Consider the following 139,673-nt stretch of genomic DNA (forward strand, 5'->3'; position numbering starts at 1 on the left):
GTCCTATATCATTTTTAAAACTCCAAACTATTAAAAAAATAACTTGAATAAGAGACACTCATTGGTATATTTTTGTTTTCGCTCTTCGTTATTTCTTATCAGTCGGTATACAATTATTCGACCTGTTGCACGTGTACTTCTGAAGCTTAACGCACGCACAGATCAAGATCTCTGATCAGCGCCAGAAGTTTTGGTCAGAAATTTATTAGATTAGATGGCCTATAAGTTGGTTGTGCCCAATTCAAGAGCTGTCTCAGTGAACTGCATTCTTCCATCCTTCAAGGCAAAGATTTTTTTTTTTGTCATCAGCTTCTTGTGCTGCCAACTCATAAACTTTCTTGTCTAATTTTTCCCTTTAAACTACACAAATATGTTGGATTGATCTCTTTCCTAATAGACCGTGATCGGGGGCGCCCAACCTTAATGGTTGGTGGGCCCCCGCTGCACAGCACTAAAATAAAGAGGGGTGAAGGGGTTGGGGCACGGGTAACGAAGTTCGTCGCGCCGCCAGTATCCTCTCCCACATTCTAAACCCTAGCCGATCTAGAGGGTGCGCTGGAGCAGCGGGAAGCCTCACCGCCGCTGTCATCGACGCTGATCCATCGGCATCGCTGCCATCGCCCTCGACTTCGACGTTACGCTCACGACGCCACTGCACCGCTCGTCGCTGCCCTAGAGCATATCGTCATCAGCAAACCAGAGATGGCCGCCGGATCGAGCTCAAGCGCTGGTGGTGATGGTCTCTCTCTTCTCTCTCACTGTGTTCCTTCATATACCGCTTATGCAATAGAACTAGAGACTTTTGCACTTGATGTAAAGAAAAGAAAAGAAATCCTACTCGATTTATGCATTGTGTCGATCCTAGAAGTGTAACAATGGTATCAGTCGCCTACGCACGTGTAGATCGAGGTCAGGAAAGATAGTTTCGAGTGCGAATCAAAACAACAGTCAAAGAAAAGCAACTCGATCTCGGATCGAAAAGTTTCAAACCGTATCATTCGAACTCGAATCGATAGAATCAAAGCAAGAACAGATCGAATCGATGACAAATCGAACTCAACAGTCAAACCCTAACCCTAACCCTAGAGATCAAAGGGCGCGGGACCTACCTGGTCTGCACGCCACTGCCGTCGCTGGTGCGTGTGACGCGCTTGCGCCGCCGCTCGCCGGACTTCGCGGCACAGTGGAGCCGCCTGCTTGCTGCTCCGGGACGCCGGGGTCGAGTGTGCGGGGCTCGAAAGCGTGGCTCCGTCCACGGCCGGCTCGACGGCGGCGCGCTCACCCTCTGGCGAGCGCGCGCGCCGGCGAGCAAGCCGCGACGGCGCCGTCCCGCCCGGCCACCATGGCCAGTGGCCGTCGCCGCTGCGTAGCGTGGAGAGAGAAGGGGAGGAAAGAATGAACTAGGGTTTGGGCCGCGGCGACGGCGACGCGGTTTTGATCTGGCGAAAACCGCGGACGACCGTCCGATCGTGATCAACGGCCGCGAGATCGTCTCGCCTCCTGGGCTGGCAGACGGCCCATGCGGGCGGGGGAGGGGACGCCGCGACGGGCCGATTCGGCGGCCCGGCCGTTGGCTGTCGGGCCTCGGGCCCAAGGAAAGGTGGCCGAGCAGGCCGCGGGCCGGTTTTGCTTCTGGGCCACCTGAACAGTGTTTTCGTTTTATTGTTTTTTCTATTTTTCCAGAAGCAATTTCAATAGTTTTTTGAATGGTTTTGATTATAGTTTGATCTCTATTCAATTTTGCACCAACGTGTTTATTGTTTAGAGATAAAAGTTTATAGTTTTGCTTCTGGAAATAGAAATTCCTACATGTTTCCGCTGCTAAGTTTATATAGTTGCTTTTATACTTTAATTCGAACCAACGAGACAATTAAAGTTTAAGAGCATGGTTAAAATGTTATTTTTGAGGATTATGGTATTGTTAATTTTCTGACCAACGTTGTTAATTACAATACTGTAATTTCATAGTTTTTGTGCATTTATTTCTATTTCTGCACAACGGTGATATAGATTTAATTGCATAAACAGTTGTATGTTCTATTTTTGACCAATGTTGGAATTATTACATACAATTGTTGTTATTATGTTCTCACTATTTTTTTGAAATTTTCAGCGGGGATGAACTTGATGGGATTCATCAGTCACATCCCGACTCTAAAAGGAGACAACTATGGCGAATGGATCAAGAAGGTTGATCTTGCTTTCGTCTGTGGAGAGGTGGATGAAATGATCACCACTCCAAAGCCCACTGAGCCACCGGCTCCAGTGAGAGGGGAATCTGACACTAATGCTGAGTGGCAGGAAAAGCAAAGGGACTATGCTCCCATAAAAATGGCTTATGATCTCCAAAAGATAAAGTGGAATAATGTCAACAAGAAATGTGTGGCAGTGATAAAGAACACAATTAATCCTAACATTCTGGGTTTAATTGGAGAGTGTGATTCAGCTGCAGAGTACCTTGAAAAGATAAAGAACCAGTTTACTGGTTCTTCAAAGACATATGCCACACAGATCATAGAGCAGTTGGTGACAAAGAGGTACTATGGCAATGCCGGTACCATAAGAGATCATATCATGGGGATGTGCGCCTTGAACTCTAAGCTCAAACCAATGAACTTGGATCTCAAGGAAGAGTTTATGGTGCACCTGGTGTTCGCCTCTCTGCCAAAAGAGTTTGCAACATTCGTTGTAAACTATAACTCACAGCCAGAGAAGTGGAACATGGAAAAGGCAATTGCCATGTGTGCACAAGAGGAAGATAGACTCAAGAAACAGAATGGTGGGTCTGTCAATTTTGTGCATAATAACAAGAAAAGGTCTTTCCATGCTGCTTCTTCCTCTAAAGCTAAAGACAAAGCCACTATGCCACAGAAGTATCAGTAACAGCGTCAGCAACAACGCACTCCAGCACAAGATGAGTGCTTCCACTGCTTTGACAAGGGGCATCGTAAAGCAGATTGTCCCGCTTATTTAAAGATGATAATGGCAAAGAATGGTGAGAATATAATTTCATTTGTTAATGAATCTCTGTATTTAAAGTTTTCTAAATCTACATGGTGGATTGATTCTGGTGCAACTGTGCATGTTGCAAATTCTTTACAGGGATTCCGTTCGACAAGGACTACGCAAAGAAGCGAAAGACACATTAAAGTCGCGAACGGAGTACAAGCAGATATTGAAGCTGTTGGCGATGTCTCCATCGAGCTAGTTAATGGTTTCATGCTTGTATTAAAAGATGTTTTATTTGTTCCTTCGCTTCAAAGAAACTTGATAAGTGTATCATGCTTAGACACAGATGGTTTTGGTTGTCATTTTGCGAATGACAAATGTGAACTATGGTTTGATAATAATTGTATTGGTGATGCTGTCCTTTACAATAATCTTTATTTATTATCTATGTGTGATAAAGTGCATTCTGTATGTAATGTGAATGTGAATGAATCCTTGTCAGAGAAAGAAACAAAGAAAAGAAAGAGAACTCAAGATACTTCATCGAAATTATGGCACTGTCGTTTAGGCCATATTTCGAGGGGGAGAATTGAAAGATTAGTGAAGAGTGAAATTCTTCCACAGTTAGAGTTCTCTGATCTTGAACAATGCATCGAATGCATTAAAGGGAAATTTGTAAAACAAATTAAAAAGGGTGCCAAACGAAGTGCAGGAACATTAGAAATAATTCACACTGATATATGTGGACCGTTTCCTGTGAAAAGTGTGGATGGCTATGATTCGTTCATAACATTCACAGACGATTACTCCCGCTATGGTTACATTTATCCAATTAAATAAAGATCTGAAGCATTGGATAAATTTAAAATATTCAAAGCTGAGGTTGAAAATCAGCTTGACAAAAGAATTAAAATAGTAAGATCAGACTGTGGAGGGGAGTACTACGGTCGACATACCCCTTATGAACAAGTTCCTGGACCTTTTGCGAGGTTTTTACAGGAAAATGGTATAGTTGCCCAATACTCTACACCGGGGGAGCCTCAGCAAAATGGAGTAGCTGAAAGGCGCAACCGTACACTAATGGATATGGTGCGCAGTATGATTTGTTATTCCACATTGCCATTGAGTCTGTGGATGGATGCGTTAACGCCATCCATATTCTCAACAGAGTGCCAAGCAAATCGGTGCCCAAAACGCCGTATGAGCTATGGACAGGAAGAGAACCCTCACTGACTCACCTACGGGTATGGGGGAGCCCAGCTGAGGCTAAAGTGTTTAATCCAAATCTTAGAAAACTAGATCCCAAAACTGTAAGCTTCCATTTTATAGGCTATCCTGAAAAGTCGAAAGGTTTTCGTTTCTACTGCCCAGACAGACATACAAAATTTGTAGAAACGAGACATGCTGTTTTTCTAGAAAGTGAAATGATCAGGGGGAGCATGGTACCTAGAGAAATAGACCTTGAGGAGAAGCGGGTGTATGTCCTACTCCTATGATTCAAGAGCCATTTTTCTCACTACCTGTTGATGCTGCACCAAAAGTTCCTGAAATAGTGACGCCAGTACCTTCTTCGGTTGTTGCTGCGCCAACTATTCCAGTTATTACGGTGCCAACACCTGTCGCAACTCCACCCATACCAACAGTGAGCGAAGGTTTGGAACCTGTCATCCAGGAACCGCCTGAACCCGCGGTTGGACATGAGGAGGAGGAGCTACAGCCCCCTATGGGAAATGTGCCAAAAGTTGAGGCACATAATGTGCCACAAGCAGTGGCCCTTAGAAGGTCACAAAGAGAAAGAAGGTAGGCTATTTCTAGCGATTATAAAGTTTATAATACAGAAGAGGTTCATATGGAGGGTGATCCCACTTCATATGAAGAAGCCATGAGAAGTATTCACTCATCTAAATGGCTGGAAGCTATGAAGGATGAGATGAAATCAATGAGTTCCAATGGTGTTCGGGACTTAGAGGAAATTCCTAAAGGAGCCAAAACAGTAGGCTGTAAATGGGTTTACAAGATAAAACAAGACTCCAAAGGGAATGTAGAAAGGTTCAAAGCACGACTCGTGGCAAAAGACTTTACGCAAAGAGAAGGGATAGACTATAACGAAACCTTTTCTCCGGTTTCGTGTAAAGATTCCTTCAGGATTATAATGGCATTGGTGGCACATTATGACTTAGAGTTACATCAGATGGATGTAAAGACGTCTTTCCTTAACGGGGATTTGTATGAAAATGTTTACATGTCACAACTAAAAGGTTTTGTCGTGAAAGGAAAAGAACATATGAGGTGTCGCTTAAAGAAATCCATTTATGGATTAAAGCAAGCCTCTAGGCAGTGGTATTTAAAGTTTGATGAAACCATAAGAAAATTTGGGTTTAAAGAAAATGAGGAGGACAATTGCATTTATGCAAAGTTCAGAAGTGGAAAATTTATTTTCCTGATCCTATATGTGGATGACATTCTACTTGCTAGTAGTGATGTTGGTCTGCTACTGGAGACAAAGAAATTTTTGTCCTCAAACTTTGATATGAAAGATCTCGGTGAAGCTTCATTTGTTTTGGGAATTGAAATTCACCGAGATAGAACAAAGGGGGTATTAGGATTGTCACAAAAGGCATACTTAGAAAAGGTTCTAAAGAAATACAGTATGCATATTGTAACATCCCAAAAATCTAACAAAATTAAATCACGCGCTAATCCTTGTTTTGTCGTTGAGCTCGATCCCTTCTTGTTTCATCTTCCGCCTGACTTCCCGATACCCCGAGGAACCGAGCCGGCACCCAAATCTTCCGCTGTCCCATCCCTGTTTGGCCCTCGGCCTGCGCGTCGCACGCGGCCGACACACGCGTGGCCGACCGCGGCCGCGATCAGCGCCGACGCGTTCACCCCCTCTCTCTCTTTATTTCTCTCCCCTCCTTTTCTTTTTCTTTTTTCTTTTTCCCATTTTCTTTCTCTTTTCTTTTCTTTTCCTCCTTTTCTTTCTTTTCTTCTCCCCTTCCCTTTTCTCTCTCCTCTTCCTTTCTTCTCTGCCACTCGCGCCTGGCCCGCGCCTTCTCCTCCTGCCCCCCCCTCTGCGCTGGCCCGCTCCCGAGCACGCCCCGCACGCCGCTCGCCACGCGCACCAGGCTCGCCCCCGACCTCGCCCACGGCCACGCACACACACGCGCCTGCCCGAGCCGAGCGCGCACCCCGGCACGTCGCCACGCAGTGCACGCGCCGCCCTGCAGCGGCTCGGCGCGCACCGGCCCGCACCCCGCGCAGTTCGCCTTCGCCCCGCTCCCGGCCGCTGCACGCACCCACCCGCGCCCGCTGCGATGCGCGCCCCGCCGCCTGGACCCGCTCGCCTGCGCCCTGCTGCACCCGAGCCGCTCCAGCGCCGCCAGCCCGTGCGCGTCACGCCACGGCTGACCGCCGTTGACGCTGCACAGCAGCGTCGACCGCGGCACAGAGCCGCCTGCAGCGGTCGCCGCCTGGCCGTGGTGTCACTTCGCCTCGCCGCTCCGGTTCTGCGCCCCGTTGACGCCTCACCAGTGCCCCCCCCCGCGCCGTGCCGTCGCATCACCATGGTGAGCCTCGCCGTGCCTCTAACGCCGCCGACAGGCCTGCCCCGCCGGCCACCACCCTGCTCCCACCGCCACCGCCTTGGCCGCCTATAAAGGGGGCCAAGGAGCACCCCCCGGCGCTCCCACGAACCGCAGTGCCACCGCCCCACGCCCCCTCTTCGCAACCCTGCACAGCCGCCGCTGCTCACTCACCCTTGCCGCTGCTGTCTTTCGTGGCCGGACCGCCACGCTCCAGCCCGGCGCAAGGTGAGGCCGGGGATCGGTTCGCCTCCCCGCCCTCTCTCTTTTCCCCTTGATCCGGGCCGCCGGCGAACCCCTGGCCGCCGGGATTTGGCCGGCGCAGAGGCCCCCTCCCCCTCCTCTGTTCCCCACCGACGGGAGGAGGAAGAAGGGGCAAATTTGCCCCAAACCCCCTCCTTTCCCTCTTATTTGGTTAAGAGTCCCCCCTTTTAACCAATTTGCAAAGTAAACCCTGCCCTTTTACCTAATTCCAAAATAAGCCCCCTTTGCATGTAAACTTAATTACGAATAAACCCCTGACTCTTTTAGAATGACCCATGAAGTTTCTAAAATGTAAACCAAGCCCCTGCCTACTTAATCTTAATTACAATTAGGTCCCTGGACCCCTATTTAGGGCCTAAACGCTCCCCTGACCTATCATTTTATGTGCCTAACGACCCCGGTTTAACCTAAAATCTTACCCCGCCTCTCTTAACTCAGTTTCGGCCATACCATTCAAAAACCATTCGAAAATAACAATCTATGCCCTATATTTCATGTGTTCCCGTTTCGAGCTCGACGACAAATCTTTGTTTTGATTGAATGTTTGTTTGTGTGCGCTGTAGACCACGGAGTGAACGAAGGAGAACCCGTTGTCGAGCAGTGCTGTGAGCAGGTGAACGAGGACCCGATCCGCGACCCCGAGCCCGAAGGACAGGACTTCCCCGAAGGCTTTGAAGACGGCAAGTTCAATCCCATCCTTTGATGCATGTTTCTGTCCTAGTTTTTATAAACACAACCCAATGGCCTGTTTTATAAAGTTGCATATGTTTTACTTGCATGAAAACACGGTTGGATAGCCACCCCTTGATTTGTGATGACCATTCCTTGACCACCTAGATTAATGTCTGATTTTGCTTGGACGTTAATCGATATTAGAACGCTTAGGACTTTACTCATAATACTATCTGATTTATAAAGAAAATGTGTGCGTGTGGGAAGGGATAAAATGTGGATTTTCGAAAGATGAGTATGGGCGAGATGGACGGCATTTCTGTGTGATTTTCCGATTGGTGTGCTTATGCCTGTGTGGCTGGGCAAAGAAGGGAGATATCCATCTTGTCGTGTCTAAGGACCGAGTTGGTGTGTCATCTCACCTGACTCCACTATCGTGCAAACCACTCGACCGTTGTATGGGCAACGACGTAGCATAAATCCCACTAGTTGGTGTGATAGCCATCAGGAGAGCTGAGAGCAACGGGTGACTAAGGAGAAGGGATAAGCCCCGAGTGACTTATGCCCGGTTATACCTAAGTGAACGGTCAATGACCCCTTGGTGCATCCCGTGATGGCTAGTCAGGCTTAGCTATGGTGGGTAATGGCTATGTTGGGATCTACACCGACACGACGGTGTTCGAGTTGTGGTATCCTACTTGTGGGTAAAGTTGCACACCTCTGCAGAGTTAAGAATCTATTCGAATAGTCCGTGCCCACGGTATTGGGCGAGTTACGGTGTGGTCACATAACTAGTGTTTCTCTGGGATGGGCTGGTGTGAGTTGTTTTGGAATTGGTCCCGGCAGTTGTGCCGTGTGCTACGTCGGACGGGGAGTCCGGTAGCAGTTTTAAAACCTGAACTCTGTGTTAATGCCAAAAACTGATGTCTAAATGGTTTTCTATAAAATAAACCCCTGCATAAAGTATCGCTTTTCGGCAAATTAAACCGTAACCTTATCCTTGATTTACCTATGCATATTATTCTGTTATAACCCCCTCCGTGGGTGTGGTTGGACTTGCTGAGTACGTTTGTACTCACCCCACTCTTACTTTTTACAGAAGAAGACCCGGACTTCGTACCAGACGACGCCGAGTAGGGTTATCGTTCTACACCCAACCTTGCCTGTGGAACCGGCCCTGTCAAGATGCCTCCGCTGTCGCAGTACTCTGAGCCCGTAGTAGACCCTATGTGGTTCGCGGTCTGGTGTTATGTCGTAGCCTGGTTAATTATTATTATCATCTGTATCGAGTGTCCGCCAAGGTTTGTAAGGTTTTGAACCATCTGATGTAATAAATGTGGCATCAGCCTCCTGGGACTGATGTTTTGTATCACATTTAAGTCTTCTCTTATGAGGGGATGCTTCAGGTGGTATCAGAGCCGTAGGTTGGCCGTAGGACGTGACCCTAGGAGCGAAACCCGTTTTCAGGACCTATCACCTTAGGGCTTTTCTATCCTTAATCCTTTCCTCACTCAAACACTTACCTTTGGTTCTTGCCCTGTTCCAGATGGCTGACGATGGATGGATCGGCGGAATCTGTTTCGCAGAGCCCGGCCTTCCTAAGTTGTTGATACTCAGCCTGGAACGCATTGGAGTTGTGGATCCGCCAGAGTTTCTTTACCGGGAGTATGACTCCAAGGGCACTCTTCGGTGTGACCTGATGATCTTCATAGCAAGGAGCACCCGCTACCCAGATGTGGACCCTTGGTTCATCTCCACCACTGGATTCCGATTCCCGGATACCTATCGGAAAGCCGCCCGCAAAGCCCTACGACGTCTGCGTGTGATCTACAGGCATCACCTCCAGCGGACTCCTATGGGATTTTTCCCGCCGACTGAAGGAAGAGGACGCACATGGATTGCCAGGATGAGAGGACTTGGAAGAGAAGAAGAAGACCTAGAAGACACGGTCTCTCACCTATCCATCTATCTCACCGGCCTGGATGAGCTCTATCGCGAGCAAGCAGCACAACTGAAACAGCAGGTCCACAGAGCAGAAAAAGCAACCCAGGAGATGGAGGAACAACGGTCGAGGACTTTCCATGCCGAGTATTCCCTAGCCGCCCTCCAAGTCCAAATGGATGAAAAAGAGGAAGAACTGGAAGAACAGCGAGCAAGAGCCACACGCGCCGAGGACTCGCTAGCCGCTCTCCAAGCTCGTATGCGGAGGTACGAGGCTCGCTGGGGAATAGGCGGATGGATAGAGGAAGATGAAGAAGAAGAACCCATGGAAACCCATTGGGACATAGGTACTCAGACAGAGGAAGAAGAGCCCGAGGAAACCCATTGGGATAAGGGTACTCAGACCGATGACACCACGGATCAGTATCTCCCACTGAAGAAGCGCTCTCTTAGGATCGAGGAAGAGTCCCCATGATAGGAGTAGTCTCTAAGCTAGAACCTTTGCTCTAATAATAATCATGTACCCATGAAGTTGTACCCCCATGACGCCATAAATAAAAATCATCTACCCCTTTGTGTACCTCAAATAATTGTGCAAGTTTTTCACCATATCTTTGTTTTCAGATGGCTGAGGAAGGATGGACCCAGGGCGACTGCCAAGCTGCACCTGGCTTCCCCAGCCTCTTGATTAACGCCCTGGAGAGCCTTGGCGTCACGGAACGCCCAAGGTACTACAACAGAGAGTACGAGCATCATGGCACTCTCCGCTGCAGGGTGATCCTAGTCGTCGCCAGAAGTGACCGCTACCCCGACATCCTGTCATGGCGAGTGACTGCTACAGGGTTTAGGCACCAGGACACCTATCCCCTAGCCGTCAGGAAAGCATTACGTTATCTGTGCCGGATTTTCGAAGGACACCTCACCCCCACACCAATGAGGTTCTTCCCACCAGCCATCAGGACTCCAGTTTGGGAAGCTCGAATGAGGAGCCTGGAACGACGCCGCCATGAAGAAGTCCTCATGTACCAAGTAGCTACCTACCTAGCCTCCTTGGATCAGCTCTTTGACGAGCAAGCCAACTTGCTGAGGGAACAGACCCATCGAGCCGAGCAAGCAGAGCTCGCGCTAAGACTGCAGCAGATCCGAGCAGTCCAAGCCGAGGCAAGAGCCGCAGCCGCGGTCAGCAGTGAAGCAGTTGCTCAGGAAAGCCTCAGGCAAGCCCGGGATCGGCGTATGCAAGAATGGGCTAGTAGTGGAACCCCAGTCCCGGCAATAGGAGAAGACCATGTTCTGCTCGGGACGCCCGTCTTTGGATGGGGACCACTCGTTGGAAACCCACTAGCCCCACCCGAGAATCCTGGAAGGTCTACGGCCGCCGCCGCAAGAGAAGCCGCAACGCAACCCCGGGAAAACGGAGGTCTAGAGGACGGAGGGCCAGGACCACTCCTTTCCCCGGAGGACGTGAGTTCCTTTCCGAGGGAGGAACCCACGCAAGCCATTGAGTCTGCCTGAAGCGCGAGCAACCGACAAGGAATGAAGCCATGTGGTCCGAAGAAGTGTTGTGCCCCTTTTTTTTAAAGTTGTGTACCCGGACGTGTAGTACGCGTTCTAGTCGTGTTCCCGTGTTGTACCCTGCCTTGCTTTAGTGAAGGTTGCTTGTTTGCCTTGTTGTGTGCTTGTTGTGTGTGCCCTTCGGCAGAAGGTTAATTCTGCCTTTTCAAAAATACGAGTTAAATAACTTAAACATCACCTAAACCCAAGCTCACAAAAACCCTACCCAATCTGCAGATGGTGTCCCGGAGCTTCACAAGGGCCTCCCGCGTCAGGGACCCTGCAGCCGCTGATGCAGGAATACACCCTGACGGGCAAAACCATCCTCAGGAAGATCAAGAAGTGAGTCAGGGCAGAGGAGAAAATCAAGGTGCACAGCTGCCACCACCACCACCACCACCACCTTTCGTGGACCTGGCACAAGTAATCCATAACCAGACTCTCATACTGGAGACACTGGCCAATGCTCTAGTGAACAGGCAGCCACGAGAGCAGACCTTTAATGACAAGCTGACAGCTTTTCTGAGGGCCAAGCCACCCACTTTTGCCGGATCCAGCAACCCCTTGGATGCAGATGACTGGCTCCGCGTGATCCAGAGGAAACTCGAGCCATTTGGGTGCCAGGATCGTGATAAAGTTCTTCTGGCAGCACATCAACTCACTGGGACTGCCTTAGCCTGGTGGGAGAATTACTGCGCTGCCGCCAGAGATGCCTCCACCATCACCTGGAATGAATTCGTGAGGGAATTCCGCCGTTACCACATCCCCTCGGCCACCATGAAGCGCAAGGCGGATGAGTTCCGCGCACTTCAGCAGGGGAATATGACGGTGGAAGAGTATACACACCAGTTTATGGAGCTGTCTCGATATGCGCCAGATGAAGTGAACGACGACGAGAAGAAGCAGGACATGTTCAAGAAGGGACTAAACCCAGAACTCAGGACCCTGCTCACCCCTCAGATCTATCCTGATTTCAACACCTTGATGAACAAGGCAATCCTCACCGAGAAGGCTAAGATTGATGAAAGGAAAGAAAACAAGCGCAAGTTTCTGGAAAGTAAGTCTCGCCAGCAGGATCGTTTTCAGAAAACCAGAAGTCTCAGCTACAACGCACCAAGGTCCCAAGCCCCAATGCAGTACAAAACTCAGTCTCAAGTGACAGGACCACGGGCCCCTAACACACAGCCCAGAAGTCAGAACACCATGAGGGCCTCACAGAATAATGCGAGCCAGGTCACCAACAACAACAGCAACGTGAGAGCCTGCTTCAACTGCCGTGAGACGGGTCATTTCATCGCCGACTGCCCCTATGCCAAGAACAAGCCTGCTACTTCGGCTTTCTCCAATACAGTGAACGGACCCAAGCCAGTTCTGACCGGTGCCAACCGAGTGCCCCTTCGTGGCAACAGCAACAACAACAGCAACCAGCAGAGGCAACCTCAGCAGTCTTTTGGACGAGCCCGTGTCAACCACATCGACGCACAGGAAGCTCAAGGAGCCCAGGGCGTAGTACTCGGTGAGTACCTAGTCAGCTCAACTCTTGCAACAGTACTGTTTGATTCTGGAGCATCACACTCATTCATATCCTCGAGCTTTGTGGAAAAACATAAAATACCTACGGTACTACTAAAAACACCCCTAATAACCCGGACGCCCGGAGGAGACATCAGGTGTCAACTGGGTTGTCTACGGGTAAGGATCAATTTAAGTGGGGTAGAGTTTCTAGCAGACCTAGTAGTACTTAAGTCGGAAGGGATAGATGTGATCCTTGGAATGGATTGGCTGAGCAAACATAATGGCCTCATAGGTTGTTCGGACAAGGTAGTGCATCTAACAAACCCAGAGGGAGTCCGAGTGACCTGTCACACCCGGGAGAGTGGTGCAGACCCGATGGTGTTTAACATGGAAGCCAAGTCCTTGGAAGAAGTCCCAGTAGTAAATGAATATCCCGATGTCTTTCCCGAAGAACTTCCCGGTATGCCACCAGATAGGGACATAGAATTTGTCATTGACCTTGTCCCTGGGACTGCCCCTATAGCCAAGAGACCTTATAGGATGGCAGCCACCGAGTTGGCAGAATTAAAGAAACAATTAGAGGAACTACAACGAATTGGCTTCATCAGGCCAAGTTCGTCACCTTGGGGAGCCCCGGTTCTATTTGTCAAGAAGAAGGATGGAAGTATGAGGTTGTGTGTTGATTATCGAGCACTAAACGAAGTCACTATCAAGAACAAGTATCCTCTCCCCAGGATCGACGACCTTTTTGACCAGTTAAAAGGAGCCAAGTATTTTTCCAAGATCGACCTAAGGTCCGGATATTTTCAGCTCAAGATTAGGGAAAGCGACATCCCGAAGACAGCCTTTGTCACCCGATACGGACAGTTTGAGTTCACAGTGATGTCTTTTGGACTGACAAATGCACCTGCCTATTTCATGAACCTCATGAACAAAGTGTTTATGGACGAGCTAGATAAGTTTGTCGTAGTCTTCATTGACGACATACTTATTTACTCGAAGAGCATTCAGGAGCACGAGCAGCACCTGAGGGTAGTTTTGGAAAAACTGAGAGTGCATAGACTATATGCCAAATTCAGCAAGTGTGAATTTTGGCTGGAGAAAGTAGCCTTCCTTGGTCATATTTTGACCGCAGAAGGAGTGGCAGTAGACCCCGAGAAGGTCGAAGCAGTATCCAACTGGCAGCCGCCGACCAATGTGAGTGAGATCAGGAGTTTTCTTGGATTAGCTGGGTATTATCGGAGATTCATTGAAGGGTTTTCTAAAATAGCCCGGCCCATGACAGAGCTGCTCAAGAAAGAAAAGAAGTTCACCTGGACGGAGTCGTGCGAAAGGAGCTTCCAGGAGTTGAAGCGAAGATTGACGACAGCCCCAGTGCTAACCCTGCCGGATATTCATCGGGATTTCGTCATCTATTGTGATGCGTCCCGACAAGGATTGGGTTGTGTACTGATGCAAGATGGGAAAGTCGTTGCATATGCTTCCCGTCAGCTCCGGACTCATGAGCAAAATTACCCAACCCATGACCTAGAACTTGCAGCCGTAGTGCACGCACTTAAGATCTGGAGGCATTATTTGATTGGAAATAAGTGTGAAATCTTCACCGACCATAAAAGTCTGAAGTATATCTTCACCCAGCCGGACTTGAACTTGAGGCAAAGAAGATGGCTAGAATTAGTCAAAGATTATAATTTGGAAATTCATTATCACCCAGGGAAAGCAAATGTAGTAGCTGATGCTCTAAGTCGGAAGTCTTACGGGCCTAAGAATGACCATTTACAAGAAGAAATGGCACGATTAAATGTGCACATTGTCCCTCGAGGCTCCAGCCAAGTGCTGAACGTTCAATCCACTCTGGAGGAAAGAATCAGGAAAGCCCAAAGATCGGACAAAGGACTGATGGAAATTCGGAGGCAAACCGGAGAAAATAAGGCCCCAGACTTTCGAGTTGATAATAAGGGAACGTTGTGGTATAAAGACAGGATTTGTGTGCCCCAGAAAGGAGATTTCAGGCAGATGATCATGGATGAAGCCCATAACTCGGCCTACTCAATTCACCCAGGATCCACCAAAATGTACATGGACATAAAACAGAAGTATTGGTGGAATGGGATGAAGGCAGATATTGCACGATTTGTCGCCCGTTGTGATACTTGCCAGAGAATCAAAGCTGAACACCAGAAGCCGGCAGGATTACTGCAACCCCTACCCATCCCGGTGTGGAAATGGGATGAGGTAGGAATGGACTTTGTGGTGGGCTTGCCCAGAACCCAGAAAGGACATGACTCCATATGGGTAATAGTGGATCGCCTTACTAAATCAGCTCACTTCATACCCGTACGGACCAACTATGACGGAGAGAAGCTAGCTAAGCTCTATATAGAGAACATAGTGAAATTGCATGGTGTGCCCAGCCGAATCGTTTCAGATAGAGGGACCCAGTTCACCTCAAGATTTTGGAAGAGTTTGCATAAAGCCATGGGCACCAAGCTAGACTTTAGTTCCGCTTATCATCCGCAGACGGATGGTCAGACGGAAAGGGTGAATCAGATTATGGAAGATATGCTGAGAGCGTGTGTCCTCACTTATGGCAAGGATTGGGAGCAGAGTCTACCCTACGCCGAGTTCTCATACAACAACGGGTACCAAGCAAGCTTGGGCATGTCACCGTTTGAAGCTCTCTACGGAAGAAAATGCAGAACCCCTCTGATGTGGTCAGAAGTTGGAGAACGAGCCCTAGTCGGCCCCGCACTCATAAAAGAAGCCGAAGAAAGAGTCGCCGAGATTCGAGAAAAGCTAAAAGCAGCCCAGTCCCGACAAAAGAGCTATGCGGACAAGAAAAGACGGGAAATAAGTTTCAACCCAGGAGATTTCGTGTATCTCAAAGTATCGCCTATTCGAGGAACCCGAAGATTCCAAGTACAAGGAAAATTGGCCCCTCGGTATATTGGACCATACCGAGTTTTGAAGAAAGTTGGAGCGGTAGCATACCGTTTGGAGCTACCAGAAGAAATGTCGGATATCCACCCAGTATTCCATGTCTCGCAGTTGAGAAGGTGTTTGAGGATACCCGAAGTAGAGCATGTGCCGGTTGAAACGATAGATCTGCAGCCAGACCTGCGATATCAGGAAATACCGGTGAAGATCCTAGACACCGTCACTAGGAGGACCAGAAACTCCGAAGTACGAATTTGCAGAGTTCGGTGGAGCAGACACGGAGTAAAAGAAGCTACGTGGGAACGCGAAGATGCTCTGAAGAAGGAATTTCCCCACCTATTTAGGAACCAGTCGAATCTCGAGGACGAGATTCATTTTAAGTGGGGTAGGTTTGTAACATCCCAAAAATCTAACAAAATTAAATCACGCGCTAATCCTTGTTTTGTCGTTGAGCTCGATCCCTTCTTGTTTCATCTTCCGCCTGACTTCCCGATACCCCGAGGAACCGAGCCGGCACCCAAATCTTCCGCTGTCCCATCCCTGTTTGGCCCTCGGCCTGCGCGTCGCACGCGGCCGACACACGCGTGGCCGACCGCGGCCGCGATCAGCGCCGACGCGTTCACCCCCTCTCTCTCTTTATTTCTCTCCCCTCCTTTTCTTTTTCTTTTTTCTTTTTCCCATTTTCTTTCTCTTTTCTTTTCTTTTCCTCCTTTTCTTTCTTTTCTTCTCCCCTTCCCTTTTCTCTCTCCTCTTCCTTTCTTCTCTGCCGCTCGCGCCTGGCCCGCGCCTTCTCCTCCTGCCCCCCCCTCTGCGCTGGCCCGCTCCCGAGCACGCCCCGCACGCCGCTCGCCGCGCGCACCAGGCTCGCCCCCGACCTCGCCCACGGCCACGCACACACACGCGCCTGCCCGAGCCGAGCGCGCACCCCGGCACGTCGCCACGCAGTGCACGCGCCGCCCTGCAGCGGCTCGGCGCGCACCGGCCCGCGCCCCGCGCAGTTCGCCTTCGCCCCGCTCCCGGCCGCTGCACGCACCCACCCGCGCCCGCTGCGACGCGCGCCCCGCCGCCTGGACCCGCTCGCCTGCGCCCTGCTGCACCCGAGCCGCTCCAGCGCCGCCAGCCCGTGCGCGTCACGCCACGGCCGACCGCCGTTGACGCTGCACAGCAGCGTCGACCGCGGCACAGAGCCGCCTGCAGCGGTCGCCGCCTGGCCGTGGTGTCACTTCGCCTCGCCGCTCCGGTTCTGCACCCCGTTGACGCCTCACCAGTGCCCCCCCCCGCGCCGTGCCGTCGCATCACCATGGTGAGCCTCGCCGTGCCTCTAACACCGCCGACAGGCCTGCCCCGCCGGCCACCACCCTGCTCCCACCGCCACCGCCTTGGCCGCCTATAAAGGGGGCCAAGGAGCACCCCCCGGCGCTCCCACGAACCGCAGTGCCACCGCCCCACGCCCCCTCTCCGTAACCCTGCATAGCCGCCGCCGCTCACTCACCCTTGCCGCTGCTGTCTTTCGTGGCCGGACCGCCACGCTCCACCCCGGCGCAAGGTGAGGCCGGGGATCGGTTCGCCTCCCCGCCCTCTCTCTTTTCCCCTTGATCCGGGCCGCCGGCGAACCCCTGGCCGCCGGGATTTGGCCGGCGCAGAGGCCCCCTCCCCCTCCTCTGTTCCCCACCGACGGGAGGAGGAAGAAGGGGCAAATTTGCCCCAAACCCCCTCCTTTCCCTCTTATTTGGTTAAGAGTCCCCCCTTTTAACCAATTTGCAAAGTAAACCCTGCCCTTTTACCTAATTCCAAAATAAGCCCCCTTCCATGTAAACTTAATTACGAATAAACCCCTGACTCTTTTAGAATGACCCATGAAGTTTCTAAAATGTAAACCAAGCCCCTGCCTACTTAATCTTAATTACAATTAGGTCCCTGGACCCCTGTTTAGGGCCTAAACGCTCCCCTGACCTATCATTTTATGTGCCTAACGACCCCGGTTTAACCTAAAATCTTACCCCGCCTCTCTTAACTCAGTTTCGGCCATACCATTCAGAAACCATTCGAAAATAACAATCTATGCACTATATTTCATGTGTTCCCGTTTCGAGCTCGACGACAAATCTTTGTTTTGATTGAATGTTTGTTTGTGTGCGCTGTAGACCACGGAGTGAACGAAGGAGAACCCGTTGTCGAGCAGTGCTGTGAGCAGGTGAACGAGGACCCGATCCGCGACCCCGAGCCCGAAGGACAGGACTTCCCCGAAGGCTTTGAAGACGGCAAGTTCAATCCCATCCTTTGATGCATGTTTCTGTCCTAGTTTTTATAAACACAACCCAATGGCCTGTTTTATAAAGTTGCATATGTTTTACTTGCATGAAAACACGGTTGGATAGCCACCCCTTGATTTGTGATGACCATTCCTTGACCACCTAGATTAATGTCTGATTTTGCTTGGACGTTAATCGATATTAGAACGCTTAGGACTTTACTCATAATACTATCTGATTTATAAAGAAAATGTGTGCGTGTGGGAAGGGATAAAATGTGGATTTTCGAAAGATGAGTATGGGCGAGATGGACGGCATTTCTGTGTGATTTGCCGATTGGTGTGCTTATGCCTGTGTGGCTGGGCAAAGAAGGGAGATATCCATCTTGTCGTGTCTAAGGACCGAGTTGGTGTGTCATCTCACCTGACTCCACTATCGTGCAAACCACTCGACCGTTGTATGGGCAACGGCGTAGCATAAATCCCACTAGTTGGTGTGATAGCCATCAGGAGAGCTGAGAGCAACGGGTGACTAAGGAGAAGGGATAAGCCCCGAGTGACTTATGCCCGGTTATACCTAAGTGAACGGTCAATGACCCCTTGGTGCATCCCGTGATGGCTAGTCAGGCTTAGCTATGGTGGGTAATGGCTATGTTGGGATCTACACCGACACGACGGTGTTCGAGTTGTGGTATCCTACTTGTGGGTAAAGTTGCACACCTCTGCAGAGTTAAGAATCTATTCGAATAGTCCGTGCCCACGGTATTGGGCGAGTTACGGTGTGGTCACATAACTAGTGTTTCTCTGGGATGGGCTGGTGTGAGTTGTTTTGGAATTGGTCCCGGCAGTTGTGCCGTGTGCTACGTCGGACGGGGAGTCCGGTAGCAGTTTTAAAACCTGAACTCTGTGTTAATGCCAAAAACTGATGTCTAAATGGTTTTCTATAAAATAAACCCCTGCATAAAGTATCGCTTTTCGGCAAATTAAACCGTAACCTTATCCTTGATTTACCTATGCATATTATTCTGTTATAACCCCCTCCATGGGTGTGGTTGGACTTGCTGAGTACGTTTGTACTCACCCCACTCTTACTTTTTACAGAAGAAGACCCGGACTTCGTACCAGACGACGCCGAGTAGGGTTATCGTTCTACACCCAACCTTGCCTGTGGAACCGGCCCTGTCGAGATGCCTCCGCTGTCGCAGTACTCTGAGCCCGTAGTAGACCCTATGTGGTTCGCGGTCTGGTGTTATGTCGTAGCCTGGTTAATTATTATTATCATCTGTATCGAGTGTCCGCCAAGGTTTGTAAGGTTTTGAACCATCTGATGTAATAAATGTGGCATCAGCCTCCTGGGACTGATGTTTTGTATCACATTTAAGTCTTCTCTTATGAGGGGACGCTTCACATATGTGCAGCCTTCACCTGCTCCAATAGTCAAGGGTGATAGATTTGGGAAATTTCAATGTCCCAGGAACCAGTATGAGATCGATTAAATGAAAGCGGTTCCATATGCTTCAGCTGTCGGAAGCCTACAGTATGCTCAAGTTTGTACACGCCCTGACTTAGCATTTGTTATCGGGATACTTGGCAGATATCAAAGTAATCCATGACAGACACACTGGATCATGGTAAAGAAAGCATTACGTTATGTGCAAGGCACAAAAGGCCTCATGCTAACATACAGAAAATCCGATTCCCTAGAGATAGAAGGGTACTCAGATGCGGAATTTGCGGGGGACATTGATGACCGAAAGTCCACGTCTGGTTATGTGTTCACACTCGCAGGAGGAGCTATATCGTGGAAAAGCTCCAAACAAAGCGTCACTGCATCATCGACGATGTACGCTGAATTTGTGGCATGTTATGAGGCCTCGGGGCAGGTTGAATGGTTAAAGAAATCCATACCCGGTTTAAGAGTGGTAGACAGCATTCAAAGACCACTCAGAATATACTGCGACAATGAACCAGCAGTGTTTTATGCTCACAACAATAAGTCAAGTGGTGCTGCCAAACACATTGACATAAAGTTTTATGTTGTGAAGGAGAAAATCCAGAATCACTCTATTACACTCGAGCATATAAGTACAAAGAAAATGCTTGCGGATCCGCTCACTAAAGACTTACCACCCAATGTGTTCATGGAACACATAGCCGGCATGGGTTTAAGGGAAAGCCTGTGATTTCTGAAAAACAAAAGGGCCCAAAAGATAAAGAATTTGTTTCAAAAACAGTGATGTGTATGGTAGCTGTTGAGTCCATCGGTCTTGGACCGTGACGATAAAGCATGCTCTATTCAGTAATCTGTGATGGAACAACTAAAGAAAAAAATTTCAAGTTAAAGTATAAAGTTAAAAGAACAAAGTGAGATCAAGGGGGAGAATGTTGGATTGATCTCTTTTCTAATAGACCCAACGGTCTATTAGGATCTTGATTTGCGCCCTGATCGGGGGCGCCCAACCTTAATGGTTGGTGGGCCCCCGCTGCACAGCGCTAAAATAAAGAGGGGTGAAGGGGCCGGGGCACGGGTAACGAAGTTCGTCGCGCCGCCAGTACCCTCTCCCACATTCTAAACCCTAGCCGATCTAGAGTGTGCGCTGGAGCAGCGGGAAGCCTCACCGCCGCCGCCATCGACGCTGATCCATCGGCGTCGCTGCCATCGCCCTCGACTTCGACGTTACGCTCACGATGCCACTGCACCGCTCGTCGCTGCTCTAGAGCAGATCGTCATCAGCGAACCAGAGATGGCCGCCGGATCGAGCTCAAGCGCTGGTGGTGATTGTCTCTCTCTTCTCTCTCACTGTATTCCTTCATATACCGCTTATGCAATAGAACTAGAGACTTTTGCACTTGATGTAAAGAAAAGAAAAGAAATCCTAAACTTCTCAATAGTGACGATCAAATGTTAAAAGTATACTCTTCATATAAGTTCGTCCAAATCCAGGCCGGAATCCAGCTGAATTTCTGCACAAAAATGCTACTACCATTTCGCAAAGCAGACAGCGCACAAACAAACTCCAGTCACTTTCATCGAAATCAATCCTTCCACTAATACATTGTTGCAACTTGCAACTTGCAACTTGTGACACACAGCAGACAGAGCAGCTAACTGAAAAACTGCACAAGTGGAAGTATAATACTGGCCCTGCCTATCTAATCCCCTACTGCAATTAGGTGTCAGCAGTCACCAAAGAATAATTCCAGCTCCATCATCTCCATGATTCTCCTCACATGCGGCTCACCGTGGGGAGCGGAATAGCGGATCAACCCCGAGCAGCAGGCCAGCAGCCAATGATGCCTGCACTAAACAATGGCGGTACGGTGGTGGTTCGCCGGAGGAATGGTCGTGTTTGGATGAATGGATGAAAACTTTTGCAAAAAAGACGAATACATGCATGAAGTACTAAACGAAGTTTATTTGCAAAACCTTTTTATGAATGGGTGTAATTTTTCGAGACGAATCTAATGAGCCAAGTTTCATTATTATTGGCTACAGTGATGCTACAGTAACCGCGCTCAATCATCCTCTAACCATGCGGTCAAAAACCTCGTTAGCTAGAGCAACTGCTACAGTACCACAGTTGTGAAAGTAATTTTGTAATTAGACTTTATTTAATACCCCTAATTAGTAGTCAAAGTATCGTTTCTCTCTCATCAAAATTTTTCCACACTCCAACCAAACACTCCAACCAAACATGGCCCATCAAAGGTTTGCACGGGCAGCAGCTGCTAGTCTGCTAGTCTGCTAGTCTGCTACTGCTAGCTGTACTAGTCATTCAGGATACTGAACCGATGGGCTACTGACAACTGCCACCATTTGTTATCTCCAGCGCAGGCGTGCGTGGTTTGTAACAAGTCCTTGCAGCAGGCTCTGCACCTGTGCTGTGCTTGCAGAGGGAGCTGTGTGCGCGATGCTTCCGGGCAGCTTCGGTTGCTGATCGGTCGACTCGAAACGGGGCTCTTGCATCGTTTGACAAAATGCAGTCCAATTAAAAAGATCACAAGCAATATTGTAGTCGCGGTGACGCGTGGATCGGATATTAGATTAGTTTCGTCGATGGTGATTCAGAACTGAAGAATAAAGGATCAGGTTGCTGTTATCGCTGACGACAACGAGTTCAGTTCTTGCTAGTCGCCATCAACGGCACATCTCTCTGCAAATTATTGCAAAAGCTTCAGCTTTGTTTTGCGATAGATGCCTGTGCTGGCATTAGCATCCAGCTGCTTGGCGTGTAGACAAGTTTCGCCATCCATATCCACGTCTGCATGCTCCAAGTAAGCTCAACTATATTTCTGCTTCAGTTAACAATGGAAGGTCATCAGTTCATCTTAACTCGGAGTATGGTGCAGGTCGTGGACAGCGACAATCCGCTTCAGATTCTTCAGGACTGGGGCGCATCGAGACCGAGACAAACGGCGAACCGCACGCCCCCGCGAAATTTGCGTACGACGCATCCCATCAAATCTCCAAAATCTTTTGCCATTTCGGCTTCTTCCTCCAAGAAAAAACGCTTGTCGTTTGCGAGGGCAAAGCATATAGCTCCTAGATTAGCCGCTGTGCTCAAAGCCTGATGAAATCGCATCCAAATGCCACTGTTTCTTCAGATCCATTGCACCGTATGATTGATAGGTTCTTCTGCAATGGATTTATTCGATCCCTGCTCCTTTCCGCACGTGGAAACCCCGCCTTTGCCTCCTCTAGCTCCACGCCCGGCCATCCCTCTTTTTTTTTTCAGCACAATTTTTCAAGCAGCTAGTGCTGCACATAGGAGCAGGGGCTTTGTTTTGTTTTTGCGTAATCCAACTCATCGCAGGATTAGTGGATCGACAACAGCGTGTGTTGTATTCTAATCACCAGCAGGGGAGGAGCACTCCACGCCAAATCCAAAAGAGAAAATTCCCTCTGAGACAAATGACAATTCCTTCTATGGCCCTGGAAAGTTCAAACTCCCTTCTTTAGCTCTATTTTTATCTTGCATCCCTTATATGGCCCTGCCGTGAGATCTCTAGTTAAATCTCAGTTAAGTGGCTGTGAAAAGACAAAAATACCCCTAACTCCCTCTGAAGCTACCGCGCCTCTCCCCCGCCGGTGTGATTTACATTATTATGTGAATCTATTATATTGTACGTGAATCTAGTGTGTTAAAAATGTGGAGAATTTGCTGCATAATATCGTGCTGTACATCTCCAATATCTGTTCTCCATGAGATCTCAATATCTGTTGTTTGTGCGCCAGGGGTACTATTGTCTTTTCACAGTCACTTAACTGGGAGTTAACTGCAGATGTAACGGCAGGTCCATGGAAGGGAAGGAAAATGAAATCAGGGTCAAATAAGGAAGTTGCAATTTTGCAGGGCCATAGAAGGAAGCATGATTTGTTTGAGGGCCTTGCAGGGAATTTCCCCAATCCAAAAGGGTGTGCTCTGCATACGGTGTCACAGTCCCAATTTGGAGTGTGAATTAACATGTCAGGCGCTTGCAGCAAGAACTGTGTTTCGGTCTTTCAGAGCTTTGTTAGCAGGACGAAGCAACAGAGATGTGTAGCTTCAGAGTTTTAACAGCAAAGGAGTTGCAGAGGCGACTGACCAAATAATATGGAGCAGGAAGTATAATGCCAAATTAGAAAGGTTTTCTGTCATAATTGTCAGCTAAGACCTCCATTTGGAGTACGGGAGTTTTGTAACAGGAGTATAATTTAGTTTCTTTCTCAAGTGTGGTGGAATCTCTTTACGCGAAAAAGATGTTCATATACAGTTTTCATAGAAATATCAGCTTCATTTGAGTTCTAGTTTTTGATGCAGCGTAGATATGCCCATATTTTTAGACTAATTATGGTAGACAACACACGTCGATAGTTTCGTTAACTCAAGATTTACTATTACAGGTCATCGTTGGTTCTTGATCTAATGGTAGGGGATCCGGTGCAAATGGACAACCCTAAAAAGAGTTTTTTTTTCTATGGTGAAAAAAGAAGATTATTTCAAAAGCAGGAGGGCGCTGTCAGTGTCTCTTGCCCTCGACCAATCGGGATTCCCTGACTAAGGCAAGCCAGGGAACAGTAGGAATACTGTTCCCGTGACTTTTGAGCTTATGTGGGCCGTCCGCTTTGAGATGGATGGATAGGATCGATTGCTACAGTCAGAGAAGTTGGATCGTCCTCCTATATCTTCCCTGCAAACCATCCTCGCCTCTCCATTCGTTTGGTGCCCTCCCCTTTCCTCCCTTGCGCTCGCGCGGTTGCTCCCGCTCGCTATTCTTAGCCCAGCGCCCGCCACCCCAACACTTCCCGGCCGTGCACGGCGTGCGAACCCACGGCTGCCCCGCGCGCCCGTGCCGGCCACCAGCCATGGACATCGACCTCGACCGGGCGCGCGCGCTGCGCGTCCTCGGCCGGGGCGCCATGGGCACCGTGTTCCTCGTCGCCGACGGCCCCTCGGCGGCCTCCTCGCGCCCCGACCGCTACGCTCTCAAGGCCTTCGACAAGCGCTCCGCCAAGCCCGACGCCGACCGCCGCGCGCGGTGGGAGATCAGCGTGCTCTCCCGCCTCGCGCACCCGCACCTCCCGTCCCTCCTCGGCTTCACCGAGACGGACGACCTCCTCGCCTGGGCCGTCCCCTACTGCTCCGGCGGCGACCTCAACGAGCTCCGCTACTCGCTCCCCGACCGCATCTTCTCCCCCGCCGCCATACGCTTCTACATTGCCGAGATCGTCTCCGCGATCGCCGAGCTCCACGCCGCCGGCGTCGTGTACCGCGACCTCAAGCCGGAGAACGTGCTCCTCCGCGCCGACGGCCACGTCGTCCTCACCGACTTCGACCTCTCCCGCCTCCTCCACCACCGGCCCACGTCCGCGTCCTCGTCGACCTCGCCGCCTCCGCCGCCGTCGCACCGTGGCCAGAACCGCCGGGCGCGCGTCGCCGCCCGCAGCGACTCCTCCCTCGTCGGCCACGCCAGGTCCAGGCCCCCTCAGCCGTGGTCCGCGGCGCCGTCGCCGTCGCCGCGCCAGCAGCTCCAGAACTTGGTCCGGTACCTGATGGGGTCGGGGAGCGACGGAGCCCTGGCCAAGAAGTCCAAGTCGGCGCGGGTGTCGCCGGTGAGCCGGAAGCCCGGGAGCTTCGGCTGCTCCGGCGCCGGCGCGTGGGGCAAGTCCTACTCCTTCGTCGGCACGGAGGAGTACGTGTCGCCGGAGATGGTGCGCGGCGAGGGCCACGGGTTCGCCGTCGATTGGTGGGCCGTCGGCGTGCTGGTCTACGAGATGGCGTTCGGCCGGACGCCGTTCAAGGGCCAGAACCGGAAGGAGACGTTCCGGAACGTGCTGCACAGGGAGCTCGAGTTCCCGGGGGACATCCGGCGGCGGATGCCGGAGCTCATCGACCTCGTCTCGCGCCTGCTGGAGCGGGACCCGCGGAGGAGGCTCGGGTACGCCGGCGGCGCCGACGAGATCCGCGAGCACCCGTTCTTTGCCGGCGTGGCGTGGGACATGCTCACGGAGGTGTCCCGGCCGCCCTACATCCCGCCACCGGCCGACGAGGGTCTCGCGGCCGGCGAGGGGTTCGACGTGAGGGATCACTTCAGGAACCTTCACCAGCCACCCCCTCCGAAGGGCACGTCGGACGCCTCGTCGGACTTCTCGTCGGAGTTCTGACCTCCGACGACGTCGCCGCCGCCGCAGGTGTTAGTTGTTTTTGCGCTTTGGACCTCGGTAGAGTACCGTATTGTAACTGACGGCTCGAGGGTGCCTGTACATACACGGGGAGGGGGGATGCCATTGTAAATTCGGCGTAGAGTTGGCGGAGTTGTGCAAACATTTTGGGAGGGTCTGCTGTGTGGCGCACGTGTGGGCTCGCTGTGCTCGAGGTCGAGTCATTTTCTTCGTGTAATTCTCGCTTGCCTTGCACGCGATAAAACTGATTACCGAAGAAAAGGCACCGTGGCTTGGAGCATTTTCACTGATTGCTTAAACGTCCATCACGTCGCTTCCCAATAATGATGAGCTCACGAGAGGATTGTGAAGCAAACTCGAGTGTTGATTGACCGGGTGTAATGTAATGCTCGATCTTAAACTCAAGTGTCTGGCCATGATTCTATTTAGTACAGTATATTGGAGAAATGGTTCTCGGGTCTCTGAGAAATTAAGAAGCCAGTTTCTAGTTTTCTGGTATCTTGTAGAAAGTGAGAGCACCAGTTGGACATACAACCCCTTCCTTTTCCTGACCTTTAATTTTGCAAGAACACCACCGTTTTTGTTCAGGAAACGGTTTACCTGCAGCAGGGATGACAGAAAAAGAAAATGAGCGTTGTTTGGAGCCTGAAATTAGCTCAGTCCAGCATGCATGACAGAGTTTCAATGGCTAGCTACTAGCCTAGCTAATCGGGCTCCCAATGATTGTTGACTCGCCGTGGCCGTTGCTTATTAAACATGCCCATCGGATTCGTACAGACGCCGCGCTGTTCTGAGCTGCTGCTGGTTGTTGAGACGAGCTAGCCATGTCAATGCCCTCTCCCCCACGGCGCCAGAATTTTCAGTGGACACGTGCGCATGCGCATAGCATCAGAATTTTATCTGAAAAAAATTCATCACCTTAAAAATGCTCCTGGAACCTATTGCGAATTCAGAATCTCTGACACTCTGTGCACGGGTGAACGATCCATATTGCGAAGTATCTTGATTACTTTAAAAATACATTATAACTAAACCTAATCTCAAATGGATTAGTAGTACAACATAGTGTTCTAATTGGCAATTATTTTGCAGGTCTGGAGTCTGGACACCATAACGCTCGTGTGAGTTTGCCAGCACACATCTTGTTATAATTAGTTGCCTAAAGCTAGTGTTGAATTGTGCCAAAAAAAAAAGAATCTAGTGTTGAATTTGACCAAAGTTTGTTGGCTTGGGTACGGTGGGCTCATGCAGCCCTAAACCCTTTTGGTCTCATTCAGCAATCTCTTACAGGTTGCGACATTAGCTCACTAATTTAAAACGAGTCTGTATATGTTGCTTCTCATGGACTATACCGTTCTAAGTGTAGTTTAATAAGTAGTGCGTTTGATTTAAGAGAAGTGTTCCTGGAGAATATTCAAGGATTAGGAGACATAAGACCCTTGCTGTATGCGCAAATTTGGGGACTGGTCTGGTGACCTTCCAAAAAGCTATTCAGCTTATCTCAATTCGATAATCCTATACCAAGATCGGAGAAATGGCTTGTCCCGAGGATAGAGGAAACCGGGCTGGTGGTGATGGTTCAAGGTACGCCACTAGGTAGTTCTCTGCATATACACTGAATCTTTCTGCTTCTTTGGATGATGACGTTTGTAGTGCTGACTCTAATCATCATAGAACTTTTTATTTGCCACTCTGTTCAGCAGTGACCAGTCAACAATATTTTTCTCTCACACCAAATCAGCATCAGCCAGCCAACAGTATTTTTCTCTCACAACAAATCAGCACCAGCCACCATCCACAGCCAGTCGAACACAGAGATGCATTGTTTGTGAGGAGAAATATGTGCTGCTTGGTTAGTTTTGATCAGGTTTATATAGTGAAATACTGGTAATAAGGTCATATTTTGGTCAGTTAGAGCTATTTTTTGTTGAGAGGTGTCAGTTAGAGCTAAAATGGTCTGATGTGATTCGTCTGATGTGATTGCGTGCTGCGCGCGGATCCAAGCCCAATGCCTATTTCTGGCCTGGGCCTGCTTTTGTTGGGTTGGTGTTGGTTGGAGTCAGCCTTGTGGGCCGAGCGGTCGTCTGTTTGCTTCCTTCTTCAATGCAGACCACCACCCCACGTGGCTGGTGTTTGCAGATGGAGGTGATCACTGGATGGATGATTGCCCTCGCCGGCCAGCCAGCGTCCTCCTCTCATCGCTCGTTCCACTCGATCTTGCATCGCAGTCCATCGCACTGGATTTGGTTCGGTTTGATCTGGTTGGAGCTAGTTTGTTTTGGCGGGTAGCATTTGCACTGGCACGCAAGCACTGAAGCACACGACCGCCATTGCCCACAGGAGAAGGACGAGGAAAGGTAGTAACCACCTTGTTGCGTTGGCAGTTGGCACCAAGGCCAGCCCAACAGCAAAAGAGGGGAGAAGGGATGGCGTCCTGCGCAAACCCGCTGCAGCTGCCCACCGCTTCTCTCCACGCTCTTCGTCGTCAAGCGGGCAGGGGGGTTATCCCGCCGCCTCGTCCGCGTCGCCGCCCCCGGAGTGCCGCCGCCGCCGCCATGGACTCCGGCGGCCCCAGCCCGGTCGTGGTACGGTGCCCGCTCCTCCTCTTCCTTCCGACAAGGCTCGATCCGTCTCCTCCTCCGCCTCGGTCTGAGCTGAGCTCCTCCTCCCCCTCCCGTTCTGTGACGCGCCGCAGCTCGGGTGCGGCGCCATCAACGTGGACTACCTGGCCACGGTGGCGTCCTTCCCCAACCCCGACGACAAGATCCGCAGCCTCGAGCTCAAGGTCCAGGGCGGCGGCAACACGGGCAACGCGCTCACCGCAGCTGCGCGACTCGGCCTCCGCCCCAGGATCATTTCCAAGGTGTGTTCTTGATTTCCCCCTCCCTCCCCTTCACTTCCCATTAACTGGACACAAGTAGTCAACGCCTGATCTTTGCTTCTAAGTTCTAACCTTTAAAACAACCCATCGGGATCAGGTAGCCAACGATGCTCAAGGAAGGAACATCCTCAGCGAGCTCCAAGCTGATGGCATCGACACATCCTACATTCTGGTATGAATTCTATGCATTAGCAACGCAATCACAGTCACTCAGTGCTGCTAAGCTCATCCTCTAGAACGTGATGCGTCCTTTTTCAGGTCGCAGAGGACGGGAATTCACCCTTCACCTACATCATCGTTGATCAACAGACGTGAGTTCACATGACACGCTCACATGCCTATTTTGCAATTACATGGCTCTGCTGCAAGTAGGAACCTGCACTGTCACATTTTTTTTTGTATATCAGATAATATGCAAACCGGTCATGCTACTACATGATTCTTGCCAACTTCTTGTGATTATCAATAGACAATAGCAACTCAGAACAAGTGACATATCCTAGCTATTATATCCAAAAAATCTTTAGCTAATATCTGTTACTGAATTATATTCAGCTGTCCTGCTTTTGCCTTTCAGGAAAACTCGTACTTGTATACACACTCCTGGTTCTCCACCCTTGGTGCCAGAAGAGCTCACGAAGGCAAATTTGTCTTCTGCTTTAGATGGAGCAGACATCGTCTACTTTGATGTACGATTGCATGACACTGCTTTGCTTGTTGCAGAAGAGGTAATATCTTCCAGGCACATCATCTTAGTCCACAAGAATTGAAAAAAAAGAGGAGTACTCACTCTTTCTGCAGTTGTGATTGCGGGTAGCTTATAAATTTGAGATATGCCTTGGGGATTTGTTTTATTTTGTCCACGTTGTCAATCTACAGTTTCTATTGTATTAATACCACACATAAGACTTTTTCTGGTTAGTTTTCTCCTTCTCTCTGCACTGCTACTGAGGCTGACCTTTGCTTATGGAACAATCCAGTGCAGGCAAGTCAAAGAAAAATCCCTATTTTGATTGATGCCGAAAGAAAGAGGGAGGGTTTGGACGAGCTTCTTAATTTTGCATCCTATGTTGTATGCTCTGCAAAATTTCCTCAGGTAAGTTGTTTGATAGCAGAAGAGTGCAACTTCTAGATCCTACCCAAGGCCCTTCCAATTCTTTTTGAAGGTCAACGTGAGGGGAGAGAATTTCCACATGATTCATTAATATTGGCCCAGATCAGCCCGCATGATGGTTAGAGTTTTACATCACTGCTATTTCAATTTTTTTACTATAAAAACATTGTTCTTGACTAACTAACTTCTTAAAAGAAATGAAAAGTGCCTACGATTCCCGTGGCTTAGGCAGGAATTTGCTTTATATACTTCTGCCAGCGTCATTTTAATTGCAACACAAACATGTGCTAGCTTTGCTTTACTTACTCTAGCATTTTCAGTTTGCTGGCACCTTGTGGGTTTCATTGTTTCCACCTATCTAATTTTGTAGGCCTGGACAGGAGCTTCATCACTACCGGTTGCTTTAGTGTCCATGCTTTCAAGACAACCTAAAATCAAATTTGTTATTGTAACTCTGGGGGAGAAAGGTTGCTTGATGCTTGAGAGAAGCATGACAGGTTAGTTTACTGTAGATCTGCATACTTATGCTACCTTAGTATTTAGATAAGGCATGGATACAAGGGATTGTGCATTGTACAGGCAAAGGACCCAGTAATGGTTTTTCTCTCTTTTTTGGAACAAAAATAATAAAAATAAATATGTTGCAGATGCTTCTGAGGCAGGGGAAATAGATGCAGAGGCTTTACTGGAATCACTACAGAAGAAAGTTGACCAGAGTTCTACTATACCGAAATGCATTGCTTCCAAGGTATGACACATTGCATGTAACGTTTAATGTGGATGGGTATATTTTCCATATGTATGTATGTTCCTCTATCATCTTGAACTAGATCTGTAAATTATAATCACAAGGTAGGAGCTTCAGTACACTTGGAAGTCCTCTGGTTTGAAAATTGAAATCGAAATGAGTGGTAGTATTCACTTCAAAATGTCTGCGTCTAGACTGACATATTGTCTGGAGTATAGTAGTGGCAATCTGCATGAAATTCATGATTCATTATACTAGAATTGGCAATTCCCTATAGTGTTTTCGTAGTACATCTGTTTTTGCATCTGTCCTTGTTTTCAGTCGAATTTGAGAATAAGCGTGGATGGAGTAGGCTCGATAAGTGGCAGGTTACTTCTAGGTACAGCTGAAGTTATACCACCTGGAGAGCTCATAGATACAACTGGCGCAGGAGATGCATTCATTGGAGCAGTTCTGTACGGTCAGTGTGCAATGTCTCCTTTTCCACCATAAATATAGCGGCGAAAATCATTTCCTCTGTTTTAGTGTTTCTATTTTTACAGAACCTTTTGTTAGTTAAGCTAGTAAATTTCCTTTTCAAGAAATCAGTTGTGACAAGGTAAGAAATAAGCTTCCTGTCTCATATCGATAATGGTCTGCACTCTCTATCAAAGTTGTTGAAATTTTGGTTGCATAAAGCTCTGTCGAGGAATTGAAGAGCACTGAAACGAATATGGTACATGGGCCAGTTGCAATGTCTCACAATCATGTCCTGTGGCAGCTTGCTCATCTTGCTGTTACTCTTCTTTCTGCTTTTAACAAGAAGCACTTTGTTAGGTTATAAATGCTGATTGCTTCGTCTATTCTGAAATATTTACCATACAGGCTTATTGTTTTGTTCTTTTGGATTAGGTTTATGCACCGGCATGCCACCAGAGAGCATGCTGCCTTTTGCAGCACAAGTGGTAAGGAACTTTTAATAGTCGAAGAAGGAAGTTTGCACATCCATGGCCGCTTACCCTACCTTACAAATCAAAGCGTGTGTGCAAAATTTGCAGGCTGGTTGCGGTTGCAGAGGTTTGGGAGCTCGCAGCAGCCTTCCTCATCGCACGGACCCACGCCTGGCTGGCTATTGATCAGAATTGGGCAGAACTTCATCCGAATTAGGCAGATTTTCATCCTCCATGACCACCTGCCTCATTCCCTCCCATGGCTCTAGATATTTCCAAATCCAATCCAGTTCAGTAATAAAAGTAAAACTGATAAGAAGCACCTGTAACTAGAGCGTATCATGATTATCATGGGGGCTTGTCATGTTCAACGCCCCTGAAAACCTGAGGTTTATTTCTTTTGTTTTCGCAAGGACCGATATTTGTGCGAAAGTGAATGTAACTACATTGTTCGAGCACGAGTCCAATTTGTACCCAATTTCTACTTGAAGAAAATACATGCTCATGCAGTTTCAGTCATTGCTGTATCAGCAGTGTACCTGTTCATATATCCCTTTTGAACTTACCATAACTGGACTTTCCTAGGAGGTGAGGCTACAGTTTTTTTTAGGGGATTTTGAAAATAAAATACAGTTTTTTTGAGAAAAAAAGAAAATAAAATACAGTTTTTTTTTGAGTGGAAATAAAATACAGTTAATATATCGTTGCACGCGGCCCGCCAGCCATTCAGCCCGAGTATAATTGTGGCCCACTAGCCCGCTTGAACGCCACCCCAAAGCCCATGTACAAGGACTAAGGCACACCGCGGGGCCCATCACTCTGCGCGCCGCTCATATAAAAGGGACCCCGTCGCTGGTAGGGTTTTCTTCTCGCGCCGCCGAAACGGAACACCCCCGAGCCGAATCGCCGCCCCGGAGCAGAGCGGAGGAGAGGAGAGGAGATGGCGGAGAAGAAGGGAGCGGCGGCGAGGAAGGAGGAGGTGGTCACCAGGGAGTATACCATCAACCTTCACAAGCGCCTCCACGGCTGGTACCCCTCTTCTCCCTCTCGCCACCTCGCTGGTGTTTGCTGCGCGTTCTCGCTAGGAGATGCGGCTCGATCGCACGGTTCGTGTCGTAGTATTTAGGCATCATGACATGATTGGTAGCAGGTGATGTCGTGTGTTCGGTGGTACTAGACAAGGATCTCCCTGTTCTGTTCTCGTTGCGATCTGGAGGCCCGGAATTGCTGAACATTTAGTATGGTCAACGTGATTAGCTATTCTCTTCGTAGTTTGCATGAACATCTGCTATCGTATGCTTTGTAAATTTTCGGCGGCATTTGTTTGATATCTTCTTAATTTCATTTAGTCATGGAAGGTAAAAGCAATAGGCCCCTAGTATCGCCCTTTATTTCCATTTAGAATTGCAAAATATGCTATCAGAGAACTTATGGGTAGCAATGAAGGGTCCGTTTTACCTGTCTTAGAAAGATGTAGCAGTATATGCTCAACACGCTTCTTATGAGGTATGTTTTTACCAAACATATAAACCATGCAAGGCTTAGAATCCTCATTTGACATCGTAATTCATTGTTTTTGACACTAGAAATGATGAGTATGAACTCAAAAACAAGCAGGAGAGGAAAAGATGGTTGTTTTGATTGCTCACTTCGGCTCACTTGTTTTAATGTTTCATCCGGATCCAACGGTCTCATAGATTGTTCCGTTTCAGTTACTGAATGCTTATCCAAGTGTCTTCAGTTCTCTGCATGACGTGTTTGTACTTAATCTTGTACTGTTATTGGAATTGAAGGTTACTGAATGTGACCATTCTCCCTTTCTTTTTACTCAACATTTTCTGATGTTTGGCAGCACATTCAAGAAGAAGGCACCCAATGCCATCAAGGAGATCAGGAAGTTTGCACAGAAGGCCACGGGCACCACCGATGTCCGGGTTGATGTGAAGCTGAACAAGCACATCTGGAGCAGCGGGATCAGAAGCGTTCCGCGGAGGGTGCGTGTGAGAATCGCCCGCAGGAGGAACGATGAGGAGGATGCCAAGGAGGAACTCTACTCCCTCGTCACCGCCGCTGAGATTCCTGCTGAGGGTTTGAAAGGGCTGGGAACCAAGGTCATCGACGAAGCGGATTAAGCTCTCGCATCCTTTACATCTTTAGAACAAGTGTAGCTTGTATTGTCAACAGCAAACCTTTTGTGGCCCAACGAAGTTTTGAACTCTTGTACTGTGATGCGACATCACAAAGTTCTCTATTTCCTTAAATCGAATTCAGTGGTCTATGTGTTCAGTTCTTTATTAGTGCCCTTATGATTTACTGTCAAGCTGCTCCTAACTGGGTTCTTAGGAAATGCTATTTGTGGTATTTACAGTCTCAGTAGTGTTCCATGGGTAATTGTTTTTGCGAGTGTGATTTTGCCTGAACTTGTGTTGTGTGATGGTGTGGAATCTTTGCATTGAAATACAGGGTGAATTGTTTATAAAAAAATTACAGGGTGAAATGGTTTTATTAGCTGAACTTGTGTCGCACTTGCTCAAATGAATTGTTATATGCTTGCCTGTTCATTTTTGTCTGTCAGGCCATGCTTCCTGGCAACTGACAAATATAATGCCCGGTCCTGGGTATCATGCTGTCAGCCATCGCTAACCCTGTGTGGTGGTTGTGGAATGCCAATCGATCAGCCATCACTCTCTCGGTGGCCAGTTGCAAAGGATTGTTGGGGGCTTAGTGAGCTTGATTAGGACCCTATGCTTTTTGTGTATACGTTATAATCAAAAGCCAAGCCCCACCACATCAGGTTGCAACGAACTTGGTGATCGGCGCAATCCAGAGAAGCATCTGCAGATGAAGGGCCGCCATCGGCGGCGGCCGTCAGACGATGATTTGCTTCCGTTGGGCCGTCACCATACTCTGATTTGTTAAGAATGAATAGTGGAGACAGCTCAAATGTTAGCGTCTCATGTCCCTATCAAATTGTTCCATGAGGAGAATGCCAGATCAATATAGAAATGCTGTTGAAACACTGCATCAGCATCCATGCCGACACCCTACACAACAGTAGCTAGCTCGGCAAACGACCTTTCATAGCTTCATTCCACAAACTTGCACCATAGATAGTGTTATTCAACTTCAAGGTGCAATAGTCTTACTACCTGTATCTAGAGTTGCGCTATACTACAAAAGGGCTACATATATAGGATTGCGGGAATGTGCTGTACAAGCAGTGTTTCATATTTTGTTACTGTGAAAAGACAGTTGAAGGGCATACACAACGACGCCTTCTTGTGATCTTATACGACAGCTGTAGAAGAGATTTTAGGTTTTATAGATGCATTGATCACCGCCGCTCCGACCATACTTCTCTTAGGAGAGTGTATCTTACGTTCTCCAAGGAAGCTCCTCTCTGAGCACTGAAATGTGCAACACCATTTGATGGTGAAGGTGGAGCACTCCTGTCAATTAGGGATGCAAGAGGGGAGTCCAGGTCATCCAGGTCGTCGTCGCTGGTGTACCCTCTCCTCTGTACCATTGAGGCTTTCCTATCGAGCTTTGAGCCGCCTCCTATGTCTGCCACTTTCTCTGCCGCATCTGATGTCGAAGGTGCCCGGTACACAACAGGAGCAGCAATGCATGGAAATGTGCTGAGCACATCTTTGTTGGTGCATCGCTCCAGCAAGCTCTGCACAGCATCAAGTATTTCTTAACCACTACATTTCTGTGTATAAATGTGTGTGAGGCTAGAAGCCTACAGCATTTCGTGAGAATGAAACAAACCTCTGAATTCAGCTCCTCTAAGACTGTGCTTGGAACAGGATCAGGACAGAACTCATCAGGTGTGAAGTTGCACAGGATTCTTGTCACTAACTGAAGGCCAATTGAGGGGCAGACCTGAGGAAGACATCAAAGGCATACCCTGGTCATTTGATTGTCACGTAAAAGAGGAAACAGTATAATAATTTGCCAGTTGCTATGCGTGAACACTGACCTCTTTCCTGATAGATTTTTCAAGAAGCATGTCCTTTGGTAGCATCAGGAGATCACTCAATTCATTAAGCAGTTGAAATGATTTTGATTTTGCTGCACCTCTTCTTTCATCATCGTCATCGTTTCCTATGTCCGAATCATCATCGTCAATGCCAAATTTATCCGTCAACCATCTTGACCAGTTTCCAATCTGCAGTCATTTATTTTACATAAATTGATTGTTTGAGAGGTAATAGCAAGATCCTATCACATTGACAATCTAGTTTTGTTCCTTAGCAAGCATCACCTTGACAAACAACCATATAACAGTTATAACAAAAAACTACTTGAAATGCACAAAGAACTGAATCAGCACATACAGAGTTCTTCAGCTGTGCGCCTGAACCAAAGCTTAGATCACCAGCTGGGATTGGTAGAACTTTTGGGTCAACAATCGGGTCAGATATAGGATCAGTTGGTATCTCATTTGCTGATTCACGAAGGATGGCATTAAACATTGCAACATCCAAACGGGCTACACATTGCTCCATCACCTGATAATGGGAGAACCATGAGATCCTGAAATATATTTGCAGTAACGAAAAAATCTTATTATTTTGAAAATAAGGATGTTAAATAATACCAATTTTGCCAATACTGGTAAACAGCCACACTCATGTCCTCCAGCACGGAGAGGGCACATTCTACTGAATGCATCATGAAATGCAGCCTTCCACAGGTTAACAGAAAAGGTGCCCTGCTGCTGGTCACCCAAAGCAGGACCTGACACTCTGCCAGCCTTTGGAGTAGATGAACCTTCAGCCGGCGTTTGCATGTGAGGAGTAAGTGCCTGGAAGAGAAACGTTTTTCATAAAACTGACAACATGAATATTCCAACATATTCAGAAAACAGGCAGGCCAGAGGAGAATCACTGAAGTATTTATTTTTGAAACACTGGACTAGGACAGAATGCTCCCAACCTCATGAAGTGTCAGTTAGAATCAATGTTCTTATGGCGTCGCCTAGGCGACAAGGCGCTCCCCTGTTTTGGCCCGCCTAGGCGTCGCCTTAGCCCGCCTAGGCGGCTAGGCGGTGGTGACTCGCCTTAACGCCGTAAGAACATTGGTTAGAATCTATTATCAAGAAACAGATATTTACCTGCCACCACACTGTATCAACAATCCGAGAAAATATCCAAGATTCAATCTTCTCTAATGAAGCCAAAAATGTACTTGTTTCCTGCCAATCATCTGGCATCTGCATCGCAGCAAGTTTGGCTTGCTTGCCATTGGAGCTGTTTCTCCATAGCATTGTCATAGGTTTCCCATCAAGATTTTTGGCACCACCATTCATGTTCATGGTCATGGTCATCATCATTGGATTCACACGTGAGACACCAAATGCTTGTGCAATGATCTCCCTGACGACAACTGTGTTGGACAGCCAGAATGTCAATCTATATCAAGAATAGTTTGTCAGTTGGGGGAATTTTCTGGTGATGTCATATGCTAGAGCCAAAATTCAGAAAAGAGTAGCCGTATTATACCTTGAAGCATCATTGCTACTGGACTTTGCAACAAGCACGAGGCCAGAAGCAATGTTTTTTGCTACTGAAGCTCTCTTGTCAGCGGACCAAAACTTGGATGCATGAATATATAGCCTAGAGAGACGCCGAGCTGGGGTATGCAACTTATGTGCTGAACTTCCATGCTCGGGCACAACAGAGTATAGAGAAACTTCGAGAGCAGCAACTTCACGAAGTTCTTGTTCCAACTTGTCAATTCTTGATGCTGATTCCTCATTCCCTTGACCTACAACTGATTTGTCATGATGGACTATCTTCTCTTCAATATCAGGAATATCATCATCAGTGCCAGTACTCTGATCACAGTGAGGAGCTTCATCTAACACATCGATCTCCTTGGCCTCTTCATTGCCTTTATCGTCAATGGTTCCAGCATCGCTGATTATATCATCCGTTTCCTCAGACAATTCTGATGGAGGGAGAGAAGGAACTCTGGCAATGTCTGGCTTTCTAACTTCAACAGCTTTAGCAGCGCTAACTGTTTTCTTTTGCTTCTGAGATTTGTTCTGAACATTGTTTAATCCTTTATGTTGCAGCTTATTTTGAGCTAGACGGCTAACGCTGCTTTTGGTTGTGCTGGGGCTATTTTCTTTAGTCTCCTTTTTACTGAGCTTCCTTGGAACCCGAGATTCTCCTTGTGATGAAAAGGAGTCCCTAGCATGCACATAATCTGATCCAACCCCCCTCTTCTCTTCTCTCCCTTCCAAATTATCTCTAGCACCCATTTTGGAGTACTTCTAATCTGTCTGAAACTTTGATTCCTGGAGAAATAATAAGCACAACTGGTTAGGTTGTTCTAGCAACTTTTGCAAGCGGAACAGACTTTCAAAAGCAAGCATGTTCAAATAGATCTAACGTTAGTGACACTTGAATCAGAAGAAACAGGAGATCTGGAAAAGAGGATTAATAAGCACACTTTGAACTATTGGAACTAAAATCAAGCTCCCTTTCATTTCCATAACTGAACTCTATCAGAACTCTAGGATGCGACAATGAAATAAAGGTGCTAAAGGACGCAACGGGTAAGAGTACACCCCCCCTCCCCACCCCCCAATCCCATCTACTTTAGGTGAGGTTATCACCTTGAACCTGCAGTCGAGTATGGGCTTTACGACTGACAAAGCTCTATATAATTTACCAGCTAATGGATGACAAGATCATCCATTCTGCAGATTCAAAAGAGTATCTTTAGGATGACTACCAATCAAAATTGCCACAGATGGTACTAATTACCATAGTAGAGATACTATAAAGTGACCAAGTTCCCCCCAAAATAGCAAAATCATACCACCAACTATTCTAGAAAGTGTAAGAAAGCATAGCAGTATGAGTATGTTTAATGGACAAATGGCCAAACTCCATCGCAAGCCACTCATGAACCAATACTTATTTCCATACACCATACTGATCAGTAAATAATTACAATTGCCTGCAATAGCCCACTGCAACCCAAAAGCACCTGTTAGGCTGGCACAGGGCTTCCGATAGCGGCAACTGGCAAGGAACGGGAAATTCATCAATCAATACCCCCGAGTACAAGAACAGCTTGAAGGGGCAAATTAGTACTTGGAGAACATTCCATCATAAATGCGGACGGCAGGCCATCATAAATCAAACCAAACCGCCGCCACGAAATTCCAAATCTGCAACCACCCCGCCCGTCGTACAGATAACAGATTAGGAGGAGTGAAAAAAATGGCAATCGGGAAGCATGGAGGAACCAATTTCCCGTGATAACATTAGGCGCCGGAATTCGGAAATGTGGATCGCGTGGTAGGAAAAAATCGGCATGATCTGCTCCCCAGGCGCCCAAGCCCAACTCATCACGAAGTGGCAGGTCAAATTATGAGACTAGGTAATCAATGCTGCTGTCGTCGAACAAAGATCCGTGGAGCACGTAGAGCAATACTAGGACCCCAAGCAGAAGCAGGAGAAGATAACTACAAATAAAAAGTTGGAGGGAACCCATCGCGCGCGAGAAAAAAAAAAGACGGCGAATCAAGAGCCACGCCGCCGGTCACGATCCCCCAGAGATCCGGCGAGCGGCGGAGGCTTCACCAAGAGCAAGGCTCCAGACTCGAACTTGCAGAACAGTATGAAGGCGAAGCGGGGAGAATCCCTCACCGTCCGGCAAGGCTCCAGCGTCGGCCACCGCGGGCGCAGTCAGCAGCAGGCTGCGGTGGCGCCGCCGCCGCGCGATCCAATGCGGCGGGGAGGTGAGGCTCCCGTCGCGAACGCGCAAGGGCGAGGGAACCCCCACTTGGTGTGCCTGTGGTGCCGCTCGCGGGGCGCGGTTCCCGCGTGCGCGCGGGCCGTCGGCGCGGGAGGGGAGGGGAGGCGACGCCCGCGGCCAGGCGCGGTGGGATCGCGGCTGGGTCTGCTCTGCCCGCGCGGAGAGCGTGGTGGGCGGAGACCGGAGAGGAGTGGGGGGGAGTGGGCGGTTGCTCTGCTTAAATCGAGCGCCAGGCTAGTGGGTCCCCCCCCCCCCCCCCCCCCCCCCCCCCCTCTTCTCCCTCTCGCCTCTCTCGGCTCGGGGCTTGGCCGGGTCTGCGCGGTGATGGTCGAGGGTGGCCGCCGGCAAGCGGTTTGTCTTTGTCCGCTTGCCCTTTTCGCCGGCCGGCCCGTTCCATTTTATGTGGGTTCCTTTCCTAGCTCTTGGTTTTCTGTTCCTTCGTGTCAAGTGCGGTGGATTGTTGTACGTTGCATTTTCTGCGTAAGAAAAAGATAGGATTTTTAAACATGCATTCAACATCCAGTTCTTGGTGCGCGAGCATTTGTCATGTGTGTGGTCGTCTCTTACTTGGTCATGTCTCTCTCTCTTTTTTCTTTTTAACTTTTATTTGTAGCTCTCACGAACGTTTTGTGTGCCTCTTCGTAGTTTTCGAAGGTACAAATATAGTTATCTCTTGAATTTTTGTTGATATGTTATTATCTAATATTTCGAGTTAAGTATCTATAACTTTTTGGAGAATCGGCTAAGATTACTAGCAAATATGGCTGCCCGCGTGCATCTGTCAAGGACTTTAGTATTTTTCTATTTTACTGACCAATCGTTAATTTTAAATGATTCCGATTGACGGGTCAAGGAATCATTGCTTGTTTTAGTAATCTATATATAGATATAAGATAAGATTTTTAGACAAAAAGATATAAGATAAGATTTAATTAATAACCACAAAGAACAAAGAAGATGTCCTCCGTCGATCTCAAGTGGGTCCTAGACTTCTTTCTAGCCACCTTTGAATCTTTGATGATCATCATCATTTTCTTTTAAATGTTCCCTTGACGCTTTATTCTGCTTCCAAATTCTCAGTCGCGCAAGCATTTTTTTTCATGAATCCTTCCACACATGCACCAAGTCTTTCCGCACAAATCACAACCTTCTTCCTCCATTTATGGTCCACCGATTACAATTTTTTTTGAAACAAATAGCTTAAGGTAATTCCTCTTTGGCTAATGCACCTCAAGACTGGGCATTCCCTCCAAACATTACTCAGCTGCTCACCCAATTACTCCATCCGAGAAGATTTCGTGTGCGCTCGGGATCTCCCTACGGCGTTGACTAAATGACTTACACTCTGGAATTCTGGATCAACCCCCCTGACCCTTTTTGTACCCTGATAGTAGAAATATATGTTTTATTTTCCTTTTTCATTTACTTTTATAAAATGTTGCGTGTGAAATAAACATAGGACTTCACCAACCATGTATACGACTGTGGCACCACCTTTGCCAAAAAAAAAAATTATTTTTTTGTGTGAAGGAACATCTGCATTTCCTCTTGGGCATGGTGTCGTCTCCACAGGGCAATTGGCGAGGCCTCTCTGTCCCTCTCGATGCTAGGGAGGTGGAGCTGGACAACACTACTGCACTATTGTTATCGCTCCATGTTCCATGTTACCCTTGTGCAAATATGCGTGTGCACCATTGGCTCACCATATCAAGAACAGAAGATCTCCAATCATTCAGCCGAAAATAAAAAAAAGAGGAACATATTCTCACTAGGGCATAGAAAAACAAAACATGAGAAAGCAACCCTCTTCCTTTCCTTGTTCCAGCATCTTTCTTTTCCTCTTTTTTTTTGTCATTTTTATAAAGAGAAGAGAAGAGAAGAGAGGTGATCTGACTCCGATGCGACCAAAGTGCCATGCCCATCGCCCAGTTTGGGATAACCGGAAGAAGCTGTCGGTGGTGGTACAGCCACCGGCCGTCCCCGGTGCCCGTGCGTATCAGAGAATTTTGGCTTATGTTTGAGACGAACAAATTACCATTTTGCCCACGGCCAGGGCCAGCCGGCGGCCACGGCGACCTGAGCTGGAGAAATCAAGTGGCAGGCCAGCCGGCCTCATTCTCTGACAAGTTTTCGTCAGATGACACCAGGTCCATCTCCATAGGCCATTGACTTGGGTTTATGACGAAAGTGAGCCCAGGAGAAACAAGTTCGTTAATTTATACACAAATAAAGCGTCATTATTTCGATTAATCGCCAGAAAACTACGCTCACCAACCAGATATGGGAGCCTCGTTTTAAGGGCGTCAGGTCCCCACTAGCATTGCTGTTCAAAGTAGACCCTTCAGTGCCACGTGGGCCCTGCAAATAGACCACAAGCATACTTGGTGTATCAACAAGCCCCTCACGATCGAGATCGATCCTGCCAACGGTCGGTGAGAGGGGATTTTCAGTTCTCATTATCATAGTCTGAACTCTGAAGCATGCCTACCATTCCATCCTGACCAAAGAAGCAGCTTTGCAAAAGAATGTTTCGACACATGGGTTGGGATCATACGTGCAGTGAGCAAAGCAGAGGAAACGGTGAATGGATACAGGGTCTGTTACCATCCTGTAAACGCAAAAACGCAAAAATTTGCGAAAGAATCTTGTTAATTTGAAATACTAAATGAAGTCTATTTACAAAACTTTTTACATGGATGAACTGTAAATCACGAGACGAATCTAATGAACCTACTTAATCCATGATTTGCAACAGTGATGATACAGTAACCATCCGCTAATTATTGCTTAATTATGAATTAATTAGCATCATTAGATTCGTCTCGCGATTTACAACCCATCTGTGCAAAAAGTTTTGTAAATAGACTTCATTTAGTACTTCAAATTGGCAAGATTCCTTCGAATTTTTTTTTGCGTTTACACTGGCGATCAACTAAACACGGCCACACTCACAGAAGCTTCAAGTTGAGCTGCAAATGTCAGCAGCTCAGCGTGTACACCCACACAGCTCAGCAGCGGTCAGTCAGTCATGTCGCTGGATGCAAAGATCTTTACCTGCACGGCAGGCCAGATCAGAGCACAGGAATTTGCAGACCTGTATGTTTTCATTTTCCGTTTCATTTTTCTCAGGGGAGCAATTGCCAAACACACGAGGACACGCCAACAACGACGCGCCATATTGCAATTGCAACACCACGCACCACCAGTGTGCCGGTCCATACCACCTCACCATCAACCCACAGACAAGTACCTTGCCACCCTACTGCAGGATTGCTTGCTTCAGAGCAAAAACAATGCTGACAGGAGTAGGTAACTGGGTACTGACCTGGAGGCTGGAGTCTTGACGTTTGGAAGGTGAACGCACTGCACGGGCTGAAAAGGCCACCACACCACACATGCACTTGTGCTAACACCACAGCAGAATGATGGTTAGGAAAGCAATGTTCCGTTTACCTCCAATAGGGATTAGCAGAGCCGAGCTGCATATATCCGTTTGAACGCCATTATGATGAGATGCGGACCGGGCACAAAACTGAAGGGAAAGTATAAGTAACACATACGATGGAACAGCATAGCCTCTAGTAATGATTCTACCCACCCTTTAGATTCAAGTATATGTTACTTTGAGAATAAATGACCAGACAATGGAAAAGTGACCCAGTACCAGTACCCAGTAACCAGGAAGCTGTCATCATACCTGCATTTGCACATACAATACCTCTCAAGGAACTTTGCAACTGGGATGATCAAGTATCAAGATCCATTTGAAGAGAACTTCAAGCTGCATTTTGGAACTCTTTCCCCTTAAGACAGCATCACTGACATCAATCAACTTCGAATAAGGATAAGATTAGCTACCAGCAAAAGCAACTCAGCCGGACTTAGGTTATATGAATTGCCCTTCGCAGACCCCAGCACAACTAGAATTCACTGAAATCTACCATCAGGTAAGATGTTAGTGTCACAGCTAACAACAAGAAGATTGGTTCAAACTTTCGGCCTACAACTGTGTAAGCTTGTAATACAAGTTGCCAACATCCAACTTTAGAAATTAGGGGACGATGTGCCTTACCATGATGCAACAAGAGGCATCTGATAACAAAGAACTGCAGCTCTTTCTAAAGTGCACATGCCATAGCTTCCAATCTCTGCAAAGGTTTAAACTGTACTTGTGCGAAGGTAGATAAGCATAGACCACCAAAAACTCCATGTCTAGTTGAAAGCATTCGAAAAATGCATGGGGAACAAATCTACATCAAAGGATAAACAAGCTGCCTCAGAAACTAAGGTTAGTAGACTGTAACGTTAAGAAACAACAAACAGGTAAAGTGACAGGTCTTTATTTGGTAGACCAGAAATTCAATGAAATCAACTTCCAACATTTACTTGACAGTACTGTGCATCAGAAACGCTAATTAAGAACATTTAGATTCTCTCAAGTTATAACTCAAAATATGGTTAAACTTAAAATACGAAGACCTGTGTTGTGATCTAAGTTATTAGTAACCTGCTTGTTACCTAACAGAATGTAAGTAAATAAAATAGTCATGTCACCAATTCGAAATTAACAACTTTAGACATTAAACAATTAGCCACTGGTTCATGTGCATCCCGTGGTCCCCCACAAATGGCAACAGATCATGTTCCTTACTTTTATTTACCAGTCAACAATATGAGTAAATTAAAATGTGTTCTTGTTCTACTGGTATACAAAATTTGTTTGGTTCTCTTTTATCCAGTAGCAAGAGAGTGGCAATTATAAGAATCTGGACAATTTTGGTGAAGGAGCTGCCTTGAATTCATTTACCATTGTGGTTGGCACAACTCCAGCATAGTCTGGACTCTGGAGCATTAACCAAGCATCAAATTTTTTCATTTCACATGTCAAATCATAAATAAAGCAATCATGGAAACTAGGCAAACTTATATAACTCCAGAGGTAAGAAGTTCTCATTACCAAAGCTGCAGCAACAGCAATGGAGCTTACAGAGGTAATCATATACTGTGACCAAAAGGAATGCATGCTTGGACATCAAAAGCTCAGTAATGGAATAAAAATGCCTTTTGCTGGTAAAGATGGTGACAACTATTTAAACCAAAGCAAACCATATGATGCTCAGGTGTGAGATCATAATTGCTAAACATTGAAGGATATAGTAATACACATCACTGCTATCTCCTCGAGATGTTCAAATGTTCAATACATGATTAAAGTACTGAAAAAAGATGCAACAGTCAAATGTGAAATTCTGTAACATTTTCAGTTTGCACAGTACAGAAAGCAAGCACCACGACCTTTACTGCTTTGCATCATGAGACTGGGCAGATATAAACAAGTACATGACAAGCGATTGTTAGTAACACATCATGTGCCAGTTTACATAACTGGGCTATTCCTTTTTGCTTTTTGGTTCCCGGTGCTTGGTCAAGGGTATCACTTGCATGTGAAGGCCTAAAAGGAAGGTATATAATACATACTTAACATGGTTCAAGCGGATAACCTTAGCTAGGAGGCATACCAATGATGCCCTGATATAAACAATCATAACTAGGTTAGTTTCTCAAGGCATCCAAACTTAGCCTGAGCATGTCCACAGAGATTAGCTGGGCCAAGATGGCAAGATTATGACATGGGTCTTTCCAAATTTCTGTAAACCTAGCTGGGCCAATTCAGTTAAACTGGCTCTACAATGGTTGGGCCAAAGCATATATAGCATAGACAGGCTTTTCTTGGGAGTTTTTTCCTCATGAACAAACAGACCCCAAGAACAAGACTGAAATAGTTGTTGTGTGGCTTATGAAGATAAGTGTGGATACCCCAAGGAAAGGTCGACAGGAAAATGCCCAGAAACATCTCATAGTGGTAAGATTGTCAGAAATGGTCCAGAAATTGCTCCTTTCTGAAAGAGATTGAATTTGTGTGGAATACCAGATTAATTATTGAGAGATACATGGAGGTTACATATATATAGGGAGAGGAGATCTTGAGGCTAAAGGAAACCCATAATCAAGATCTCCTAGGATTCTAACCTACCATATCTCTACAATACCCATAATCAAGATCTCCTAGGATTCTAACCTACCATATCTCTACAATATCATCTAGAGGCCGGCTGGCAAACAAGCCACGCTCAGGCCCAATTACATAGGCTGGCCGGCTAACAAGCCAGGCGCAAAGCCCTAACCACACATGTACATGAACTGTCTAACACGCCCCGCAGTCGAAGCATCGGGTGACCGAATGTTTAGACTGGATCGAAACTCCGTGAAGACTGATGTAGGCAGCCCCTTGGTAAAGATGTCGGCGAACTGCAACGTAGTCGGCACATGAAGAATGCGAACATCACCAAGTGCAACGCGCTCCCGGACGAAGTGAAGATCAATCTCCACATGCTTGGTGCGCTGATGCTGAACAGGGTTCGAGGACTCTGCACACCTGGACTATGTTTGCAAGCTCAATCGCTCACTCTACGGACTCAAACAGGCACCACGCGCTTGGTTCAGCCTGTTCGCCTCTCATCTTCTGCGGCTGGGTTTTGTTGAAGCAAAGTCTGACACTTCATTTTTCATCTATCATCATGGCGCTGATGTTGTCTATCTACTGCTATACGTGGATGATATTGTCTTGACAGCTTCTTCCATTGGTCTTTTGCGCCGCACCATTACAGCTCTTCAACAGGAATTCTCCATGAAGGATCTCGGGCCTCTTCATCACTTCCTTGGAATGCAGGTTCAGCAGCAAGACTCTGGTCTTCTCCTCTCCTAGCGGCAGTATATGCTTTGATACCATATTGAGTTGCATGCACCGACCAGTTCAACCCAAAAACTTAACCTGATGGGGAGAGGTGAGCAATTAACTTATATTCCAACACTCCCCCTCACGTGGAGGCTTCCTCAGGCCTCAGACGTGGAATAGGAGCGAGCGGCAATTATTTTATTTAATTGCGCTAACCAGGATTCGAACTCGAGACCTCTGGCTCTGATACCATGAAAGAGATTGGATTTGTGTGGAATACCAGATTAATTATTGAGAGATACATGGAGATTACATATATAGGGAGAGGAGATCTTGAGGCTAAAGGAAACCCATAATCAAGATCTCCTAGGACTCTAACCTGCCATATCTCTACAATATCATCTAGAGGCCGGCTGGCAAACAAGCCACGCTCAGGCCCAATTACATAGGCTGGCCAGCTAACAAGCTAGGCGCAAAGTCCTAACCACACATGTACATGAACTGTCTAACACTTTCAAATGCAAAAGAGTGTTGTTTGGAAATCAACATTGGATCTCAAATACAACTATGATGCCTAATTTACATTGCAATATATTAAGAAAAAAACATCATAAAACATAGTAGACAACAATATCCGGATGTTTTTAAAGAGGAATGACAAATATACACTTTATTTTCATGTGTTTAATTTTAGTATTAACAAATGTGTTGTCAACCAAAGGTTTAACTCCGTGTATCCTGCAATGATACTCTGGCAGGAGTATAAAGCTTAGCTTGCATGGAAGCTTGAAGCCGAGAAGGTCAACAGGTTGTATTTTCACAAAGATACCTAAAGAACAGAGAAGTCCTTGCCTCTTTCATACAGAGGTTCTCAAACACAGGCACCGCAGTAGAATAGGGCAGTATCTTGCTAACACAAAATACTATAGTGGTTCCTTTCATTTTCATGTAATTATTTTAGTGAAGACTGCTACAGATGAATCAGATGACAATACATTAAGAGTTAACATAATTGATTCCATGTGGACTCTGGACCGTTCAGCTGTGTGGAATGAGGTAAACTGTTATCAGTCATACCCCTGGAGCATATGGCCGCATGGAGGTGTGGAAAAGAGCAAAGCACCGAAGTCCAATGATAACAGAATTCAAAGACGAAGATTCTATAGTTCCATGAAATTGGGGGGCCAGGAATAGAGAGTCTAGTATGAGTTCTTTGGATCCAGTTGATGCCAACTATAAAGCTGTATCCTATCCATTCCAAGAGATAGAGAGGAGTTCAAATCTGAGATACTTTCAAAAGAAAAACTATCATTGAACTCCATCCCCTTTGATGAATTTTCCATTCAGATCAATGACTATTGTTCTTTTTGTGAGGTATTGTGCCTTGTCACCAGTGTTGGTGTATATGTGAGCCCATGTATAGAGACCCATCTAGAGGCCCATGTATAGGAACTATATATACCCACTCTTCTAGAGTTTGGAGTAACACATCTTTATTCTCTCCAATATGGTATCATTAGCCTAGGTTTCTCCTTCCTCAACCCTCAGCCGCCGCCGGCGAGATGGCCGGCCACCGGCTGCCGGAGCCGCCCCTTCCTCCCCCACCCTTCCCTCTCCTCCTTCCCTCCCCTCTCTTCTTCTGCTCCGACTCCCCTGACCACAAGGGGTACCGATGCTTTAATCTCACCTCTCGCCGCGTCCTGATCTCCCGACACGTCGTCTTTGACGAGTCGGATTTCCCGTACTCCACCTCCTCCACACCTTCTCCTGACCCCGAGTTAGATTCACTATTTTCGACTGACCCGGTGGTTCAGCCACCGTTACCTGTCTGTTGTTTCCCTGCAGGTTTTCCCGTCATCCATCGGGATCCTCGGCATATTCATCCCATGGTGACTCGGCGGATGGCGTCTCAGGCCGCGACTCTCTCCGCTACCGAGGGAGAGCAGCAGGTCTCTCCGGTACCCTCCTCTGTCCGCAACGTCTTGCCGGATCCTCACTGGCGTCGCGCGATGGTAGAGGAGTACGCGGCTCTTCTTGCCAACCAGACGTGGGACCTCGTGCCGCGTCCGTCTGGTTGCAATGTGGTGACTGGCAAGTGGATCTGGACGCATAAGCGCCGGGCTGACGGCACGCTGGAGCACTACAAGGCTCGCTGGGTTCTCCGGGGTTTCACCCAGCGGCCTGGTGTGGACTACGATGAGATCTTCAGTCTAGTGGTGAAGCCCTCTACGGTGCGCACGGTCCTCTCGCTTGCGCTCTCTCGCTCTTGGCCAGTGCACCAGCTGGATATAAAGAATGTGTTTCTTCACGGCACTCTGTCAGAGACTGTCTACTGCTCTCAGCCAGTGGGATTTGTGGACCCGAGTCGTCCGGATATGGTCTGCCGGCTCAACAAGTCTCTCTATGGTCTGAAGCAGGCTCCTCGGGCTTGGTATTCTCGGTTTGCCACGTTCTTGCTGACATCTACCACCATGGGGATGAGACTGCCTACCTGCTGCTCTACGTCGATGATATTGTGCTCACAGCCTCCAGTCAGCCGTTGCTTGAGCGCATTATCTCCTCTCTGCAGTAGGAGTTTGTTATGAAAGATCTTGGTCAGCTCCACCACTTCTTGGGCGTCACTGTTGAGCCTCGCCCGTCTGGCATGTTCCTTCACCAGCGGAAGTATGCACTCGACATTCTGGAGCGAGCTGGGATGACTGATTGCAAGCCATGCTCCACTCCTGTCGATACTCAGGCGAAGCTGTCTGCTGATATGGGTGATCCCGTGGCCGATCCGACTGGCTACCGGAGCCTGGCCGGTGCCTTGCAGTACCTCACCTTCATCCGGCCGGATCTCACCTATGCCGTTCAGCAGGTATGTCTTCATATGTATGATCCCCGGGAGTCTCACCTTGCTACACTGAAGCGTCTCCTCCGCTACGTCCGTGGCACTGTTGGCTTCGGCTTGGTCCTTCACCGCTCTCCCACTTCTGAGCTGGTGGTCTACACCGACGCTGACTGGGCTGGCTACCCGGACACTCGCCGCTCCACTTCCGGCAACGTCGTCTTCCTGGGCAGCAACCTTGTCTCCTGGTCGTCCAAGAGGCAGCCGGTTGTCTCCCGTTCTAGTGCCGAGGCGGAGTACCGGGCTGTCGGTAACGGTGTGGCGGAGGCGTCCTGGCTCCGACAGCTCTTGGCGGAGCTCCACAGCCCGCTCGCCAAGAGCACGCTCGTCTACTGCGACAACGTCAGCGCCGTGTATCTCTCCACCAACCCCGTTCAGCATCAGCGGACGAAGCATGTGGAGATCGACTTACACTTCGTGCGCGACAGGGTCGCCGTCGGCGATGTTCGGGTACTCCATGTCCCGACCACCTCCCAGTTTGCTGACATCTTCACCAAGGGACTACCCTCCTCGACCTTCTCGGAGTTTCGCTCCAGCCTCAACGTAGCAGGTGGCTAGCTGTGGCTGCGGGGGTATTTGCCCTTTGTACTTTCTTTCTTGTCCAGTCTTGAACACCACTGCGACGGTAGTTCAGACTGCGCGGGGGGGCGGTGGGGGGGGGGGGGGGGGGGGGGGGGGGGTGTTGGCTTTCTTGTTGTCCAGTCTTGAACACCGTTGTGACGGTAGTTCAGACTGCGGGGGGGGGGGGGGGTTGGTGTATATGTGAGCCCATGTATAGAGGTCCATGTATAGGAACTATATATACCCACCCTTCCAGGGTTTGGAGTAATACATCTTTATTCTCTCCAATAACCATGAGCTACAAGATAAAGGATGGCTTATGGTCTATTTTCTTACTATCTTGTCTTTGGCAAATAAAAGAGAACCCCATTTCGCCCAGAATTGGACATTTGGACTTGTTTGCTACCTTGGGAAATGTTTCTGCTTACCTACTTGCTGACCTTAGGATAGGAAATGCATATTACCTGAAAGCTAGTTGCTCGGCTGGCCATTGCCAGCAATCAGACACATCATGGCCAGTGAGCAAATGCTACCACCAGAACTGGGACTGCTGCTAGAAACTGCCAAGTCATTGTCCCTTCTTAGTCGTACAGATTTCTGAGTGCTCTTAACCATGATTATGTGCAAGACAAACTTGTTACAATCGCAAAGTCACATGTACCATGGCACCTGAATGCACATAGTTCTGAACACATAAATATGTAATAACAACAAAGCCCATGGTCCTAGTTTAGGGCATTGTTCTACTATTTTACTCCTCATTTTCACAATTTTAACTTCAAGGAGTATGCTACATCTAGCAGAAAGGAAACTTATTTTCATAAATTTAACTACAAGGATTATAGCATATCCAGCAGAACAGAAGCTGATACGGAATACATATATATTGTGATCTAAAGCATAATTAATCAATTTCAGGGTCCATTTGGTAGAGCTCCCAGGGTGAGACTCCATTGAGAGATTTGAAGAATTGTAGTTTGGAGCGCAATACCTCTAAAGACCCAGATTGATAGATATTCATCAACACACAGTAATGTGATTGCAAATTCCAACCATTCAATAGCATTTTTGTCTATTTGACACAACATTTATCCAAACCTCACATGATCATCTAAACTTGATTATGTTGTGTAGCAACTGTTGTCTTCAGATAAAATCGATTGTGTATTCATTAAGGGCCCATACAAAAACTAATACATGGTACAGCCATGACCTCATTGCAATTATAGTCATGAATAATTTCACTGCAACAAACACATGCAGAGAATACAGATGCAAAACATTCAAATTGCATAGCATGTTCACAATTGCGCAAAAAAGTAATGAAGAGTCAACAGCATAAGTTTGCCAGTGAAAAACATCAACAGGGCTACATATTCCCAATCTGATCATGTCCCTCCATATTTGGATCTCATATGACATACATCATAGTACAGACAATCTTATTGAATCCAGCACAAACAGATAGCCAGAAAATCTAGGGTCCAGCGTGACCTGACCGGTGGATCACTCGGCGTCTCCATCGCCCGCGGCACCGGCGGCGGCCAGCTCCTGCTGCTGGAGGCGCTCGAGCGCCTTCTGGTGCGCCCAGGTCTCGATCGTGAGGTCGGGCTTGGCGTTGAGGCCGACGCCGAGGATGACGACGGTGAGGAACGAGGTGACGTAGCAGGGCAGCTCCCAGTCCTCCCACTTCCGCGACTCCCCCGGCGGCGGCGGGCGGTTGAAGAGGTACCCCTTGGGCCGCTCCTCGTGCCCCGGCGTCGTCCACCTCCCCGCGCCCTCGCCGCCACCGCGCACGCGCGACGCGGAGCGGAGCCGCGCGCGCAGCATGCCGCCCGCGGCCCCCGCGGCCGTCGAGATCGCCCGCATCGATGTCGCCGGTGGGGTGGCGTGCGTCTTCTGCGAGATTGGGGAATGGAGAGGCTGTGCTGTAGTGCTGAGGGGGGTGGGCGTGGGGACGAAGGGCCGGACTGGACTGGAGCTTGAAGAAGCGGATTGGGCTTGACTGTGCGAAGTGAAATGAGCTTACGGATTGGGGAAAAAGCCCAGTTGATCGAGATGAGTTGGGCTGGACCAGAAAAGACTTTCGGCTTCAGATTCGGAGATGGAAAGTGCCCAGCCCAATGGAAGCCAATGAGTGGGTGACAGTTCCAACTGAACCGCGTTTTTTTAGAGGGACTGAACCGCGTATATGCTTTCAGTAGAGTTCAGAAAAAGTTCTGGCGTGCGTATCAAAGATGTTCATTTGCTTACCGGTCTACCAGGCCATTTTAAAAACACACATCTCTAATTTGCACGTCAAAGAGCTTTAATGTTGACAGCAAGGTGCTCGTGGTAACTTCGTCACTTTAAAAGATTTGTCAGCTCGGTCTTAGACTACAATGGCAAAAAAAAAAGATCGAGTTTTGAAGAGGTAGTGTTACTCTTGCAAGCCAGGCGAGTTGCGGTTGCCCGCCACTTGTTCGCGTGAGCCATAAGCTTCCTTGCGGACTGATGCGGCGAACCGTTATGTACCGCAACTTTCCTGCATGCCTTGTGGAAGCCCATGTGCTCTCGCTGAAACCGCTGCAGTAGTTCGCCAGTTATACGCTGTCGCCGTTGATTTTCGTGCCTCTGTGTATGGAAGTCAGGCTTTCAAGCTATCAAGCTATATGCTTGCGTGCTCCCTCAGTTCATTCTACGAATTCAAAATTTTTCAAAAAAAATGTTATTTTACCTATTTAGAAAGTGTGTGCATATAAAAATCAATTACCACCAAATATGCATAATAAATAGAGGAAAATATGGTCATTTTACCTTCTGGTTAATCAATTTTATAATTTCTAGAATTACTTGTACTTTGGGACGAAGGAAGTACGTTGTAATAGCTTGTTGAAATTAGAAATTATCAAGAACTAATTCACTAAAATAATTTATAAAAGGTAAAAGAAAAAAATAAGGCATTAATATTGATTCTACGTGGAACACTTGTAACCGCTTTAATTCTAAATGAAAATAAGGTGAAAGAAAAGATAGCACAATAACACCACAGAAAATTTGAATAATAAAAACCAATTTGATGAATAAATAGCCATTTCAGGGCAGTGAGCATACCTTCTGCAACTATTTTAATGACAAATAGCTAACTCAGAATAAACAAGTAGCTACACATAAAAGTAGTAAAAAGAAGTCAATATAGAAGACTAAGTGCAATCTAAAACCTAACATCAACGTCATGTGACTCGTCTTTTGTTCCTTCATGATAATCTTTATGAGTGATACATGATACAAGTTGCAACTACTATAGTGACTAACGATCGACTCAAAATAAAAACACGAAGTAGATAATCGTAAACAATAGTAAAAAGACCAACAAGCAACTAGAACATGAAATATATTCTGAACCCTAGTTCTCAACACATCCTCACTAAGCAGCATCAATATAATCAGCTCGCCTCATGATCTTGGTAGTCTATCCAATGTCATTTATCTCAACCTAATGAACAGTCCTGAGGCCTTAAAGTATTATATGAATAATACTGAGATTTTTTTAATTTTAATCTAAAATTTTAATAATAATCTACGTGGATCTAAATTTCCAAGAACTAGTCATTTTGGTCACGCCAAAACTCGTGGCGCGACTCACTGAAAGATCGCGCCACATGCTTTGGCGCGACCAACCTGCCACGCTGGCAACTCAACTGACATGGCAAGGCTGAGTGTGACGTCCTGAAAAATCTACCAAAATAAAACACGCACTAAAAATAACTTTCAAAGTTTTTTTCATCGAGCTAAATTATCCCTAAACCCTAATCCCTTCCTAGAATTTTTTGCCGCCCCGACACCCGGTTTCAACCGTCGTTCCATTCCCCTTTTTTCTCCTCGCTACGCGTGCGTCGCCGTCCGACCGGACGACGCAACGCGCGTGGCCGACCGGCCCTGCGGTCGCCGCCGCGAATATTGCCGGCGCGCTCGCTCTCTCTCTCTTTCTCACTCTCCTTCTCTTTTTCTTTTTCTTTTTCCATTTTTCCTCCCTTTTCTTTTTTTCCTCCTTCTCCTCCCTTCCTTCCCTCTCCCCGCATGCTGCAGAGCAGCCCGCCGCCACGCCCGGCTCCCCGACCACGCCGGCCTGCCCAACCGCGCGCCCCGCCTTCCCAGCCGCGCCGAGCACCCCTGGGCCGTGCGCATGCACGCGCGCATGCACGCGCTCACCGCGCTCGGCGCACCGAGCCGCGCACGCCGCTAGTCACCACCACCGCCGCCTTCCTGTGCCCGCCCTCGCCGCCGGCCACGCACACGCACGCACTGCTCGCACAGCGCCACCGCCTCGCCGCTCGAGCCGCTCCGCGACAAGCACAGCGCCCAGGGCCCCTCCACGTGCTCGTCTCCCCCTGCGCGCCCTGCTCTGCCGAGCCGTCGCATCGCCGCGGCGAATCGCGTGCCGCGTCGCTCCACGACGCCCCGAGCGCCATTAATGGCCGTCCTCGGAGCTCGCCAGCCGGCCACCTGGCCCGCCCTCTCCACCGCCTCTCCCGGCCTATAAGTAGGACCTTCGCGCAGCTCTCGGCCACCACCACCGCTCTCGCCACCGTGCGCCCTCTCCGACCTTGCAGCGCCGCCGCAGCAAGCCGTTCCGCCCGCCTCCGCCGGCCACTGCAGAGCCACCTCCTCGCCCCGTCCCAGCTCAAGGTAGGGAGGGGAATCGAGCTACCTCGACCCCCAGCACCTCACCCACCGCCGCCAGCCCTCCTCCCCAGCCCGCAAGGCCGCCACCACAGCGCCGCCGCCCGCCGCCCCTTATGGCCAGGCCGCTTTGATCAGCCTCCGCCCGGGTTGCAGCCGGGGATCGGGCCTCCTGACCTCCCTCTCCCTTTTCCCCTCCCCACGGCCGCCGCCGAACCCCCCAGGGCCGTCGACGCCGCCCTCTCCCCTCCCCTGTTTTGGTCGCGGGAGAGGGGAATAAGAAGGGCAAATATGCCCAAAACACCCTGCCCTTCCCTCAAATTCTTAAAGAACCCCCCCCCCTTATATGTTACTTTTGAATAAAGGCCGTTCTACTTTTACTTATTTAGGGAACTAGCCCTCCATCGTATAAATTTAATTTCAATTATACCCCTACACTTTTCCAGAGTGGCCCCAATGTTTTCAAAAATTACAACCAAGCCCTTGCCCCTCAAAAATATTTACAAAAAGGCCCTTGAACCCCCGTTCGACCCCTAAACCTCCCTGTAACCTATCATTTGATGCACCAAATAATCTCCGATCGACCTGAAACTTTACCACACCATCCCTAACATAGTTTTAGCCATGCTATCAGGAAACCGCCCAAAAATATTACTTCTATCTCCATATCTTAATTGTTTCCGATACGCTCCCAGCGATAAAACCTTTATTTCTTTTTCTTGATTGTGTGCTTATTTGTGTGCGTCGTAGATCACGGTGTGAACGAGAGAGGACCCGTCGACGAGCAGCACTGCGAGCAAGTGAACGAGGACTAGTACCGCAACCCCGAACCCGAAGGACAGTACCTCGATCAGGACTCCCCGGAAGGCTTTGAAGACGGCAAGTTCAATCTCATCCTTTGATGCATGCTTTGTCCCAGTTTTTATAAACACAACCTATTAGCCTATTTTATAAAAATTGCATATGTTTTACCTGCTGAAAACATGGTTGGATAGCCACCCCTTAATTTGTTATAACCATTCCTTGACCACCTAGATTAATGTCTGAAAGTGATTTGTTTGGACGTTAATCGCTGCTAGAATGCTTATGAACTTAAACACAATACAACTTATTTTATAAAAGAAAAAATATGTGAGTGTGTAGAAAGGGAAAAATGTGAAATTTCGAAAGATGAGATTAGACGAGATGGATGGCACTTCTGTGTGAATTCCCGAATGGTGTGCTCGTGCCTGTGTGGCAGAGCAAGGAAGGGAGATATCCATCTTATCACAACTAAGAACCGAGTTGGTGTGTCATCTCACCTAACTCCGCTATCGTGCAAACCACTCGACCATTATATGGGCAACGGCTTAGCATAAACCCCACAAGTTAATCAGATAGCCATCAGGAGAGCTGAGAGCAACAGGTGATCAAGGAGAAGGGATTAGCTTCGTGTGACTTATGCCCCGGTTAAAACCTCTGTGATAGGTCAATGACCCCTTGGTGGATCCTGTGATGCCTAGTCAGGTCTAGCTAAGGTGGGTAATGGCTTTGTTGGGATCTGCACCGACACTACGGTGATCGAGCTGTGGTACCCCGCTTGTGGGTAAAGTTGCACACCTCTGCAGAGTTAAAATCTATTCGAATAGCCGTGCCCACGGTACTGGGCGAGTTACGGTGTGGTCACATAACTAGTGTTTTTTCTGGGAATGGACGGGTTGGCGTGAGTGGTTTTGGTAAAGTGTCCGGCAGTTGTGCCGTGTGCTACGGCGGATGAGGAGTCCGGTAGCAGCTTAAAACTTGGATCCTGTGTGGGTCAACACTACGTGTTACCCGGTACAAGAAAAACTTGCTTTGAAAATTCTTTCTTTCAAATGAACCCCTACATAAAAATTTGCTTTCCGCAAATTAAACCCTAGCCTTATCCTTGATTTACCCTATGCATTATATTCCATTTATACCCCTCCGTGGGTGTGGTTGGACTTGCTGAGTACGTTTGTACTCACCCCATTCTTAATTTTTACAGAGGAAGATCCAGACTTCATTCCCGAAGACGTTGAGTAGAGGTCCCGTCCTGCACCCAACTTTGCCTGTGGATAGGGTCACTCGCAGGAAGTTCCGTATGGCGCAAGACTCTGATGACCCCCTCTTCGTAGTTAATATTGTTGTGTGGGTGTTAGTTGTTATCCTCGCGATAGTGGCGCTTCACTGCCCACTTCCGCATAGAGTTGTACGGTGATGTACCATCTGATGTAATAAAAGTGTTATCAGCCTGCTGGGATTGATATTGTATCACTTTTAAGTCTTCTCTTATGAGGGGACGCTTCACTGAGTCGCGCCACTGTTATCGCCATAAATTAGCAGGATTAATTTATGGGCCGAAAGCAAGATGGGCTTGAAGCAGGAGATTGAAGAAGGCTTATAAATCGGCTCCTGCGTGAGCGTTTGGGCCACATGGGCCATGTATCTTTAGATTTAGTTCAAGATTAGTGATAGAGTCCGATCGGGACAAGATTAGTTTAGATTGTTTCCCAAGTCTCCGGACTATAAATATGTACCCTATGTTATTCATGAAAAGAAGAACGTCATCACGTCTCACAAACAACAACTCTCGGCGCATCACCATCCCTAATCTTAGGGTTTCATCCAAGTAAGCGCCATGCTGCCCTGATCGCTTCTCGCGATCAGGGTAGCGTTGTTCTTACCTTTACCTTAGTATTACTCGTACTGAAGCGTTTTTTATGGCGAGTAGTACTAGTTATCTTGATGTTCGTAGCATGGCTTTTAATAGATCTATCGTGCTTTGTTGCTTATCATCTACGAACATCATGTTGCCTTTATGTGATCATGTCATCATCTTATACTAGCTCTCGTTGCATAGAGTTAGCTGTGTAAAGGCAACACCCTGCTTCTTTTGCGTCTGGTAGATCTAATCTATTATGGTTTGCTCTTTTTCTTAAGAGTTGGTGTAATATGTGCTAGGTTAGGCCTTGCAAACGGGTTGGATGATCCGGTGGCGTGTTAGATGCTCTGCTCTAGTCTTAACAGGGAATTGATCCGGGAATCGGCTCTTGCTAGTTCTTAGGCCTCTGTTTTGGTTATGGTTTAGTTATCTGTTACGTTTATTAGGCCCAATCACGTGTAGGATGTTCCGATCTAGCAGTGAAGCTTTTACCGTTGTGGATTAGATCAATTAGATTTAATTGAAGCAGCTTTACAGTTATTCGCTTTAATCATCAATATTCGGATGCAAACAGATCCCATCTGACACCGAGACTCGATCGGCTCTTTAAAGCCGATGCAAGAGTCGTCCCGGGGAGCCGACCACGGCTCGGACTTATGTTTCCACGTGTTTGTGTATGCAGGCAAATCGTCGCAAGCACGTCCGTACCTTCCTGATCGGGTATAGGTCAGGTGGCATGCCCTGCGTCTTCACAAGCTGCGACGTGTGCTGGAATTGCGGGCCGTCAACGAGAGAGCAGTGCCTGCCAGCGCCCCGGCAACCTCCCGACTCTTCGTGTTGCCTGTCGCTGCTCGCCGGTGGGTTTCGACCGACAACAGCCACATACTTTGGCGTGACTCTTCAGCGAGTCATGTCGTGCAGCGTGGCGCGACTCTTAAAGGAGTCGTGCCGTCCGGCGTGGCACGACTCAACTTAATAAACGATCACCTCTTCTTCCTCCTCTGTTTCTTCCCCCCGCCCCTCCCACCCGACTTGATCTTCATGGCACCGCCCCTTCCCCCTCTAAATCCACTCTATCCTCCACCCGATTCGAAGGGAAAACGAAGGGATATTATCAATTCTTGTAGGTAACTCTTCCATTCTAATTGATTGGTTTTTCTTCATTTCGTGGATTTTATAGGATTTGAGTTGGTTGAGGTTGTTATGGTGATCGCGCTTGCATTTTCTCTGACAACTCTTATTTAATAGCTGAAGTTAAACACTAATTCCAATTGAAACTAGATATCAATTGAAACTATTGGCTCTATTATGTTGCGAAAGTAATCTCTTTGCGAAATCTTTGTTGCATTGCAATGGAGATCTATTTCATGTCCGTTGTGCAGCTCATGTCCTTAATCTTACTAGCAGTGCCCATCTGCGGCACGCACATGTTTTAAAATCAAGAGATTTCTCGCATAGGTCCACATGCGGCATGCGCACATGTTTATTTAGTAGTTTTGCACGTTTCCAGTCACATGTTTAAAATGTAGAATAGGAATTTCGTAAGTGAAGTTTGCATGGTACACATAATCCAAGAAACAGAAAATCATTAGCCCTTTCTCATCCAATCTCTCATGGATGAAGTCTCCTATCTAACAGAAAATCATTCAACAGGTTTACAATATGTATTTGACAACTGTCCTCACATGGATGAAGTCTCCTATCCACCATCATTGTTTACCATTAAAGTAAACATAAAGATTCTTTGCTACAAATATAGCACTCATAACGACAAGCTCTACATTAGTTTAGCCACCACCATTAGCCCTTTCTCATCCAATCTCTCAAACATCTTCCACCTCTTCAAGGCCCTTTAGCTTAAAAGAATTTACTGCAAGGATAGCAGATGAGGTAAGACAGAAAGTTATTTCACATTGCAACCAAATGGTTTAAACAGATCAGGTAAGCGCGAACATTGGCATCATAAACTTTTCAACATGAAGAAGAATTATGGCCTCACATGATTGCTTTGTCATCCTCAAATTGAGTTGCAGTAGTAGGATCAAAGGCAGTGTTCGTTGCTGCCAAATTATCAAAGATATTGGAGAATTAGAGACTCAAACTTGGAGCCGCAGCAATCACATGATCTAAGAACTACTGACATATAACAAGCAAGCTCAAGACAACCTGATGTGATGCGCGGTGGGGGTCCTGGTCAGGCTTGTGTTGAAATCGCATGTGTAGCGGCACGTAGACCGTAGGTCGTGACCTCTTTTTCTTGCCCTTTCTGCAAACTTCATGTTCATTATCAAACAATAAGTTTCTCTGGTAACCAATAGAATTGACAAAACAAAGTTTTATGATCAACACAGTACACTTGACATGTTAAAGATAATCCTGATGCCCAGATTCATTTGGCTAATCACATTGAAAAAAAAAACTGCTAGTGGCTCTCAACCTACATGCTGGAAGGGGAAACCAAGAAAAATGATAACTGGCTCAAGTTTTGTATCTATAGCGGACATTTCTGCAAGCATATTAAACCATCTCTTAACATAATTTATGGTGAAAAATCTAATTCAGCCTGCTCATGAACACCACATTTTAGAAGTGAAACTTTCTAAGAAAAAAATCATTCAATTATGTTGAAGTACCACCTGAATTTCTGCATTTCTTAAGAACAATTACCTTCATTGTACAGATGGCAAAATACCTTGAAAAATATTGAATGCGTAATATGCTTTTCGCTTATTGGAGATGTCGTAATGTTACATTACCGACTGAGTTAGCAGGCCATCGTGGTCATTTAAACCTTCGCCTCCATTGGTAACTGAGACATGGAGAAAGCGTTTGTTGTTAGACGGATTCAAAGCTAATTAAAATATTTTGCCCACTCGTACTGGATTCTGTAGAGCAGTTTGCTAACCTCTTTACCACTAAATCTATACATGTAATCTGTGCAGATCAAACCATGGACAAAAATTGAATGTACAAAGCAGTTCTCGATATCAAGAAAATCTACCCTGCGTATGAGACATGAACTAAAATGCACACTAAGCAATGCACCGAAATGAAGACGAAGTTTGAGAAATATTGGAAAATCTCATACTCAAATTGCTTACTAGATATACTTGATCCTCGATTCAAGTTTGGATTTGTTGAGTTTCACTTAAACAAGGCTTTTAGAGACATAGCTAGTGTTCACATTGATTAAGTAGGTACAACTATAAGAAGTTTGTACAATGAATACTCATCTCATATGAAATGGGAGAGTCTTTTAATTCTTCTGCTCAAGAAGGTGAGATTGCAAGTTGAGGAAAAGTTTACTCGTATGGCAATTTATTCCTGTGTAATAATGATAGCTTTGATATTTTACACTGGTAGAAAATGCATGCACCAAAATATACAATTCTAGCTTGTATTGCCCGTGATGTATTGCCTGTAACAACATCTACTGTTGCAGCCCAGTCTGCATTTAGTACGGGTGGGCGAATCGTCAGTGACCATTAGTTGAGTCGCGCCACGCCGCACGGCGCGACACCCTAAAGAGTCGCGCCACGCCGAACGGCACGACTTCTTTAAGAGTCGCGCCATGCCGCACGGCACGACTCACTGAAGAGTCACGCCAAAGCATGTGGCGCGACTCAGCCTTGCCAGGTCAGCTGAGCTATCAGCGTGGCAGATTGGTCGCGCCAAAGCATGTGGCGCGACTCTTCAGTGAGTCACGCCACGAGTTTTGGCATGACTAAAAGAGCTAGTCCTTGGAAATTTAGATACACACAATTTATTATTAAAATTTTAGATTAAAAAGGGTTAAAATTAAAAAAATTATAATACTGAAGCAAGGTTCTCCAATGGCCAAGAAGTTTGTGAAAAAACTAATGAATGGAATGTTGTATACTAATTTTGATCCCCCTCGGGATATAGAAGACTATGAGGATTTTGCCAACTTTGTTCTTCATGATTTGATTGTTTTGTGAAAAATACTTGTAACTGAAGCATTTTGTTTTAATTAACTGTTGGTTGTAGTGAACTCCATGACTATACTGAATATACTTATGTTGAGTTATAGTGTAATTGTCACCTAATGCACTGGTATTTAAAGTTTGTATTATAGTTTTTGTGCACAAAAAAATTATTTTTCCTACACTAGTTTTTATCATTGTTAATAATAAGATATAAAAATATCTAAATAACTAAGTAATATTAAGCACATGGAATTCCATTCAGCCTAGTTTGTTATGAGTAATAATTTATAAAAGCTTGGTAGTCATAATTTTTTAGACATTAAGATGTAGAATCAAACATAGGATCTAATTACTTTTGTGATGCCTTTGTATGGAGGTGTAATGATCTCCTGTTTGTATTTGATTTTTGTTAAATTCCAATTAGTAAAGTTCATTATAAGTTGTAATTTCAAAAAAACATACATGCAGGAGTCTATTTTATAGAAGTGTTGTTCTTGTACAAAACACTATAAGTATCTACTGTATGCACTTGATTTTTTAAGACTTGTTCAAATGATGTTTCTAGAATTGTTACTTTTTTGTACTTGTCTGGTTGATAAATGTGAATGTATGATATTTTTTGTTCATATGGGCCCACAATACATATATAAGAGACTTTAGCTGTTGCTAACTTGAATGGATGGGTGTGCTATAATTTAGAAGATTACATCACCAAAACTTCTAAAAAAGTTGTGACAGAATGAAAGTTAATGATCATGTGATTCTCCCACCATTTGAGATAAGTAGGAATTCACATCGTCTCAGGCGTCGTGTAATGTTACCAAAGACCTTTCTGGTGGAGGGAGAACCGCAAACTCCATTCGCTTAAACAGTCGTTTATTCTGTTTATCCATGCCCACACCTATTCAAACTCTTGGACTGTCAATGGATGATTAATCACTGAATGGAAAATGTCGTTAAAGTTCTTCTTCTCAAATCGTGCATACAATTCGTTGAGAAGTGGCATAAACTTAATCAAGACATGCCATCTGCACAAGCGGTGGATTGTCTTGGGGAACACCTTTTTTATAGCCTCTGGCATCACCGGGTCCTGGTTTGTTGGTGACAAGAAAAATACTACTAGTTATCGATAGGCAAACATGGTGAAACGGTGTGTAAAAGGGTTTTTTTGATACAGTAGACTAATATGACTATGATCCAAAGATAAAGGGCCATAACATCTAAATATGATACACATATGCGCGATATATGATGATATAGGAGATTAATAAACATAGAACTTGGGTCAATGTAGGGATTAAGATAAATGACCTGTGAGGATCACCCTCGGCTCAGCCCCACATATGCATCTTTCGAAGGTAGAGAAAACCCACTCAAATGTCTCGGTGGTCTCGTCACCAAGAAGCGTGAATGCAAACAAAACATTCTTCGTATGGCATTGCTACCGCCCACAAATATCGCAAGAGGCTTGTTGTATGCATTGGTGCGGTGCGTGGTGCCGAAGGTGAAGACATCACCAAAGTCAACGTATTGACCCTGCTGACTGGCATAGGACCAGAGAATGGTCCTTATCTTGCCCTCCTTGTCCAATAGGTAGTCGTAGAAAAACTGTGGGTTCTCATCCTTGCATTGGCCAAAGAACTCTACCAGCTTTGCGATATCATTGGTTTGTGATATCATTGGTTTTGTTTTCGCGGCCACGATCTACACGCCTGTAAAAAAATGATCGTTGTGATTTCAATAAGCCGGGGGAAGAGCAGTCACATACTGCACAGGAAATGATCGTAGAGGGGATGAATTGACTTGCATATTCTCAAGCTCGTGCTTAGAGAGGGGCATGTTTTCTAGCCCTCCATGCATATTTTCCATGAAGTCGATGATGAAGGACGGGGGAACATAGGCGTCATAAATCTGGTTGATGAATTCTTTATAACCGGGGTCCCACCTCTTCGCGAAATAACAGTGTTTTGCTGCCTGCTTTGTGAGCATCGGGTGGTTATGTGAGAATTGTGAGTGATGTAACCTCTTTGTTGGGTCCCAAATGCTTGTGTAGTTTCAGTCCAGCCTTGCAGCCTCCTCTTATCGTACTGTCCTTAGGGTCAGTATCGTCCCTGGCTGTGCACCCGCCCTCCCTAGTACAAACCAACCTCTTCGGCATACACATAGTAGAAGTAGTATGCATGCTCCACAGAAGCGAATGTCATATCCACTCGGGGCACTATCTCTGGACGCATGTCAGCAGCCTGAAACAAAGTATACATCAAATTATGAATTCTCATAACACATAAAACTCATGTAATATTGGTATAGACAACATACAAGAACAGTCATAACGCACTCTACTAGTACCCAGTCCGGGCAAAAGGAATCACAAGTGGTCAGAAACACACACAGGAAACCCCAATTGGCCGCAAGAATACCGAACCACCAGCAGGAAAGCATGGTCTTTTTTCCGTACCTTTGCACATGTGTGATATAAATGTCATTGCAGTTGACATAGAAATCAAGAGAGCCGCCCAACTTCACACAAAGACCCATGTTACTCCTGTCATAGAACATATACAACATGGTCGTATTCATGTGGCTGTTCAGAGACTCTATACATGAAGATAAAATCAATACCCCCGTATAGAAGTAACACGCAGAGGGTCCCTAACACATGGCAGAACCGTCGTACCGATAAGCAATGATATTCAAGATTGGCAAAGAAACCCCAATTTTTGGTGGTTTTATACATGAAAAGGCGTCCTTTTTTTTTGAAATCCAGGGTTACGGTATAAGAAGCATGATTACTATGTGTGTGTGCGTGTTCATTTTGGCTGGATGGCAATGAAGGATGGCTAACTGTGTGGGTAGTTATTGATGTTTAGAATGTGTATAGTTAGCCGGATGTGTGCATAATTTGGTTGTGTGGTGAAGAGGAATGCTAGGAGGGCGCTGCTGATTTTGTAAATTGATAGGGTACTAGCTTGTTATTGTCTCACTGAACTAATATTGGGAGACCTGTGCTGTTGGACTAAAAAAATTATGGAAGTGTGTTGTTGATGATCATACTTGTATTTTTGTGTGTAATATTGATCAAACATATAACTTTTCATCTTTATTTTATTGGAATGTGATAGAGGTGTTTTTACCATTATATGGCTGGCAACCAAACAAAACAGGTGCCACAACGTTTTGCCATACATTTGTGGCAATCCAAATACTAGCTATATCAATTTTATCACAACTTAGGGTGTGTTTAGATGAAACACAAAAAAATTTTGCGACAAAATCTTGCTAATTTGAAGTACTAAATGAAGTCTATTTACAAAACTTTTTGCACAGATGAGTTGTAAATCGTGAGACGAATCTAATGATGCTAATTAATCCATGATTAATTAATAATCAGCAGATGGTTACTGTAGCATCGCTGTTGCAAATCATGGATTATGTAGGCTCATTAGATTCGTCTCGCGATTTACAGCCCATCCATGCAAAAAGTTTTGTAAATAGACTTCATTTAGTACTTCATATATGTGTCGAAATATTCGATGTGATGTTTTTTTAGGAGTTCATGGGATGGAAACTAAACAAGTCCTTGCCAACCAAACAGTGTGGTTTTGGCACAATGTGCAGCTTGCCACAACTATAGCCGGTACTAACCTAGGCATGGCAAGCTGCGGCCGGCAACCAAACACCCCCAGAAGAGCCACGGTGAGTGCTGTCCGTCCGTGGAGTAGCCATTAATGGAGCAGGCACTAGCCACTATATGAGGTGAGCGTAATGACAGGACGGACAAGCGCGCAGCAACGAGGATGCCCAGGAAAGGAGTGGAGTACTGGCCCGGAAACAGAGCTACATTAATTAAATATAATCGTGAAATAGTAGTGACAGAAATGGAAGGACGCCCCAAATCATACTCCGGTGAATAAGCCCGCCGGCACGTATCATATTCAATTATTCATAGATCCATATGACAAATTTTCTTTGATGATGAATTGATGATAATGTAATCGCCCTGCGTTGCCACGGGGGCCAGCCTGATACTCCGGTGCACGTCAGAAACATGTGCTGATGTCCAAGCATAGCACTATGGCACATACTTCATACTTAACTGAACATAGTTGACAGTGACAGTTGACAGGTGTCCATGCATCACGCACTATTTAGAATTCAAAAGCCATGCAGCTTACCGTTAAGGGTCTATTTGGCAGGGCTCCGACCCCGGCTCCAAAACCGGCTCCAGCCGGAGCTCTGCCCAACGGTGCTGAAACCCGACTCCGGCTCCAGCTCAGACGCTAAAGCCCCAGGATTCCCGGTGACCGGAGCGGGAGGGAGGGTGAGGAGCCACAAAATGCTAGCTCCAAGTGGCTCCGGCTGCTCCTCCATCTCGCTTTCCACCTTTGCCCTCCTCCCTTCTCGCGCGCTGCGTCTCCTCGCGGGAGCTGAGGCGCGGCAGCGCAGGGCGGGGCGGGAGCCTGAGCGATGGCGGGCCACGGCGGGGGCGGAGGACGGCGGTGCCGCGGCACGAGCAAGAGAAGGAGGGCGGAGCTGCCGATGCTGCCGGGGCCGAGCCGAACGAGGAGGGCGGAGCTGCCGGCGCCGCTGGGGCCGAGCAGGATGAGGGGGGCAGAGCTGCCGGCGGCGTCGGGGCCGAGCGGGAGGGGCAGATCCGCCGCCGCCACCGTGGCTGAGCCGTACCAAGGGTGCTGAGGTGCCCGCGGCCGAGCAAGACGAGTGGGCCGGAGGTGCTGGCGGCGCCATGGCCGAGCAGGAGGAGGGCGCGCGGAGTGGCAGCAAGGAAGAGCGAGGGGGAAGAGGGTGGAGGTGCCGGCGTTGAGGCATTGGCCTATTGGGCGTCGGGAGGAAGAAATGATAAGGAGAGATGAATTGAGAAAAAATAGATTGATAAGGGTAGTACAGTCATTTTACATTTTCTGTGTATATTAAATAACTAGAAGGAGCTGTTTCGCCAAACGTTTTCTAAAACAGCTCCAATTCCACCGAAAAAAGCCGCTCCAACGGTGAAGCCGGAGCCAAAGCTGTTGCCAAACAGACCCTAATATCCACAAACAACTTCTCATACAAGCTCTCAGCACCTCTTTAATCCTTTTGCTTTCAGACACTTGTACCAACCCAAACTTTAACCAAAGATAAATAAAAAAACTAAAGACGAGGAAACCAGAAGAAAGAACACACATTTTCTTCTTTCTTTTCCCCCTCTCAATCACACCACAACACGGCAAACTACCATCTATACCCAAACCTATACGAGATACGACCACCCAGGTTAACCACGCAGCACGCACGTACACACTCCTACGTACGGGCGCCGGCACACGGGCGTAAAAAGTTTGTTACGCGCCGTGCACGGTACACCACGTCACACACACATTGTACGTAGCACGGCTAGTAACAGCGCAACCGGCCGGCCGGACTGCCGGCTCACGTGCACTTGCCGAGCGGCCCGCCGCAGAGGCAGGTGTTGCCGCCGAACGAGTCGGCGTCGAGGTGGTCGAACGGCGGGCCGGCGGGGATGGCGCCGCACAGCCGGTTGTGGCTGAGGTCCAGGTGCCCCACGTAGGCCGCCGCCGCCAGCGACCGCGGCACGCCGCCGCTGAGCCGGTTCCGCGACAGGTCCAGCAGCATGAAGTAGGAGCGCGGCGTGAACACGTCCGGCACGGCGCCCTTCAGGGCGTTCCGGCTCAGGTTCAGGATCCCGAGCCCGCTGTTCCGGAGCAGGCTCGCCGGGATGCTCCCCGACAGCCGGTTCGCGCCGAGGTATAGCGACGTGAGCACGCGGCCGGAGCCGAGGCCGTCGGGGATCGCGCCGGTGAGCTGGTTCTCGGACAGGTCGAGGTCGGCGAGCCGGGGCATGGACGACACCGACGGCGGGATGGGGCCCGACAGCCGGTTCCGCCCGAGCAGCGCGCGGCTGAGCATGGCGAGCTTGCCGAAGTCGGAGGGGACGCGGCCGGTGAGCTGGTTGTTGGCGAGGTCGAGGTGCTTGAGGGCGGCGAGGGAGGTGATGGCGCCCGGGATGGGGCCGGAGAGGAGGTTGTCGGCGAGGTTGAGCACGGCGAGGCGGGAGAGGCCGCCGACGGACGGCGGGATCCCGCCGGTGAGGCGGTTGCCGGGGAGCTCGAGGATGCGGAGGTAGGGGAGGTCCGTGGCGACGCAGGACGGGACGGGCCCGGAGATCTGCTTCCAGTCGGCGAGCACGAGCGACGAGAGGCGGCCCAGGCGGCACACGGCGTCGGAGATGTACCCGGACATGACGCCCGACGCCGGGCGCCCCGCGGGGGCCATCACGGCGTCCTCGGCCTCGCCGCGGAGGGAGAGGTCGGCGACGCGGCCGTCGGTGGGGTCGCAGCCCACGCCGTACCAGCCGGCGCAGCAGTCGGTGCCCGCCCACGACGAGAACACGCCCAGGCGCGCCTCCGACAGCGCCGCGCGGATCGACAGCAGCGCGTCGCGGTCCGCCGCCGAGCACGCCGCCGCGGCCGGGACGAGAACGAGCACAAGCACGGCGAGCGCGAGGAGCGCCGGGGCGACAGCCATGCGCCCGGCGGGGGACGCCGTTGCCGTTGCCATCGCCACTGCGGATATGGCTTTGGCTCGAGTGGACGGCAGTGGCGCAGTGCCGAGTCGCGACTGACTGACGAGCTCGATTGTTTAGTAAGGCTGGCAGAGTGTTCAATTGACCCTTTTGGCCTCCCGCAAGCGCGTTCGTTATCTTTGCTTGTTGCTTCATCAAGCGTAGTACTAGAAGCCAGCTGAGCATTTTGGGCCACATCCAAATCCATGCGGCGTTTCTGACAGAGATACGAGGGACCAACGGTCTAAATGGCGGTTTTGCCCACAGGTTGAGTAAAATGCACGGCCGGCCTCTAAACTTGGCAGCAGGTGTCATCTAGGTCCTTGAACTCCCAAAATACACATCTACATCCCTAAACTTGCTAATTGGTTTATGTGGGGTCCAAATCACCGTTTCTCATATTAACTGCTAGCGTGTCAAGCTGACCGGGCACCTAACATGTGGAGCCCACATGTCAGATGCACCTCCCTCCGCCTTTCACAGCCATGGCTGACACAGCGGTGGCGCGGCTTCTCCACCGGAGCGCGTCTAGCCGCCGACGCACTGGACCTTGCCTGCGTCCAGGGCAACCTGCTGGCAGCGCCAGCGTGCGCGGAGGCGTGGCGAAGTCTTGCACAGGGGCGGCCCGCAACGGGCGCATGCCGGCGTGGCGGTATTTCGGCGGTGCGGCGTCGGGATTGAAGGGGGGAGAGGCTCGATTGAGGATGGAGCGACTCCAGCATGGCTCATGGAGTGACGACGCGCATCTCCAGCGGGAGACGTCGCGTGCGTGCTCCGCCGCCGCTCCGCCCCGGACGGACGCGCGGGAGCCGCCGTGGGCGAGCTCTACCGCCGCTCCGTCTTGGAAGGGTGCGCGGGAGCCGCCGCTCCTGCTCCGTTCGCCGGCCCCGCCGGCGAGCCGCCTCGCCGCACCGCCCTAACCCTGCTCCCTCCGCCACCTCCGACGACGAGCTGTGCCGCCCCCTCCCTACTCCCTCCGGCGGCGATGAGGGCTCGAGCTTCGATCTTCGAGCGGCCGTGCCATGGCTGAGCTCGTCCGAGCCGGCCGCTTGCCCCTTCTTCGCCCCGCTGGACGGATTCGGCGAGGGCGCGAGGCCGCCGCCGGCGGCGGCGTGTGCACCAGCGAGCGCGCGAGGCCGGCGGCGGCCGCGCCCTGGACGGGCGAGCTCTGCTGCAGCTCGGCCCAGGACGGGCACACAGGAGCCGTCGCAGGCGTGCTCCGCTGCCGCTCCACCCAGGACGGGCGCGCGGGAGCCGCCGCGAGTGAGCTCCGCCGCTGCTCCGCCCCGGACGGATGCCTGGGAGCTGCCGTGGGCGAGCTCTGCCGCTGCTCCGTCTTGGAAGGGCGCGCGGGAGCCGCCGCGGCCGAGCTCCAACGCCGCACGGCCCCGGACAGGAACGAGCTCGTGGAGCGGCGGCGCATCTCCGAGGTGCCTCTCCGGCGGTGGCGATCAACGCTTGTCGGGGCATGGAGTGGTGGCGGAGCATGCTTGCGGCAGCTCCCGCGTGCCCATCAGCGGCGGAGCGGTGGCTCCTGCGCTCGCGTGGGGTGGAGCGGACGGCGGAGCTCGCCGGTGGGAGGAGCGGCGCGCTCGCTGGGGCGGAGCGGACGGCAAAGCTCGTCCGACAGCATGGTTGGGAGGAGGGAGGTGCACCTGACATGTGGGCCCCGCATGTCAGGTGCCCAGTCAGCTTGATACGCTGGCGATTTAACATGAGTAATGGTGATTTGATCCCCACGTGAACCAATTAGCAAGTTTAGGGATTTAGATGTGCATTTTGGGAGTTTAGGAATTTGGATGACACCTGCTGCCAAGTTTAGGGGACGGCAGTGCATTTTACTCCCACAGGTTTACGTGTGGCATCAGAGGTGATCGGATTTACACGATGTGAACTCCGATGGTCCAAAGCGGCAAAGCTGGGAGCAAGTGCGTCCGCGGGGCACGTGCATGCAGCTCCCGGCGGGGACAAGCCTTTACCCCTCGCCACAACCCACAACCACAAGTGACAAGTGCGTGCTAGCGCAGGCGCGTCACTGTGCGTTCGCAGCTCAACGTAGACACGCAGTGGCGAAGAGTGATGAGGGGGATGGAGTGGGGCCTGGGGAAATGATGGCACGATCTGCCCGCACCCAACTGGAATGAATGCCGGAGCCGTTTGGATCTCGACCCGGCGATCCGGCATGGCGTCCCCGGTGGCCCGCACCGCGCCCATCGGATCCGATCACGGCGGCCCATCCAGCCAGGTCGGGATCAACTTCGGCCACAAGGAGACCAGGACCACGCCGGGGCGCGCGACGCCTTTCCATTACGTCGCCGGCGAGCAGCTTGTTGCGTCGCGGCACACGCGAGATTCGAACGGCGGCGGAGGCGAGGGAGTGGACGAGTGGTGAGGGACCGGTCAGCACGGCATGTGCGTGGCCTTTCTCGTCGCTGTGCGTATGGATAGACGCCGCTTCGCGTCGCGTCGCGTCGCGTCGGAGGGGCCGGTGGCCGGCAGCCGGCCCGGCGGCACACGTAACCGCGCACATGGACGGGTTCTCTGCACCGATGACCGTCGTCAACATCCACCTCGGCTAGCCACCGAGCGGAGCTCTGCAGCACCCATTCTTCTCGTCATCCATGCCGCGCGCGCCCGCCCGCCGCCGTCATCTCGTTGCGCGAGCTGCTTGGTTCGACACCAGGCCAGCGGCGCCCTCTTCGGTCGTCCTCGACAAGCTCGCTGTTCACCGTTGCTGCCGAGGGCCGGAGCTGGGTCGGAGCCGAAGAAACACGTACGTCGAGAAGCAAAGACCCCGTACTTCCCTTGTGCTTACCAAATGCCAGAGGCTTGAAGCTTGCTGCCGGGGTGCCATCGCTGTCGTCGGCCATCGACACCCAGCAGATGAGTATGATGCCACGCGTCCACAGCCTCCGGCGCCATCAAGACCACCACAACGACAGTGCCGCTGCGAAGTTGCCAGAGGGTTACGGCGACAAGCGGCGCTGTTGCAGGCCACCGGAGGGTTGCGAAGATGACTACCAGACGATAGGCTGCCCGGAGACACGTACGAAGCTGCCGTGCGCCGCGCCTCGGTGCCACTCCCTCGTGCTATGGCGGCCGGAGGCGCACGTACCCGTGAGCATGCAGAGCTTCACCTGCACACGGCCAATGAACAGAAGCAAGGGAACGTGCCCCCACAAGGCCCATGCAAACGTCCTTGGCTCACGGAAGCAAGGACCAGTACGAGTACTTGAAGACATTCTTTTTTTTTTGAATTTACAGACATTCTCAGGTGGAGCATCGCCTAGGTGCCCACTTGGTCGCGAAGATGATTCTAAACTCACGGTCGACTCCACCGACTCGCCTAGCGCAAAAGTGATCCGACTTCTCCTTCCCCGTTTTTTTTTTCCCAACCACTAGCTGCTCCTCCTCTTCCTTTTTTTCTTCTCTTCACTTCTCCTCCCCGCCGCACGCCGCCTGGGCTCGGCCGTCCCCGCCGCACGCCGCCTGGGCCCGGCCGCCCCCGCCGCGGCCTCCCCAACCTCCGCGCTCCGCCCCTCCTGCCTCCCCCAGGCGGCACGACGGCCGGCTCTGCAGCGGCGCCGGATCCACGCCGGAGCGGTGCTCCCGGGCGGGGCCGCGGTGGCAGAGTGGGGGAGCGGCGCCGCGGGCCGGCGGTGCGGCGGCTCCGCGGTGGAGCGGCGTGCCCGGGCAGGGCCGCGGTGGCGGAGCGTGCGAGCGGCGCGCGGCGGGGGAAGCAACGGCGGATCCGCGGCGGCGGCAGCTGGGGAGCGGCGCGCGGCGAGCCGGCGACGCTGGATCTGCGGCGGCGGTAGCGGGGGAGCGGCGTGCGGCGGCCGGCGGCGGCGGATCCGCCGTCGCCATCACTAGTTTTTTTCTTTTTTCTGATACAAGTTTTTTACCTGAGTTTTTATTTTTTATTTTTTCCTTTTTATTTTTTTATTCAAAACATTTTTTATTCGAGTTATTTATTTTCTGAATGTAAAATTTGTTTCGTGAGATTTTATAATTTTTTTATGTAAAATTTTTTCTGTTGAAATTTTTTTAATTTGTTTGTACAATTTTTTTTCGATTTTTTTCTCTTGAAGGTTCCCTGTTTTCTAATTTTTTTTCAAAAAATTTTCTGCTCTCCAATTTTTTTCTTTGATTTTCCATCTTAAAATTTTTCTCTAAAATTTTTCTCGTCAAAATTTTCTGTCTTTTCTTTTCTCAAAATTTTTTTTCTTGAAATTAGAAAACGACAAAAAACTTACTAAAATAGGAAAAAACGAACGGTCGGAAAATCGACCGTACGGAACTCCTCCGTACGGTTGACCGTAAACTAGCGGTTCCCCCACTTGGTACCCTCACGGTTCTATCTTGATCAGTGGAACCGTCCATCTCGAGGATTATCTCTACCACAACCAAGCTGCCATGACATTGACTCAGCCCAGCTTCACGTGACCATGAATCTCCAGCGTACCCTTACTACGACTCCTCCGCCATTCGAGACCGATGAGGACGAACAACACGAGCGGGGGCGGGTGGCGCTGATGTCCCAGCTGTGCTACACTAGTTCATGGACACCAACAATGCCATGAATGACGTTGACGGCCCCCATATTCACCACCACCACTATCATCATGCATGGAGATTGGAGAATGCGAAGGCAAAGACTGAAGACAACAACCATGACAGCTTAATTGGAGGTACTCTAGCAAGCTAGACCTGCTGAGGTAATTAATCAGGAACTTTCCGAGATCCCGGGAACCAGATCACATCGCCCAAGATAGATCTGCCAAACGGCAGGCTATAGAGCACACATATACGGGAACATGTATTTGTATTTTATAAATAATGAATAAAGTTTGTGTTCTCTATCTTTTGTTTCTTTTGTGTACTTAGTACACTGGCACGCCCACATCTTCATTTTCATTGCAGAGATAATCTTATGTGATTTTTATCTCAAAACAATACTCTAAGGTACCTATTCCATCCTCGCCATTTGCATACAGATCGAATCTTGTAGTCTGCTAGCAAGACAACAATAGTCCTACCTCCTCTCCTCTGCTTGTTTTGTCAGTTCAGTAAATAATCTATCCGCCACCTCTTGTTCGTGAAAATGCTCTTCCAAGATGGATTAGTTCCAACCTGCCCACCAGGTGCTTGGTAGAATGTTCATGAGAGATAGAGAGATAGGAAGATATTTTCCATTAATATGCCTTACTCTTTCAACAATGGTAGAAATTGTATCACAATTTTCTTCCTGATCATATATTGAGGCTGCCTATGCAAGAATCAATTATACACAATGGCTTGATATTTTTTATTGTCAGATCTTTAGTCTAAATATTTTCCATTTTAAGCTCCAATTTGCACATGTGCTTGATTTCTAGAAAGTTCATCCCAGACCTATAAGAGAGCATTCAACTGGGAACATCAAGTCATTGTGCTGTGGAACCTTACCTAGGGCTAGACAAGAACAGAAGGAGAAGAGCTGGGGCCGGGGGGAGGGGGTAGGAATGCTTACCGAGGAGGAGGAGGTGGTGGTTGTGAAAGAACGGGAGAGCCTTGACTCGTATAGCGAGACTAGAACATAGGATATCATGGTGTCTCGGTCGGATCTTATCAAACATTTGTCACCCTGATGGATACAAAAAATAACAATTCAACCCAAAGAAATCAAATAGATGCAATAGATGATAATAGAAGATCTCTGAAGCGTCCCCTCATAAGAGAAGACTTAAATGTGATACAAAACATCAGTCCCAGGAGGCTGATGCCACATTTATTACATCAGATGGTTCAAAACCTTACAAACCTTGGCGGACACTCGATACAGATAATGATAATAACTAGCCAAGCTACGACATAACACTAGACTGCAAACCACATAGGGTCTACCACGGGCTCAGAGTACTGCGACAGCGGGGGCATCTCGACAGGGCCGGTTCCACAGGCAAGGTTGGGTGTAGAACGATAACCCTACTCGGCGTCGTCTGGTACGAAGTCTGGGTCTTCTTCTGTAAAAAGTAAGAGTGGGGTGAGTACAAACGTACTCAGCAAGTCCAACCACACCCACGGAGGGAGTTATAACAGAATAATATGCATAGGTAAATCAAGGATAAGGTTACGGTTTAATTTGCAGAAAAACTGTATTTTATGCAGGGGTTTATTTTAAAGAAAAACCTTTTAGAAATCAGTTTTTGAAGTAACACGGGGTTTCCAATTTTAAACTGCTACCGGACTCCCCGTCCGTCGTAGCACACGGCACAACTGCCGGACACAATTCCAAAACAACTCACACCAGCCCATCCCAAAGAAACACTAGTTATGTGACCACACCGTAACTCGCCCAATACCGTGGGCACGGACTATTCGAATAGATTCTTATCTCTGCAGAGGTGTGCAACTTTACCCACAAGTAGGATACCACAACTCGAACACCGTCGTGTCGGTGTAGATCCCAACATAGCCATTACCCACCATAGCTAAGCCTGACTAGCCATCACGGGATGCACCAAGGGGTCATTGACCGTTCACTTAGGTATAACCGGGCATAAGTCACTCGGGGCTTATCCCTTTTCCTTAGTCACACGTTGCTCTCAGCTCTCCTGATGGCTACCACACCAACTAGTGGGATTTATGCTACGCCGTTGCCCATTCAACGGTCGAGTGGTTTGCACGATAGTGGAGTTAGGTGAGATGACACACCAACTCGGTCCTTAGATGCGACAAGATGGATATCTCCCTTCTTTGCCCTGCCACACAGGCATAAGCACACCAATCGGCAAATCGCACAGAAATACCGTCCATCTCGCCCATACTCATCTTTCGAAAATCCACATTTTATCCCTTCCCACACGCACACATTTTCTTTATAAATCAAATAGTATTATGAGTAAAGTCCTAAGCATTCTAATATCGATTAACGTCCAAACAAAATCAGACATTAATCTAGGTGGTCAAGGAATGGTCATCACAAATCAAGGGGTGGATATCCAACCATGTTTTCATGCAAGTAAAACATATGCAATTTATAAAACAGGCCATTGGGTTGTGTTTATAAAAACTAGGACAGAAACATGCATCAAAGGATGGGATTGAACTTGCCGTCTTCAAAGCCTTCGGGGAAGTCCTGTCCTTCGGGCTCGGGGTCGCGGAACGGGTCCTCGTTCACCTGCTCACAGCACTGCTCGTCAACGGGTTCTCCTTCGTTCACTCCGTGGTCTACAGCGCACACAAACAAGCACACAATCAAAACAAAGATTTGTCGTCGAGCTCGAAACGGGAACACATGAAATGTAGAGCATAGATTGTTATTTTTGAATGGTTCCTGGATGGTATGGCCACAACTGAGCTAGGAGAGGCGGGGTAAAATTTTAGGTTAAACCGGGGTCGTTAGGCACATAAAATGATAGGTCAGGTGAGCGTTTAGGCCCTATACAGGGGTCCAGGGACCTAATTGTAATTAAGATTAAGTAGGCAGGGGCTTGGTTTATATTTTAGAAGTTTCTTGGGTTAATTAAAAAGGGTCAGGGTTTTATTTGTAATTAAGTTTATAAGGTGGGGGTTTGTTTTGGAAATATAACAAAGGGTAAGGGTTTAATTGAAAAAGGGCTTAAAAGGGCGGGGCTTCTTTACTGATTAAAGGAAAGTGGAGGGGGTTATGGGCAAAAACGCCCTTTCTTCCTCCTCCCTCCACGGGAAAGCAGGGGAGGAGGTCAGGGGGCGTCGGCGGAGCTCAACCGGCGGCCCTGGCCCTTGGGAACGGCCGGAGTAGAGGGGAAAGGGGAAGGGTGACACCGGGGTTTGATTTCCCCTCCCTAATTTCGGAGGAGGGGGCCCGCATAGGGGGTTCTGGCGGCCATGGCCATGGCGGCAGGCGGCGGCCGCAGGCAACGCCGGTGGGGGCAGCTCGGAGGGAGAGCTTATGGGGGAGGAGGGAGAGGGAGGAGCGAGGGCTCCTTTCCCCGGCTCACCTTGGGCGGATGCGGCTCGAGGAGGTGGCGCGGCTAGGGCCAGTGAAGGGGCGGCGGCGTGCGGGCGTGGAGGCGGCAGCGCTGGGAGGGCAAGGAGGCGGCGGGCGGTGGCTCGGGATATGAAGCTCGAGGGCGACGCGAGGGTCCCCTTTATAGGGCAAGTGAGGCGGTGGAACGGGGAGCAGGGCAGCGGCGGCGTCAACGGCGGCGCTGTAGAGAGGTCGCCGGCGCCGTGCGCGCACAGGGCGGCGGCGTGCGCTGCGAGGCGGGACGTGACGCGTCGAGGAGGCGGCGTCCGGCGCAGGCGGTGCTGTTCGGGGGTCAACGGCGGGCAGCGGCGGCGTGGGGCACGGGGGGGGCAGGGCGTGGCGTGGCCGGTGCGCGCGAGCGTGGCCAGACGGCCGTGGCGTGTGCGCGAAGCGAGCTGGGGCCGAGCGTGGGCGCGCGCACGAGGGGGAGCGGGGCAGGGCAGGCCGTGGTGCGCGTTGCGGCGGGCGCGGTCGGGGGCGAGCCTGGTGCGTGAGCGGCGAGCGGCGCGCGGGGGCGTGCTCGGGAGCGGCCAGCATAGAGAGGGGGGCCGGGCCGGTGCTCTGCCGCGTTCGGGAAGGAGGGAGGAGAAGGGAGGAAGGAGAGGAGAGAAGAAAAGAAAGAAAAGGAGGAAAAGAAAAGAAAAGAGAAAGAAAATGGGAAAAAGAAAAAGAAAAAGAAAAGGAGGGAAAAGAGAAGGAAAAAGAAGGGGGAGGGAGGGATCCGCACCGGGATCACGGCGCTGATCGCGGAGCCGGTCGGCCACGCTTGGCGTCCGGGCGCGCGAGAGCGCGACGCGCAGGTCGAGGGGAAACAGGGTGTCGGATACGGGTGTCGGGTCTTTGGGGAATCGGGAGATCCGGCGAAACAGGGAGGATTCCGGAAAACTAGGGTTAGGGTTTCAAGGAGGGATCTCGAGCTCAACGACGAAGCAAAATTTTAGCGCACGATTTATTTTAGGTGATTTTCGGGATGTTACAATCTCCTAAGATGTTTATCATATCTACCTGTATTGAATCTCATGTACTTAATAGGTTACTTAGTTAATAGGTTCTTGCATATCTCAAATTAACATTGATCAAAACACTTATAGGATAAATCAATTTTCAATGGACCAAAGGTACAAGACAAATTACTTCATCAGAAAGATTCACTACAACAAGCAGAAAATAAGAACAAAAAGATTTTTGTTCGTTTTAAGTAAAATTACCTCATCTGCAACCATCTGATTATAGAAATTAACATGTTCTTTGCCATCCAAAGAAGGATCTGGATTAGCATAGAGTACTTCATTCATTAGTTTAGTGCAAACTTCTTGAACGTTTGAAAATTTGGCACCAACGTAGTCCATAGAATACTACAAAAACTCCGGACCATCAAAACCGTGCACAAGGATACCTCGCTACTGCACAAGAACCAAACAAGAAGATGGTTATCCATGAAATCTACTGATTCACATTAAAAGAACCAAATCCATGAGATGGTTATCCATGCACCAAACCGTAAGATATAAAGCAATGTTACATATGCCACTATAAGACAATATCAGTACATATTACATCACAAGTAAATTAACATAAAATAGATCAACAGACATCAAAGCAATTCTATCACATTACATGAATATCAACAAAAAAAAAGAAACATGTGAATCAAATTGTGATTATACCTGATAGGGAGCCACCATCGTTGCTAAACCTCAACCAAGGAACATAAATAGTTGTACCTTCCTGCATAATTAACAGAGAGTTAGAATACGAGGAACAAATCTACCCTACCTGAGGAACAAATCTACCCTGTAGAGAAGAACAGAAGGGGAGCGGTGGAGAAGGGGAGCGGTGGAGGAGCCGGAGGTGTGGAGCAAAATGGGAGCAGCGTAGGAGCGGATAAAATGCTTACCGAGGAGGAGGAGGCGGCAGTTGGAGAGGAATATTATTTATAATTTTGTAATTTTTAAATAGTAATGTTGTGCATTAAAAATTTAGACATTTTTAAAGAGTATCCTATTTTGGTGAATTTTACTTTTAATATTTCAAATTTTTCATATGTGTTTCTATGAATAATGGGTTCGTCTCCATTTGTTATTATTTAAAAAATCAAAAAATTTGAAGGTGGTTTGTAGTTATTTTAGCTAAGAAAAGAACAAAGAAAGTCCACAAGTTACTATTTATGTGAGACAACCAAGGGAATTAACAGAAATGTCAAATCGGGAATGGAAGTTTAACTCAGTGTTAAATAGGGAAGTTAAAAAATGTTAGTGTTAAATAAAGAAGCGTCAACTTTAACAATGTCAAATAAAAAATTTCTCATTCTTTAAGGGTAATCTGTACCCAACCACAGATCACTTGATGGTCTTGGGATTGTCTAGGCCACAAGAGCGAAGGAGCTGCTGGTTGCCCGGCTGTCATGCCAGCTGCCTTCGCGAATCCTCGATGCAAGGTGAGAAGATGCAAATAAGAAATTGGAAAACTGCATCATATTTTATTTGCACGTCTGTGGCTGCGGAGGCTCTCATACAGTCTGACTTGTGGCCAGCGGCGGAACCAGAAATTTTGAATAAGGGGGGCCGAGCAGATACTTTATACTATACGTGAGAAACATATCAAGATATATATACGTGTTACTAATATTTTAGATAGAGAAAATGCTTTACATATGTTCTGTTTGCACTTTACAACTTCGCAGACGTATTGCGAATTTGTATTCTCTTTCTTTCATAAAATAATATCAAATGTCTTCGTTTTTTTAGTTTGACCATGTTTTCTGAAAAAAAATTATAACATACTCCCTCCGTCCCACAAAGAGTGTAGTTTTAGGAAATTTCAGACACATTACTTATCTAAACAAATGACTTTGTTACCCCTAATTATTTCTACCAATTATGATTGAAAACCACATTATTTATTTGGTTTTCTAGAAATGTAGGGTATTCTAGAGTTTGAAATTTGTAGGGCATTCTAGAGTTTGAAATTTTTACTCAAATGTAAGGCATTATGAGTTGAGAGTGGACCCAATCATCTTAATTGTGCATTATTTTCGGATCTTTTCTAATAAAAAGACATGCATGCAGCCATGCAGGGGAGGTGCACGTGGGGGAGGTGCATGAGAAATGTCATGCTACTTTAATTATTAGCACATATTTAGTTAACCAAATAGAGTCCCAATACTTAATAATTAGGGTAATTAGGGGTAGGAGAGTCTTTTATATAGCCATAATTTATTCTAAAAACTCCAGAATGCCTTATATTTGGTGACGGAGGGAGTAATATTGGAGTCTTCGGGTTGGATTTGACTAGTATTTAGCTAGCTGCCTAGGTAGATGTGTATACGTGCACCGTTCAATATGTGTTGTTGGGTATGTTAAGGACGATAGCCGAGGAACTTAAGTACAAAGCATCGTTGCATTGATTGACCTTTGTGTTGGACTTTAGAATATAGGTGGGGGTTAAAAATTTTCACTGATTTTAGGGGGGGCCGTGGCCCCTCCTCGCCCCCCCCCCCCCCCCCCCCCCGGTTCCGCCGTTGCTTGTGGCCGAGTTTGTATCCTGTGGGCCATTCTACATGAACGACATTGGGTAAATGGCATATATCGAGGACACAGCTGTTGGTCCTGAGTGCAGGCCAGTCCCGGAGCAAGAAATGAGGTGTCCCGCTACGCGACCCCCTCCCCTGTGGAGGGTGGCACACAGTGTTGGCGGCCTTCGCCACTGCAGGAACGTGAGGAGATGACAGGGAGCCGGCGACCTCTCCCTCCGTCGTACACCATGCAAGGAATGGATATGGATGTAGGCGGAGGGTGGCTGTGGCGGACTGGAGGTGGAGTACCGCTAGATTTCTTGCAGGTTCTCGCGATTTCTTGTGGGCTAATGCTCCTGTCCACTGGGTTTAACAGGGATGAACAAAACAAGCTCGCAAAAACTTTGCCGTTGGGCCGCATTGGCCACAAAAAAACTGTTTTTGCGGGGCAACTAACTGGATTCATCTAAAGCTAGTCTTAGTGGAGTTTCATTGAGAGTTTTATAATATTAAATATTATCAATTTTGCTGACATGACAAGAAAAGAGAATGATGAAATTTAATGGGATGTGAGGGGAGTTTCATCACCATAAAACTTATCTGGCACAGTTACCAGTTATCAGTCTAGATAACTGTGCACATAAAATTTTCACTAAGACCGGCCTAAGAACCCACACCGCCTGCAAGTTGATGTAGTGTCATGTATTATACATGCAAATTTGCGATCTGAATTTTGGAGAACAAAACATATATACTCCTCACCTCCATGCTTTCCCTCGCGATGTAATGGTGGAATATTCTGTGCATTATTGAACACGATGTCGAAATTAACTTTAGACTTGGTGGAATGTTCCACACTGCATGCACGCATACTCGCCATTTGCTCATTTTATTGAATGGACGAGATAGAACGCAAATCAAATTTGTTCGTAATTTGCTCATTTTTAATTCCTAAGCATGAATTAATAGCTGGTTAATGGATTTTGCAATTGGTAGGGGGCATGACCCCCCTTTGGTCTCCATGTAGCTCTGCCTCCGCCAGTGACATTTGAACAAATCACCGATTGCAATAGTGTTGAGAGAGTTTTAAAATATAGCGGATACATGCTGGAAGAACTGAGCGTGAGCACACTGGAACAACAAGAGGTGAACATAGGTCGCACGTCGCGCAATCTTGGGTATTTTGGACTCGTTCCTGGACCTGGTGAACCAGCAAGAAGAAGATGACTCCTGGTGGCGCACTACGGCTATTCATACGCTTGGAGGGGAGTGTTGCGTCGAAGAAAAAAAGAGCTGCTAGCACAGCGAGTGTTGTACTACGTCCGTGGAGTAGGATGGCAGCATCCATTTAGCCATTAATGGAGCAGGCACTAGCCACTATATGAGATGAACGTAATGACAGGATGAACAAGGGCACAGCAACTAGGACGTCCTGGAGAGGAGAGGAGTGGACTGGCCCGAAAATTGGGTACAGTAATTGAGTACGTACCTGGTGAACTGGTGACGAAACGGAAGGACGCCCCAAATCATACTCCGGTGAATAAGCCGGCACGTAACGTATCGTATCCAATTATTCATGGATCAGCCATATGACAAATTTTCTTTGATGACGATAATGTAATCTCCCGCGCGGCCTGTGATGACGGTGGCGGCGGGCCCCTTTCCCCTTCTTCAACGGATCCGGGCGGGCGTGGCTGCGCCGAGCCGCTTGAAGATGCCCGCCGGCGGGGGCGCCGGCCCGCAACGGCGAGGCCCAGCGGCTGCGGATCCGGCATGGCACCTGCCGGATCTGGTGCCCGCGCGGCCGCGGAGTGCGCGTGGGCCGGCGGGGGCTCTCGGCCGGTGGAGACAGCGGCGACGCATATGCGGCGGCGGCAACGCTGTGGCGGGTGGGGGGTGCTGGGGCTTCATTCTGCGCATCCAAGAGCTTCCTACTCTTCAGCGACTCCACGATTTCGGCGGCGGTGTCGTGGTGGCGCAGCCATGGGTGTCTGTGCAGAGCGTGTCCACTGCGCCATGGTGTCGCGACGGGGATGCTCTGCCTGGCGTTTCTGGTGGCACTAAGGTGGTGCAGCCGGTGATCCTCGACTTCATGGAGGCTGTGACGGGGTGGTTGGAGCTGCGCAGGTTTAATGCATGCGCAATGGTGTGGAGGTCGCGCGTCAGTGGGGGCTGCACGCGGCTGCGGCGATAGGGCCGGGCATTCGGGTTACCCGAAATTTTCGGGTCGGGTAGTTCGGGTTTTAGGAATTTCGGGTTTCCAAAAATAATACCCGAAATCAGTTGGGAAAAAGAAGAACCCGAAAATTCGGGTACCCGAAAATTCGGGTTCGGGTTCGGGTTTTACCCGAATTACCCGAAATTCTGGAACTCCACATATGCAGTATAAAATCAAATCAAATACACCCAACCATACATCCAGTTCACACGTCCAAACTGACAGTTCAAACGAAATTAACTAACACTTCACACGTCCAAACCGTGACAGTTCACACTTCACATATCACAATTAATAAACATAGTTTTGAAGCACACAAATCAAATTATAGATGAAAAAACAAATTATTTCGGGTTGTTCGGGTATTTCGGGTACCGTGGCCCAATACCCGAACTACCCGTATTAATTTCGGGTACCGTGGGTTGGAACCCGGATTAGGGTTCGGGTTTTTCGGGTTCGGACTTTTCGGGTTCGGGCTCGGGTTTTTCGGGTTCGGGTATCGGGTATCGGGTTTTCTGCCCAGCCATATGCGGCGACATGCGTCCTGGGAGGTGAGGTTGGTGTGGTTGGCGGTGACCTCGTGTCGGCAGTGGGCAAGAGGGTGCGGGGAGAAATCCTGCTTGGCGATGCTGGGCGACATCCTGGATGCCGTTTATCCTGCTGAGGACATTGTTAATGCATCCTTCCTGTTTCGATGGTGGAGTCTCCGGGCGAAAACCCTGCCCATCTTGGGTTGGGTGGGCGGCGACGGTGCGCTTTAGCGTCGTTTTCTTCCTGAAGGCGCTGCCCTTGGAGCTCCCCATCTCCGTTGTGCGCTAGAGTCTTCACTGATTGGTTTGGCGGCGTTTGGCCACGCATAGCGTCGGCCGTGTCGGTGCTAGACCCAACCGTGTTGGCGGCAAGATGCAGAGGGCCTATGGGTGCTGGAGGGCTTGAGCTGGCGCGCAAGGTGCAGTGGTGATCTCGGTGACGGCTGGGCGGAGGTGATGCTCTCATAGCACTTTCAGATATCTGAGTTATTGGCAGAGAAGTGTGAAGCGGTGGGAGAGGCGGGCCCCCACACAAAGTGGCCATGATCAGTGTTTTTCTTTGGTGCTGCGACGGAAGTGTTCTGTTGAAGCACCGTTGGAGCAGAGGGATAGACGATCGTGTGGATGCGGCTTGAGATTGCTAGTCCCATGGTGGAGGAGTTCAGGTAGCCGTTCGGGCTTGCAGCGGGCTGCGTTTTTGCCATGGCACAGCGTTGGCGACGGCGGCGCTTTCTTCGACGGCTTGCTTTCAGCTCCTCTCACAGGTGGTGGCGGTAGTGTAGCGCTGTGTTGTGTGCGTTTGTTTGTGTGGTATCGTGTACGCTTCGGCGCGTTATGTACGAATGTTTCATCTTCTTATATGACAGAGTAGTGCTCCTGCTATTTTTTCAAAGAAAAAAAGATAATGTAATCTCCCTGCATTGCCGCAGGGCCCACCTGATATCTCCGGTGCACGACAGAAATATGTGCTGATGTCCAAGCACAGTACTATGCACATACTGTTTTGATTCCAGGAGCTAAACTTTAGATCATGTCACGTCAAAAAAATAGCATTTAGAAGTATTAAATGAAGTCTAATTATAAAACTAATTGCAGAATCCTGGGACTAAACTGTGTGACAAATCTAATAAGGTATATTAATCTATAATTAGTGAATAGTTAATGTAGCATTAATGTAGAAAATCATAGATTAATTAGGGAGGGAGTAAAGTAGACGAGTGATGAGGGACCAGTCGTCACGGCTTGCGCATGGCCTTTCTCATTGCTGTGTGTATGGATGGACGCCGCGTCGCGTCGGCGTCGCGTTGGAGGGTGGCCGGCAGCCAGCCCGGCGGCACACGTAACCGCTCACATGGATGGGTTCGCTGCACCGGTGACCGGCCGTCTCCGCTGTGCCCATGACGGGAACGCACAAGGTGGCGGCCGGCACATGGTGGTTCTGCCTCGTCCCGGCGCCGGCAGCGACATGTTCAGGCGCAGCGCGTATGGAACGGCATTACGGCAAGCCCGAGCTCAGAGCTGGCGCCAAAATGTGCGTGGCTAGTGAATGACGGCGAGACGAGGCGGAGGGTGTCGTCGTCAATGAGGCGGTGGACTGGGTCAGCGCGCCGGCCCGGTGGGCCTGCCGCTCACGTGAACCGCGGGCCCGGATTTAAGGGTCGGCGCCCCAAGCTTCGGATGCAAGGGAGGAGTAATCAATGCGCCCAATCAAAGTCCCATGCAGACATGCCCAGGCGGCCGTAGGCCCCCCTACCCCCATCCAGATACGGATACGTGTCCCCTCCTCTTCGCACCCATGTAAAGTGCAACGTGCACTCACCGTGCGCCGCCTGGCGATGCCGGTGCATGCATCGGCCCCCTTGGTGTACCGCGGATGATGCGTCCCACCAGCAGCTCTCGCGTCGCGTGCGTCCTTTGCTAAAGCTGGGAGGGAGCAGCTGGACGTTTGCAGATGGCAGTCGGCCGTAGCTTTGCAACCCAATCTGCTCTACCTCTCCCTGGTTTTCTTTCTTTAATGATGCGGACAAATGACATGAGAATTGGGCCCTTATGGTCATCATGGGGCTTTTACTTCCGTTCCTTTTCCTCCACTGGGCGCTGGGACAAGAACAAGCTTCATGTGCGAGGCTGGTGAGTGCCGGCAAAGAGAAGCTCGTGGATGCTTCTGCTGCCTGTGAGATTAGATCTGAAAGTTGGGGCGGATCGAGCCACTCGGACAGGTTCCATCAGAGCACATCCACGGCAATCTTGATGGGCTCCACGAGTGTCATGGTCCTGTGCTGCTGGTGATCAAGGAGTCAGGACCCGCACGATTTCCGGTAACCATGTTCCCCGTTTGTCGGGTACCACGATTATGGACACCCTAATCAGGATACTAAGATCACCCCGAAAAAAGCAAACACATGTTAGGCGACTGGGCCCACGAAGGTCCACGGCCTCCTTCCAATCCGGAAGAAAGCAAATGACTCAAAGAACCCCAGCATGCGGCCCATTCGCACCCCCCTCGGACCCGCGGGGCGATCTCCGCCTCGCTCGAGGGCTCCCACCGAGACCCTTGACTGCGCCCCGCGTCTCCGCCTCGCTCGAGGGTAGCGAATCTACCCTCGAGCGGGCGAAACATCTCCGCCTCGCTCGAGGGTAGCGAACCTACCCTCGAGCAGACAACTCATCACCGCCTCGCTCAAGGCCACCCCTCGGCGTAAGGGACAAACGGCCTTGCCACTCACCCGCCCGTCGTACGAAGGCATTAAGTGCCAACCACTCCTCCACAGCGCCCAGGACAGACGGCGTCAGGCCGTCATCCCCCACAGTGGCTGTGACCGGAGTCCCGTCCGCCAACTCCGGTCACTGCTCCGCCATCCCGGACGCTGTGGCAACACTGTGGAACCTGCGACGCGGGACGAGACGCGCTCGGCACTGTTCCCATCACTATTCTGCCAACTCCGGTTGTCCGGACTCCACCTCACCCGCGCGTATGGCCCCGGGCCCGCCTCCTGCTCGAGAGGGGGACCGGTGTTGCCACGAGCCCCTCGAAGAGGGACGCCCAGCGCTAGCGGCCGGAGGCCCGGACCTCCCCCCCCCTCGAGGGTTCCGGGACCAACACGCGACCTTCTGACCTCCTTAGTGCGCACGCCGGCACTTTGTCCAGGAGGGTCCGGGGTCGCCACGTGCCCCGTTATTACTGGAGCGCGCAAGACCCTGACCTGCAGGGCCCACGGAACGCCACTGCGCCACATCTGGAGGACTGTACACCCTACAGCGACGACCACGCCGCCTGCTGGGATTGGCAGGACGCCGGCGCGATCTCCGCGAGGTCAAGGACGATGCCTAGGACGACCGCCACGCCCGACGCCATACCCCACAGTGTACTTCCCACAGTACTTGACTGTTGTATCCCCACAGCTCGGGGAGGAACGACGATTCCGCGATCCCCTATACATGTACCCGTCCCTCCTTGTGTCTATAAAAGGAGGAGGCGGGCTTCCCCTAAGGGGGTCGGTTGGCTCTCTAGGCATTACACCGCTCACAGAGCACATACTTGCTTCTAGCCCCAACAACGCTACTCGACACGCTCAACTCCTCTTCTAGCAGAGACTTGGGAGCCTCCCTCCCTCTCTCACCTCGCTTGTACCCCCTACTACAAGCACTCCGGGTGCAAGATAATATAGTGCACTTGCACACCCTCTTGCTGGACGTACGGCCCCGTGGCCGGAACCAGGATAAACCCGTGCGTTACTGTGTTGCCTCTTGCATCAACATATGGGACGAGGAAACACGCAACATTTACTAGTTGGGATCCGGACCCCCGGGTCAGGACACCGATAGTTGGCGCGCCAGGTAGGGGCCCGCTGCGTGACATTTTCTCTTTTGCTCCCATTTGATCTCCAGGGATGGCAAGCAGATCCAACCCGTACCCCATGGGCGTGTCGGATCCGCTCCCAGCAGGATATGTGATCTAGTTCGGGAGTCTCGAGTTCAGAGCAACCGGCAACGGTTACCTCATGGAGCTCCTCCCGCCCAGACGCAACCCCGCCACTCCGACTTCACCAGCCCGGCGCAACAGGCGCTCGGGCCAGCATTCGCGACAAGCGCGAGCAGAGCGGCGCCGGGCGGCACGGCTCACCTCCCCGTGGATTGAGGTTGCCATGTCACGGCTCAGCGTCGCGACCGACGGGGCCGTCGCTTCGTCATCACGAGCCTCGGCGTTTTCTGCGCCGGCATCATCATCATCTGCTGCAGCACCAGCGCCTCCCAGGGGGGCTCGACCTCGCCGTCGCCCTTTCCCTTCGGGATGCGCAATGCTGCCACCTACGCTTCTTCAATCAGCACTAACTTCATCGAGTATGAGGATCTGCCGGGTCATCATGTTCTGTCGATCCGCAACCTCATCGCGCCGTCTCCTGACGAATTCTACCCCGAGACGGCGAGCTCGATCGCCGACGACGTCAACTTCTTCATGGACAACTTCACGGCCGAGGAGGCCGAGGACTACTCCGGGGTCCGCGAACCCGGCGCTTTCCGCTCGTTCCAGCTGGCGACGGCTTACTGCCTCACCTGCTCTGAGGACTCCAGCGGGGGGATTACGATCCCGCCCGGGAGTGCTTCATGGTCCAGCTCGTGGACGGGCAAGACGACAATGCTCCGGGTGGTGACGGGAACGGCGGGGCAGACGCGCAGGCGAACCAACTGGTGGTGCCACCTGCGGCCCCTTCTCCTTCGTCAAGCTCGGCGGAGCGGCAGGCATAGCTGGCGCAGCTCAAGGAGCTTCAAGCCAAGCTCGACGAGCAGCGTCGGCAGACCCAGGAGGTGCGCACCGCACTCAAGCAGCAGCATACCGCGCGTGGTGCACATGCCCAGGTGGCGGGACGCGTTGCCCGGGAGCGGATCCTAGCCGACGACAACGTCGACAAACCTCCGGAATTGAAAACAACCGGCGAAAAACTTGTCGCTGCGGCCTACCTACTCCAAGCGATGCCTGAGCCATCAACGACTTTGGGTCGCAACCTGCGCCGCGAGGCACAGGCACTCATCGAGCAAGCTGTCGTGCAGCAGGCCGAGAGCTCTGCGTCTCGTATGCGCTCGAAAGCCCTGGAGCAGCCCGGTGGGACTGCACGCCAAGACCACGAGACTTCGGTGCACACTCCGCCAGGAGGGAAAGGAAAGGCAGCCGTAGCGCACGACGCGAAGGCACCCTCGGTGCACGACCGCATCGGAAAGGCTCCCGCAAGGTAGCGACTCTCCGACACGCGCGGGCATGCCGGCGACGGCGACGCCCGCTACATCATCAACGGCAGGAAGTACACCCCTCGGCGGGGAGGACGTTTCGACCCCGAGCACGACAGGGGTGAGTCACCGGAGCCTCCGGGCACCCGGGTGTTCAGCCGGGAGATTCGAACTGCTTCTTTTCCCCCGCGCTTTCGACAACCCACCACCCTCGTCAAGTACTCGGGCGAGACCGATCCTGCAGTCTGGCTCAATGACTACCGCCTAGCGTGCCAGCTGGGCGGTGCGATGGAAGACGCGGTTATCATCCGCAACCTTCCCCTTCATCTTGCTGACGCCACACGAACGTGGCTCGAGCATTTGCCCACGGACCAGATCCACAACTGGGCCGACTGGGTCCAGATCTTCGTGGGCAACTTCCAGGGCACATACGTGTGCGGCGTGGCGCGTGCCCCGGTCTTGAGGGCCTTGACCGGCGCGAGCGGGACTGTATCCTTAGCGACGGTCCCGGGGCTGGAAATCGGGGAAGGAAAATTGAGGTTAGCAGGAACGGGGAATCAATTAAACGAACGCAAAAGAACAAAACCAGAGACACTTACCCAGACCGGGCACTCATGCTGCGCTTGTCCGTGCCGCTCCTTTGGGCCCGCGGCACACCGACGCCCCTCGACGCCTGATCCGAGGGTGTCACCCTCGGAGCGGGTTGAGGCCTCGTGGCCGTCTGCGCGGATGCCTCCGCGCTCGCCGCGAGCCCATCGCCGCCCGTCGACATCGTGGGTGCGGGGACCTGTGGCAGAACCGCCTAAATTATTCCGGCTCAAGTGCGCAGGCCATCACCATAAAGGCAACATTAGCTCAAACGCACTTCAAACGGAACAATTCTCGGTCTGTCGGGTAACGTCCCGATACAACCACCGGTTCTCGGATCGAACAAGCATACCCCGCACGAAGGCGAGTCCAGAGATATTACAACCACAATTTTACAAAACAGGCATAGTAATGATTACAACCCAGTTCAAACCATTATTACAAAGCCAACTTAAGTAAAACAGTTATACAAACCATAAGGGTAAAGTTTCAGTGTTTAAACAGCGGAAGATAAAACACGACGGCTACAAAACGTCGCAAAATGATACCAAGCTAGCCCAAGCAAGGTATCACTCGTCATGGTCATTGCCGGTCGCAGACGTATCCCACTCTACGGACCAGCCAGGAGACATCGAGCAAGGGTAGGTCAAACTAGCGACCTGGTCCTCAAGACTCAAACCTGAAAAAGGGTTTCAACAGCAAGGCTGAGTATTCTAATACTCAGCAAGACTTAACCGTCAACGGGTATACTAAACCCACTGTAGCTAGACTATGCAGGGTTTGTGAGGCTCTGGTTTCCTTTTTTTGCTGAAAAGCAATAAAGAGTAGGTCCTTACTTTCAAATTTTAGCTTTCACGATTCTAGTAGATTAACCATTCTAGGTAAGCAACCACTAATCAACCATGGTAGATCTTTTAAGCAAACATCAAGATTAAACATAGTAATGTTGCTCTTATTACTCTGTGTGGCAAAGAGATCAAGCAGTCTCATTTCATCGTGAGAGGCGGACGATTCTGAATCGAAATTCAACCTTGCAAGGATAACCTAGCACACACGTCTGGAACACCGTCGGGTCATTCCCAAACAACCGTTGACCTTTCTTTCCGGCTTATGGATAGTGCCACTCTCCCCGACTACAGGGCTCCAAGGTCCACCCGTGCCCGGTCCACCCTTGTCCCTTGAAGTCGTAGTGTTGATCAACAATAACATTTAAAAACCTATCTCTAAAGAGAGAGTGGGAGGTATATCCACTCCCCGGTCCAATCGGCTACTAGGCTTACCGCGTACCATATTTACGGCATGTGGCTAGTACGTTCAAAAACTTAACCAGCACTACCACACACCGCGACCTTAGCAAGTTCATCAACACAGACGGGGTCTCACCAAAGGTCATGATATTGAACACGACCCCGTCCGTCGTCCTTATATTGATAACAGAAAGTAAACAAGCAATTCCTATAAAGCTCGCGAGTGACAGGCAATCACTCGACTTTTACCGGTCCTATAAGCTTAGCAAGTAGTCGAACTTAGATCTAGTGTTCATTACATAGGTTCCTAGGATCATGCATCTAGAGTTTCAATTCAAATCCTAAGAACTGTAAATGCACAAGTAAATAATACAGCAAATGATAATAATTTGAAATATAGGTTATGTCCGGGGCTTGCCTTCTCGGTAGTTGCTAACTATTTCAGCTCTAGGCTCTTCCGAACTTTGGTCCGGGGCTTCAGTTAGTACGGCGGTGTTTACTTGAGCTTCGAGATCACCTCCGTCAGATTCCGGGATCAGTTCGTACGTCCCGTCCGACAAAGTAGTCGTATCTATATGTAATGCAAGAACAATATTATAAACACACATGGGCAATCATTTATAGAGTAGTTAAATAACAAATTTAACTACACAAGGCATCATGATCAACAGCACAAAAGAAGTTAACTAACTTCATAAAATGAGTGGTGGTGATTGCCTATACAATTAAGTCATGGTTTGTAAATAAATCAACAACTCAGAGTACAAATAGTAATAAATTCTACCAAAATTACACTAAATAGAACTTGAACAAAGTGATCTACCCTGTAAAAAATTATGCCATGACATTTAACCATTTAATCACAATAATTCATTTACTCAGATAACATCTAGAACAAGTAAGAATTACACAGGTCAAACTAAAGCAGATCAGAAGCTAAAAATTTAACATGAGATCTACACAGGGATGATCTAGCTACTGTAAAATGTTCATGATTTTATCTACACAAAATTAATTCTGAGAAAATAAACAAAACAGACATCAATTTAGCAAGATTCAATTTTAACTCCTGTTCTAGCCATGAACTAAAGCTCAAACTCCCTGATTAAGCTAAACTACTCAAAAATAACATGCAGAAATATTTTCATGATTTATTACAAACACAAACTATTTACCATAAATAAAGACTACTAAACAAGGTTTAAATCAAATAAATAGCTACACAAGAGGACTGATCATGAAATTTTTATAGCAAAACTAGTGTCACATGAGTAAACTACCACCAAAAATTTCATAGCAAGACCAGCTTTCAAGCATCAGATAAGAAAAAGATTAAATAACTAGTATTTATATACCTAGTAACACAAATCAATATCTACAACAAAAACTTGCAACTAAAGCCTAACATATTATGGTTCTACTGTATAGAGCTCTTCAAGAGGATTCCAAAACATCAAGAATTTCTATTTTACGAATTTCCTATGAATTTATACTGAATTTCAAAGTTTACAGCAAATCCTAACAAACAAGTCCCTGAAGGCACTATTCATATGTGTCTTGGGTTTGCAGACAGCCCCCTGGGCTTCTTCGAATTCCAACCCGAGGCCCTTAGCAAAGGTCAGAGAGGGGGAGCGACGTTGACCGGCCAAAACCGACGAAGGGAGGCGTCGGCGGCGAGGGAGACCTTGGGGAAAAAGAAGAGGAGGCCGAGCCACACCCTTGGGTGCCCGTGGCGCGTCGGGAGAGGGTCGGAGGAGGGCGGGCGGCGGTTGACAGCGAGACGGCGGCGAAGGCGCTCGTCGGCGGGGTACTCCGGTGGCACTGGGCGGCTATGGTCGAGATGGTGAGCACCGGTAGGAGTGTAGGATGCTCATGGGAGGGTTAATTTTGGCGGAGGAGGGCCGGAGCTATGAGCTCCACGGTGAGCAGGTGGCGGCGGAGCTCTGCGCACGGCGGCGGGGGTGGTTCCCGTGAGGCTTGGGCGAGGAGAAGGGGCCTAAGAGCTGCGCGAGGTCACGGCAGAGCTCGCTAGGCGGTCAGCGCGGGCGGAGGAGCTGCGGAGGCGCGGTTCGACGGCGAGGGTGAGCTCGCCGGAGTTCACACGGGGCGGCGGCGGTGTTCTGCGGGTTTGGGGTAGAGAGCGAGCGAGAGGGCGAGTGGATTGCGATGCTGGGTCTCCAGGGGTGCTGAGGCGCGCGCGAGATAGAGTCCCGGGGTTCCACAGAGGGCCAGCCACGGCGGCGGCGAGGTGGCAGCCGCGAGGAGCTTCTGGGCTCGTCGGGGTGGCGTGGCGAGGGGTGGAGGCTCCAGCGCGAGGGGACAGTGGGTCTAGGAGCTTGCGGGGGCGCCACGTGAAGTGGAGGCGAAGTCGGACTTGGCCGGGGGCGACCCAGCGCGGCGGCGGGCGGCGTGGCGCTGTCGGCGGTGAGAGAGAGCAGAGAGACAGACAGGGGAGGAAGACAGGGACCTAAACACAATTTCCAAAAATCCAGGGACCAGAATGTAAACAAGCAGTAACTTTTAAAATAAAGCTCAAATGAAAAAGTGCCCAACATGAAAGTTGTTCAAATTTTCAAGATCTACAACTTTGATGTTGTGCAAAAATTTATTTGATGAAAGATTCAAGAGCTACTTTTTAAATCATAAGAGGGATTTTGAATTCCAGGAAACTTGACTTTTTCAATGAAATTTCACTTCAAAAATTGGGCTGATTTGTAAAGATTCCAGTCAAGCAATAAATGCACTGAATTTTGCAAAAGCACCCTCCACAAACGCTATAATTGCACACCCTATTCAATAAACTACAGAAAGGACCTTGCATAAAATCATAATTACACATATAACCTTTATATTTACAAAAAGATCCTTTTTCAAGCAATTCAAGCACATGATGCATAATTTGGTTCTAATTACTCTAAATTGGCTATTTAAAACTCTGGGCCGTTACAGGACCCCCTCGCCCGTCGCTGTCTGGGGCGACCTCCGCTCTATCGCGGGCGCAGACGATCCTCCACCCACCGCCGGCGTGGGTGACCCTCGTCCCGCCGCCGGCGTGGGCGATCTCTGCTCCGCCGTCGCTGGCGCCTCGTCGCCATCCTCCTGATATACCGGCGGGGAACTCGCGCCCGCCGCCGCCGCCTCGTCGTCGCCCGGGGGGGTGAACCTCGGTGTCCGAGGCCTCCTCCTCGTCGTCCGTGGATTCGGGCGTGGCGGGACGTGGTTTCCCCTCCGCGCGTCCAATCTTGCATGCCTTGTCATGCTTCTCTTTTCTCTTCCTCTTCCTCTCGGCCGTCGCCTTCGCCGTGTTTTTCCGCTTCTTCACCGCCTCTGCGTGCAGGCGGTTGATTTGGCGTTCTTCCGGGACCGGAGGCCTCGAGGGGTGGCACTTCAACCCCTACAAAACACAACCAAGTCGAAGTCAGGAGGCGGGGAAAGGAACAGCACAAGTCAACAACGAATCTGGAATCAAGACTCACCAGAGAAATGTACCCCGGCTCGGGGCGCATCTTGATCCTCCAAAGATCTTCGGGGTCATTGGGGAACTCTGCCACCGCGCTCCTCGCCCTCCGGACAGCGATGTCCCGGGGGAGCAGCTCGACCGACCTCCTCGAGCCCGAGGCCCGGGCCCCGCGGGTGAGCTTGAAGATCGGCAGGACCCTCTCCATGAGAGGGATCACCCTCTGCTGGTGGAAATTCGCGATGACGGCAGCCGCCGTCAACCCTCTTCGATCCAGGCGCTCCAGCGGGTCGGTGAGGGCCTTGAGCCTGGCTTGATGTGCTGGGGGCGATACCCCCCAGTCCCACTTCTCGGGCCTCTCCCGAAGCACCCTGTTGGTGAACGCCGGGAGCTTGCTGCTGAAGTTGCGCAGGTAGAACCACCCTCGAGTCCACCCGGCGTTGTTTGTTGTCATCTTGTTGGAGATGTACAAATTCTTCCAGCTGGGGCGCAAGTGGAGCGTCAGACCGCCTACGCGCGCGTACCTCTTTGCTTGGTTCCGCACGTGCTCGACGAAGAGCTCGCCGCGGAAGAGGTGGATCCACAGATCCCAGTGCGCCTCGATCCCTAAATATCTCTCGCAGACGGCGACAAAGACCGCCGCCTGCGAGATGGAGTTGGGCTGAAGTTGTGCAGCTCCGCTCCATAGTAGTCGCACAATGCCCGCATGAATCGCCCCACGGGAACGCCGAATCCCCACTCGTGGAGCCTCACGAGGCTCACGACGTAGCCCGCGGGGGGATTCGGCTCTGTCTCCTCCGGCCGCGGGGAGATCCACGCCGGCGCCCCAGAGTCGGGGTTCAGCGGGAGCAGCCTGTCCTCTACTAGCCGCTCCAAAACCGCCTCGGTGGCGGTGGATCTCCCCCACGGCAACGGCTCCTGGACGTCCGCCATTGCTTCAGACCAAGGGGGACGCGGGTTGGCAAGCCTCTGCGGTGGCTAAGGTGCGCTCTCGCTTTCCTTCCTCTACTTCCTCTCGCTCTCGGCTACGTGCTCAGAAGGCAGGGGAGGCGAAGAAGGCAGGAGAAGCGAAGGCAAATGGCCAGGTGAGCCCAAAACAACCCCTTTCTCCTCGCTTTTATTCACCGTAACGGACGGGTCCGCCGCCACGGCCAGAATCCACCGCATTGAATGCGGTAGATTTTGCTGTCACTGACGGCCGGGTCCCACGGCGCGGAGTCTCCCACGCGCGCAGTCGGGATTAATCACGGCACGGTAACCGACGGGCACGGCGTGACTGTTGCGCTGTTCCATCCGTCAGCCGCCACCCACGCCGCTTCGCCTGCCTGAGGTAGATGCCTGAAAAGGCGCGCCCACACCGCACCGTGCGAATCGGGCCATGTTGCTCACGACCGGTGAAAAACCCGCTCGCGTGACACGCGACTCCGCGCCGTCCGCGAATTTTGACGGAATATTCCTCCCGGGGGCTTTTTATCCTAGAAGGAATCACATTCCGAGGCCTTACTGATCAGGGGTTCGAAGCCTGGCCCGTCGAGGGTTCGACAGGCGCCCCAGATCGCCAAAGTCAGGGACTGCATGGATCTGCCATACGAGCTACCCTCGAACGCGGAGTTCGAGACATCCTACGCAGTGTTCAAGGCCAGTCGAGGGTGCCTAGTAGGGGGATCCCATCGAGGGAGAGCATCGAGCCCTCGGACCCTATCGAACGGATCCGAGCCCCGCCTAGCGAACCCTCGCAAGCGCTTTATGTGACGTGTCCATGGACAACGAGCCGACCCTTATCGAACGAGGCACGGACGTCCGCTTGAACTACCCACTAATAGCTCACTGAAGCAGCCATAGCTCGCGGCCCGGGCATGGGTAGCATGGTGCGCTTCACCCCTCCTCCCTGCAGAAGGGCGACGAGGGTCGTAATCAAAGTCGAGGGTTCCCCTGAACGCCTTCACGCAGGCCTGGGCTCGGGGGCTCCTCGCACTCCGTGGCTTAGGCCGCACCCACGAATAAGTGGATAACTATCGATTGTGAAGTTCCGCGTGTCTAACCAAATCCCCTACTATTAACGCACGCCCGCCTGATGGTTAAGCTGAACGTCGGGTCGCTGTACCAGCACTAATAATGCCGAGGGCGGCTGAAAGAGTGCCGATGCCGGCTGAAAAAGACGCTGGACGGCCACCCCAGTGAAGCAACCCAGCGGGGCGACATTTATAGCCCTTGGACGAATGCAAACACTCCTCCAAGGCCTCAGGGGCTACACCCGCGAGTGCGCTAACGCGCCCCCACGAAGGAAACTTCACACATATTCGAGGGCTGAAACCCTCTGTATACCCCTATACCCTTGATCATCCTCCCCGTGAAGGAGAAAGGGACCCTCCTCGATGAAAATAAAGATTACAAAGGGTTACCGGCGCCAAGCCATCGAAAAGTACAAATACGTTGCCACCTGCATGGCAATTTTCCCTGTCTTGGGGAGGATCGAGCGACGAAGAAAAGCACCAAGCCCTAGGGATGCGAGGAACGGCCCCCAGACCACACGGGTCCAGCGAGATGCTCTCCTCGCTAGCTTTCTTCTAGCATCTCCTCCACCGAAGATTATGCGGGGGGGTCAAGCTGGCGGACATCACCCTCCACACCGTCTCCCCGAGAGCAACCTTGTTGCCGGGGGGGACGACGCGAAGAACAGCCACCAAACCTGGCACCAACGCCATGGTCAGGCGTCTCCATCCCCCTTCAGGCTAGGGGACATCGTAGAAGCAGGACCCCACGGGCCCGATGCTCTTCTGCTAGTCCCACTGAAGCTGAGGGATGGTGCGCACGCCCTCTCCGGCTTTCCCCCGCCGCTCGCAAGCATTCTTCTAGCACCGAAGCCTAAAAAGCCAGGCCGCCCCATCTGGGGGCCGGTCACGAAAGGCAAAGGAAAACATTACGAGACTTAGGTGATGCTAGAAGTAGGAGCAGGGGAGTTGGAGAGGAAAGGGAGTCCCTCAACCCCTATTTATAGCTGCGTCGGGCGCCAGGCTTCAAACCTGTCGAAGGGCGAAGGTTTGGGCAGCCCGTGACGGCGCGGCACTCCACGAGCCTGTCGAGGGGTCCGGGACCTCCACGCGACCTTCTGACCTCCTTAGTGCGCACGCCGGCACTTTGTCCAGGGGGGTCCGGGGTCGCCATGTGCCCCGTTACTACTGGAGCGCGCAAGACCCTGACCTGCAGGGCCCACGGAACGCCACTGCGCCACATCTGGAGGACTGTACACCCTACAGCGACGACCACGCCGCCTGCTGGGATTGGCAGGACGCCGGCGCGATCTCCGCGAGGTCAAGGACGATGCCTAGGACGACCGCCACGCCCGACGCCATACCCCACTGTGTACTTCCCACAGTACTCGACTGTTGTATCCCCACAGCTCGGGGAGGAACGACGACTTCCGCGATCCCCTATACATGTACACGTCCCTCCTTGTGTCTATAAAAGGAGGAGGCGGGCTTCCACTAAGGGGGTCGGTCGGCTCTCTAGGCATTACACCGCTCACAGAGCACATACTCGCTTCTAGCCCCAACAACGCTACTCGACACGCTCAACTCCTCTTCTAGCAGAGACTTGGGAGCCTCCCTCCCTCTCTCACCTCGCTTGTACCCCCTACTACAAGCACTCCGGGTGCAAGATAATACAGTGCCCTCGCACACCCTCTTGCTGGACGTACGGCCCCGCGGCCGGAACCAGGATAAACCCGTGCGTTATTGTGTTGTCTCTTGCATCAACATCTGGGACGAGAAAACACACAGTATTTACTAATTGGGATCCGGATCCCGGGTCAGGACATCGACACCGCTCCTATTCATCAGTCTTCTCGTCTGAGGTGCACAATCATCGAATCAGGGACCTTCCGCATAGGCAAAGATTAGGCCCAACTATATCTGTTAGGCCCAATAATCAAATCTGGGCCTTGGGCATTGGCAAGAATTGGGCCCAAGCATAGGCTTCACGGATTCACGGGCCAGGCCCATGGATCTTGCTGCGATCTGCGAAGTGGACCCGTCACCCCGTGGTCCGTACTCCGTGTAGGTTGTTGGCGAATCCTCTGGAACTTGCGCTTTCCGCTTCGTCCCACCGAGCCGGCGGTGGCGCGGTGCTGTGACACCCTCCATCCTCCATCCATTCCCTGCTCGCCGTAACTCCATCACTGTTTCCGACCCCGACACCCATCTCGGCTCTCGCCATTGCCCCGGCTTCGAAGCAAAACCCGCTCGTCGCGGCTGTCTCGTCGGAGCACTCCTCCTTTCACCCCTCTGTCACTCTTCCCAACCGCACAAGCAAGGCGGTGGATTAATCTTGCCGCGAGGGTGTTGCCGTGCCCCCTCCCGCGCCTCCTGCGGCGTTCGGAGTTTCTCTCTCTGGGTTCCTTCAGTTCGGAGGTACGGAATGTTCTTCTTACTGCTGATTTGGGCTGGCTGCAATCTGAAAACGGTGGGACTTAACTCCGCGGTCCGCGCCGCAGTGTCCGTCAATTCTACTGTGTTTCGTTCATCTGTTTGTTGCATTTCCGATTACAGTAATGGATTGGCACTGTGGATTGGATGCCCTTGAGTCACGGTTGAGGTTGTGCTATTCTCGTTGTGAAGGATTAGCCGAGAATGTGATGTCATTTCAACGACTGTTTCGGCAATCTGCTTCCCTTGCTTCCAATGTTTTGCTCTCTAAAGTTTGCATAAGTTAACTACCCCAGACTGAGGGCAAGTAAAGAATATAACCTTGTGGATCTTGCGTTGTTTAGCAGCTAACCATCATATAAGACGGTAACTAGTACCAATTCTTTATCAAAGTCATGTAGTCCACACAACCTTGTTGGCCTTGTCGTCTTGATAATACCAATGTGTTGCCATTTGGGTATAGTGTTACGGTTGAAGACACTGCATTACTGTTTCCAACTCTGCCTGTGCTATCTGTTTGAACAATATGGGTTCAATTTGACTAGGTATTTTAGTTCAGAGAATGTTCTGGTATTCCATGGCTAAAACATCCATATCTTGCCGTGCTATTCCTCACACACCATTTCTTCATAATGATGCAGCTATTAGTACTGCTTTACCTGGATGCGGCTCTACTCATCTGCACTCTGTTTGTGGCGATCAAGCATGCATTACCATCCTAATCAGTTCAAAGGAGGCTTCACACATAATATGGCCTTGTGGAAATGCTCGCACTCACCTTCAAGCGTTTACCATGTGAAATCTTCTCAACCACAAAGTATAAAGTACTTTGTAAGCTTGATGGGCCAACAATTCCGTTGTGGACTATCAACCAGAGAGGGTAGTCTAAGTATAAAGCTTGATATGCCTTCACACGAAAAGTCGAGGATTGGCTGGAACTGGAAAGGTATGCACCAGAAGCTTGGAGGTGTAGCTGGTGGACTTTGCTTTGGTTTTTCGGTTACTGGACTAGCAAGCGCTGAGGTTCCTATCATTAGAATCAATGACAATGCTGAAACTTCATCGTCAGCTACCAGTTTAACTCATGGGAATAAAGTGTACACAGATTATTCTGTCACTGGTGAGAAATGCCAACATTTTTTGGTTTAAAATTTTCTTTTTTGAATCATGCAGTGCCTTGTATAATTCATATTTACAATTCGTTTTATAGAATAATGGGCATTGGCCTCATTGCTTATGAGTGCTTTACATGAATCCCCCAGGTATTCCTGGAGATGGTAGGTGTTTATTCCGCTCTGTGATTCATGGTGCATGTATTAGATCAGGGAAACCCATACCTAATGAAGACCTGCAGAGAAAACTAGCTGATGAATTGAGAGCGATGGTATGAGATGGATTTTTTTCTGTAGTTATATTTGATGACTGATCATCCCAAAATTCTTTGGAGTTTGGAGGCTAGAGAAAAGACAAGGAATTCTAATATTATTATTGATTGTCAGTGTCACCCCCTGAAATAATCTAGCTCGTTTTTTTTCTTCTAATTGAATAGGTCGCTGATGAATTTGTGAAGAGGCGGGAAGAGACTGAATGGTTAGTTGGTACACTTTCTTTATTCCTCGGTATCTAGAATGAAACTGAATCATATGTGCTCACTGCTGATATATTGCTGAATTGTTGCATATGTTGTTACGAAAATTTTGCAGGTTCGTTGAGGGAGATTTTGATACATATGTATCGCATATTAGGGAGCCACATGTGTGGGGAGGCGAACCAGAATTGTTCATGGCTTCCCATGTTCTTCAGTCAGTAACTGTATTTGTATTTTGATACCAGCAATCCCTAACATTTATGTTTACCAACTCTGTCTAAAATGTCTATCAATGCTGCAGTGCAGTGTCATCATAAGTTGAATAGTGTTGAGACGAAAAAATATGTACCCTTTGCTTTCTACTTGATTGTATGAAAAAAAAACTATCTCCTATTTTCCTCCTATGCTGCCACCTTATACAATATAAGATATGCAGTTTCTTTTTGTCACTATTCTCATGTATCGTTGTCAACCCCAAGTACCAGTTGATTAAAATAATGGTCACTAGAATAAATTCTGATGATACACTACTACTTTGTGCACAGGATGCCAATAACTGTTTACATGCGCGATGAAGATGCGGGTGGTCTGATAGCAATTGCGGAATATGGTCAGCAGTATGGAAAAGAGGACCCAATCCAGGTCTTGTATCATGGTTTTGGCCATTATGATGCTCTACAGATTCCAGCAAAGATTGGTTCAAAGCGGAAACTGTAGAAATTGTTGAGTTCAAAATTGTAAAGGTAAGTCATGAGGTGATATCTTTGCCGTTCTTCATATGTAAATAGTTATTACTAAAGTGCAAGAGCGAGCTGCTAATGCTGTCTCGGTGTTTATACAACTTACTGAACACTCAAGCTATATACACCTGTACATATGTGTGAATGTGGAAGATGGCTTTGATGAGAACTTGAAATGGCACCAACTCACCAAGCCGAAATGCTGCTGCATAACTCAATACTTCCCCAGTACCTGATGAATTCAATACTTGGACATAAATACGTACTATAATATGTTATTGTTATGCAGGCTTTGAAGTTTGAATGTCTGAATTTCTACCGTAGAAATTCTTTTTCCATGTAGTACTATATAGTATGCCCTGAACCTGAAAACTGAACTCGTCGTTCTGTAACTGGTTGTACACCAGAAGTCAGAACTCATGACAGCATGTATATGTACGCAATAACGGATGCTTTGATTTCCAGCAATGCCCGCACCTGCTTTGAATGACCATGTGAAGAACACCTCAGACTAGCCCTGCTAATGGGTCGGAACTCGCACCATACTCAACCCCACCTAAAATTAACATATTTAGATACCCAACCGGCCAACCCCACCCAACCCAATTAGTTAATTTCTCAACTCTAACCAACCCGCCCCATTATACGCGGGTAACCCATAAAAACCCATGGGTTCTACTATACAGAGGAATTTAGTGGTTCTACACTTAATGTGGGGACAACATATATGTCTAGCCACACTACTTTGCACAGAGTATCTGTCAGTTATATTGACTCATCTCTAAAAATTTCAGTCAATTTCGATAAAATTTTATAGTGTGAACGCGAGGTTTTAATTGCAGGGTCCGGCTCTTGATGTGGAGCCCACGTGTAGTTCTAGCCACGCTGCTTTGCACAGAGTAACTGCCAGTCGTACTGAGCCATCTCCAACAAATTTCAGTCAATTTCGATAAAATTTTATAGTGTGAACGCGAGGTTTTAATTCTAGGGTCCGGCTCTTGATGTGGAGCCCACGTGTAGTTCTAGCCACGCTGTTTTGCACAGAGTAGCTGCCAGTCGTACTGAGTCATCTCCAACAAATTTCAGTCAATTTCGATAAAATTTTATAGTGTGAACGCGAGGTTTTAATTCCAGGGTCCGGCTCTTCATGTGGGGCCCACAGGTAGTTCTAGCCACACTGCTTTGCACAAAATAGCTGCCAGTCGTACTGAGTCATCTCCAACAAAATTCAGTCAATTTCGATAAAATTTTCTAATATAAACACGTGGTTTTAATTTCAGAGTCCAGCTCTCACATGGGACCCACATTTATATATAGTTATACTATTTTGTAAAAAGTATTCATTTCAACCCGCCTCAACCCGCATTTATATGGAACCCGCTCCGACCCACCCCATTAACTAATACAACCCATTTTAAATCATCAAACACACTCCATTTCAAAACCCACCCCATAAAATCCATTTCAACCCAACCCATTAGCAGGCCTACCTCAGACGACGAGTTGCCTTGGAATTGAATTGGCAACAGAACCCTGTGCGATCCTCAAGCTCAATGATAGACTTTTATTCCCATGAATTTTTTTATGGGCATTCCCATGAAATATTACGAAAATGAAAAGGCAACTTAGGATCGTTAGCCAAAAACAATAGCGTTTCAATTCCGCGGATCATCTTAACACTCTGTTAAATCAGATCTTTCTGATGCATCAGTGCAATCTTCTGCAAGGATGCGTGTAAAACCTGGCTGTCAGACTTTTTTTGTTCTTGCAGAGGCAAGGCTGCAGAAGGATCTGGTTTGCTGGAACGGCTTCACCTTCAGGGCAGAGGTTCATCAGATCGACATGCTACATGGTGGGTGGGTGCATGTGTTCCGTAAAATAATGGTAAAAAGGGTCACATTAGACATTGTAGTACACTGTAGTATTTTTCGTTTGTTTATGGTAATTGTTGTTCTACTATGACATAACTAGGCTCAAAAGATTCATCTCGTCGTGTACATTAAAATTATGCAATTAATTTTTTTTATTTACTTATATTTAATGCTCCATGCATGAAGCAAAAGATTTGATGTGATAAGTGAATAATGAAGTTTGGAGAGAAATTTTGGAACTAAACACAACCTATGAAACGAAGCTGCTGAAAGAACAGAGCAGGTAGCGTGATGGGCAGCTGTCAAGCAACGCCCGGCAAGGCAACATCCCTAGTAGTAGTAGAGAAGAGAGAGGTGACCGATTCCTGATCTTTGTTTCTGAATTCTGATCTGAAAGGTCCCCGCGCTCATAGTAGTAGGCTCTGTCATCTGTGTAACATGAAGTGTCCTCCCGAGTGCTTACCAGTACGCTATGGCAGTATGGCTGAGGCTCTGTTTAGTTTTTTACAAAACGCAAAAATGTCGTAAACACATTATTTTACAATGGAATCTTACTAATTTGAAGCACTAAATGAAGTCTATTTACAAAACTTTTTGCATGGATGGGCTGTAAATCGCGAGACGAATCTAATGAGCCTACTTAATCCATGATTTGCAACAGTGGTGCTACAGTAACCATCTGCTAATTATTAATTAAACATGGATTAATTAGCGTCATTAGATTCGTCTCGCGATTTACAACCCATCGATGCAAAAATTTTTGCAAATAGACTTCATTTAGTACTTCAAATGACCAAGATTCCTTTGTAAATTTTTTTTGCAAAATGAACTAAACAGACCCTGATTCATCGTTCTCGTTTCCGGCGATCGTTTTCCGCTCCCACACCAGTCACCACAAGTTCATTTTTCAGTTTGATGTGGTGTCGGACAGAACGTTGCGGCGCCGAGATCGTTAGCGTTGATCAGTTGTCCTTTGGTCCGGCGGCCCAACGAGTCTCCACCTCCTCGACGCACGATGGGGGATTGGGGGTCCGTCCTGGAAAGGCCCAACGGGGCGGAGCCGAGCTGTTGTGTCCTACCTGTTGAGAAGCTTTGCCGCGCAACAAAGCACAGCCCCAGTTTGTCCTGCGATGCGGAGGCTAGTACTCCGTAATTAAGGCTGTGTTTAGATCCGCGAAAAACGGTAAAAAGGGTCACATCGGATATTATAGTATACTGTAGCATTTTTTATTTGTTTATGATAAATATTGTTTTATTATAGGCTAACTAAGCTCAAAAGATTCGTCTCGCAATATACATCAAAATTATGCAATTAGTTTTTTTATTTACCTACATTTAATTCTCCATGCATGAGACAAAAAAATTGATGTGATAGATGAATAGTGAAGTTTGGAGAGAGAGATTTTGCAGCTAAACTAAAGGTGAGCCGCCTGCCAATGCTCCGGCAAGCCGCTGGCCCGTCGGGCCCAGGAGGTCCCCCTCGTCTCCCGCCAGACGCACGGCACTAGCGCGCACTGTGGGGCAGAGAGAGTGTTGACACCCAAAATCGGCACGATTCAGGTTTTCTGGACAATCTGGACAGACCGGTCAGACCTCTCTTCTAAATCGGTCAGAACGGTCTAGATAAGTTTATCAAATTGCCAAATGGACTACACCATTGCGTAGATCTCGTCGAGACGATCGAAATGCATATATAGAACGTCCAATTTGGAGTCCGGATAGGGAGTTATGCCTCCCGGAAGACCTGCACCCCGGTCTGACCGGTCTGACCGGTCCAGAGACCGGTCAGACCGGTCCGAAACGCCCAATCCGAGTTAGGAGTTGTATTTTGACACGAGATTTGATAGGGTTCCAACTTCTAACGGGTACAGACCTCCCCACTCTATATATATGAAGGGACACGGCCGATTGAGGGTAATCCCAATCGATTCACACATTTATCCTTTACTTTTTATCTCTAAACCATAACTTTTCCAATCTCATCTGCTGTTCTTCGCTCGTCTCCATGGAGTTCGATGGCATTCTGAGTAGCCTGCCGACCTCAGAGCAACCCTAGATCCACGAGCTCAGACGGGGTCCCTCCCGAGCTCGAGGTTTTAGGTCTTCGCGGCGTTCTCTGTAGAACCGGTCTGACTGGTCGCCATAACCGGTCTGACCGGTCTGTGCGCAGGGAGCCCGTTGGTGAAGATCATGTCGACGATCAACGCGCGTTCTAGCACATTCGAGTGTGTTGGCGCAAATTAGTGTCAACACACTTTTTGGCGACTCCGCTGGGGACAGATTAATCTGGTTTTTAAACCGATCTAATCTAGTTCTCAAAGAAGATGGGTGTCATCACCGACCTCGACGAAGGCAACACTCCACATCTATCGAGGAACTCAGCGAGGAGGAGCGCCAAGAGTACTTGGTGGTCAGGGAGCACTTCAAAGCACAATTCTTGAAGGGATTCAAGAAAAATCAGCAAGGTCAGGTCACGATGGTTCAAGAATTTGTGATGCCCTCCTTCACGCTCAAGAATAAGCAAGTCGAGGTAATAAACAATGTAAGCACTTCGTCTTCCGACTTGTTTAGGCAATTATCATCTATTATGGATCAGAAGATTGCTGATATATATAAGCCCATAAATGATTTAAAAGATCAAATAGATATCATGAAAAAAGACAAATCCGTAGATGATAATTGTGCTTTCTAAACTGCTAATTCATCGGCTACGCCAGCATCTGTTCAAGAACCACTATATGGCATGCCGATGAACTATTTTGCAGGGCAAACATCACCATTGCAGCTGGTACAGCCGAATATGGCTGGACCGGTCAGACCGGTCCAACAGACCGGTCAGACCGGTCCAACAGACCGGTCAGACCGGTGCGATGGTGGTTAGCCCAGTAACATCTACACCAAACACGTCAATTCCTTGCTCAGCAAACCTTAGCCGAATCAATGAGATGACAAATTATGTGCAGCCTTCTCCTTCACAAGAATCTGGTCCTCCACATGAACTGATTCTTGTTAATGTACATGGAAATTCTAGGGGGCATGCACCGATAAGTTCGGTTCAGACGATGGTACAAGATGATCCGATAGAACATCGTCTTACTTCTGTAGCACAAGCATCCACGAGTGGTAGATGCAAAGCCGATCCCGCTAGGTTAAAAGAGGATCCGGCTAGTGCGATGAAAACTAAATTCGGTGTGGATATAGGTAATTCTACATTATACCAAAAGCCATATCCTGTTGAATTTGATTTAGTTTCTTTTCCTGCTGGTTGGTGTGTTCCTGATTTTGTGAAATTTAGTGGTGATGATAATAAAGTACCTTGGGAGCACATTGACCAATATATCTTACAACTGGAAAAAGCTAGTTTCCATGAGGCTTTGCGAATTCGCTTATTTTCATTATCATTGACTGGAACCGCTTTTTCTTGGTTTTTTTCATTGGCCCCGAATTCTATTCAATCTTGGAATCAGTTGGAACGTAAGTTTCATGATCGTTTTTATAATGGGCACAATGAAGCTAAACTGTCGGATTTGGCATCGGTTAGGCAAGGCCAAGATGAGCCTGCTTCGGATTACTTCCGAAGGTTTAAAGATATAAAAAATCGATGCTTCAATTTAACAGTTTCTGAAAAGGAATTGGCTGATTTGCCTTTTGATGGTTTGCGTTCTTATTTGAAAAAAGAACTCGAAGGCTTTGAGTACTACACTATTAATTATTTGCACATGAAAGTCTTGGGTTTAGAATTTAGACTCCAGAGCGCAAAAGATGCCCATAATACTCATCGGTCCATACATGTCGATTGTAAATCTGATTCGGACGATGAGAAAAAAGGAAGCTTATGTTGCTGAATTCATATGGCCATCAGATGCTAAGTCATATTCTTGTTCATCGCTTAAGCCGATTCCAAAGAATCGGCAAGAACAAGCTCGTTTCACTTTTGATGTTTCTAAGTGTGATCGTATATTTGATGAATTGCTTAGAAGCGGAAACATCAAGTTGTCTCATGTCATACCGCCGCTTGAGGAACTGAACCGGCATGCATATTGCAAGTGGCAAAATATTTTTTCTCATGCAACTAATGATTGCAATATCTTTCGTCGAAAATCCAATCGGCCGTTAATGAAGGACGATTGGTAATGCATGAGGTAAAAGATGACAAGGCGTCATTCCCTGTCCATACGATTGATTTGGATAATGTCAAGGTACTCATTCGGCCAGAACAAGCCGAAAGAGCAAAAGGAAAAAAAATGTTATCCTTGGTGAGCCAAGGCCGAAAAATATCAATGACAAGATTCATGCTAGAGAAGCGACGATGGAGAAAACTCCTGATGGAAAGGAGTCATTGAAGATCACTGTCAAAACTTCAAGGCCCAGGGGGCAAGAGAGTTCCTCACGATACACGAGTCGGCCTGCTGCCCAGGCACAACCGGTCAGACCGGTTGCCTCAACCGGTCAGACCGGTCAGACAAAAGGTCGGCCCTGAACTTTCAAGTCTAAGCGCCCGGAAGGAGGTACTCGGAAGGTTAATGAGTTAAAGGTGCAGGGGAGTTTTACAAAAGCAGAAGCTCATCTTTGCTCAGCTACTGAACAAGTACACAAAGGCCGCTCCAAAAGATCGGCCACTAAAAAAACAACCAAGTTCACCTCCGCGTCAAGGCAAGCATTCTTTTCCTAGGGGAGAATCCAGCAAGCGTAGGGGTGATAGCACTACCATGCTGCCTCCTCAGAAGGTGTATGGTGCTACGTCATGGGCGTCACCGGCATCGGGTTTTTCTTGTCCTACATGGGGGCATGAAGGAATTTGGATGTATTGTTATCCGATGCTATACCCACCATCTCACCACAGGGAGGAGGATCACAGAAGGCTTATGTTCAGCAAGGTTTCAGGACCAGTGCACGACCGATTGGGACCCCACCAATCAGATCAGAGGCGGTAGCCTGCACCGGTCAGACCGGTCGCCACTGACCGGTCAGACCGGTCTCATCAGAGACCGGACAAAACTCATTCTCCAAGACAGATTTACCGTGTCAAGGAGAAGAAAGAAGAGGTACAACCCACTATTGATCCAGAGAAAGCTAAAGCCGATGATGTTGTGCAAATCGGCAATATCGAAGTGGTTGTTAATGATGCGGGTACAAGACCGATGGTTTTTGGTAAATCTGTCAATCCTTCTATCCAAAGGTCGATCATGGCTAATGATCATGAGGCTAGCAGCAGTAACTCGACATCAAAGTACTTTCAACAAAGATGGTGTCCTTCGGGGTTGACTCGTACTCAAAGAAGGAAGCTGCAACGTCTACGTGCTCAGGAGAAGAAGGAAAAAGAGTTCAAGAGGCTGAGGGACAAACAATCCGACCACTACAGACCAATGGTCCCTCAAGGCAAGGTATGGAGGGTCAAAGCAGTTGACCAGCCAGCACGACCGGTCGAACCGCCTCAGGAGACCGATCTAACCGGTACAAGCGACCGGTCTGACCGCCCAGAGCAACCGGTCAGACCGGTTGAGGTTGCAGCAGAACAGAAAGCCGAATCGGCAATACCTGTTTTGGTTCCTTGTGATGGAGAAACACCGCTAACATTCTCGGTACAAGACAATGAGGAGCTAGTGGATCATGAGGCTACACCAAAAGAGCAGCAATATGGAGCTCGACGACATTTAGGTGCTCGGGGGGCAAAATATTGGCAAATGATAATTTACCTCATGAAGTTTCTATGCAACAGATCAGTTTGCAAGGGGCTCTCAAGACTTTGATCATGTATTTGAGGTCTTGAGCTGGTTGAAAATTGCAACATCAGCGGATAAAAGCCGAATTAGAAGTTTTTTAATTCAAGCCAGAAAATTGGCAAACTATTTGTAATAAGGCATATTGATGCTCTTACTTCTATTCTTCGGTTAAAGAATGAAACCGAATTTACTTGGGGGCATAATAGCAAGAGGTCTTTGAAAAGATAAAGGTTTATTTATCTTCGCCACCTGTGCTCAAGGCGTCTAGGAGAGGGGTTCCTTTCAGGCTTTATGCGGCTGCTTTAGACAAGATCATTGTGGCTGTTTTGACTCAAGAAACCAAAGACAAGGAGTATGTCATCACTTATATAAGTCGATGACTTATTGATGCGGAGACAAGGTATACTCTTACTGAGAAGTTATGTTTGTCTCTCTATTATGCTTGTACCAAATTGAAGCATTATCTACTATATAGTACTTGCATAGTAGTATGTCAAACCGATGTGCTCAAGCGCATGTTACAAAAGCCGATTTTAAGTGATAGAATCGGCGAGTGGGCTTATGCTTTAGTTGAATATGATTTGGCTTGTGAATCCTTGGAATCTATGAGAGGCTAAATCATAGCGGATTTCATTGTTGAGCATCGGATTAATGATAAGCATGTTTTGGGAATCGGTTATGTTACTTGCACACCACAGAACTATATTTCGATAGATCGGTTTGTGATGATGGTCAAAGAATTGGTGTTATCTTTATTTATCCAAGTGGTGGTATTCTGAGTTCTCAAACCGATCAAAGGAGGATTGCATAAATAATCAAGTTGAGTATGAAGCCCTCTTATTTGGCTTGGAATTTTTGCAATCTACGGGCGTGAAACGTGTTGAAGCCTTTGGTGATTCACTTCTAATGGTGCAGCAAGTATTCGAGGTATGCTAATGATATAATGGATATTTAAATGGATATCTTGACAAGTACCTCGATATTATTTCGTCCTTCAATGAATTTGTTATAAGATATATACCAAGGGAAGAGAATGGACAGGCTATTGTTATGGCTAAGCAAGCATCTGGCTAATAAATTATGAAGAAATATTTTCATATTCGAAAGCCGATGCAAGCAAAAGCCAAGTTGCAGGATCTGGACGAACCGGTCCGACCGGTCGATGCAACCTGTCTGACCGCCTAGACCGGTCTGACCGTCCAGACTGCTGGAGACACCAATTCGGCTATGAAAGGTGATTCGTCACTAAAGCCGAAGATCAGGACTGGATGGCTCCTGTAATCTCCTATCTAAAGATCTTGGTCGCGGTGCAGAAAAGAATATTTGGCGGATAACACTTAAAAATGTTTTAGTCAACGTTAAGCTCTATCGTTGAATAGCCGAATATTTATTTCTTAAATGTTTGAGCTCAGATCAGGCCAAACTTGCCTTGAGGAACGTTCATGAAGATATTTGTGGTATACATCAATCGGCTCCAAAGATGAAGTAGTTGTTTAAAAGAGCAGATTTGTACGAGCTTGCCATGATGTCTGACTCTTTCAAGCAGTATAAGGGGTGTGAAGAATGTCAGCGGTTTGCCCACTGTGTTGATACATCCTATTATCAAATCATGGTCGTTCCGAGATTGAGGATTTGGATTTCATTGATTAAATTAATCCTCCATCTTCAAAGAGGCATTGCTTCGTGTTAATTGCTACAGATTATTCTACTAAATAGACCGAAGAGGTTCTTTTGAAGAACATGATTCACAGCCGAGATAATTTATACTCAGACTTATCCTACTTGCACCAGATGACATGGTCATACACACTATCGTCATTGAAAGCAAGAGGTGATTGGTGCATAGATGCTTCTCATTGTTCAAGTGTTTTTTTGGGCTTTGAGAAATATTTCTTGGCACGCAAACTGTACCAAGAAACAGGGGCGCATATGTTGACACCCAAAATTGGCACGATTCAGGTTTTCTGGACAATCTGGACAGACCGGTCAGACCTCTCTTCTAAACCGGTCAGACCGGTCTAGATAAGTTTGTCAAATTGCCAAATGGACTACACCATTGCGTAGATCTCATCGAGACGATCGAAATGTATATATAGAATGTTCAATTTAGAGTCCGGATGAGGGAGTTATGCCTCCCGGAAGACCTGCACTCCGGTCTGACTGGTCCAGACCGGTCAGACCGGTCCGAAACACCCAATGCGGGTTAGGAGTTGTATTTTGACACGGGATTTGATAGGGTTCCGACTTCTATTGGGTACAGACCTCCCCACCCTATATATATATGAAGGACCACGGCCGATTAAGGGTAATCCCAATCGATTCACACATTTATCCTTTACCTTTTATCTCCAAACCCTAACTTTTCTAATCTCATCTGCTGTTCTTCGCTCGTCTCCACGGCGTTCGATGGCGTTCTGAGTGGCCTGCCGACCTTAGAGCAACTCTAGATCCACTAGCTCCGACGGGGTCCCTCCCGAGCTTGAGGTTTTAGGTCTTCGCGGCGTTCTCTGTAGAACCGGTCTGACCAGTCGCCATAATCGGTCTGACCGGTTTGTGCGCAGGGAGCCCGTTGGTGAAGATCGTGCCGACGATCAATGTGTGTTCTAGCGCATTCGAGTGTGTTGGCATAAATTAGTGTCAACAGAGAGTGAAGTGTCATTGGCCGAGGCCAATCTTGCTTTGCTGAAACCGATAGGGTTAGCCGGTCAGGCGAGGCGAGGTTACGGTGCAGACAGGCAGGCGGTCACTCCGGGGCGCAATGTCCGTGCCCGCTCGGCGCCGGCACGGATGATGGCGTTCGTTCTCGCACTCTGTTCCGTCACGTCCTAGTACTACCGTGCAGTGCAGCCCAAGCCTGCACGGGGCGCCGTAGTCCGTAGAACACCAGCATATCGAGGCAACGGATGAGCCGCCGCCGACCGATGGAGGTGGTGCTCCGGCGACGTCGAGGTGCCTCCCGGGCCCCTCCCGGGCCCGTGCGCGGGCGGACGGGCGGGCGTGCTTCCCCACCTTCTCTTCTGGCGCCACCTCCCTCGTCGCGTTCAGAGAGATCCCAAACAGCAACAAGCCGGCTTGTTCATTCAGATCTGAAGCCACGAGCACCTCCTCGCTACGAATTTCAAACGGCGTCGCGACACCACCTGTCCCCAGTCCCTACAATGGCCTTGTTTGGTTCGCACTACTAGTTCCTAGTGCACACAAGCCGAGAAAAGAATCTCATATGCATAGAGTGCTAAATGAAGTCTATTTGAAATTTTTTTAGGAATGTGTATAATTTTTCGCGACAAATATAATAACGGTAATTAATTGATAATTGGCTACAGTGATGGTATAGTAACCATACTCTAATCACGCGGTCAAATGCCCCATTAGATTCTTCAAAGTTCTTAGTGCAGGGTTTTGGAGTTAGTTTTGTAAATTGGTTTTGTTTGACACCATAATTAGCGGTCAAAGTTTCCTAATACTTCCTAGTGCATGAAACCAAACAGGGCCAATAGAAGAATAAACCCGACCCCCGAATCCGAGTCAAACAGCCCCCCTCTCGGGCTTATCTTGTGGAAGATGGATAAACTATTCATCTTTAAAGTCTATTTAGCCTAATTATCTGATGAAAATTTGTTCAACATTTTAATATGATTAACTCAATATTTTGTTAAACATGTTCAACATTTGCTTTTAAAATGTTGAAACAGTGAAGATGAAATGTTAAAATTGACAACAAAAAATGTTGAAAGTACTAAAATGAAAATGTTGAAGAGAGCTTCTTCTCCGGCATGCAGGGCGCTTCTTCTCCGGCGCCGGCGCGGCGTCCAACGGCGGCAGCGGACGCACGGCACAAGGCGTGGCGGCGGACCCGCGGGGTGCGACGGGCTGGGCAGAGCGGCGGCGCCGCAACGGCAGCGCGCGGGCGGGCGGCGGGGGAGGCGGGCCAAAGCGGCGGCGCACTGACGGACACGGGGCGTAGCGGATGCGGGCGGGCCGGAGCTCGTGGCACAGCTCACGAGGCAACTGTGGCCGTGGTAAGAGAGGAGGCAGTAGAAGGGAGATTGGGGTTGAGTAGATCAATATTTTGCACGGATCTCAAACAGTAAAAGGTAAGAAAAAATCTTGTGGAAGATATATCGGATCTCAAACAGTGAGAGGTGAATAAGAAAAAAATTTAGTGAAAATGTATAGGATTCCCGCCCCCCAAGCGGCCTTGTGCCCGTTTGGGTTTTGATTTTCGAACGGGGGACGCCCAGGCCCGGGCCCACCGCGCAGCGCCACCCACCATCTCTGCTGGTCCTGGAAGCCTCGCAGTCTCGAACGCAGCACATCCCTGTGCCCCTGTGGCGTTTTGCGTTTATTTTTTCTTTGGCGTTTATTGTCCACAGCAGGCAGAATTGGTTGATTAATTAGGCCTTGGGATCATCCATAGCCCTTGAGATTTCCCACATGCAAACACGCTCCAATTAAACTTTACTGAAAGTCGCCGAGCAAAAGCTTCGAACCAACCACCGCATTCAAATCCCTATCCCCAAATCACCCCTCCCTCCTTGCATACCAAGGACCCCACGGCCCCACGCCGAGACGCCCGGGCCCGCTATGAGTCAAGGGGTAGTTCCGTCATTTAGCGCATAAATCTCCGTCAGCTAAACCCACCCCACGCCGCCCCTATCGCTCTCGCCTGGCCGCTTCTGCTTCCCCTCTTCCCTTCCCTTCTCTGCGGCAGCTGCAACCGTGCTGGCGACCCCGCTGTGACGGAGCCCCAAGGAATGGCGGCCCTGTGACTCGCTGCCGCGCGTAGCTTCGCTGGTTCCGGGAGCAGCGGCCGCAATGGCGGCGGTTCTGGCCCTGGCGGTGGCGCTGGCGCTGCTGGCGCCCGCGGCGGCGCTCAACACGGACGGGCTGGCGCTGCTGGCGCTCAAGTTCGCGGTGTCCGACGACCCGGGGGGCGCGCTCGCCACGTGGCGGGACGCGGACGCCGACCCCTGCGGCTGGGCGGGGGTCTCCTGCGCCGGCGGCGGCGGGGGCCGCGTCGCGGGCGTGGAGCTCGCCAACGCCTCGCTCGCAGGGTACCTCCCATCCGAGCTCTCGCTGCTGTCCGAGCTCCAGGAGCTCTCGCTGCCCTACAACCGCCTGGCGGGCCAGATCCCGGTCGCCATCGCCGCGCTGCAGAAGCTCACCGCGCTCGACCTCGCGCACAACCTCCTCTCCGGCCAGGTCCCCGCCGGGATCGGGCGGCTCCTCTCGCTGGCCCGCCTCGACCTCTCCTCCAACCAGCTCAACGGCTCGCTGCCCCCGGCGGTCGCGGGGCTCCCGCGGCTCTCCGGCGTGCTCAACCTCAGCTACAACCACTTCACCGGCGGGATCCCGCCGGAGTACGGCGGCATCCCCGTCGCGGTCAGCCTGGACCTCCGCGGGAACGACCTCGCCGGCGAGATCCCGCAGGTGGGCTCGCTCGTCAACCAGGGGCCCACCGCCTTCGACGGCAACCCGCGGCTGTGCGGCTTCCCGCTCAAGGTCGAGTGCGCCGGCGGGGTGAAGGACGAGCCAAGGATCCCGGAGGCGAACCCCGGCATGAGCGACCCCGGCGCGGCGGCGGAGGTGGGGAGGAGGCCGCAGAAGCGCCGGTCCTCGCCGGCGGTGCCCATCCTCGCCGTCATTGTCGTGGTGGCCATCGTGGCCGGCGTCGTTCTGCAGTGGCAGTGCCGGAGGCGGTGCGCCGCGGCCGCCAGGGACGAGGAGTCGGCCAAGGACAAGGGCGGGGCGGTCACGCTCGCCGGCAGCGAGGACAGGCGCAGCGGCGGAGGGGAGGAGGGGGAGGTGTTCGTCGCGGTGGACGACGGGTTCGGGATGGAGCTGGAGGAGCTGCTCCGGGCCTCCGCGTACGTCGTCGGGAAGAGCCGCGGCGGCATCGTGTATCGGGTCGTCCCCGGCCGCGGCCCCGCCGTCGCCGTCCGCCGCCTCAGCGAGCCCGACGACGGCGACAGCGACGGGTCCGGCGGCTGGCGCCGGCGCCGCGCCTTCGAGGCTGAGGCTGCCGCCATCGGCCGCGCGCGCCACCCCAATGTCGCCCGCCTCCGCGCCTACTACTACGCCCCCGACGAGAAGCTGCTCATCTACGACTACCTCCCCAATGGCTCCCTCCACTCCGCTCTCCACGGTAAAAAATTGCCAACAAAAAATCATTTCCTGCTACTGCATTGTATTTATCCAGCACGGATCTTTCCTTTGTAACATCAGTGAGTCTTGTTTGTTTGTCCGCCCAGGTGGCCCGACGGCGTCGCCGACGCCATTGCCGTGGTCCGTGAGGCTGTCGATCGTGCAGGGCGCGGCGCGGGGTCTGGCGTACCTGCACGAGTGCAGCCCGCGCCGGTACGTGCACGGCTGCATCAAGTCCTCCAAGATCCTGCTCGACGACGAGCTCCGCGCGCACGTGTCCGGGTTCGGCCTCGCCCGCCTGGTCGCCGGCGCGCACAAGTCCGCCGCGGGCCACTCCAAGAAGCTCGGCAGCGCCGCCTGCGCGCTCCGCGGCGGCGCCGTGTCGTACGTGGCGCCCGAGCTGCGCGCCCCCGGCGGCGCCCCCGCCGCGGCCGCGACGCAGAAGGGGGACGTGTTCGCGTTCGGCGTCGTGCTGCTGGAGGCCGTGACGGGACGCGAGCCGACGGAGGGCGAGGGCGGCATGGACCTGGAGGCCTGGGTGCGGCGCGCGTTCAAGGAGGAGCGGCCGCTGTCGGAGGTGGTCGACCCGACGCTGCTCGGCGAGGTGCACGCCAAGAAGCAGGTCCTCGCCGTCTTCCACGTCGCGCTCGGGTGCACCGAGCCCGACCCGGAGATGCGCCCGCGCATGCGCGCCGTCGCCGAGAGCCTCGACCGGATCGGCTGACCCCCCGGCGGCGGCCGCCACTGATCAACTAGGTCCAATCCAACGGTCCAATCCAACGCATAAAGACTCGGTGTATTCCTGTAGATTAGCAGCTAGCAATGTGGATTTAGAGACGGTTAAACGTAGGCAAGAATCATCTGGTCCGGTAGTGAATCTGAATCGCTCTCAACGTAGCAGCAGCTGCAGCCTTTGCAGCCGTGCTTACTTTGGAATCTTTTGTGGCATTCTGTGGCTCATGATCTTGATCCCTTCCAAAGCAATTCTGTTACCAGAAATTTTCTATCGCTTTGCTACTCTGCCTAGAACTGTACTAGCTCTTTGGCCAAAAGCTCGCGTTTCTTGGGGTTGGGGGAGAGAGTACAGAGTAGATTATTTTCAAAAAAAAAAAAAGGAGTACAGAGTAGAGACGCGCACATACGCTTGCCCTTTGCTGTGCTGTTTACCTTTAGCTGACTCTGAAAAGATGCGACAATGACACAAGGAGTGCTGTGGTAGCTTGGTCAGTGCACTGTCCTTTTGCCTGTGCCGCTGTGTATCGTACTAGCATGCTGCATGCATAACAACAAGCAGGACGCCAGGGTGTGGGGGGTCGAGAGGATGATGATGGAGAACAGAAGACTGGGGATTGGGGGTTGGTTCACATTCTTTTTTGGAGTTTGTTATGAATCTCTCATAATTTATAAAACTAAACATGTCTTGTCTTGTAGATTTGTCTGCATCATGTACCATCACTATCATCAAATTTCAAAGAAAAACAATCACCATCAAGAAATGTTAGAGGCTGGTACCTCACTAATCTGAGATGCCAAGCTGCTATATCATCCAAGGTTAACTAAACCGACCGGTCCGGTCAAATCGCCGCCCTCCGATAGCGGTTTACCGGACCGGTTTGACCGGTAACCGGTGGAAACTGGTTGAATTTAAATCCAAATTCAAATAAATTCAAAAGCTCCCGTGCAACCGGTTCCGGCCGATTTGACCGGTTTACCAGTCGGTTTTATCGGTTTACCGGTCGAACCGACTGGTTTGAATTCATATCCAAATTCAAAAGCTCCCGTGCGTCCGGTTTGACCGGTGGGCCTTAATGGGCCGGCCCATTTTTTCTTTTTTGATTTAACTTTAAATTCCCGCAAACTATACTGAATGAACGAATTTTTGAGAAAATTTGATACCATTAGATTCATCGCACCTTGAAGTATTTTTAGAAATTTTTTGAGAATTTTTCATTTTTTAATTTAAATTTAAATTTTGAATTTTGGCCGGTTAGGTACCGGCCGGAACCGGTCCGGACTGGTTTGACCGGTAACCGGTCAAACCGGACCGGTTCCCACCTATTTGGTGAACCCTGATACCATCTACCAATAATCATTTGCAATATCCTTCTATGTCACTTTAAAGGGTTGCAGCGCATGTGCTGATGTGTCTACATGCAAATGGTTCCGCATTGCCGTTAGCATGTCTAACGATTCCTTCACGTGCTTGACAACTTTGGATTCTCAAAGCAAGCTATTGGCCTGCTGGATGGGCATACAGTAGATGCCATCATCAACCCCTGGTAGTAGGATTCAACGCTAAGCATCATCATTTGCCAATACTAGGAGCGAATCTAGCAATGCCAAGCCTCTCCCTCTTTGTAGAACCTCACAATACAATGATCTCCAATTTATCTGTGTCACTTACTATACCAAATGAACAGTACCAACCCAACTCGAGAATTGGAAATCTATTTCTGAAGCATTCACAGGTGCATTCTCGAACACAAACGAGTGTTTCAGAAGTGCCACTGTGCTATGGACCTATGGTTCACGTTGTAGACCAACGAGGCTGCTGCTGATGAGCTCACATTTAAACCTCCAGAACAGCTGATGGCCCAACAATTTCACTGGACGACAGCTAAAGGTTGGAGACCATTTGACCTATGAGCTGTGTCTGTGTGACACAGACAAAGGTTTGAATAGCAGTAAAGTGTCCTCACCAACCTTCCAGGCCACATTCCACCGATGCAATGCATGCAATTAACAAGCTTATGGTTCAGTAAACCAGTACACAAAAAAAGTCAGAAAGAGGCCCCATCTTGTCATACTCTAATAATCTTCTGACGGCAGGTTCATAAAAAACTAACACCATTCTTTCATAGAGCCGGCAAGTCTAGTACACATTTTGAATGAGCATGTGAAGGGCACCTCGACAAAGAATCGGTTTGGAATTGATTTGCAACAGAATCCCGTGTGGTCCTCCAACTCAATCATACGCTCATTTGTCAAGAGCAAATGGTAGAAAACTCAATAGCCTTTCTACTATATGCGTGTTCTATCAAGTTGTTCTTTAGATTGAAGTTTTTTTTTTCAAGCGTAAATATCCTCTGCTGGGAATAGTTCCTGTGCTTCCGGGAGCTCAGGTTGATACTGGAGCTGTTCGTAGTTCAGCTGTCTGGCGGCTTCATACACGGCGATTCCAACGCTGACAGATAGGTTCAGGCACCGGACATATGTTTCCACCATGGGAATTCGGATGGTTCCACCGCCTAGGCCTTCTCTACAGCAATCCTCATGGGCTTCTTGAGGTAATCCTTTAGTTTCAGAACCAAATACTAGCCAGTCCCCTGGCTTGTATGAGAAATCCTAAGCCAAAATATAAAGACAAGTCAAGCAAATTCCAAAGAATCTGTGTTGCAGATTTATTATGGGTGTATACAAAAATATGGAGATCAGATCAAGTCAACATGTTCCAGTTCATAACACCAATAATTCATACCATTTCTCGATAAGAACAATGCAGTAGTGTGAAGAATGATTTGGCATATGTAGCCATTACAGTAATATCAGCAACCATTACTTACTGAATGAATGCTTGTTCCTCTTTTGGTAAATGCCAGCAGCCTTTTTTCTCCTTCCTAATGTAAACAAAAACATTATATAAAGATACAACTTAATCAAAAGTTATATTGACCGGAGAACAGAAAAAAAATGTGGTACCTGCTTAATGAAATAATCACGGAAGTCATCCCAGGAGTCATGAATCTTGACAACAACATATCTTAGTAGTAGTGATTAAGGTAGCATATTGATGATTGAGAAAAGGATGGAAAATGTATATTTGAATGGATATACTCCATTGAGTATCATATTTAGTTGATAGCTTATATCCAATGAAAGGATACGGCCAATAATCCAATCCTGCCCGCTTCAATTTCGTGTCATCTAACTTGAAACCTAATGGCTAGAGAGAGAAAAAAAATCAAAGTATGATTTCAGTTAACACGACGCTCCAGATGGATGAAAGTACAAGGCAACAAAGATGACAGATTATTGACGCTGTTCACCTCTTTGCTTAAGAACACAACAACAAAACTGCAAATAACACTAACCTTACCCCAACAAGATGCAGACCTACTGCAGACGCAGCACACGTCCTTGAAATGGACCCTGTATTTCCTGGGATCTACAAGGTACAATCATCCGCAATCAGCAAAGAAGAGGTAACCCAAACAATCAAGCCATCGGTTTTAGTGTGTACATGGCTAATGTGCAATAGCAATTCACTCCTACTTCTACTTACCAAAATAGTAGCTGTCGGTACTCTGTAGCAGGTATACCCACTCCTACTGCAGCAAGGCAGGACTCGCGTAGTCATCCATAACTACGCCCTAAGGGGCGGAGCAGCCGGGCCCCAGGGGTCCGGCTCTTACCTCACCGGGCCAACGATCCCGGACCCGTTTCCCGCTCTGGGAACGGGTCCGGTGACGCCACGTGTCCCTAAGGAGGGGAAGCTCTGCGCCAACAGCCGAGGGCTCGGACCCCCATATAGGTCCGGGACCTCCCCGCGTCCGTCCGGACCTCCCATGCGCGTAGAACCAATATACCGCCGGGGCGGGGTCCGGGGGTGCCACGTGTCCCACAGGCGCAGGCGCGGGAGCGAGTCCTCCGCTGGAAGACTCGCCCACCCACTGCATTCAATGCGGGTGGTTGAGGTGTGCTCTGCCGCCGCGGCACGCGGGGCAGTTTTTGTCAAGCCTCACTGTAGACCGCATATTACCGAGGTACACAGTGCAGCCGCATGCGCCGCATCCGCGCAGAGCCCGTCTGCCGCATTAAATGGATACGACGGCACGTCACCCTTTCATCATACCGCCTACACCGCAAGCTACGTCCTGGCGCCGTTTCGACAAGATAGGGCATGGCTATGCCGGACGGAAGATTCCCATGGGCAAAGCAAGGAAATCCAGGAATAAGGTCTCCGTCGCCTGCAACGCAATAATGCCTGTACAGTATGCTATTTTATACTACATCGCTGGGCCCATCTGTCGGGGACCCAACGGCTATGTCCACTCCTCACTTGAGATATAAAAGGGAGGAGTACGTAAAGCCAGGCCAAGGGAAGGCAGACACAACACAAGCTCGGATTCACTCCAAACAATCTCGTTCTCAACCTCTTGAGAGCACAAGCAATACAACACACAGTGGACGTAGGGTATTACGCTCCGGCGGCCCGAACCACTTTAAACCTGTTGTGTTCATCGTGTTCTTGCATCTAGATCGGACTAATCCTAGCTACCCCGAGTACTCACCCTTTGGGTTTAGGCGGGTGCACTACGCCACCCGGCTGTGGGTCTGCACACCACGACATTTGGCACGCCATGTCAGGATTTTACTACAAAATGCAGCTCCCTAGATTTGCAGAGGAATAGTAATAAATACAAAAATTAGCGGACAAAATCGATGCAGCAGATCAAAGTCTAATCCACGTGACTGTAAAATTTGAGCTAAGGATGCCGGAAAGAAAAACATGGTTTACAGAAATTAACAATGCCTATAATTTGCACTCGCAACCATCATCATCAGTATATATAGCGCATGTTTCTTGACACGGAATCATATTCGCAGGCCCGGATCCAAACTAGTACATGTGGGTTTAGTTCCAAAAACAAAAAATTTTGGATGTCAAATCGACACTTTGACCAGATGTCGGGAGGGTTTTTCGGACACTAATTAAAAAACTAATTTCAAAACTCACTTGGAAACCGCGAGACGAATCTTTTGAGGTCTTTGACCGCATCATTAGTACATGTGGGTTACTGTAGCACTTATGGCTAATCATGCACTAATTATGCTCGAAAGATTCGTCTCGTCGTGTAGATCCTAACTGTGTAATTAGTTTTATTATTTAATTATATTTAGTACTTCATACATGTGTTTAAAGAGAAGTTGAAAAATTTTGGGTGAAATTTTTTTGGGAACTAAACGGCCCCAACTCGCACAAGTACTTTGCAATCGAGCACAGAAACAGAGCCGCAAAAGCAGTTACCAGCGGCGAAACCAGCACGACATGAAGCATCCTCCTGGCGCACGCCACCTCCGCGCCGCTCCCCACTGGCCCAACAGCAGCGCCATTGCCATTCCCGCTCGCAGCGACTGCAAACACGCAGCCGCAAACACGTTAGGGAGGACGCCGCCGAGAGGAGCAGGAAAACGGGGACGGAGCTCTCGCCACGCACGGGAGCAGAGAGCTGGGGAGCAGGAGGCCCCGCCCGCTCGGCGGCGCCGCTCGCCCCGAGCGGCCTCGAGCCAGCCGCGTTTGAATCCGCCGCCGCAGTAGTGGCGGTGGTGGCCGAGCGCGCGCAGCCGCAGGCCGGCGGCCTCCATCTCGCTCGCGGCGGCGCCCGCGGGTGGCTCGGTTCGTAATCCGACGCGCCGCCGGCGGCGGGCGCCCCCTTGTCCGAAGGATAAGGTGGAAGCGATGGAGTGGGCTTTTTGGGCTTTCTGTCCGATGGTTGTGCTTTAATGGGCCTCCAAATTCTGAAGTGTTTTGGAACTGGGCCTGGTCTTTGAAGCTACTACCTAATTCTGTAGTGGGCCGCATGGATTTGGAACCCATGGGTGAGACCCATCTGGGCCTCAGATTGGACGGCCCCAGAGGGGTCCAACCACGAAGAGAAATGTGCTGGATCCTTGATTCCCAGAGGCCCAATCATCGTCTCTAACTTTGATGTCTAGTTCCGACAAGAAAAAAAAAAGGGTGCATTTGCGATTGCGAATAGAATGGCGCGTGCTCGAGAGGAACACAATCCCGGCCACGATTCACGTCGAGCAGCCACAAACACAGTGTACCCGGAGTGGCTTTATCCGGACATCGGAACAAGAAAAGGGGCAAGCGAAAGCTCTCGAGCTTTTTACCAGTGTTCGGGGGGCGAGTATCCAGCAGCCATCAGGCCGGAACCAGCATCTGCATCCCACATCAAATTCAAAAGGCAAGCACGAGGCATCTGCATCCGCATCAAATTCAAAAGACGAGCATGAAGCATCCGCATCCGCATTCCATGCGATCGAGCAGAGCCGTCCCGCGCCTAGCTATCTCGGACAGATTCGCCGGCTCCGATCCCTGTACGACCGAAATGGCAGCACACTCACCACCTGTAAGGGGCCCGGATGATAATTGTTTCTGCAAAAGCGTTGGGGGGGTGACGACGGCTCCGGATTATTGCCATGGCAAAATCCTATGAATCGCAACAATTATCTTCTCTTCCTGTACGTTCGGGGAATCCTAGGGAGGGACCAGTCCGTGGGAGGAGACACCAGAATAAGACCAATCTCAATGAAAATGTCACGAGTATTAAGTGTATATCACATCAGCAAATTTGCTGACATAGCAGAGTTATTTATGAAAAAAAAACTCTTCCGAGTAGGAAAAAACTCTTCTGAGTTACTAGGTTCTCAATTTTAGTAACCCTACGATGACACTCCCCACTCCCCACTGAGGATTGATCACTGAGATACAGGTGACTAGCATAGCTGCTTAGTGACCACGGCACACCATTCCTGAGGTGCGTACTTGTCAAGATTGCTTTATTCAAATAATTATTGCACGCATGATTGTTACCTTTGCATTATTGCACACAGTATATATAGTATCTAGGTCACGCCGAGCACGCATTAGTTGTTATAAAGAAGGAAAAAAAACTTCCATTTGCAAGTAGAATTCTGATGCAGAGGCAGCAATCATCTAGTACGGCAGAGCAAAGCAAAAAGTACAAGCTTATTAGCAGTAGCACCATGTACTATGCTTGGGGAACATCCGATGCCAGAATGGGGATTCCACACCACCTCACAGTTCATGCGAATGCGACGCACATGCGGACGTGGAGCCACATGGCTGGCGGCTCGATCCGAGGGGCGGATTCCATCTGGGCGCAATCGTATTAAACTCGAACTGAACGCCCTCACACCGAAGAAGATCAATTAACAAACTCCCTCGTCAGGGCAGAACCAGCTGAGATCGGATGCCACCCACTACGAGACATCTCGATCTAGGCGAGATCCGGCATCTTTTCTATACTGCCACTGCGTTTCATTTCAGAGCTAGCCTTGCAAGGTTGGCCACCGCGCGCTGCCTGCAGAGACCAAGAACAAGGTGGCTATCCATGGACCTAGTCACCTAGGGTTCATGCAAGTACATGCAAATGCGCAACGAACAAGGTGCCGGTTGCCGGTTTGTCGCGCTGGATCGCCAGCATTTCCTTGGGTTTTCGCCGTCAGTTTCAGTTTATACACGATGGCGCGCACCTGACAACCGACGAAGTGGAAACTACCTCGGACTCGGCCAGTTTCTATGCGGAGATCACCGCACGGACAAGTTCCCAGGCGCACGCTGCCATGTTCGTTTAGATCCAAAAAAAAGTGGAAAAAAAACATCACATCGAATATTTGAATATATGTATGGAGTATTAAATGTGAACAAAATAAAAAACCAATTGCACAGTTCGCGTGTAAATTGCGAGACGAAACTTTTGAGTCTAATTGCGTCATGATTTGACAATGTGATGCTACGGTAAACATTTGCTAATGACTGATTAATTAGGTTTTAATAGATTCATCTCGCAGTTTACAGGCGGGATTTGTAATTCGTCTCGCAGCATGTTATAGTTGCAACTTTGTACATACATCCTGTCAGAATGTTTTTTTTTTCTTTCTGAAGTTAAATAAGAGAGGATGACATTTTACCCCCTCCAGTAATTGGATACAGTAACTCTGCGCCTGATCGAATCAGCTGATAGATGCAGTTGTGATTTGTCCCCTTGCATTTTTAACCGACGATGAACTGGAAATCGTTGCGCTTGTGCTAGATATACTCCAGATCAGAAATCATTGGAGCTGAGAAGGATCTATCCGTGCATGATCAAGTACGAAGCTTAGACAATCACAAGGTGATGGGGTTCTCCAGTCTCGTCCGTCCGCCAACCACCAACCTGGTCTTGCCTGCTAGCCGAGGCCGTGGCCCCAGGCGCCAGTCAGATCAGCATCACGGGGGACCCGCCCTCCATAAACCCCGATCGAAACCGCTTTTTAATTGCGACGCTGTCAGGTTTGATGATCTGACGGCGAGCTCCTTTTTTTTTTGAAAAGAACTGACGGCGAGCTCGAAGCACACCTCCTGACAGTTGGCAGTTGGCACCCGCGCTGCCTCTGAAAAAGAGAGCCTCTTGGTCTTGGCCTCTTGGGGCCTGGCCGCTCTCTTGGGCCTCTGCTTTTTCTCGCCGCACGTGTGGCCCACGTGAGCTACTTTGCGCCTCTGCTTTACTGGGTTCAGGTTCAGGACGGGACGGAAAAATATTCAGAGATCTAGCAGATTGGATCTCCATGTCCCCATCTATCTCCTGCCACTTTTTTTTTTCTTGTTGGGTTAGAGCAGACTGTGACTGTGACTGTGACAGTGTTACCCATGGGATACCCGCAAAAAAAATAGTGTTACCCGTGGGAGCTCTGCTCTGATGATACATCTCGTTAACCAGCTTGGAGTTATTTTTGAGTTGTGCTTGAGGACTAGGTTGAAGACAGGTGAGCAAACTTGTCAGCTCAAAGTCGCAGACTGTTTTTTCTTTGAGGGGAAAGGTCACTGACTGTATAAGTACACCAACCAAAGTATACGAAACCGTACATTGTCAGAAAATACTACTAATACTAGATCTTTTTTTTTTGAAAAACAACTAATACTAGGTCTTAAGATCGCATCTTGCGGCGAACGCCGAGCGCGCAGAGTTCACACAATTTCTAAGTCGAGAAATACAGCTCCAAACATGGTAATGGGACTTGAGTGTGTGCAGAAGATTCCGTCCGTGGTATTCTCAAAAAAAAAAAATCCGTCCGTGGACATGAAACATGGCTTCAACTTACTGGTCAGGCAGGCAACGAGTTTAAGCAGCGGCAAATAGTTGAGGGCATGTTGAGCTGTGAGGTTCAGGGATCTGTTCCCCGAGCAGACGAGCAGGAGCTGCTGCTGACTTGGACCCGAAATGGCCGCCACCTGCCGCTGTCCCTCGCGTGTCCTCCACACCCGCGTACACCTCCCATCCCAGGTGTTGGGGCAACCAGATTAGACCACCGTCATGTTCCATTTTTTTTCTGGCATAATAGCCAATTTAGCCCCCGAACTATCGCCGAAGCCTCAAATTAGCCCCTGAACTATCAAAACGTCCAATTTGACCCTTAAACTTTTGATTTTCAACTCAATCTCGTCCATCCTCATGGATTGCTGGACACATGGATAACTCAAGATGCAATAAGACTCTTCTACCCCTCCCTGAATCCTTTACCTGGCGCCCCTTCACGGCGTTTCGTGTGTCAATAAGAGATGTCAATACTACAACATAAGAAAAGCCAATGTTTCCCTAAATTGGCTTTGCTATTTCTGGTCATAAGAGGAGGCTGATATGTTTTGGAGAGAGTGCTTAGAAATCTGCCAAGTCAAGTGCTCAAGCATATGCAAAGGCATCAGCTCGAGGTAGTGCATCTGTTGTCTGCTTCCTCATACACAAAAGTAACAGTCAATGTACAAGGTGGACGAGCCTCTGCAAAAGTTGAATCCAATTCACTTGGTCATGGATTAGCATCCAGCCAAAGCTCATCCCAGAAGAAAAAAGGAAGCCTGCTGCATTCAAAGAACAAGATGAGGTAGTTTCAAGTGCCTATTTTGAAGGCATATATACTTTTGTATCGCATAATCATGATGCTCTAAACACTTGCATTTAATTTTCATAGACATCAAACATGTTAAATTTGCTTCTAGACATGAGATATGATAGACACAGAACAATTTGAATGCAGCAGGTAAAGGAGCGACACAGGAAACGCCGTGAAGGGGCACTAGGTAAAGGAATTAGAGAGGGGTAGGAGAGTCTTTTTGCATCTTGAGTTGTCCACATGTCCAGCAATCCATGAGGATGGACGAGATTGAGTTTAAAATCAGAAGTTTAAGGGCTAAATTGGACATTTTGATAGTTCGAGGGCCAATTTGAGCCTTTGGTGATAGTTCGGGGGCCAAATTGGCTATTCCGCCTTTTTTCGGTTTAGTTTTCTCTTTGAGATGTGGACTGTCCAATTAAGCATCGTTGAAGAAAAAAGTTCAACTTCTGCTGCCTGCCTGTTTGCTCCACCAGTTCGCTTCAACCGTTCTGGACGCCTAATGCCGGCGTACGCCGCGAGCTCAGTACGTAGCAGGTCGGCACGCGTACGCCGGCAGCTACCAGGAGAGCCGAGAAGGCACGGCGCGCGCGTGGTCCCCATGATCTAGCCGCGGCGTCGTGTATACGGGAGTAGAGGACACGGCGCCAATGATTGGCGGCGGTGCACGCCACGCCGGCGAAGGAAGCGCGCGGGCGGACGCCGCGCCAGCGGCACCGTGCGTGGGTTCGACTCGAGGCGACCCAGGCGATGGCCCCTCCCGCCTGCCGCCGTGGTGGGGCGAGCTGCTGGCATGGGATGGCGCGACGGGAGGCGCCGCGCGGCGGCCGTTGGGTCAGGGCCGCCGGGACGGGACGGGACGGACGGAAAAGGAGCGGCGGCCAAAAAAAAGGAGGGGAGAAGAAAGAAAGAAAAAATGTAAACAAGTGTCGCTCGTGTCATCGTCAACCCAGGGCTGTCCCCAAGAAACCTCCATCGTTAAACAGCGGCACAGTTTAGGGGGTGTTTGGTTCGGTGCATATGACTGAACCAGGGCCCCGGCGTGCAGCACAGCTAGGTTTGGTTGCCTGAACCACGTCCAGAATCTGTCCCCCGCCATGCATTTCTACCCCCCTCTGTCTGCATCTGGAGAAACGCCCACGGACTCCGTTTCTTGGGAGCTAGGCTCGCGAGGTGCAAGGGTGGGCGATGGGGGCTAGAAAATGAACTATGTTCACGTTATATGCAGGCAACCAAACATAGTTTGTGTTCATCCTAGCCGAGTATATACTAGCAACCAAACAATGAGGTGTTGCATGACTTGAGCCTGTCCCAACCCAGCCTGGATGCTAGATACGAGCCAGGCTCCGCACAGCAACTAACCAAACGCGCCCTTAGTCAACTCTCTGAGCTAGCTGTATGCACACGGACGAGTCCAGTTTTAACAAACGCCTACCCCGCCCTCGTGTCGTGCTGGCATTTTTAAGAACGGCCAGCCTATAGCCCGCTCGCAAGCACAGCCAGGAGCCACGTCCATCAGCCAGCTGCAGCTGCTGCATCGGTGGAGCCGTTGACTAAGGCGTGCTCCAACGGTGCCCCATATGCCTCCCCCCCACCCCATATCGGGGGAGCTATAGGGGAAATCCAATCCAACGGTTCCCCCTATAGCTCCCCCTATATATGGGGGAGTTGAAACTCCCCCCATATATAGGGTGAGTTTCAACTCTCCTTATATCCCTAATTACACTGTTTCTTCGCGATATTAATCCCGTTTGAGCCCCGTAACATGATGATAATGCGTATTATGACAGTACAAATACTGTATGATTTTTTTAAATTCAAAAACATTAAATAAATAGTTAGTTAATGAGTGATAATATATATGGGGAATAGATATGTGGGGAATGGTTGGAGAGAAGGAATTATAGGGGGATGAATTTTTTGGAGGGAGGTAGTAAAGTATAATAAATAGTATGTTTGGGGGGAGTTGGATGGGGGGAATGGTTGGAGATAGCCTAACGACCAGCGGCAGAACGAGACTAAAAGCTCCACAAAGGTCGGCCACGTCACCAGTAGCTACCGATGTAGCAATCATTTGCGCAAAGAGTCTGGCCTTAAAATCCTGCAAGGGCAATCACGTAGCTAGCTGCCCGAGCCATCCGGAACGGCCGGAGATAAAGGCGGCGGTGTCGGCACGTCCGATGACGTCGCCGATCGACCGGCGGCGTCACTCCCACGCGCGCTTTGGACGGTAGCGCGGACGGGACGGCCGACCTGCCGGTGCGGTGGCGGCGCCCCGATGACGCAACGCGACTGCGCAGCCGGCGTTTCCGTTGCTTCGGAGTCCGGGGGCGTGCGGTTGCCTGGTCCCGATCGGCATGGCGAGGCGTGCCGTGCCCGGGCGCACGTTCCCATCCCCGGAGTCGCGTCGCGTCGACGCGGCGCGGCGTGTGCCGGGCTGCAGGCCCATCTGGCTCGTCCGTGCTTCTCCCACACCGTGCGCCGCGGCGCGTGCCCTGCACGCGGCGGCTGCACGACGTCATCGCGCAACGGTGCACCACCACATAAAACCGTGCAGCGCGGCTGTAGCAACCCTGCTTGACCAGATCGTGGAGCTCGAGTTTTAAGAATCCAGCCGTGATCGTCCCGAACATCCTGACTTTTGCAAAACCAGTTTTCAGATTGTGAAATCTCGCAAGCTGTTTCTCACAACTTCTTACTAGTTCTTACTACCAGCCAGTGTGGCCCAGTAACCGCATAATTCAGGAATCCAGAGCAGTCTCCATCTTTCAAAACTTTCAAAATAAGGCCGTGTTTAGTTCGAGTGCAAAAATTTTTTGCGTTGGAATTTTATTAATTTGAAGTACTAAATGAAGTCTATTTACAAAATTTTTTGCACAGATGGGTTGTAAATCGCGAGAAGAATCTAATGATGCTAATTAATTCATGATTAATCAATAATTAGCGGATAGTTACTGTAGCATCACTATTGCAAATCATAGATTAAGTGGACTCATTAGATTCATCTCGCGATTTTCAGCCCATCCATGCAAAAAAATTTGTTAATAGAATTTATTTAGTACTCCATACATATATATTCACCGTGTTCGGCTGGTCAGTTTTGGGCTGGTCCCAGCTGGAGGGTGCAGCAGGGGGGCTGGTTCTTCCAGCAGGGCTGGAGGGTGCAGCAGGCGGGCTGGTTCTTCCAGCAGAGCTGAACGCAGCGCAATTTTTAATTCAAATTTTGGCGCCAAATGAGTGCGTGCTTGTTAGTTCAAATTTTGGCACCAAATGGATGCGTACTTACGCCAAATTACCAGTTTACCAAGTGGTTGTGCATTATGCACTACATGCACAAATCCAAACTTCATGAACCCCTCCGTACCAAAATAAGCCAACATACAGGCACATGCACCTTCATGAAACCGTAGGGACCAAAATAAACATTGTCCTGTGCTTCTCCTTCATTCCAGGTTCCACTGCAGATCATCTGAGCCTGGTTCACAAATTTGTCAGCACACAACAGAATCATACATTTGTTCAAATTTTACCAACATCAAAATCTGAATCTTTTTTTAAACTCACATACCCGAACCCCATTACTCCAAGTCCAGTAGTAATCCAATCACGGAGAGTTGCCATGTCATCTTCCGCATTTGACTCAACCCACTGATTGGAATACTCACTTAGTGGACGTACCAGCATCGGACCGACTGTCGATGACCGTGCATTCTCATCCCGTACAAAGTTATGCAGTGCAAAACATGACATAATAATTCCACATTGCTTCTCCGTAGGATAGTTTGGCATACCTTTCAACATTTGCCACTTATTTTTGGCGACCCCAAATGTCCTTTCAACCACATTACACAGTTTCGAATGATGGTAGTTGAACAACTATTGCAAATGCTCATGACCCCTATATTTGAACTCCTTCTTCCAGTACCTGTTGTGGTGATGCGGTCCCAAATACCCACGCTCTTTGGCATACCCTGAGTCCACCAAATAATATCTTCCTATGTACAGAAACCAAATGCTCTGTGTTTTCCTTTTCTTGCACACAGGTTGTAGTGCCTAGCTCGAGGCGGGGAGCACGATGCTGTAGACGACGGTGCCAGCGTATGGACTGAAGCAAACCTAGCAGATCAGGACTCCTGTAGACACAATGAGGTGAATTGAAAAGTTAGTCACACGCTTAATTCAGAAATTGAATCAGCCCATAGCAACTAGCAAAACAGAAAAATAACACAAGCACAGCTGCACATATTAGTTCAACGGGGCCATAAATGGAATGCTTACCTGGGCCAACAAAGTTTGGCGAAGAGAATAGCATGGATTGGATCTTGGTGATCAGAGCTCCTTGAAGACGGCAAACAGATCCCCGTGGATGTAGTCGTTGTCAACAAGGCTCACCAGATAGTAGCTCTTCTGAACCTGATATGAGCAGCAAAGAAATATTTTTAGGGAATGAATTTCAGAAAGATGAGTAGTCTGTTAAGGTTGGTTTTCCCAGTGTAGTTTGCGGATTTGCAGGTGAGAGAACAAGATGCCATTACAGACAAGCCATGCAACTGATCAATTCTAGGCTTCTGGCAAGAGGTTCTTCGGCTCATGGCAGAAAGTATAATGTAGTGGTAGTAGTTAACTCATATGCCACCAATCCTGGAACGACAGGCTTAAGAGACATTCTTTCCAAACTATCCAACTACTGCCATGGCCAAGGCCGCCCAGAACCAGCTACCAGGAGTAACCCCGCGCAGCACACGGCAGCAGATCAAGAACAGCGGGAAGAAGAAACCAATCAGAGAGAGCAGAGAACGGCGCAGAGGTTACCTTCACAGTGCACAAGGTGCGGCAATGGCGACAAACGAGCGGGGAATCAGCAACCGAGGAGATACGTGACACAGAGAGTGAGGGAGCGGCAAAGGCTCTCGCCCCCCCCAAAGATACACCGTGGTGGATGCAGAATTGAGTGGTGGCCGAGGTGAAGGCGTCGTTGCAGATCGCGTCGGAAACAGGGAGGCGGAGCGGCGGCGCCTGGACGGAGGAGAGGTGGCGTCACCTGGACGGAGGAGGGGCGGCGGCACCTGGCGCGGACGCGGAGAAGGAGGTGGTGGGGGCTGTCCCTCGTCACAGATCGGACATCAATTGGCGCGCCTGCGCCGATCCGAGGCCCGATTCGCGGCCGGAGTCGGCGGCGGAGGCGAGATTTGAGGGCTAGCAGAAGGTAAGGTGGCAGCCGCAGGTGGGGAAGGGAAGGAGGAGGAAGAGGTGGTGGCGTTAGGGAGGGGGAAGCCGGCGGCGCCTTGCGACGAACGCGTGGCCGAGGAGAAGACTCGCGGCGGCGGCGCTGCGCGACGTACGCGGGAGTGGAGAGGTCGATGCGGCGGCCCGGGAGGCGGCGAGGACGCCTGGAGGCGGCGCGGTCGAGGCGAGGAGATGGCCCGCCCTAGGGACCCGGCCGCTTGGCCGATGCGGCCCTCGCCGCCGGTGCAGGGCCCGGCCGCTTGGCCGATGCGGCCCGCGCCGCCGGTGCAGGGCCCGGCCCCCTTTGGATCTGCTAGATCCCGACGGCGGGGAGGACGGAGGGCGGCGGATGCGGATGGGGCGGAGGGTGCACGGCGGCCGGGGAAGATGCGGAGGTGCGGAATGGAGACCTGCCCACGGGCGAGGGGCAGCGACTGGAAGCCGTTTCGGCTAATGCGGCGGGCCGGCAACGAGCCGTTGGTCCGTCTGCTTACCAAAAGTCCTGCCGAACGGCTGGATTGGGCCAGCCGAACAGCTGGATTGGGATGCAGCCCACGAGCAGCTCGGAGCAGCTCAAAACAGAACAGCCGAACACGGTGATTGATGTGACGTTTTTTACATTTCCGGGTTTAGGGGACAGAAAGGGCCTAAAATTAAAAGCTAGCAGCTTCTATAATGATGCGATCTTGCCAACAACACACTGTACCATAGAAAAATCAGAGCTGGACTTTTGGTTGCGCATGCGGCGAGTTCCCGGTCTGCACATGGGGAATGAAGAAGCGTCAAATCGAAAAGCATGGAAACAAACACGAGAGGTCTGGTCAGGTCAGTTGTGTGCGCGCGCGCGCGCGCATGAGATGCATCCGCCAATCACAGCCCTGCAGCCGCAATGGGCCCAGGGCATGGCAGAGGGGTGGGGTGGGGAGGGGAATCCCATCCCTGCCCCCGGCCAACAACCACACCACCCCTCGCGGTCGATTCCGGATAGTAGCGTCAAAAAACCCAAAGCAAACCGGACCTTTGCTTGCTGCCGAAAACAGCCTGCGCGGAGTTGCTTAAAATGGTCACGGGCACGCAAGTTGGTCCTCCCGGCACGAGCGCAACCAACAGCAAACATACCCAGGTGACCGTGGCCGCGTGGGGCCCGGGCGCGGCTAAGCTTGCTTTGAAGCCAGACACTGCCTGCTGGCCGCCCCTTTTCTGGTTACCAAGTCATTTCTGCTTGAAAAGGTCGTCTTAGTGAAGCCTTTTCCCTTTTCATTCTTCTTTTTTTTAGGCATGGCTGGAGTTTTCTTTGCTCGGCTGTTTGGTCATTTTGCTGTTTTTGTGCATGGGAGTGTTTGTGAGACTGTCCTTGCGAATTAACAAGCCTGCTCTTTTTTTGCAAAAGTCCCTATCATGCAGAAGTAATCTGCAATTAAATTCTCTAACACAAAACCTAGCTAAATGAATAGTTCTTCTCATGTTCAAATTTTTTTAAGGCTATGCCTGCTTCTTGCTAACCACGGGAACTCGTAATGTTTTCATAAGCTAGCTCTCAACAGGTGGTTGTGGTTTATCTGGATCGACACCATAGGATGTCAGAAAATCTATGTTCAAGGTTCTTTAAACTGTTTCGAATTTACTTGTTATCCAATGCAACAATAAGGAGAAGGAAGATACTCGTATTGTTTTTTTATTGTCACTACTTCTGATTTTTCTATTTCCTATAGTTGAAAAATGTTCGGGTGTGATAGCAAGTGGTATCGCTGATGAAATGAACATAAGTATATCTTAACGATGTGGAGTCGTCATTACCTTTCGGTGTACTTCATCCTAGTTTTCAGTATGAGAAATCCAATATTACCTTTTGGTGTACTTCATCCTAGTTTCAATGTGAGAAATCCAATATTAGTGTTCGCGGAACACTAGTATCCCCAATGAGCTCCTTATCAAATTCACCATACTCTAGATTTTATCATCATTTTTCTCCCGAATGCACGGGTATTTGTGTGTGTTTGCGAGTGAACATTGTTTTCCAACCGTCACCATCCACAATGTCATGTTTTTTTCAAGATCCACACAGGATACACAAAAAAGGTACTACGTGTATCAGCTTTTCAAAAAAAAAAAGGTGCTACGTGTATCCACAGTAATTTCCACACGATCAATCATTTCTCAACCTGCAGCATAAACGGTGGTGTGGGAGCTCAACGCAGCGGCAACCTTTTTTCACGCTGAAATGTCAAACAAGGGGCAGATCCGTAATCTCGCCCACCGGGCGGTCGCTCCAAGCGAAAGCATCGGCGCAGCGACCCATCCGTCCGTGGACCATGGCCCCGGCATCGTCTTCTCCCTGGAGCCGAGGGCAGTCTCGTCACTTCCGCCCTCCTCCCTCTCCACCGAGCTGGCGGCCGCGGGCGATCGCCAAGAGCTCCCCCCTCACTCCCACACATATAAAATTTGCTCCACGCACACGCACACAGTCGCCACCCCCCAATCCGTGAATTAAACTAGTGCCGCAAAAGCAGAGCGGAGAGGCAGGCCCCCCAAGCCGCCACCACCAGTCCACCGCTTCTTCTCGGTTCTGCTGCTGGCTCTCCCTCCTTTTCCCTCCCTTCGCCAGTTCGCCTCCCGCCGCCGTACAAAAGCTGTGGATAGGGAGAGGCAGAGAGAGATAGGGGGGAGCAACTTGGGGAGGCTGGTGGAGAGATCGAGCGCAAAAAGCGATTTGGCGCTGTGTTCGTCGGCTGGAAAGTTCTGGGGTTTTTTTTTCTTCGTCTCGGGGTTCGTTGGAGGATTGCTTGGGGTTGATTCGCTGGGGGTTTGTGTTGCTGGCTCCTGTGCGTGCGGGTGCGGCGGCCATGGCGGGGAGGCGGTGGTAGTGGTGGCCGTGTGTTTCTTGATCCCGTCGTGGGTTGTCGGGGAGAATTGGTGGTGCTCGGGAGCGGGGTGGGGAGAGAGGGGATTGGGGAAGGGGAGAGAGAAGAGACAGCCTGAGGTGATGTATGGCTCGCCGGTGTCCAAGGATCTGAACCTGCCGGTGCAGCCGCCGATGACTTCGTCCGGGCTGCAGCGCTACAGATCGGCTCCGAGCACGCTGCTCGGCGAGGTCTGCGAGGACTTCCTCCAGCCCGGGCCGCGCGCCGGCAGCCCCGACCCCGGCGCCGACAACGTCTTCTCCAGGTTCCTGGCCGACCACCAGATCAGGGACAAGCCGCCGGCGCCGGCGCCGCATGCCCCCGCCGCGGCGCACTTCCCGGACACGGCCGCCATGGCCTCCCAGCATCAGAATCAGCAGCAGCAGCAGCAGCAGCAGATGATGTTCCACTCCCAGCAGCAGCAGATGGCCACCGTGGAGTCCGGGCTCTACCGCACCGTCAGCTCCGGCATGGAGGCCCCCACAGCCGCCGTCGCCGGCGCCAGCAGCCTGATCCGGCAGAGCAGCTCCCCCGCCGGATTCCTCAATCATTTGAACATGGACAACGGTTGGTCCCTCCTTAATCCGGCCTTCTTTTGGTACTCCCATAGTTGCCACTCCTGCCATGCTCTCTCCCTGCGCCGCAATTATTGCCGCTCTGTTCTTGGCGAGTTCTTGTTTGGAACGTTTCTATTTCCGGAACTGAGCGCGCCCGTCCTTGCCACGCCGTTTTGCTCAATTCAGGGTACGGGGGCATGCTGCGGGCCGGCGGCATGGGCGTCGGCTTCAGAAACGGCGCGGCCAGCGCGGCCGCCGCGGCCGACTCCCCCTCCGGCGGCGGCGGCGGGGGCAGGCTCAAGGGCCAGCTCAGCTTCTCGTCGCGGCAGGGCTCCCTGATGTCGCAGATCTCGGAGATGGGCAGCGAGGAGCTCGGCGGGAGCAGCCCCGAGGGCGCCGGCGGCGGCCGCGGCTACATCCCCGGGTACCCGATGAGCTCCGGGTGGGAGGACTCGTCGTCGCTCATGTCGGAGAGCCTGTCCGGGATGAAGCGCCCGCGGGATTCGTCGGAGCCCGGCCAGGTGCGTGCGTCTCCTCCGGCGGCCGCCTCCATTACTCCGCCGCCCACTGTTCCATCGCTTCCATTTCCTCTAGTCGCTGACGACGGTCCGTGGTGATCGGCGGTGCAGAGCGGCCTGACGCAGCAGTTCAGCCTGCCCAAGACGTCGTCGGAGATGGCGGCCATCGAGAAGTTCCTCCAGTTCCAGGACGCCGTGCCCTGCAAGATCCGCGCCAAGCGCGGGTGCGCCACGCACCCGCGCAGCATCGCCGAGCGGGTGAGCGAGCTGAGCTTTCTTGCTTAGAATCCCACCCTGCGGTTGAGCAATTGGCTGATGCCTCGATCTCTCTGACCAATGGCCATCCAGGTGCGGAGGACAAAGATCAGCGAGCGAATCAGGAAGCTCCAGGAGCTCGTGCCCAACATGGACAAGGTAACTGACCTCACCTCACTCTCACTGCTCATCATCCTGTAGCCCTGCACCAATCTCGGCTCGCCTCCTCTCCCCAATAGGAAACACTAGGCGATAGATCAGTCTCTGTATGGTTCACAAATCCGCCATGCCAATTGCCATGCGAGGAGTCGAGGACCACCCCTCCAGAATTGACCGGTGTACTTCCCATTCCCTGCAGCAAACCAACACCTCAGACATGCTGGATTTGGCCGTCGACTACATCAAGGATCTCCAGAAGCAGGTCAAGGTACGATCTCTCGCCGCCGCCCAGCAAATGATCACTTGTCGGTAGCGTAGCTGCAAAGGTCAGCTTGCCGTCGCCAGTGACGTCCAAATCAAGAAGCCGCGATCTGCCTGCCCTACGGCTGACGGCGAGGGTCACCTTGGAAAAAATAAATTTGCCTTTTTTACCCATTCTTATCCCAATCACACGATCCAAAAAAGAAAAAAAAGCTGAGCTTTGACAGTGATCTGCTTGTCCATTGAAGGTGCTGAACGAGAGCCGCGCCAGCTGCACCTGCTCGGCGAGCAAGCAGCAGCATTTTTCCGGCTGAAAGCCCCAGGGAGACATCATCGCCGTCGTCATCATTTGGATTTTGGAATTGTTGATGGGGGGTTGCACAACGAAACCGGAGCTCTCGTTTCTCTGGACTGCTGGAGTGGAGGCTGCAGAACAGTGTGAGCTTCTGAGCTCCTGGCCGGGGGACTAGCTGGAGCGCAGGAGCAGTGGCATCATCAAGTATTCAAGCGGGTGTGGGATTGGGGGAGAGGCATGGGAGGAGGGGTGGGGGAGAATTGTATAGTGATTAGTTTTCGCTGTAACTTATGCTATATACAACCATCCTGCACGCCCATGTCCAATCGCATTGCATCTCGCCATTTCTGTAGAAAGTTACTGCTGTGCTTCTGCATTTGTGCTGTTAGCTGCAGCTGTAGGATGGAGTAGCACCATTTTTAGACCATTGTCACCCCAACATCCTCTCGTTCTTGTCATAAGAGAGAGAGAGAGAAAACTGTCGTCCCCAATAATAAGAGAGAAAAACTCTCGTCCCCAATAATCCCGCAACCGCGAGAGACTATGTTAGTTCCTCTTTCTTGTTCTTCTTCATTTTTGAAAGAATAAATTTTTAATTTTCCTCTAAAAAAAGAACAATTTGGACTTTTGGAGGGAGGTTTTCTTTTCCGCGAACGGTCGCTGTCCGTCCATCTACTACCTTGTTCCCATCTCGAAGCAAGACCCGGAACCTGTGGGCATGGCAGCACGGCGGCGGCGGCCGCCGTGGGAACCGGATCGAAACTCCCCCCCAATGTATTTGGAGGCCGTGCTGCCCTTTTTTCTCTGCTCTGTTCAGACGCTTGGTCGATCCGTTTCTGGCATTGAGGGTTTGGGAGGAGGAAAACGGAGAGGGAAAGGAAAGGTGATGGCGGCGTGTGGGGGGACCCGGGGAGACGACGGGGATGCGCGTCACGGTCACGGCGCGTTGATCTTCGGCTCTCTTCGCGTCGCTTCGTGGAGATAAGGTCGGAGAGCTGAGGAAAAAGATTCATGTTCATCATGCCGGGGGGGAAAAAAGTCGCCATGAATGAAATCTCTTGATTTTCGGAAACATTGTTTGTTTTTTGATGAAACCAATCGAACATCATTCGTGGCACAGGTGTGCGCGTGCGTCCATGTTCGTGTGGATCCGTGTACCTGGGTGGGTTTGGTAGGCCGGAGTAGGATGATGGATGAGAATGAGATCGATCCGCCTTTGCGGATACTTTCTCCGTTTTTTTTTTGAAGAATAATAATACTCCTACTAGCCACTAGGGATCTCGTACTTTCTTGACGCGCACGCGAGTACCTGGATCCATCGATGACGATGCGATGCCCTTGTTCCGCCATCGCCGAGCCGGGGCGTGGGCGGTGCGCGCGGACGCGCCGTTTCCCGAGACGGAACGGACCCGCGCGTCAGCGGCGGCGGGATCGGGATCGGGGCCCTCCTCCGTGCGGTGCGGAACCGGGCAGCCGGCGAAAGCGACGCGCCTCAGCCGGTCGGCCCGCCGCTGCCGCCGCCGCCGTGTGGCCCTGGGAGGGGTCGAGGGGGAGCGTCGCGCGCGTGTGGCCGGCGGCCGTTCTTGCGGCGCTGTCGCGCGCCGCGAGAAAAAGTTTGGCCGGCGCTTGTCTTTTCGTTGCCCAGGCCACAGGTTTAGCCGGAGCCGGAGTGGTTTCAGAACGAGCCGAGCCACGCCCACACCTGTACAGTACATGATACATCTCTGTTGCAGGCTTGCGGCATACTCCTCGTATGTAAATCATTCTAGATTGAGAATGGATCAAATTGTCTTAATTATGCATCGTTCCTAGGTCTTTCTCATCAATAAAAAATGTGTATGCAACCATGTAGTCGGAGGTGCATGTGGGGGAGGTGCATAAAAAAGAGCAATGCTACTTTAATTAACACGTATTTAGTTACCCAAATAGAATCCCAATGCTTAATAATTAGGAGTAGGATCGGAGAGTCTTTTCTTCATCTCCATAATTTATTGGGAAAATTCTAGAATGACCTACATTTCAAAACGGGGAGAGTACGTATAATGCGAGCTCGAAATGTTTACCAAAGTCTTTCAGCTGTGCCGTTGACTTCAGTTCATCCTGCACTTGCGTGCAGCTCAGTTCAGTAGGTAGAGTGATTTTAAATGTCACTCAAATATAAATCGTTTTCGTTGAGCGAAAATTCGGGTTACATGAAGCCAGTTATTCGCCGCGTATCGCGGGGTCTGGATTTGGTTAAAATTCCAAATGCATGGAAAATGACGGAGCAGCGCTGGCTTCCGGGGAAGGAAAATGACGGAGGCGGCGCCGGAGGGGCAGGGCAGAGAGTCAGAGAGACAGAGGTACATGTACTTGCGGTGACGGCTCCCACTCGGATCTCCGGTCTCCCCACGCGTCCTTTTCCCGGTGCCCTGTCCTGGCTACGTACCGGCCGTGCTCGCTGCTCTTGGCTCCCGTTGCCACCCCTGCTCCGGTGCAACGCATTCGGACTTGCACGGCGCAGGCGCGCACGCTACGTACGCTGACCATTGGATCGGCATGCTATCATTGGGTCGTAAACCCTGCATCTCTCTATCTCTCTCTCTCTCTCTCTCTCTCTCTCTCTCTCTCTAGGTACGCCGCGTCGAAAGGTTACAGGACATTCCTTGGCGGGCGCCGGACGATCGAGTAAAATAAGCACAAGTCAATCCGTGCAATTTGTCAACCCCGTAAATAAACACCGGTACTAGCTCGCCGGCCGATGTCAACGCCGGCCGGCGACCTTAATGAAGGTTCTTGGGACGGAACGGGGCGACCTCCTGCGGCGATGCCAGCCGCCGATCGCCAGAATGCCAGATGCATCCGCCCTGGCGAAAGCTCGCCGGCGTACGCCCCGGTACAGGCCGCGACTTGCGGCTCCGGGAAACGCAGCAGCTGAGTTAGCTAGCCGGCTAGCTAGAAAAATTCATGTTCTTCGACCCGATGCTACTGGTTTTTTTGTACGGGGCAGCCCGTACCGTACCATACCGTACCGACTCGATCCCCGCCGTACGTTGAAAGCCGGAAAGCCCGAACAAAGGCGTCTCGGACAATACGGACGCGTCGCCAACGCAACGCACCGAGAAGAAAGTGCTTCTGGGCAAGTCGACCACCGCCGTGTCGAGCTGCTGCGGATGCTCGAGATCTCGCCGCGGCGTGCATGGGTGGTGACCCGGCAAAAAGGGAAAGGTGAGGAAGAAGCAGTGCGCGTCGCACGCAGGCCGCAGGCGGCGGCATCATGCCAGGCGGGGGCGACCAGAGGCTGCTGCGCTACGTCCGGGCGATGGAGCAGCAGCAACATGGGCGCAACCTTTTCCGCGCCCATGTGTGTCCGCCCTACGAGGCGCACCCATCAGGCACAGTGCCAGTGCGTGCGCTGCAACTTTGCTCGCCCCAGTGCGCCGACCCAGTGCAAAACCGACGTGGCGAGCCACGGAGCCAGGCCGTGCCGCGCCGCGCTTGCTGTGGCTGCAGTCTCGCCGGGAGCGCGCGCGGTCTCGCGGGGGATGATGGCATGGCACGGGCACGGGGGGGGGGGGGGGGGGGGGGGGGGGGCCGGGGGCGGAAAGGGGAAAGCGCGTGGGTGGGTGGCTTGGTTGGCGGCCGAGGAGGTAGTGGAGTCGGCAATGAGCTCCGCCCGCCGCCTTTGCTCGCGTTCGGTTCGTCGTCCACTGTGCCTGTGGATGCCAGATTTGCCGGCCGGGCGACATGACATGGGGGGCACCACCGCACCGGCAACCGGCATCGATCATCTCGGGTCCGAAAGCCTCTCCGTGCAGCGGTGCGCGGTGCCGAGCGCCCGCCCGAGTGGTGATCGGTCACCAGAATCCCCCGATCGAAGCCTGGTGGCGCCTCGCCGGTGATCACCAACCAGTGCCGGATCGCGAGACATTAGTGCCGCCGTGCAGGCGTGCAGCGCAGGACCACGCACGCACGCAGCGGCAGGGCGTACAGCAGAGGGATGGAGGGAGGGGGCCGGCGGCCGGCCGCCGGCGGCGTTCCATACCGGGGCACGATTGGACGGGGAGAAGCCAGCAGGAAGCCTCGGAATGAATGCGGCTGTCGCGGCGCGCCTGCTCGTACTGGTGTCGCCTGCGACCTGCGTGCGGCGCACCTGGCCAGTGGTGGTGGCCGCGTTGGGCCTGACACCGCCAGCGGTTGGGTAACGGCGCCATGCCCTGCTGCCCCCGGTTTCGGGCGGCCGGTTTCCGCCGCGGCCGCGGCCACCACTGTTCTATAATCCATTTCTCCCCGTGCTGAAGGGACTGGGAGTGGGAGCAGACCTAGCAGCTAGCGCTGCCTGGAATGGGAATTCAAGGGGGCCCTGGCATCAACCTGCGCCATGACGGGCTATGATGTGAGGCCTTCCGAGGGGGCGGCATGCTTTTTTTTTTTATATATATAGCAGGGGTCGGGTCGGGTCGGCATGATTGGTGATGAGAAGAGCCAGAAGAGACAAGAGAGAAAATAACAGCGCCATGCTCTCTGCGCCTCTGCGGCCCGCTCGCCAGCCCAGGCGCGAGGAAAAGCGCTCGCGGGCGGGTCGAGGCCCATGGGCAATGGCCTAACCAGATAGGGCGGCCTGCGCGGCTCCGAGCCGGACGGGCTCCGCAGGCCGCCGCCGCAATGGGAGACTGAGTGGGCCTCGAACCCAAGCGGCTGTCAGGCGGTTTTTTTTTATATTTTATATTTTCGTTTTTTACAAAAACATATTTTCGATTTGGAAATTTACAGAAATATACCCCGGCCGCCCGGCAGCGGGGCGGCAGGGGTTTATCCGAAAAAAAGACGATAAAAAATTGCAGACAGGTCCCTGGGGCCGGTCGCCTGGCAGCCGGGCGGCCGGCCCCCAGGCCGCCCGGCCGGCCTGGCCGCCCGGCTGCTGGGCGACCGGCTTTCCCACCCTTATATAAGGGTTGGCTGGTCCCCCCACCCTTCATTTGCATCACTAAAATTCCAGAAACTAAGAAAAAAGAGAGAGGGAGGGAGAGAGGCAAAGTCCTGCCGGATTTTCGAGCCGGCGACTGCAGGTAACCAAAATTCTTCTACGCTTTACAAATAGCATGATTGTGTGTCCAGATATGTCGAGCAATTATTTTTTTGTAATTTTTTTTGTTGAAACAGTAGATTAGCAATCAATTTAATATCATGATTGTGTGTCCAGATATGTCGAGCAAGCTTCGTTTTCTAGTTCATTATGGTGATGGATATATTTCTCATGATGCGTATGGAGTAGATCTATCAGCTTTTGAATGAAGAAAGTGCGGAATAGATAAACCCTTAGAGAGGAGTTTTGGTTCCATACGCAAATGGCTTCACGAGATATTCAATGTGAATTCAAAGACTCATTTCCTAACCGTTCAGACTGTGACAAATTGGGGAACTGAAGGGGATTTCTGGGAGTTGATGCTTATAGCAAACACCGAAGAATGACGGACTTACATGCAAGCAGCTCTTGACCGCGGGTGGCCTCTTGCAATGCTAATTCAGATTCACCAGAAGGCAGCCCATTTCGGTGAAGGATCAACAAGTACATCATCTCATATGAACCAAGCAGTGCAACAAGAAAATGAATATCAGAACATGCATGTCACAGAACCTGAGCCGCAATGTATAGCTGATCAGGTAGGAGAAAAAGAAGATCAGAACGTGCATGTCATTCAACCTGAGCCGCAAGGTTTACCTGATGAGGGGGAGCGGATACCTAGAATAGTGGAAGCTGTACAGAATGAAGACCAAGAGGCTCGAATGATGGAAGAATGTGGGGACTCATCAGACGATGAGGACTACCCGTTGCTAGGTGAATGGCGAGGCAAGGGTTTTGGAAATCCAGTGATACAAGATATTAGGAGTAACGAGTACGAATACAGAGAGAATGAGGTTGTACAGGGGGCAAAGTATCCTAGCATTGAAGCTGTGAAAGATGCTGTGAAGCTTTGGGCTATATCGTTGAGGAAGGAATTCAGAGTTGTGAAGTCTAGCAGCAAAGAATATGAGGTGAAGTGTGTCAATGGCGATTGTACATGGCGAGTACATACCTACAAGGGCAAGTACAAGACACACTAGGAGTGTTCAATTGTTACACCACATACATGTAGATTAACTGCTGTTGCTCAAACTCACCGTAACATCACATCCACTTTCGTTGCCAAGAAGATGTATGGGGTGATTCTGGACAAAATTGATTATGAGCCAAAATTGATAATTAGGGACATCGACGACCGTTTTCAATACAAAGTCAGCTATACAAAGGCTTGGCGGGCAAAACAAAAGGTGTTTGAGATGAGATTTGGCACATATGAGGCATCATATGATAACCTGCCTCACATGCTGTGAGCAATTGTGCAGAGAAATCTTGAAAGCGTGGCTGATACCTACATTGTACCGAGTTTAGATGGGGGACCTGGGTTTCTGCTTCGTGCTTTCTTCTGCCTTGGTGCATGTGTGAGGGCATTTATGTATTGTCTTTCTGTTCTATGTATTGGCAGCATATTCTTGACAGGAAGATATAAGGGGACAATACTGACAGCGATTGGAGTTGATTGCAACAGGCAGGTGGTTCCCATCGCCTTTGCTTTTGTTGAGAATGAGAACACAGAGAGCTGGTACTGGTTCCTTGAACGTGTGAAGATTTACGTTGTTGCTGGAAGGCCTGATGTTTGCCTCATCAGTGACAGACATGCTGGTCTTCTAGCAGCAATAAGGCAACTACATGAAGAAAGTCGAGGACAGCC

General features: G+C 50.0%; 11 protein-coding genes and 2 long non-coding RNA genes across 19 annotated transcripts; 6 read left to right on the forward strand and 7 right to left on the reverse strand.

The window, feature by feature from the left end:
• Nucleotides 1–23,779: 23,779 nt before the first annotated feature.
• LOC120713519 (serine/threonine-protein kinase UCN-like) lies at nt 23,780–25,617 on the forward strand. The gene has a single exon (XM_039999460.1). The coding sequence runs from the start codon at nt 23,780–23,782 to the stop codon at nt 25,307–25,309; it is 1,530 nt and encodes a 509-aa protein (XP_039855394.1). The 3' UTR covers nt 25,310–25,617.
• Nucleotides 25,618–27,519: 1,902 nt separating this feature from the next.
• On the forward strand, nt 27,520–31,518 carry LOC120712783 (ribokinase-like). Of its 4 annotated transcripts, none has more exons than XM_039998661.1 (11): nt 27,520–27,912; nt 28,023–28,190; nt 28,306–28,380; nt 28,467–28,519; nt 28,786–28,936; nt 29,194–29,304; nt 29,693–29,819; nt 29,985–30,070; nt 30,392–30,530; nt 30,962–31,014; nt 31,088–31,518. In XM_039998661.1, the coding sequence occupies exons 1-11, from the start codon at nt 27,754–27,756 to the stop codon at nt 31,214–31,216; spliced, it is 1,251 nt and encodes a 416-aa protein (XP_039854595.1). In that variant the 5' UTR covers nt 27,520–27,753; the 3' UTR covers nt 31,217–31,518. The 4 variants fall into 4 exon arrangements, with proteins under 4 accessions (XP_039854595.1, XP_039854594.1, XP_039854597.1 ...); XM_039998660.1 differs by having other exon boundaries at nt 27,543–27,912; nt 29,970–30,070; nt 31,088–31,494; XM_039998662.1 differs by having other exon boundaries at nt 27,558–27,912; nt 29,970–30,070; nt 31,108–31,518.
• A 309-nt stretch (nt 31,519–31,827) lies between these two features.
• On the forward strand, nt 31,828–33,319 carry LOC120712785 (60S ribosomal protein L31-like). The gene is made up of 2 exons (XM_039998664.1): nt 31,828–32,028; nt 32,852–33,319. The coding sequence occupies exons 1-2, from the start codon at nt 31,940–31,942 to the stop codon at nt 33,129–33,131; spliced, it is 369 nt and encodes a 122-aa protein (XP_039854598.1). The 5' UTR covers nt 31,828–31,939; the 3' UTR covers nt 33,132–33,319.
• Nucleotides 33,320–33,977: 658 nt separating this feature from the next.
• Nucleotides 33,978–38,971, reverse strand: LOC120712782. The gene is made up of 8 exons (XM_039998659.1): nt 38,670–38,971; nt 36,507–37,306; nt 36,119–36,416; nt 35,603–35,809; nt 35,340–35,513; nt 34,982–35,170; nt 34,771–34,884; nt 33,978–34,675 (listed from the first exon to the last, which is right to left on the reverse strand). Exons 2-8 carry the CDS (start codon nt 37,268–37,270, stop codon nt 34,334–34,336), a joined length of 2,088 nt encoding a protein of 695 aa, XP_039854593.1. The 5' UTR covers nt 37,271–37,306; nt 38,670–38,971; the 3' UTR covers nt 33,978–34,333.
• Nucleotides 38,972–50,220: 11,249 nt separating this feature from the next.
• Nucleotides 50,221–50,927, reverse strand: LOC120712786. Its single transcript, XM_039998665.1, has one exon. The coding sequence runs from the start codon at nt 50,829–50,831 to the stop codon at nt 50,469–50,471; it is 363 nt and encodes a 120-aa protein (XP_039854599.1). The 5' UTR covers nt 50,832–50,927; the 3' UTR covers nt 50,221–50,468.
• Nucleotides 50,928–65,258: 14,331 nt separating this feature from the next.
• Nucleotides 65,259–66,945, reverse strand: LOC120712787 (DNA damage-repair/toleration protein DRT100-like). Its single transcript, XM_039998666.1, has one exon. The coding sequence runs from the start codon at nt 66,807–66,809 to the stop codon at nt 65,661–65,663; it is 1,149 nt and encodes a 382-aa protein (XP_039854600.1). The 5' UTR covers nt 66,810–66,945; the 3' UTR covers nt 65,259–65,660.
• Nucleotides 66,946–67,780: 835 nt separating this feature from the next.
• Nucleotides 67,781–68,236, reverse strand: LOC120713521 (60S ribosomal protein L22-like). Its single transcript, XM_039999461.1, has one exon. The coding sequence runs from the start codon at nt 68,234–68,236 to the stop codon at nt 67,781–67,783; it is 456 nt and encodes a 151-aa protein (XP_039855395.1).
• Nucleotides 68,237–76,019: 7,783 nt separating this feature from the next.
• On the reverse strand, nt 76,020–80,047 carry LOC120712788. Its single transcript, XR_005691014.1, has 3 exons — nt 79,810–80,047; nt 76,474–76,534; nt 76,020–76,209 (listed from the first exon to the last, which is right to left on the reverse strand). It is a non-coding gene; the product is annotated as an uncharacterized LOC120712788 (long non-coding RNA).
• A 15,606-nt stretch (nt 80,048–95,653) lies between these two features.
• LOC120712789 (OVARIAN TUMOR DOMAIN-containing deubiquitinating enzyme 4-like) lies at nt 95,654–100,294 on the forward strand. Of its 2 annotated transcripts, none has more exons than XM_039998668.1 (7): nt 95,654–95,992; nt 96,649–97,127; nt 97,270–97,391; nt 97,557–97,597; nt 97,711–97,809; nt 98,141–98,338; nt 100,107–100,294. In XM_039998668.1, the coding sequence occupies exons 2-6, from the start codon at nt 96,671–96,673 to the stop codon at nt 98,310–98,312; spliced, it is 891 nt and encodes a 296-aa protein (XP_039854602.1). In that variant the 5' UTR covers nt 95,654–95,992; nt 96,649–96,670; the 3' UTR covers nt 98,313–98,338; nt 100,107–100,294. The 2 variants fall into 2 exon arrangements, with proteins under 2 accessions (XP_039854602.1, XP_039854603.1); XM_039998669.1 differs by lacking the exon at nt 95,654–95,992 and adding an exon at nt 96,025–96,552.
• A 10,277-nt stretch (nt 100,295–110,571) lies between these two features.
• LOC120712790 (receptor protein kinase-like protein ZAR1) lies at nt 110,572–113,081 on the forward strand. The gene is made up of 2 exons (XM_039998670.1): nt 110,572–112,074; nt 112,181–113,081. The coding sequence occupies exons 1-2, from the start codon at nt 110,745–110,747 to the stop codon at nt 112,795–112,797; spliced, it is 1,947 nt and encodes a 648-aa protein (XP_039854604.1). The 5' UTR covers nt 110,572–110,744; the 3' UTR covers nt 112,798–113,081.
• A 1,715-nt stretch (nt 113,082–114,796) lies between these two features.
• Nucleotides 114,797–118,509, reverse strand: LOC120712791 (putative tRNA (cytidine(34)-2'-O)-methyltransferase). Of its 2 annotated transcripts, XM_039998671.1 has the most exons (7): nt 118,292–118,509; nt 118,102–118,208; nt 116,170–116,238; nt 115,958–116,016; nt 115,773–115,833; nt 115,637–115,690; nt 114,797–115,418 (listed from the first exon to the last, which is right to left on the reverse strand). In XM_039998671.1, exons 1-7 carry the CDS (start codon nt 118,437–118,439, stop codon nt 115,143–115,145), a joined length of 774 nt encoding a protein of 257 aa, XP_039854605.1. In that variant the 5' UTR covers nt 118,440–118,509; the 3' UTR covers nt 114,797–115,142. The 2 variants fall into 2 exon arrangements, with proteins under 2 accessions (XP_039854605.1, XP_039854606.1); XM_039998672.1 differs by lacking the exon at nt 116,170–116,238.
• A 7,583-nt stretch (nt 118,510–126,092) lies between these two features.
• Nucleotides 126,093–128,035, reverse strand: LOC120712792. The gene is made up of 4 exons (XR_005691015.1): nt 127,563–128,035; nt 127,029–127,163; nt 126,319–126,883; nt 126,093–126,225 (listed from the first exon to the last, which is right to left on the reverse strand). It is a non-coding gene; the product is annotated as an uncharacterized LOC120712792 (long non-coding RNA).
• Nucleotides 128,036–130,395: 2,360 nt separating this feature from the next.
• LOC120712793 (transcription factor bHLH130-like) lies at nt 130,396–133,470 on the forward strand. Of its 2 annotated transcripts, none has more exons than XM_039998673.1 (6): nt 130,396–131,443; nt 131,620–131,954; nt 132,063–132,209; nt 132,300–132,365; nt 132,446–132,633; nt 132,875–133,470. In XM_039998673.1, exons 1-6 carry the CDS (start codon nt 130,960–130,962, stop codon nt 132,879–132,881), a joined length of 1,227 nt encoding a protein of 408 aa, XP_039854607.1. In that variant the 5' UTR covers nt 130,396–130,959; the 3' UTR covers nt 132,882–133,470. The 2 variants fall into 2 exon arrangements, with proteins under 2 accessions (XP_039854607.1, XP_039854608.1); XM_039998674.1 differs by having other exon boundaries at nt 130,447–131,443; nt 132,565–132,633.
• The last annotated feature ends 6,203 nt before the right edge of the window (nt 133,471–139,673 follow it).

Source organism: Panicum virgatum, chromosome 6K (assembly GCF_016808335.1).
Source record: "Panicum virgatum strain AP13 chromosome 6K, P.virgatum_v5, whole genome shotgun sequence".
Taxonomy (NCBI): Eukaryota; Viridiplantae; Streptophyta; class Magnoliopsida; order Poales; family Poaceae; genus Panicum; species Panicum virgatum.

Coding starts and splice junctions, on each gene's coding strand:
- LOC120712785 (XM_039998664.1), top strand. CDS start 31,940: ATGGCGGAGAAGAAGGGAGCGGCGGCGAGGAAGGAGGAGGTGGTCACC. Junction 32,029..32,851: donor CACAAGCGCCTCCACGGCTG/GTACCCCTCTTC, acceptor GATGTTTGGCAG/CACATTCAAGAAGAAGGCAC.
- LOC120712783 (XM_039998660.1), top strand. CDS start 27,754: ATGGCGTCCTGCGCAAACCCGCTGCAGCTGCCCACCGCTTCTCTCCAC. Junction 29,820..29,969: donor GCTTGAGAGAAGCATGACAG/GTTAGTTTACTG, acceptor AATATGTTGCAG/ATGCTTCTGAGGCAGGGGAA. Junction 30,531..30,961: donor CATTGGAGCAGTTCTGTACG/GTCAGTGTGCAA, acceptor CTTTTGGATTAG/GTTTATGCACCGGCATGCCA.
- LOC120712793 (XM_039998673.1), top strand. CDS start 130,960: ATGTATGGCTCGCCGGTGTCCAAGGATCTGAACCTGCCGGTGCAGCCG. Junction 131,444..131,619: donor TCATTTGAACATGGACAACG/GTTGGTCCCTCC, acceptor TGCTCAATTCAG/GGTACGGGGGCATGCTGCGG. Junction 132,366..132,445: donor TCGTGCCCAACATGGACAAG/GTAACTGACCTC, acceptor TCTCCCCAATAG/GAAACACTAGGCGATAGATC.
- LOC120712782 (XM_039998659.1), bottom strand. CDS start 37,270: ATGGGTGCTAGAGATAATTTGGAAGGGAGAGAAGAGAAGAGGGGGGTT. Junction 35,810..36,118: donor TTGATACAGTGTGGTGGCAG/GTAAATATCTGT, acceptor TTTCTCTTCCAG/GCACTTACTCCTCACATGCA. Junction 34,676..34,770: donor TAGAGGAGCTGAATTCAGAG/GTTTGTTTCATT, acceptor GATGCTGTGCAG/AGCTTGCTGGAGCGATGCAC.
- LOC120713521 (XM_039999461.1), bottom strand. CDS start 68,236: ATGCGCCGCCGCTCCACGAGCTCGTTCCTGTCCGGGGCCGTGCGGCGT.
- LOC120713519 (XM_039999460.1), top strand. CDS start 23,780: ATGGATAGGATCGATTGCTACAGTCAGAGAAGTTGGATCGTCCTCCTA.
- LOC120712790 (XM_039998670.1), top strand. CDS start 110,745: ATGGCGGCGGTTCTGGCCCTGGCGGTGGCGCTGGCGCTGCTGGCGCCC. Junction 112,075..112,180: donor CCTCCACTCCGCTCTCCACG/GTAAAAAATTGC, acceptor TTGTCCGCCCAG/GTGGCCCGACGGCGTCGCCG.
- LOC120712786 (XM_039998665.1), bottom strand. CDS start 50,831: ATGCGGGCGATCTCGACGGCCGCGGGGGCCGCGGGCGGCATGCTGCGC.
- LOC120712791 (XM_039998671.1), bottom strand. CDS start 118,439: ATGGAGGCCGCCGGCCTGCGGCTGCGCGCGCTCGGCCACCACCGCCAC. Junction 116,239..118,101: donor TCGTGCTGGTTTCGCCGCTG/GTAACTGCTTTT, acceptor TGTACCTTGTAG/ATCCCAGGAAATACAGGGTC. Junction 116,017..116,169: donor TAGGTCTGCATCTTGTTGGG/GTAAGGTTAGTG, acceptor TTCTCTCTCTAG/CCATTAGGTTTCAAGTTAGA.
- LOC120712787 (XM_039998666.1), bottom strand. CDS start 66,809: ATGGCAACGGCAACGGCGTCCCCCGCCGGGCGCATGGCTGTCGCCCCG.
- LOC120712789 (XM_039998668.1), top strand. CDS start 96,671: ATGCGGCTCTACTCATCTGCACTCTGTTTGTGGCGATCAAGCATGCAT. Junction 97,598..97,710: donor AGGCGGGAAGAGACTGAATG/GTTAGTTGGTAC, acceptor AAAATTTTGCAG/GTTCGTTGAGGGAGATTTTG. Junction 97,810..98,140: donor ATGGCTTCCCATGTTCTTCA/GTCAGTAACTGT, acceptor CTTTGTGCACAG/GATGCCAATAACTGTTTACA.